The following is a 139,649-nucleotide window of genomic DNA, read 5'->3' as shown; positions in this document are numbered from 1 at the left end:
CCAGGATTTTGGTCTGGGTTTCGGATGGGCTTCGCTTGCCCCTTGCCACGCAGAGGATACAGCGGTGCTGCCATACACGACAGCTCGTGCATGGATGACGCTGGGTCCCAGTGCCATGGGGAAGGGCAGCTGCTCAGGGAGGGTTTTTCCAAAGCCGTGGCCCAGTCCAAGGCACTGTCAGAGCCTTTCTGCTCCCAGGGAAAGGCTGGATGCTCCCCCAATCCCACAGCAGCGACTTGGAGCCTCACAGTGCATTCATCTAAATATACACTTGCAGGAGGAGCTCAGCCGCGCTTGCAGCCAGCTTTTCAGTGGTTAGCACTCTGCCTTTGGCGCCGGGGCTCAGTTTCTAATTCCCACTGAAATCAGACTCACCGGTTTTATTTCACTTTTTAGCTCCAGCTAGCTATAAAACCAGCGGCTTGCTGTCTATGGAGCTGTGGATTTTTAGGGGCAGGGAGGGACCCTCTGGGTGCCCCGGGGCTTTCCTGCATGGGGGGCAGGCACCGGGGCTTCGGTGAGCGGGGAGGGCAGTGAGGCAGCTCCATGGCACTCACACCCAATGTGCACACTTTGCCAGCCGGACCCAGCTTGGAGCCTCGCACAGCACGCACGCTGCTCCCCTCCGACATCCTCCCACATTGCCCAACACCAGCCCTGCTTCAGAAGTACTCCCCCAGCACTGCCCAATGCCGTTTCTGCTCTCGGCTCTGCTTTTCCGCGGGCTCTGCGTGCTGCCCAGGGAGGGCAAGGGCGCCCGGGAGGCCGGTGCTGCCTTTCCAGCCCGGTAATGAGAACTCCAAATGTCTTCGGTGGGCTGCTCTCTGCAGGCAGCGCTCAGCGGCGAAGACAGCCAGGGCCATTTTAATCATTTCCAGATTTGTGTGGGAGGTCAGGGCCCTGGGGTGCTGCTCCATGTCAGTTTTATAAACACGGCAGTTTTTCCAGATGGTCTCTGGCTCCAGCCTGGCTAGCAGGTTGATTGGGCCAGACCAAAATAACAACAGGTGGAGAACAGGCCATGACTGCCTGACGCTATCTCCTTTTTCCATCTATTCCCCAAATGATTTTTTCTTTCTTTTCCTTCACAGAAAACAATTAACTTGTGCCGGGGCAGAGGACAGTGCAGCCGCAGGGCTGCGGGCTGAGGCCCCACACCTTCACTGCATGCAGCAAAGCGGCATCTGCTGCGGAACGCTGCCATGGGCCCCACACCCTGCTCTCCACGGGGCTCTGCGGCTCCTGCCGAGGATCTGGGGCCTGGAGTGGGGCTGGGGAGCAGGACATGGATCCCTCTTGCTAATCCTCCCCTCTGCAGGCACCAGCACCCAGCTGCTGTCTCTGCATCCAGTGCTCTGCCACACGAGCAGCCGTCCTCCACCAATGCAGCTGGGGCGCAATGCCAGCTGCACCCCTGTAGCTCGTTTTATTGTCCCCCTCTTCCATTCCTCCGAGCCGTGCAGTGTGACCAGCCCTCATCCCTGGCAGTAACTGGCAGGGAGATGTGATGCCCACCCAACAGCACACAGGTGGTCCTGCTCCTTTCCATGGCTGAGGGTACCCAGCGGCACGGCTGGGCTTCCTGGGTGGCCAGGCTGTGTTTGGGGCTGCCGCTCGCTCCTGCTGCCTTCCCCAGGTGGAACTGGGCTGACCACAACCCCACAGCCAAAGGGCACAACCCCAGCCTTGCTTTGACCCCAGGACAGCCCTGGCTCCTCCATGCTTCCACGGTGCCCCAGTGGAACTGGGAAGGAGCCTCGGGTACCTGGCCCTGGAAGAGGAGCAAATCCCATCAGGCAGGATGGGGATGGGGACAGGGATGGGGACGGGGATGGGGATAAGGATGGAGCTGGGGGTGGGGCCAGGGCCAACCTTGCTGTGCGGCAGCAGCAGGGCTCCGTGCTGCCGGGTCGGAGCAGCGCCAGTCCCACTGCAGCCTCCAGCCGCAGGCAGAGCTGGCGGCTCGGGGACATCTCCCAGCAGAGACCCAGGGGGATGGAAAAACCACAACGCTGTGCCGGAGGCAAGCTGAATCGCTTCCCACATAGAGGGCCCTTTCATATTTCCCATTTGCCTTCGAGTTGAAATCCTTCTGCGGGCCAAATCTTCACATCCAGGAGATGGAGTCTTGGCCAGAGATTATAAACGGATTGTGGGTGTAAATAAAAAATTGCATATTTAATGTTGCTGCAAGCCAAGGGCAGCACATGTTGCTCCATGCATCTGCTCATCCTGCGCTGCGCGGAGAGAGCAATTTGACCAGCAAGGGCCTGCCTCAGTGCACATGTGCAGGGAGGGACTGGTGCAAGGAACAGAAAAACAAGAAAAAAAAAGAAAAAAAAGGGAAGAACAGAAAAACAAGCCTGCCCAGCACTACTCATACACCTCAGCCCCGCATCCTGCTTGAGCCAGGGTTTGCTCTCGTTGTAACACCGGGGTGCTGCACATGGGGCTGCCTGCTCCAGGTGGTCTTGACGTTTGGTGGCATGAGCAGAGGCTGGGGGGCTCCAAGGACCTCAGAGGGAGGCCTCCAAGGACCAAGGATGGGCACGGACATACCAGGGCATGATGGGGACATCACCCCCCAGCGGGCCGTACTGGTGGCAGCTCCACGCCCCCCTGTCTGGGCGCAGCCCCCCCCGGTCTCAGCCCCCCCCCAGGAGTCCCGTGTCCAAAATCCTCCAGAGTGTCCTGTCCCCGATCCGTAGGGGCAAGCTGGCATCACCCATCTTTATTTCCTAAACTTGGGCCAAAGCTTAATTAGCCCAGACATGCCACGGTTCCCAGCCCAAACACTGCCGTCTTTCTTCAGCCTGCACTGATTTCCTCCATAGGAAACGGCCCCTGGTGCTCCGAGAATGCTGACTTTCAGGGAATTGCACATCCCCCGCTGTTAATCACACAATCCCGAGGCAAATATATCTGCGTCCCTGCCTGTAATTTGTAGAAATTGCTCGCAATGCTGCAATTTAGCATTTAAGTCCAATTTATTTTGTGTTGATTAATGGAAAAGAGGCTTCCCCCTGTGACTAACAAAATGCACTGGCAGGCAAGGAGCCCCTGTCCCAGAGGCTGTGCGGGATGGCCACAAAACGTACAGCACCATGCCCAGCACCATGCCGACCACAGGCAGCTCCGGGGGGAGCAGCAGCTCCCAGCCAGCAGCAGGCATGCAGCCCCGAGCCCACCTTGTGTGCGGCAGGGGAGCAGGGAGCCGCAGCGCCTGCCCCTCTTTGCACAGCCTCCTAAAATGGAAATTGTGAGTCCTGGGCGTCGGGGTCTGGACAGCTTTACCCACACAGGCAGGTAGGAGAGCAAATCTGGAAACGCTCTCAGGTCTGGGAAATGGTGCGTGCTGCACTGAGCCGCTCCTTCCCCTGGCCCTTTGTTTAGGAATCCCATTTGTGCCATGTCTAAATATGCCCTAATCCTACAAACACTTCCTCCCCAGGAAAAGGAACAGGCCTTTAACTTATTTTTCTGTGCAGTGCTGCGCACACACCTGAAACCTCCTGATAATAGAGAATGGCTTGGCTCCGGTACAGCACCTTTTCGCCCTGAATCTCATTGCCCTGTTATAGCTTGGAAGTATTATCATCCCTAGCTCACAGGTGGAATAGCTGAGCTATGGTTCAATGCTAGAGGAAATCTTGTTCCAGTGTTTCTGAAGCACTGTCACCACACAATGCAAAGTGCTGATCCTGTGCAAACGTGTTCTGCTGGAGCATGTATGTCCCACAGGTTTTGACAGCTTCATTTTGGCCAGCCGGCTTGCTGCCAGCTCACGTCTCCTCTGTCCGTGCTACAGCTGGGTTAGAGCTTGGCCAAGGCAGGCGGTGCCAGAGCTCCCGCTCTTTTTTTTTTGCTCACTAACAACTCTCTGGATCTTAACACACCGAAAATGCTCTGGCACACGTTCTGCTTTCAGGCATAAAGGAACTGTTCCTGTAAAATCACAGGGTTCCTCTGGAGGGTTCGGGAGATGGATAAATCAAGTAACCACACGGGCTGCAGCCACTGCTGCACGGAGTGAGCATCGGAAGTGCCACGCCACAGATCTTCCTCCAGAACAGTGCAGGGTGGAAATCACTTCACTTGAAGAAAATAAATGGACAGACACAAAACGTGATTTTTTATGGGGATGTTGGATAGAAAAGGACCTAAAACCAAAACACATTTCTATGGGAGGTACCCCCAGCACCCCTCCATGTGCACGCTCGCGGGTGGCTGGAAGCACAGACCAAAGCCAGCACCACGGTACTGCCAGCCCTGCCGAACCATGCAATTAAATCCCCCTGAACTCCTTGGAATTGCACCTGGCCTGCGTGCCCAGCAGCCAGGATGTGACATCCCTGAGCAGGATGTGGTGTGCCTGCGAGGCCAGAGGGCTGTGGGAGTACCTATTAGAACCACACACCCTAGGTGCTCAGAGGGATGCCCCTGGCCTTGGAGCTCAGCAAAAGAAGGTTCTCCATCGCTGCTGGCATGCTGGCAAGTCCTGTTCTCAGCAGCTAGAGCCCAGCTACCCATGGAAGCACTCTCCACTTTTGGGGAGTCCAATGACTGAGCTCATCACCTGGAGGTGACACCAGGGTGGGATGGGTGCATGGGCAGCGTGCAGCCCCGGCACCTCCAGCTGACGCTGTCCAGCAGTGATGCTCCAGGCACTGGTGTGGGGCTGGTGAAGGAGGACGACCGAGCCTCTTGCTGCATCCTGGCTCAGAATTGGGCTCCTGTGATTAACTTGCTGGCTTCAGGAGAAGTCGAGCCCATGCTCTGTGCTTTGCTGATGCTGCAGGCACAGGGCATACTCCAGGAGAGCCACGCCTTCAGGACACTCTCCCTCCCCAGCATCAATGTTTTATTATCATCTACAAAGGCAGCGTGTTTCTAAAAACACACAGTGGGACTGGAAATGAGCATAAGCACCAGCAGATGCAGTTGGAAGTGCCAGGACAGAAAAATGTGAGTGCCACATGCCTGCTGCCACGTGAGCATTGGGAGAGCTGCTGCACCCTGCAGCACTGTGCAAAAAGCAGGCTCCTCTGGCTGCAGGGCGCATGGCACACAGAACCTGCCCATTACACACCCAGTCACATCCGTGTGTCACGACACACACACGTGCACGTTTTTTCACACACACCCTGGCTCAAGCTGCTGTGCGGCCGGGTCCAGGAGGGCACACAGAGGCGCGCAGGCACTCCCCTCGCTCTCGCCAAGCACAGAGGGGAGGAAACAAAGGCTGCGAGCGCTGTAGATGAAAGCGGGAGCAGAGGAAGGGTGCAAGCAGCCCACACACCGAGCCGCCTCTCGGACGATCCCACCACACGGCGTTCCCATGCTGCTTGCAGAGGCGCGGGCAAGCGTCCCTTATTGGCTGCACCTGGCTGCTATTAAGCATTCAATCAAAAAGGGATCACGAGCCAGATACGACTAATTCGGAGGAACTTTCTTACACAATGAGCCCCTCTCGGTTTGCTTGTTTTGTTTAATATCTAAAGCTAACTCCGGCTGGTTTGAAATTGAGCAGGGCTCTTGGCTGCTGCAGATAGCGGGAGGGGACAGAGACATATTTCTAGCAGACCGAGGGGAGCTCTACTTTGGTGTTTTAAAAATAGCACTACAAAGGGAGGCTGCCTGGGACGCTGCCGGTGTGCGGCGCGGGGGCTGACGCAGCGGGGCTGTGCCCCGGGAACAGCCCGGTCCCGCAGACCTGGACGGAGGCCCCAGAAGATGTCTCCTGCCTCCTCGGTGCTCATTTCCCGTGTCTGTGCAGGCTCCTTGCTGAGCAAAGCATCATGCAGCAGCAAGAGAAACCTTGCAGGGTGCTCGGGGATGAGGATGGAGCCCCCCCAAAAACCCAGAGCAGCCCTGGGCCCCAGAGGACAGCAGGCAGCTGGCAGAGCTGGCCCCAAATGTTTTCTACCTGCTGGTTTTGCCCATGTCTCAAGAAGGAGCCTGGAACATCACAGGTATCTGTGACACCTCCTTCCCCTGCAACTGAGGATCCTGTCTGGCTGTTGAACCATGTAAAATACACATTAAAAAATGACTTTTATTCCATCCTCATGGGGACCCAGAAGCACCCACAACCTCTTCTAAAGCCTTTTCTGAGGGCAGCCACTTGGTGAAACCCCCCCAAAAAACAAAAATGGTGATGTGTGGCCTTTGGCTTCCACCTGCATAGCCCCCATGGGTGCAAATAGCCTGACCTTCGCATGGCCACCCCAGGACCCTGGCACCATCAGGGGCTGGGGCTCCACCCAGCTGTGGGGACACATCCTGGTGGTGGGACCTGTCCTCCTGCCCCGATAGGAGCGCAGTCCTTCTGCCCCAGCAGCGGCGGCACAGTTCCTGTGGCCCCCAGCATCGTGCCACCTGAGCACCTTCAGGCTCCACTTTCCTCCTTGCCCCCCCCAAAAGACACCAGCAGGAGAAGTTCACGCAGCGGGTGGGTGTCCTCGGGGTGATGCAATCAGCAGGCAGAAACCAGTGGCTTCTCACAAATTAGTCGCTTCCCCTCCTGTCATCCCGGAGGAATTTTTCGAGCACTTGCTTATGAGGACTGTGTGCGGCACCTGCCGGCACGCGGGCACTCACCGATGTTTGCCGGAACACAGCGACTTTTAAGAAGGATCCAAGGAGGTTTTAATTTAACGCTGGGAAGTTTCCCAAGCAGGCAGAGATTTGTGATCACAGTCAGCACGGGGAGAAATGAGGAACGGGGAGCAGGCTCCCACGTTAATGTTCCTCCTTTCGGGGATGGTTTCAGGTATTTATTCCCCAAATGCTGACACTCAGGAACTTCAGCTGTTTTCAACGCTCTGGCCAGCACTCAGGTTATTCACACCACCTTTTGCATTCCTATACTGCCTGGCTCATGTTGATGAGAAGACCCAGAGGAATGGGGAAGCTTTTTGGGGCCATGGGGCCGCAGCCCCATCACGCAACCTGGGGACCTGCCAGTGGGTTTGCTGGAGGTTTCTCCCCAAAATTGTGGGCAGCAGCTTCTTGGGAGCTCCCCTCGCTTGGTGGCCCAGGGGAAGGGGGCTTCCTGGCTCCCCATGCTGCCCGGCCCATCCCTCTCACTGGCCTCAGCCCCTGATGGAGGGAATTAGAGCACGGATCTGGCTGGGAATAGCCCCAGGTTGCTCTCCCAGGGGAAGGGGGGAGGCAAACGTAAAGCTTTGTCCAAGGAAGGACATTAAAGGACTCACCTGTGGAAGCACCACATCTTTGGGTGATGGCTAGTGTGACTAAGCGCCTTCTTCCCCTCTCCTCGCCCCTCTGTCTGCCATGTCAAGACTTTCCAAAACGTACCTTTGGTTTTGCAATGCTTTTGCGCAGGCCATTATTCAGGCTGAGCTGGTCCTGTTTCCTTGCCAAGCGCTCTGTTCCCTGCCTGATAAGATAAGCTCCCTGAAGAAAGGTTTTTGGGACCCTGACTCACTGAAGAAACATCTTCTGCAGGGCAGCCATACTGCCTGCAACACACTTAACTATTTGATGAGCTTATTGCTGAAATTCAAGCGCCCACCTTACTCGTCCCATTGGAGTACAGCCCCTTATCTAGGGGCAAAGTCATCCCAATCAGGTGCTAAGCGTGGAGAATCTCCCTATCTCCACGCCTTCGGCCTTGCTGCATATTCACGGCCACCCTCGGTCCTGCCCCAAGCCCCCAGCTCCCCCAGCTCGGGGGAAGACGAGGGGAGCCCAGTCCGGCGGCAGGCTCCTCGCCCAGCCTGAGCCACCAGTGTCCCCAGCCCAGGAGGAAGGGTCCTGGAGGCACAGGGCTCAGCCCAGAGCTCAGTGCACAGAGCCAGGGTTTCACGGCTGTGCTGCAGGAGATCCCCGGTGCTTTGCCCGTGGAAGATGCAATCAGCAAAGCCTCTTATTTAATTAGTGCCGCTTCTCCTCTCCCGTATGGTTCCAGTTAGAGCCCCTCGCCCAGTATCAGTGGTGCTGGATGCTGTGCTCAACTCAGGCCAGACGAGTGTTAAACCCCTGCAGGTGCCCAGCCCCCCCGTGGCTCCCAGTGGTAGCGAGGTGAGGATTAGTGCCGGGAAGGGCAGGAGAGGACAGGGATGGGAGCTGGCTGCTGCTCCGCTGCCATCTCCAGGAGTTCCTGCCAGTGAGTCCTGACTTACAGCTGTGCTACCACAGGCAGGATCCAGCCCTAGTTCCAGCTCCTGATGCCCACCTGCACCCAGCCTCGCCCCTGGGCACTCCGTGCAGCAAGAAGCAGCAGGACACCCTCCAGCTGCTCGTGGGGCCCCAAAGCAACCCCAAATGCCACATGGGCTCTGCTTGCTCCCCTCAAAGGCACCAGTGCTTCCCTTTTTCCAGGCATGTGAGGACCTAACCCCGACTGGCTACACCAGCTCCACCAGGGTCAATTCCTCAGGCACGGCTAGGACAGGAGGGGCTTCAGGGATGCTTTCCAGCAGCATCTAAACACAGCAGCTGCCAGCCTGAGCTCTGCACTGTGTTTTCCCTGCCCCAGCCTCCCCAGTTCTGCCCCAGCACCCCAGCCCCAGCCCAGGCTCCCCGGCACCGGGAGCACAGGGGCTCCGCGCCCACCCTGCTGCCCCACGCAGCATGGGGGCCAGCAGGTTAACGGGCTCGGGAAGCCCCAGACAACTGCGAACGATCAACCCCAGGGGGATTTTTTTTCCTCCTTTTGGCTCTGGAGTCAATTGTCAGTCCTGCTTTTAAAGACACCCTTGTAGGCAGCCCGGCTGTGCTTTTCTGCTTCGGAGGAATTTCTCTAAAACAATAATAGTGACATTGTTCCTCACTTTGCTGGCGGTTTTATAGGGCTCACGTTGGAGAAAGGTGACCATGGCTGCCTTTTGGCCACATGTGTTTACACAAGGAAATGCATGTGGGTTTTGGGGTGGCGCCTGGAGTCAGCAGCCGCTCTCTGTACTCCTGACCCTTACAGAGCTGCTTTCTTGCTTCTGGGTACGTTTACTGCACTCCAGATGTGAGCTGGCTCCAGCAAGGCTGCGGAGCGCCAGGGATCTGGCATCCCCAGACTCATCAGTCCGTGGGGTAGAATGCCATGGTGGTTGTTTTAAAAGCTGTAATGCGTCTTGGTAACACATCATGATTTATTCAGCCCTTGTTTGACAGGGTGCCTTTATCAAAAGCTCATGCGAAGCCAGGCTGTGCGGCGTGCTCAGGCTGCGGCGTGGCTTGCTTGTGGCCACGGCTTGCTGCAGGTCCAGCCCCATGGCTCAGCGCTGGCTCTGCGTGGTGTGGGGCAGTGTGGGGTGGTATGGGGTGGTGTGGGGTACCCCCTCTCTGCTGCAAGCCCCAGGCAGCTGCATCCTGGAGTGGGATGACAGAGACTTTGCAAGGAAGAGCAGTGAAAGTTGCTTTGAAAAAAAAAACAAACCTGAAACATCAGTGGTGTCACCCAGGTGCCCTGGATGGGGTGAGCAGGGTGACAGCTCCACACATCCCTGTGATGCTTCATGGAGCCGGGCTCACTCGCACACCACTGGCCTGGCTCCAGCTTGCAAGAGAGTCAATAAAAATGTGAGGAGAGAATCAAACCCAGAGTGCATTTGGGGAAAATTAGGGCACGGCTGGGGCTGAGCACAGGTGGCGGGGCAGGCAGGGAGGTGGCACAGCCAGGAAGCCCCTGCTTCTAGGTGGCCGACATCGTCCCACGAGCTGCCCTTTTGCTAAAAACCACGCTCTGTTCCACTTTTATGCCCTTTACCCGAACAAACCGCAAAGCACAGTTACGGGGAAGCAGCGGCTGGGAGGCACCCAGCAAATTTCCGTGTGCGCAGCCCCGGCAGGGTGCTGCTGGGCAGGGGGCCGGGAGCTGCCCCCGCAGGGACCCCCAGCCCGTGCCGCTGCCTTTGCAGGGCTGTTCTCATGGGCACGGACGGACGCAGGAAACTTTAGCCCTGGATTAGGAATGAGCCTTTGGTTTAGAGATATTTATTTGCCTTTTATCATAATGGGAAAAAAATGAAACGGCAGATAGGAGAGGAAGAAAAAAAACATCCAATCTGGGTTAGGATCTCACACTGGCTAGTTCACTTCATGGTTTAAGTAAATAGTTCTCATCCCAAAACCCTTCAGGGTCATATAAATGTGCTTCTTTGCATGGAAGAGACTATTTTGATAGTAGCTGGGTGCCTGATGAATTTGCAACTTTCCCAAACTGTCGGTGTCTAGAATGTGACTTGGTTTTTCACAGTGAGATATAAAATCCTATCAATTAATCTAACTTTTATTGCACCTCTGGGGCATGAACGTGATGTTATTTAAACAAATGGTTCCCATTACCTTCAATTATTTTATAAATGTTTTTCAGTGATTTATAGGCTTCTATTAAACGGACAATATACTTCTGTGTTCCTCAAGGGGGTAAACAGTAATCTAAGGACTGGGGCTTGCTGATCTTTTTTCTTTCCCTCCTTCTTTTTCCACAGGCGCAGGGGGCTGCGGCTTCACATGGGGGGCATGGGGCAGAGCCTGGCCAGACCCCTGCTGGGGGCTGCCTCGGCAATGCCCATCCCTGGGGGTGATGCCCTGGCCCCCCAGCCCCACAACACCCTCATTCTGGTGAAGGACCTCATGCCCTTACTGGGACCTCCCTCGTTTCCACCCCAAAAACACCCCTGTGCTGTGACAGGTCCGAGCAGGGCTCTGGTTGTTGTTTTTTTTTCCCAGCTCAGCCCAGTGCCGTGGCACACCAGCTGTGTAACTTCCCCAGCGTCCCAAAGCAACGCATCTGGTTCTCACAGGGCCATTCCCATTCATCTGCCTGGGATTACCTGGGATTTGCGGGATTATTCTGTAATACACAAATGATACAGTTCTCCATGCGTTTGGGAAGGGAAGGGGGGGGATTCATATTTTGTTCCTCCCAAATACGACTGAAGGAATTTATCCTGCCTGTGGCATCTCCGGCCTGGCAGAGGAAGCCCCACAGTGCCAGCCCGGCCGGGACAGTCCCCAGCATGAGGCCACCATGGGGACCCACAGCCCTGAGCCCCGACGGGGTCGTGCTGCTGCAGGAGGGCACGTTGTCCTGCAGTTGGGGCAAAACATGGGCCCTCCTGGCAGCATGGAGCACTTATCTCCACAGGGGTCACCCGGGGACTTGGCTTGAGGAGTGCTGACCCCAGCTGCCACCCCAGCCCAGCCCTCATCCATCTCCCGCGCCCCAGAGCTCCCCTGCTAACCTTCAGTGCCGCACGCTGACAGACAGGATGGCAATTAAGCCCTTGCTCAACTAATTCACTTGAGTCTGTCTACATCTCAAGCAGCTTTGGAGATAGGTTGTGTTTACAGAGCCTGCCGACGTTTATTATTTCTTGGGGGCGTTGCAAGGAGCAGGGGGCATGCTGCTGTGGGAAGATCACCCCGGCTGAAGGCCCCGCAGAGACAGGCGGCCGTGCGCAGCCAACCCGCGGCCATTGGTGCACAATGCCAGGTGCCTGCACCAAGGATGGCATTCCCCAGGCACACACAGTGCCCTGCGTGTCCCTCCCCATGTCCGACACCACACACGCCGCTCCAACGCTGCCTGGCAGTGCTGGAGGGGAGCCTGAGCCCTCCAGGCCCCGTGGCCTCCCTCAGGCCGAGCCCCGTCCTGTGGTGGTGTGGCCGCCACCCACCATGAGCCCCTCACGGGGCTGCCACAAGCGGGGCCGGAGCCCTGCGAGGCAGCGAGGGCTGAGCTGGTGCAGAAGTAAGCAACAAATCCTTGTTTTCCTGACAGACAGACCCTCGGCGTCAGGCGCAGGGTAACATTTTTCTAACAGCCGGCCCTGGATTCCTGCCTTGAACTGCAGCCACAAGCCTGCTTAGGATGCCGGGAGACCCGCAGGATTATTTTTCTTGGCAAGCAATGACTCCCTCCAAGTTGTTACACCATTGAAAACAGCTAATAACATTTTACTTAATTAAACAGTGTGAGGCCTAACAACATAGGCCGTCACTTTTTCCCTTGCATTGTATCGCTGCGGCATCCCAGATGGGAGTTACGTATCCCCTGGTCGGGATCGTGCGTGCTCGTGAGGGCTGCGAGCACAAAGCCGTGCCCTCTGCCGTGTTACGTTGGCCACAGCTCTGTGTGTCCCCACCCGCAAAGACAACAAAGCACCAGCTGTGCCACTCGTGGCGCAGGCATTTCCCATTAAAAAGGTCAGCAGAGCCACGGCCTGGAGCTTCTCACCTACCTTTAGCCCTCTGAAGCTTCCATCTCCGCTTGCTCTCCGCCGTTCTCAGGTTTTTTGGCTTTTCTCTGATTTAAAGCTAGCATATTAATAAAATATCTTTACCTGCCACCTTGGCTTTTCTTCGCTTAAATCGGGTTATGTCTGGAAGACAAAAGCGCTACGTGGAAGTCAGCTGGGAGTGACACAAAGGGGAGTCTTGTCTGAAATGGCTGGCGGGGAGTCAAGGCAGTGAAACGATAGCTATCTCAGGCTGTTTGCACAGCAGCGACTCCGAAATCATATTTCACTGTGGCAGGAGAGAGTCTTCATCGTGTTTCTTCAGATTTAGGCTCGGGTCTATTTCTCGCTGCAAGGTTATTATAAGCACTCCAACCTGAAACGGTTTCATTGTGTCCACACGTTTGTTGTTTATTATTATAAACAAGGGTTTCAGGGCCATTAAAAATAAATTGGAATGGGTAAAAACGGAGTGAGAAGTATGAGGAAACTGAATGATTGAAAACACCCATTTCAGCATCTCCAGCAGAAAGCTCCCTCTCGGAGCAATGCCTTCCTTGCTAGACAGAGGGGAAAAAAAATTCTGTTTTCTTCTCAGCCACACCGCATCCTCCTCCTCCCGGGGACACAGGGAATGGAAATAGATGGGAGGCCACATCTCAGCCTGGGTCTGAGCAGGTCTGTGCCTAGAGGCACTCACTCCCACCAGGGGAATGGGATCTGCCAGGATTTTCCACATGGACATCGCCAGTTACAAGTTGGTCCAACAGACACTGACCAAAAGCCAACACATTTCATGCGCGATGCCTGACTGCCACACAAGGGTTTGAGGGGTCTCGGAGCACTGCACCAAACCCCAGCAACCGGCAGCTTTGCTGACAAGCCTGGCGTCAGATCTTCTCCCCCAGGGGAGAGAGCACTGGGCACTGTGTCCCCAAGGCATGGCCCAAGCCCCAGCAGCAGCTCCACTGCAGATGTTTGCCTTCACTCACCTCCCTCCTGCTCTAAAATCCCAAACCAGACCTCACCAGAGGCTGGTGAGTGCCTCCTGCACCAAAGCCCCATGGTGGGAATTCGACTGAGCAACAAAATCTGCATGCAGACCCCACGACCATCCTTCAAAGGGTTACAGGCACCGCAGGGCTGCGGCATCGGGGATTAGGAGCAGCCCCAGGAGCAAGCTCCAGGGCTCGGGTTTTGCTTTTGCTCCCGGCAGGAGGCAGAGCCAGGGTACACAGTGGCCAACAGCACGGGGCTGTGGGATTACCAGGGGTGTGGGGAAGGGCTTTCAAGAATGAAGCCCCAAACCCCACAGTTAATGACTGTCAATTAGTGGGGGGGCAGCAGCACGCACTTGGGAGTTAAATGGGTGGGAACAAACTGCTTTCTCACATCCCTCTGTTAAGAGCATCTCCATTACTTGACATTCCTAAAAATCTTAGAAAAACAAAACAAGAAAACACCCCGAGAAGCTACCTTCTGGTCTCATTCACACCAGAAAACATCAAAGACACAGGTGTTACTCTACAGAAACGCTAAAAATTGTTCCAGTGAAGTTAAAAGTTGGAATTAATCCCCAAAGCATGGCTGATTACTCCACGAGAAGACATGAAAGTGTGCGTTACAGTGAGGCATGCTGATAAATTCGGTTTTGCCTGCACGTGTGGGTGGCACAGGGGTGAGCACTGTGAATGCAGCCAACACAGAGACAGACGGCTGGCGTTGCTTTGGAACAGGCGCCAGCAGCACAGCGTGGACCTCGCAAGGGTCGGGTTTTCTCCCGCACGTAAGAGCAGTCCCTCTGGGATTTATAGGTCTGATCTTGGCAGGCTCCTCCTCTCCTTGCCCCTACCAAGGTCAGCACTGTAAGTACAGGCAAAAAAAGTCCTTTAAGAATTTGTTGTGCAAGGAGGTGAGACAGAAAAGCGGCCAGGGACAGAACCTAAAGCCCAGAGAGGAGCAGGGCACCTTGATGCTACTGAGGGGCCCTGGGAGCAGGGCAGCAGCCGGACCAGGAGTGTCCCATCCCGCTCAGCTGCATTGGCCGTGCCTCTGGGACAAGTCCATCGCCCAATTTCAAGGGAGGAGTCCCACCTGGACTGATCCAGGTGTGCCAGACAGAGCCACAAGGCCTCTCATGACGTTTTACACAAGATGGTAAATATGTTTGAAAATCATTTTTCAGTACTGTCAGGTTTTTTGAAGCCCCCTCAGTGCCTCCTGCAGCCTAAAGGATGCCAGGGACTCAGGGGCTGTCAGCGGCACTGGGACAAAGAGGACACCCAGGGACAATGCTGTTCCCAGTCTGAAAGTGAGCGATGGGGACAAGCCACCGGCCTTCGCCCTGCATCTCCTACAGAAAAGACAGCACCAGTCTGGAGAAAAGCTTTCCTTTTCGTTAAAGAAGGAGAGGAGGAAGCTGTACCTGCAAGGACGGAGTGCTCAGCTCCACTGCCAGCAGTGCCTGCAGTCAGCCAGCGCACCCCTGTGCCTTCCCCTGCTCACAGGGTGCGTGGGGTCCATAGGGGCAGCCCCTGCTCCCCACACAACACACTGAGCCTCACGCCCTCCTCACCCTCATGCCCCCACGGCAGCACATGGATGCTGCCCCCAGGCAGGCTCCTGCTGCCTCCAGGCCCCAGCCCTTCACCAAACCCCCCTCTGACTTCGCCCTTCCTAAAGCAGGAACACTGAAATAGCAGTCAGCACATCATCTGCTCCTTCCACTTCTTTGACAAGACCATCAGTGCACCAGAGGGCAGAGGAAGCAGCCAGGGACCCCCAGACCAAAGCCTCCCCCGCTAGGAGGGGCTGGGGCTGCCCCGAGCCAGGTGTCAAGCTGCCTGCTGGCACGGGCAAGAGGCTGCGCGTGGCAGCACATCGTATCAGCACCTCTGTTCTGTGCTCAACAGCTGAGCTGGTAATCTCATTAGAAGCTTGGCTCGGCAATTTCTCCCCGCCATAAATCCACGTCAGTTCACACCCACTGCAATAGCCTTCAGCCCTTATGAATGAACTCCCGCAGCCGCCTCCTCTGCCCAGACTGACACCAGCCCCCATTCTGTGCCGTGGAGCCCGGGTCAAGCCCGGTGGTTCTCAAGCCCACGATGTTCGGGGGCGTTAGGAGCAGGGTGCAGCAGCTGAACCTCCTGCAGCAGCGTGGGGCATGCATGGCACCGTGTGCTCAGCAGGACCGCAGCCCCACGAAGCCATGTGGGATGTGCTGAGGAACAGCAGGTCAATCTGTCCAGGCCATATGTCCTGCAGGTGGTCACCGTGATGAAAACGGGGATGTTCTTTGCAAGGGATAACAAATCCATGCTTTCATGTTAGCTGAATACTGGTTAACAGAAAATGGGTGTTAAAAACCCACTGCAGCATTGCTGCTTCTCAGGATGTAGGAGAAACCTCCGTTTCCACCTAGGCAAAGCAGTTGCTTTGTAAGGATTAACCTCATAGTTTTGCAAGTTTCCTCCAATACAGGACCCTCAGTCCTTCACTCCATTCCCTTCCCAACTGGCCCACCCAACTGCCAGAGCTGCACCACACCAAACCAGCACAGCCGTGCTGCAGAGCCGTCCTGCAAGACACGCTCAGAAAGGGGACGGCAAAAGAAATCACACTGTGGCAGTCTGCAGCTCCAGAGCTCTCCTTGTCCCTGTCCGCACACGTCTGCTGCCACTCGGGGAGTGGTGACAGACTTACCGAGTCACCCGAGTGCCTGCTCTGTGGAAATGAGGCCTGCAGTACTGAGTGCCTGGAGCCCCTCACGCACACAGCCCCGCTTGCTCAGACCTCGCTGGAAGACCAGGGAAGGGCAGCAGGACGGAGCCGCGGGGCTTTGGTGCCCGGGGAGGCAGCCCGAGCAAGGCAGGGGCCAAAAACCCCGCAGCACAGGGCCCCCTGCACCTCTGTCAGCACCTGCCCAGCAGGGAAGGCGGCAACAGCACATTTCTGCCCTACACAATTCCACTGCTCACAGAGAGAACTGGTTAACCCACAGCACGCGAACTGATGGGATGCACCCTCACTCTGAGAAGCTTGTTTAAAACTCCTGTTTCCAACCCTTTTTATTATTATTATTATTACAGGTAATTAAACAGGAAGCATTCGCCCCACGTAAGAGTGTCAGGGGCTATCAAACTGATGGATTCAACCTGTGGACAGGCACAGCCTGTGTAAACAACGCCAGAGCCTGTCGGAACACGTGGAGTCACACCTCCTGCCCGAGCAGGGAATAAGGAAAGCGCTGAGCACCTCACAGAGAAGCTGACCGGCAGTGTGGGCTGCCCGGGGACACGCCGCCTTCATTAAGAATCCCTCTCCCTGCTGCTCTGCACAATGCGCTGCCACGACGGGACAGCAGAGCAGGGTTTGAACATCTCGAGAACAGAGGCTTGGCCTCCTCAGGTTGGGGTTTGTTCATGTGGTTTGTTATTTTTTTTGCTTTTCTGTTTGCTCCAGCTTCAGGGCCTCCTGCTCAGTACCCAGCACAGCAAACATCTCCCACGGGTTTTGCAGCCCAGCTACAGACACACAAAGTGCTCTGGCGTTCATTAGCTCAGCGAGTATTTGTCAAGTAACTGTCTTCCCCCAGCGAAGCTGCCAGGAGCTGCACAAGAAGCCTGACGTGAACCATTCCGGTGTAAGTATCCAAGTTGTTTCTGTTAACCCCCACTCTTTGCACATCCCCATGCCACTGGCGCCTTCCAAACCTTGTATAAGAGAAGCCACCCCCGGTGCGGAGCCGAGCTCCCCGCGCAGCCCACGGTGAGGAGCTCCAGCAGCAGCCCCAGGTCACAGTGACTGCCCAGCACCTCGGGCAGGCACGGGGCATCTGCCACCTGGGCACAGAGCAGCTTCAAGGCAAAGAGAAGCAGGGAGACTGTGGGCAACTCACACACACTGTGGAAACAGAGCCCGAGGCACGAACTCACCGCCAGCTCCAGCCCGCGATGTGCTCCCCAGCGGGAAGAGCAGAGGCTGCCTGCACAGCCACGCAGCCCTCAGCTCCGGTGGGACCTGGGTTTGGAGCAAAACACTCCTCGCTTTAGGACTGGAGCAGTCCAGGTGCTGGAGAAAAGGCACTGAGAGCCGACAGAAGCAGCAGTGACCTGTGAGGGATACTCGTTTCACACCAACAGGAGCTCACGGGTGGAACTGGGAATATTTCAGGAGAAGAACCACACATTAAAAACGCATTTTTAAAATATATGCAGTAATTAAAAACATGAGCGTACATGCTGGGTTTGATCAAATCCTCGCCTCCTGGCAGGCCTACACAAGGCACAGATGAGCTTAAACCTAGTGGCCAGTGACCCTGTGAAGGAGGCAAGCTGAAAGCGGTTTTGTTGTGCTGGCGGGGTGAGGGGAAGGGAAGGGACACAGGACGCGGGATTGTGCTTTGCTGGGAAGCATGACGACATCCCGAGAAGGAAGGGAACACTCTAAGCCTTCTGGCCTAAATTATCTGCTAACACAAATAATCAAATTCCAGGGACCACACTGCTCTGGCGCCACTGAAGCGAGGGGGAGGCGTGGCCCCAGCACTGCGTTAGCAGGTGGCAGCCTGCGGCTGACCCGTGTGGGGGACTCGAGCGCGAGCTACACAACGCTGATGCTCTCCAAGGAAGCCAGCAGCACTCTCGGTACCGTGGGAAGTTTTTAATGGCTCGCTCAAGGCAAGGCCTCTAAAATGTTTATATTAATGCTCGCATGTTGGATAGCCACTCGCTCACTCTCAGCTGGAAAGCAGTCCAAGCAGCTGAGAAACATCTGGCCGCTACCCTTGGACAACATTTAATCTGGTAGCCCAGGGATTTAAGAGGTCTCTTTGGAAGGAAAGAAGTTTGGCAAATATCTTACTGCGATCTCTGTTCTGCTGTTTCCCAAGCCCAGTCGTTGCCCCAGCGTCACACACAGGCGCTCTTTATCATGACCCTATTTACATAGCCCAGCAGCCGAGCCCCAGCGCTTACAGGCAGCTGTAATTAAGCATTACCCCCAATTTCCAGGAATACTCCTGAAGGTGTGGGCCCGTGTGCGCATCCTGCTGGCATGCTCCCCCCTGCTCCGAGGGAAGAGAAAGCAGTTGGCTGTCAACTCCCAGCCCCCCTGCTCACCCTGACACCCTGCCCCAGCCCCAGCATGCTCAGGCCCTGCATTGCCAGCCCCGCTGCCTTACCCCGTCCCGCACTGCACCTGGCAGCACTCACACCCCACAGATCAGCACCTATCTGCCCCACAGCCTGTGCCACGAGGCACACAACTCCCCTGTTCTCTGCTGTGTTTATCAGGCAAATGCTGGGCAAGGGGGTTTAAAGCAGACGTGTAAAGAGAGAAGGGAAAAGGGACTCGTTTCTGAGAGGGAGCTCAGAGCCTGCTTCCCCTCGCTTTCCAGAACTCTTGCCTCTTCCTCCCTACCCCAAGAAATTTTGTCGTTGGCTATCCTGACACTTTCTTTGATGAGTGGAGAGCTAATGAAATAAGATAAAAATGTTGAGCAAGTGAAAGAAAGGGACTTTTAGACAGGATCTGACATTTATTCTCCCCTCTCGTTACCCATCACCGTACCGCAAGGCTTTCTAGACAAGTCAGGGCAAAGCCGCCAACAACCTAGCTTGCGAGGTAGAAAATTAGGACAGGACCCACATTTCTGAAAACCCTTTGTAGGCTTTATTCAAAAGGAGATAAGGCTGAAAAAGGCGACAAGATGCTCGACAGACATAAAGCGATGAGAATCTACCTTATCTCCTTATCTTCCACGTTGTCTTCTGCTCTTTGCTTTTTTGTTGCAACAAACAGGGGAGACGTGGGGAAAATGTAAGGGCACAAACAGAGGGCACACAGCACCCAGAAGGGATGGATAGGGAGAAGACACTCAATAAAAGCTAAAAACGTCTCTTTCCTAGCAGGGGCTGAGCATCCTGGCTCTGCTCCAGCAAAGCACTTAAGCGTGTGCCTAACTCCTATTTGACTTCACTTGGGCCCTTCACAGGCTTGAAAGTTAAGCACCTTCCCCAGCAATCTGCTGCAGCAGGACCGGAGAAAACGAGAAGCTGTTAAGGGACCTGACTCTTAGTCAACAGCAAAGTTAACGGGCTTTTGGATAGCATCTGAGCCAAGGATTAATGCAAGATGGCAATTTCCACCGACTTAGGAAAACTCTGAGCCACCAGAGAAAACTTAAATTTAAATTATTAAGTTGAAAAAAAAAAAAGATATTAAGAATATCATCAGATTTCTTCACCGTCTTTGAGCTTGAGGTAGGTAGAGCTTGAAGTAGGCACATATTTACAGGTACGTGCAGAACTGGAACTCCCTTGTTTCAGAGCAAGCAAATGCCAGCTTAAAAAAAATACTGAATTCCCTGTGCTGTTCCTTGGTGCAGGAAACGCTGCCAGGTTGAGGCTAAGCTAACCTCAGACGCCTAACGGCCAATTACTGCAAACAGCAAGGTAAGCCGCAAGCAGCACCTACAACTCTAAGCAAGACACTACAAAGACTGATATTTGGAAAGGGAGTGAGCGCACATCTCATCGCTTCTTACACTGTCAAGGACTCTTGAAAAAGTCTCTGGCTTCTGTTTCCCTTGCTAAAATTGGCAGAACTTGACGCTGCATCTGCCTGGTACTTCCAGAGGGAGCTCTGGTATCGCAGCTCTCAAGCACAGCTAAGATAAAACATTTGGGCTGCTCTGTTGTTTGGTTGGGCTGTTTGCCCAAGAATTAGGGGCACAACTGCATTCAGCTCTGCATGCACTGCCTGCTGCTCCTGCCGTGCTGCTGTTTGTCCCTGTATGAATCCAGGCTGAAACTCCGACAGCACTGGCATCGCACAGAGCAGCTGTTGACACTTTTTGGCTTAAAAGTTGTTAATCTAAAACTTTAAGTTTCTTTCATCATCATTAAGTCCAAAGCACTGAGTTAAGAGTTCAGAAAAGGCATATTTAAGCACATGCTCCCCAAAAACACATGGAGTTTAATTACAGCAAAGCAAGAAGCAAGGAACAGGCAGTGTTTATTAAGAAGTAAAACCTCACTGCACTGCTGGTCTCCCCTTAATGCCTCTGCAGTGAGAAAGCCGTGTTAAACAGGTTTTTAAAACTGAAAATGATTCAGGAGAAGTATGAAAAGCGGTTCCCACAAGAGGAGTTAACATCGAAGTGAAGCAGCCCTTGCACTTTGCTTGGACCAAAGCGTTGCAAAGCCTGCTAGCTCCCTCTGCCGTCCCCACGCCAGCAGCTGAGTCGAACACGCTCCGCGACCACCGCCGGCACTGCGGGTGAGGTTTTATGGATGTGTCCGGGGCATTTGCAACCACGACGCCTTGCGCAAACCCCCGAGGCAGCAGCAGGAGCAGGCAGAGGGCAAGGTCCTGCTCAAACCACAGCCTCTTCCCTGAGCAACGCTTCAGTCACTTCCAGCAGTACCGGCTCCAGGGAACAGCATCTATTTTATGGCCAACGCACTTATTACCTCTTCGTATCTTTCCCTTCAGACACACCAGTTCAGGACATAAACCAACGGTGAGCAAGGATCAACTCTCAAGTGCCGTGCCTTTATACTGCCAGAGGTAGAATAAATACAGAGAAGAGGTGAGGTCATTCCCCGACTTCATTTCTGAAGTGTGACCCAGCACCCAGAAACCCACAGTGCCTGTGGGATGACTGATCCCTTCCACGATGCACACACACTGACAAAGCTACAACACGTGGACTCACTGGCAGCTGACTCTTAGTGTGTTTTTTTCCCAAACCATCCCTACTCAGAGTGGAATATCAGTGCACTGGAGTACCGGTGTGTTCAGAGTGAAGTTCCTAGGTAAGAAAAGGTACACCTTTTTTCTTTAAAAAAAAAAGTACAGCTGAAGTTTGTATGACAAATTGTGTTAACACAGGACTCTTGCTAGCACAGATCCCAGAGAAGCATGGTTCAGGTCAAACTTGCAGCCTGCAAAGCAGATCAGATGGTTTCAAAGGCTTTAGAACCATTGCTTGAAGTGTGAAGGCTGGGGAAGCACCCAACACGTACCAACCACGCCCTCCTGAACAGGACAGGGGTGTTCTTACAACAGCGACACCCGGTAACCACACCATAATTGTCGAGCATTGTTGCAGTTGCCATTTAACATCTCTCAATACCAAGCTGTTTCAAAGAAACACACGCACAGGATGCTGACAAATATTAGTCGCATTGTCTTCACAGACACCCTCTGAGCTACCCCATGACTGGTTAGTATTCCAGACTAGCAAACAGCAGCAAGTTTCACATACACAGCTCGTTCCCTCGTCACTCCTACACCCAGGAAGAGGCAGGTTTCACCACATCGAAATGAACGCACAACCAGTACCTTCTGGCAATCTTCTTTAGTGGAGACACCCAAAAAGGGCAAAATTCTGCAGTCCTGTTTTTAATCGAGATTTACAGAGGAGGTCTGCTTTTTACAGTTCACTATTTGAGGAAAACCAGGTAAAATTTCAGGTTGTGAAGTTCTTCTTTAACTTGATGGACAGTGTAGCATGCAACTGTACGTGGATTTGATTTCCTCAGGACTACAGCACACAAAGGTCAGCGCAGTAGCAGAGCACCTTCAGATAGCACACGGCTAGAAAGTCGTTCCTGTGGTTCCTTTTCGTCACATAACGTTACCAACTGCCAAGTCTATGCAAGTCTGTCTGAGGTTTTGACTACAAATAAAAGGTTCTCCTTGGCACAAAAGCAGCAGCTAGATAAAGACAATTGCCTTTCACCACCAGTTTACATACTGTTATCTACGTGGGATCTGTAGGAAGGTACTTCCAACAAACCCAAAATTCCATAAGGGATAAAAGTTCTAAACATAAATACAATTAAAGCCTTCTAATATTAATGCACACTTTTTATTATATTAAAATCAGGCAATGGTCTGATACAATAAAAAGGCTGCTTATGGAATACTGTTATGTTAAACTTTAATTACAGAGGATGTTAAATCCTTACAACTAATATTTTCCTCAAAAGAGTTAATGGAAACATCAATTGTTCATTGACTTGAGAGCTGCTGCTTTCAAATGTGTTTATTTTTTTTTCTTTTTTTTTTTTTTTTTTTTTTTTACACAAACACTAGATTTTTTCATAAAACTTCGGACACACTAGGTTGTTGGTATGTAAGCCTGCATCCACATTGCAGCAGTTAGTGGTCCAAAACAGTAAAACAGAAAAGGCAGTGATTTGCCAGGATGCAAAGCCAACAAAGGTCCTTAATCTGCTGTACGCACCACTTCCCCAGAATCTTCACAGAGGGGTTTTCACCTCCAACACTTAACAGAATCCTACTGAAGTCTACACTGACTTGATTTGTCTGTCAGATCTTTAAAAAGGCCGAACATAAGTGCTGTGTTTTAGTTAATTAACATTCTCAGGTCAATCCAAAGCACCAAAATACAACTATTTGAGTTGGAGTGTGTGTTTATTCTGGACGTGCAGTTTCCCCATTAAACTTTGGCAGCAGAAGATTTCGGCAATCCTGGTAAATGACTGCTCTTTTCACCAAAAGCCTATCTATTAACATCAGCCGTGGCCAGCTTGGTGGTGTGGCAGCAGTGCCAGAGGGGCAGGGAAAATCCCAGTCTGTGAGCAGAACAGATACTCTTGTTTCCCAGGCTGGTGAAGACTAAATTTGTTGCAAAACCAGAACAATAAGCAGGAGGGAACAGGTCAAGTTATTGCCCCAACGCTTACCCCTGCTGTCCAGGGGTGAGAAGAGTCACAAAAAGGGGCAAAAAGAAAGCAGCACCCCCACTAAAAAGAGGGGAAGAGGGAAGAGATTAAAAGAACCCTGAATCCCTCACCAAATGCCCACGTTACTGATGAGGGGGACCAGGAAGAGAAATACAATCTATGCCTTGGCCAAAGGGAAGGAGGAAAGCTTGCCCCAGATTATCAGGGCATTTAAAAAAATACAAAAACAAAAATGACCACAGTCACATTCAGCCTTTACTAGAGATAGCACAAAGGGAGGGATGACTGAGGTTAGCACACATCCCCATTAGTAGTCCGTAAAGCCCAGTGTAGTACTGGAAGCAAAAACCTTTGTGTCTACTCTAATAAACAGCCCTGAGCTTCGACTCTATTGCAAAAGACAGAAAAAGAAAAAAGAAAAAAAAAAAAAAAACAGGCCAGACACACAGCAAGGTGATTGTGGGAGGTATGCTTTCACAGTTAAGTTAGATGTGCCACACTGGTCTTAACAGTAATAAATTTAAATAGACTTTTCCTGATACCAGAAGTTCAGCTATGTGGACAGTGGTTACACGACAGGATTATTTGTTATAGCACAACTTATATTTCAAATGAAAAAATTAGTATCATTTACAGTATCTCAAGAAAAACTTCCTTTGAATGGGAACTTCCTTTCCAGTATTTTGAGGTCTACAAGATGCATCTAGAAAATTTACTACTGTGGAAAATGAAGACAGCTTAAATTGAATAAAGGGGGCATGATTTTTTTTTAATTAATTGCTGTAACATTGTCCTTCAGGTGGCTGAGGAAGTTTCATATTTTCTTTAGACATCATTAGACGCCGAAGCTCTTGCAGAACAACTTTGATACTATAAGAATTCTGCCATTTTGCTAGAACTGATATGGCTCTGGGGTCCACCTAAAATAAACAAAAACACCATTCCCATCAGAATCAATAATTTCCATACACTTAACTCCCCCCCGCACCCTCCACTTAAAGATCCTTTAAGAAGTTTGTGTGGGAGAAACCAAAGAAAGCAAAAGCAAGCGTTTTTTCCTGAAAGCACAATAAATCCACACAGGACAAAATTACTTGTGAGTTGCAAATGGACAGGAAAATTCCACATTTTGAATCCAGAATATACTTGGCTTGTATACTTCCCTCCTACCCCCCCTTTCCTTCAAGGAAAATGGTACCAACAAGTAAAAAGTATTTAAACAAGTTACAAGCATAAAGCATTAACTTGAAGCTGCACATGAAAACCATGTAAAATGAGTAAAAAAAAACAAAAAACAAAAAACTTACCACTCCATTAGAACTATTTACTCCATTCATATTAATTTTTGTTACAAATCTTACAAATGGAGGTGCTTCTGGATACTTAGGCCCACATTCTATTTTAAGGCTGTATATTCTGTTTTCATAAATTGTCTGAGGGGAAAAGAAAGGGAGGGGGGAACAGTTACATCAGGCAGTTCAACAATCATTTGGTTAAAACAGTGGTTATTTCAGGGACACAAACCGCTAAACAGAAGGGCAGTCACTTACACACTGCGCAGGCTGCCTCTGTTTGGGTTCGTTTTTACAATATTCAGAGTATTAGATGGTGCTCTTCAGGAATTAGCTTAGATAGCTATCTACAGTTGGCCTGTCCTAGAACTGCACTTAAAAATGTTCTTTGGTCATAACCCAATGTGACAGTTCTCAGAAAGGGAATGCTCCAAGATTCACTCAGTTCCAAGGGACAGCCTGATCCCAAGTAGCAGCATCACTTTGTCACACAGCAGGAGCAGTTACTTTAACAGCTACAAAAAGGAGTCCTGATTTTTTTTAACTACCCAATAAATGTGCATAGAAAAGAGACAAATACAACAAGGGTAAAGTGATTCTTCAATATTTAAAAGTAATTAAAAGAAACAATAGTTATTCAGCACTCTGGGAACACAGATTTCTGATGTGCTGGTATGGTGCAGCCTGGCACCAAGCTCCAGCTGAGCCAGGTAAAGCAGGGAGCAGAAGCATTTAACAGGAACAGGATCATTAGGAAGAAGTTTTTACAGGCAAACTGTCCAGATCTAGAGTTTCTTACACATTTCCTCCATCTTCAACGTTGCAGTGAATGCTAAACTCACAAGGCACTGATCAAGAGCAAAAAATCCAGGCTATCGTGAGCGCAGAAGCCCAGAACCAGGTACCAGCTCCTGCCTCACCTGCTGCAGCAGAGCATCACGCCTCCACTGGGCTCTTAAAAACAGCTGCCCGTCACACAGTAACTTCTCCTTGATACAGAATTCAGTGCAATTCTTTTCAAGGGCTTGTTATGCCCATCTTAGTATTTCCCTTGATACTAATGAGTGTTTTGATGCAAAAAATGCCACCAGTATCTGACTTCTTGATTCAGCTGCTTCACGTCCGTGCAAATGGAGTGGTTTAACCCAGCCTGCAGCCACCCATGGCGGCAGCAGCACCCTTTCAGAGCAGCCCCTCCAGTGCCTCAGCCAGCCAAGCTTTCAGATGTCCAGCCTGGATGGTGGCAAACTCAATGCTGTCACAAGATCTGGGGGAAAAAAAGTCACCTACCAGCTCAGCTTGGACTTCCTCTGCCTCCCAGTGGAGCCCCTGAGAGTGCTTTGTGCTCAGAGTTCACAGTACAGAGGTTTGGAGAGTGTTTTAGGGTCTTTGCAAATGGCCACATCCCATTAAGACTAGTGAATGGAAATCCTTGACCATGCACATGTCTATAAAAAATAGGCGCAGACAAAGCTGAAGTTTTGACAGTGCCACTGTTTTTAAATAGTTTGTACAAACAAGATGAATCACTGGCTACAAAACCATCCGCACAGCCTGGGAAGGAGATGCACACTTCCATGTATGGTAGCAGGGACTCTCCGGAGCAGCAGCATGCATCAGCTCTGCACTACAGCTCGCTTCTCCCTCCAGGATGCCCAACATAAGACTCTTCCACCTGCTACAAGCATGATTTTTTCTATCCAGAGGAAACCAAGAGTTTTGATTTCTTTTTCCAGAGCCAGTATTGCCCACATCCTATTAAGAAAAAATGGTACTAATAGAACTGCGTGTGAACAGTTCTAAAAACAGAAGCAGCTTCGAGTAAACAAGAATGTCTGAAAGTTCCCAGAATCTCCCTCAATACGGCCTGTGGCTTTTGAGCAATTAGTTGAATTCTACAAGTCCAGACACTTCTGGAAAAAAAAAATAAAGTATTTATAAATGTGTCAGAAAGACAAAGGAGGCATAGCTGAATAATCTTCTGTGATAGTCCTCTGGCCTTGGTTGGGAGTATGACATGAAGTACAGATTTCTGTCACTGCTGACAAGTCAACATTTGCTTATTTGCTCATTTCACTTCCTATTTAAATTTCTAAATTAGATTTCAAGGTTGCTTAAATTTTACCTAACGTGTATGCACACAGTGCCTGTTCTTCACAATCCTAATGTAAGCTCATTAAAGCTCTCCTAATGTTCTAAAATCAAGTGCTGTTCTGGGAAACAATTTGGGCATATCACCACCAAATGAAATGATCGTGACGGGGGAGATGTTAACAACAGCAGACAAAAAGCAAAGAACACTTCTGAATGTGGTACAAAATACTGCACACATAATGCTGTTATAATACTAATTCTTGCACAAGCTCATCTTGAGTCAGAAAAGGCAACTGATAGAGTAGAAGCACATCAAGCAGCAGAGTGATTAAAGGTGTGTAAACATTTCCATGTTGATAACATCGGAATTTTTGAGAAGTGAATGTGAGGCCAGATACAAAGGACAACATACACTACTGCAGGAAGGAGAACTAGCTACTTGTACTTCATGGCAAGGATAATAAGGAAACAGAACAGGAATACACAATAGAACTGGAGACGAGACACATTCGGTTTTTAGAATACATGCACACGTATAATTTAGCCCTAAAGTTCACTACCATGGAGTAGAGACCCTCAGTTTAGTAAGGGTTTGGGATCAGGGTGGAGGGAATATGCAATAATGCTATCACAAAGACCATGGTAGCATTATGAGACACTACTTTGGGAGAGAGCATTCAGAAAAGTAACTGAATTCATTAAAATTCAAGTTTCCTGAGTTAGCTGAAACTGTAAAAAAGCAAGTCAGTACTGCTGCAGTGAAAACAAACTCCATAAATTCAACAAGCAACAGCAGAAAGGCTAGCAGTACTGAACAGAACATCCAGGTTTTACCTACATGAGCTCCACATGTAATCTCACTAGCCGAAGGATTTTAAACCTTGCTGTATTCAAGAGTACAGGATACTAGAATCCTGGAATCTCAAAAGTTATGTCTTAATGAATCTGCAAATATAAAGCAGACACGTAACAGAACTAAACAGAGAAAGGTACTAAAAATATTCCAGACCATAAGCAAAAGGACATATAGATATATAAACCCATCGTTACATGAAAGCTGATCCTTCAATGTAAGTCACTTGCTAAAGCATTTTGTCACTTTGTGTTTCGCTTGTTTTCTACTTTCTACTAAGGGAAGGAAAAGGGTAAGAAAGAAAGAAGTGGCGTTGTATTTTAAGTGGATGCTTACTCTTGGAGGTCCAATAATCATTCCTGTCCATCTTGTGAGTGTCATATCTTCATCGTCTTCAAGGCCCCAGCTAACTGTTCCATCTCCTACTCCTTTTTGACCTTCTTCAAGTTCTTCCAACAGACGAAAATTACGAGGAACTTTTACTCCTAAAAATAATCAGAACAGTATTTTGAGTAATAAACATAAAAATACCACTGGCTTTGAATGATTATACTTCAACAGTCTGAAGAAGATATCCTCGTATTTACCCTGGACTTTTCAAGGAGTACCAAATATGCTAGAAGCACAATGGGCCTGATATTAGAGCAGGCAGTAAAATGCAAGGAAATCTCTCTGTCTATTCAGAGATACAAACAGTCCTGTGGAGCTCTAATTAGCACTTGTCTATTAAGATCTATAGCAAAGGAATTTGCAAGATTCTACAAAATGTGTGACGTCAAGCCTCCCACAGTGTCATCTCTCTGAGCTTTTAAAAACACCACTCAAACCAAATGAAACTTTCATAACATGAGTAGGTTAATCTGCTGTTAATTTAAGTGGGCTTTGTCGGTAGCAATACTGTCCTTTGTGCTTATGACCTCTATTACCAAAGAATTTCAGCACTTCTTAATTGCTAGCACATTTATCTTCAAAACACACAGCAAAATAATGGGAATTTTTTGATCCCCATTACATTAATGGGAAATAATGGCACAGAGAGCTTAAGCCAAGGTCACACACTGTGGCTGTGATGAAGGAGCTCAGGCCACATGGCATTTGATTATTCATTCTTCTTCAAGATGTCCATACCTCAGCCACCACAAAACACACACGTGCTCTAGGCCACCACGTCTCCTTCAAAGTACCTGTGCAAAGCACACTGCTTTACAAAAGAAACAAAATTATTGCCAGGATACATTTGATGCAGTTATTTTCACCTGTTGTATAAAATAAGGTTGAATTTAGGGTTTGGATTTCTTTTTCCTTCAATAGTCCAAGATTAACTATTCACCAGTACACAGTAGCAGAAAATCATAATGAATCCCCTTCTTTATCCTTGCTGATTTAGCACAGCAGAAGAATGGGCAATTAGCCTTGAAGCACACCAAGTGAACCCAGTGGACTCCTCCATCGAAGTCAGTTCTTCCCACATTCATGGCATACTTCAGAGGACAGAGACAGAGACCAAGCAAGAGCTTTGAAAATCATCTCCAGAGCTGCTTGAAAGTGTGGAAAACAGAGGATGTAAGGCTTTGTGAAATGTAGCAGTGCTTCAATTCTCGAACCTCTGGTGTCCTTACAATCCCCTTTAAGGTTGACCTGAATGACTTAAAAGAAACTAAATGTCAACGCTGGTTTTGCTGCTTGATCAGAGTTGCCAACATTTCATTCATTACAAAGCAAAGCATAAAAGAAATTTAAGTAAATTACTGATTGAATTAGTTTGCAGGCCAGTTTGATACCACATCTAAAATAACCATGTTCCAGAATACGCTGGGAGAAAATGATGCAATTATACAGCTGTAGCGAGGGGATGAGGAGGAACCTAGACCCCCACGAGAGGCATCAGACGGCCCCACCAGACCTGCACCAGCTGCACCAAACCAAACCCATTAGGGGCTGCTGAGCACAATCGCAAGGCAGCTCCACACCAAACCCACATCTTTAACTACTGGTGAGATTGCGCTGTTTTCATGGCCGCTGAGTAATGCAAGTCTTTGCCTGGGAAAGGAAATGAGTCAGCTGGGGCTGGTGAAGCCACCACCACCAGGTGAGCCCTGGCCCTGAGCAGGATCTCCTGGAGACCACCGGCACCTCCCCAGCACAACACCTCCAGCACCCACCCCCCAGGCCTTCAACTTCTGATGGATCTTGTGTACCGTGGGCACAGATAGTCTCAAGCACCCAAATTACACCAGATTAGCCACCCCACTTGGATCACCTTCCTCACGCTCCCCATGCCGCGGTGAGGGGAAGCAGAGAGGGGCACAGCCTGACTGCAGCATGGAGGCCGAGAACGGGGGCCAAGCGTGGCGGACGCAGCGCGTGCTGAGGTCAGCCCCATGTCGAAGGTGTCTGTACACACGGTGCCAGTTTCACAGCCCATCCTGCGGCTGCTGCCCACGGTGACTCACGGCCCTGCCACCGGCCGGGCGGCTGCCCAGGCAGCCCTGCCTACTGGCACACTGTGAGTGGAGCCACCGGCACAGAGAGCCGGTGGGGACAGCCCAACGTCCTTCTGGAGGGAGGAACCCCACCCTCAGCCCATCACAGAAATGCTCAGACAATGCAGGTTGCACCACAAAGGAAGCCGTGGGTGCTATTGTTAGAAACCCAGGGCGAAACTCCACGCTCACAGAAGTGCTCAGCTGGAGCGAGAAAAGCTGTCTCGAATTTGTGGGGTTACCAAAAAACACTTCTGGGCCACAACATCACAACGCTCAGCAAGCGCGATCAGAGTCTCTCTACACTTTGGAGCTCGGTAACACCGAGGTAACTCACTGACATTTCTTAGACCAAGAAAATAACCCAGGAGGGCTCAACACCACAACGGAAGCACTGCCTGCCTTGTGGAAAGCAGGCACAGGGCACACATTGAAGAAGAAAATCAGAAATATCAACTACCGACCCCTCCTCTGAGCATCATGCTCACTGCACAGGGCAGGAATCCTAAGCAAAGAAAATGGTGTGATTTGTAACTAAAAATTACACCATCGTGTACACATTCAGTGAGGCCACAACCAGGCCGAAAGGCAGCCTGAATTCTGACACTTGCTAACAAGAGCTAGGCTTGGGTTGGCAGAGTTCTGGGAGGAGAAGGCAACTTGATTTCAGAGCTCTTCCAAGGCACGGCTGCTCTGATTCAGCATGAATCAGACTCAGCATGAATCAGAGCCCTAAAACACTCGCACAGGAATGTCAAGGTCTGTGACAGCTGTGAGGCCTGCAGAGAGCCAGTCCCATCGGACTCTGGCTCCTATCGCATGGCAGTAGTTAAGGTAAGTGACTGGTGATTCCACAGCACCTGCTCACCCAAGGGCACTGCAGGACCACCAGCGGCAAAGAGAGGTGGCAGAAGTGAAGAACACGTACCTGCAACTTCATGCTCTTCGCAGAAAAAGAATCATAGGAGATGGTTGGTCACTCCACAGCACGTAACCCCGTGCAGCAGCACTCTTGCCTTCTCAAGAAGTTTTATGTCCATACTCAAGCTGTGAGGTCTGAGTGGAAGAGCAGCACCCCACCACCACACATGGCAAGTACATGGGTACAGAACTGCAGGTCAGCTCCCTCCTGACATGTTCCCCAAAGACTCCAACAAGGAGAGAAACAGACTTGTATATATATAAAAGATTATGACCATATGATCATAAATGCTTTAAGTCATTTCTAACTAACCTGCCCCCAAGCCAGGCAGAGGACCAGGCCAGCTGCCCGCCCCAGTCAGCCTGGCGGGCTGCATGAAGCCACAGGCCAAGCCAGGCTTCCCATACAACGGGTCAGCCACCACGTCCTGCTGGGGCCTCAACGGCCAAAGCCAAGCAGAATTTATCCTTTGTGGTTGCGTGCAAACATATCATCATCATGTCTGCTGTTCACCAGAATTCCTAGAAAGGGATCTGGTCTGTTCCATGCACCCAGGCCACTTGCCAAACAACGCCCGTGGCTATCCTAGGGCAGTCCCCATGAGATGCCCTGTGCCAGCTGAGCAAACCGGCAACAAAAAGATTCCACCAAACACCAGCTCCGCTGCACAGAGCAGTACTGATGAGCACTCCTCAGCCAGGCACCTCACCACCGGGCTGCTTTCTAAGTGAGGAGCTGCGAGGCTGTCAGACAGCGAGCTGACACAGGGCGAGGGCAGTGTGACTGCACCTGCCAGAACCTCCTGATGTGATGTCCCGCACTAGGGAAAGCAGAGTTATTCCTGCAACACACTTAAATGCCAGCTTGGGTTTTAAGGACCTTAAAGCACACTCAGATTCATTTTATATCACAGCACCACTAAAGATCCGCAGATACATAACTTGGAATGTCTTGTGATGGTTTTAAAAGTGATCCTACCAGTCGGAGATTTTCTGTCTTGAATTACACACAACCTTGTGAGACACAAAGCATGTTTTCAACAAGCTAAAAACAACATTTACTGGCTGACTATAGAAATCTTTCAATTTTCCCCAGCTATATAGTGGAAGCAATCCCAAATTCAAGCCAATTTTAACTCTGCTCTCTGTACTAGTTCCTGGTTTACACTAATTCAAGAGAACCGGAATCCATTACCTTTAAACACCTCCATTGCTAGACGTGTTAAAGCCCCTTCTGTTGCTTGCTTTGCTGTTCAGCCTTTAACACACCTTTTCCAATACATTTCTCATCTCTCTGCAGAGACTGACACTATCTAGAAATCTGCTACCTTATCCTTACAGCACCGCAATTGTAAAAAAATAAATAAATCAATTCTTGTCAAAATGGCATAGAAAGCTTTCAAAGTGATGTAATATTTAAAACAATAAAAGGCTTTCAGCAGCTGTCACAAAAACTTCCAGGAGATAGGGACTTTAGATTTCCTGCATCTTCTTTACAGTCACTGTTTCCACCTTGATAACGCAGGCAGGTACTGAGATGTTTTGCAGATTCACAATAACTTCTGGAGCACTTGAAGCAATTTAGTATTCTCTGCTGAGTGTAAACTAGAACGCCGCGCCTATCTTTCGTTGCTTTAAGCACATTACTTGTAAAGAGATGACTTCAAAATGCCTGAGGCAGACTGGCATTATCGCTGAGGGCTGAAACCAAATAAAGCTATCCAGCAGACCGAGAGCTGGAGTCAGATGTGCTGGGTCACTTGTATCAGCTGAAAAGGACAATGTAACCAGCTCGGCTAAAATTTGCTCTGGAGAAGAAGTCATCCCAAACTCATGTCCTGGACAAAATCCACACACTAAATCCCACCAGGAAAAGCACCACTTCCTCTTTACGTTGTGAAAAGAAACCATTGTCAGTGCCCACGAGCTGAGCACTCCCCTCCCAGCTGCCTCTTCTACCCACAAAGGATCGAATTCATACCGACCGCAAAAGCAGAGCACACAAGGAGACTCCCGGATTTTGAGATGAGCTTTGAAAAGCCAGACACCGCGCTGACAGGGGTGACGTTACCTGTGCCACAGGATGCTAGCTGCAGAGCATCCCAGCAGTTTAACACCCAACAGGGTATGAGCTACGGGGGGTCAGGCAAGGCACACCCTATCCCACACCTTGCCCCTGGACCACACCACCCTCGGGAGGAGCACCCAAACCCCTCAGCAGGTGGAAATGAAGTCATTTTGGCTGTTAAAATGAAGTCATGTGTGGCTGTTAAAAGCATCCTGACAACCTGAAAATCCAAACCTTAATACACCTCACAACGTTTGCCAGTGGCCCACCTTCTAGGATCCTAACGCATGTACACATTTAATATCCTAATGAATCATTTAAAGTTCTCCGCCAGAACCTTATTCTTCAAATACAATATATAATCTGTATCATTACAGATGAAAAGACTCAACTACCTTCTTGCAAGACTTTGGAACTGTTTACCCTTTTTTTTTTCCATCCTTGCAGCACTACAGACACAAAGAGGCTGTGCAACCAACTTTTTCAGCACCTGCTATTTCACGTGCTCCTATATCCCATCTCATTTAAGAATGCGTAATTTATGTCTCCAGCTTCTCTTCAATTTCTTTTTCCTACCCTCAGGTATTTTACTTACAGGCTGAGAAAGCACTCGGTGGCTGGCAGTATTTACTTTGAGATAACAATGAGTACTGCGTGCCATACACTCAGGGGGAGACATCATGACCCGCTTACAGAGGCAGGGTACTCCTTCCATACCCTTCCACGAGCAGGTTCTTCTGCACTGCAATGGCTGGTTTGCTTTTCATGAGGATATCTGAGTTTACAGTGACATTATGGGTCCTCCAGCAATTACAAATACATGTTTTTAATATACTGTACTAAAACCAGTCTGTGCTTTCTCTCTGTTAGCCATATTAAACCACACACATTGTCACTATTACGTCCATTCCCCTAATGATTTGTCCTTCTGAGGCTCTCCACATTCCTCTGACTTTGAATAACTTAAACCTGGGCAAATCATTTCACTGCTCAGTTCCTGCAGGCTGTTGGCAAATGCAGCATCTGTCACCACCCTGCAGCAGACCCCCTAAAGAAACTTATGGGTGAACAGTGGGTTAAATCACATCATTAACTTTTCCCATGATGGAAGTTGGAAAAACAGAATGCCACAGGCCAATGGGGCCAGTTTTTGACCTGCTGTAATCACTCTGCCTTTCTAGCACGGTTAGGGCACAGCAGCACTGCACAGCACAGCAATGCAGGCCCCAATAGCCCAGCTGGGGCACTGAGTGCCCGCAGCCCCGCAGCCAGCTGGGTGTCCTACCTGCCATCCCAGCCTGAAGGACGGGCAGGAGTCGTGGCTTGGGTGTCTGCAGCCTCCTAGAAGAGCCTTATCGGGATGCTTAAAGGCAGCTCTTTTTTCATATATGAACTGGGAGGAAAGAAGAAAATCCATCATTGGCAACAGGGACTCCTCCTTTAGACAAAGGATACTAGTGGACCTGGTATCATAACATTTCTCCTTTTAAGTATTCCTGTGAGTTTCTTGAATACAAAGCTTGTGTAGTATTAGACAACACTTGTCTCATTTCCAGCATCAGCCCTGACTTTTATTTATTTATTTATTTATTTAAAGTTATAGGGACATTTGTTGTCATTTCTTCCTCTGAGTTAGTAGCTGCTTTCAAAGAATGACTGAATACTTTTCATAGTCAACCTCTATTTGAGCTCCTTTACTGAACCACTACAAACTTAGGGTATCAAACTGTTGTGGTTTAACCCAGCTGGCAGCTAAACACCACAGAGCCTTTCACTCACCCTCTCTCCCCCATCCCAGGGAGGGAGGGGGGAAACAGGAAAGTGAAGCCTGTGAGCTGAGATAGAGACAGTTTATTAAGACAGGAAAATAATAACAATAATAACAATGATAATAGTACTACTACTAATAATGTGTACGAAACAAGTGATGCACAATACAATTGCTCACCACCTGCTGACTGATGCCCAGCCTAACCCTGAGCAGCCGGCCCCCCACCCCTACATGTATCTATTGTTCAGCATGACCCCAGATGGGATGGAATACCCCTGTGGGCAGTTTGGGTCAGCTGTCCTGGGTCTGTCCCCTCCCAGCTCCTGCTGCACCCCCAGCCTGCCCGCTGGCAGGACAGAGTGAGGAGCTGAAACGTCCTTGGTTTGGTGTAAGCACTGCTCTGCAACAATGAAAACATCAGCATGTTATCAGCACTCTTCTCATCCTAAGCCAAAACACAGCACCCTACCAGCTATTAGGAAGAAAATTAACTCTGTCCTAACTGAAGCCAGGACACAAACACATTAAAGTGTTTTAAAAATAAATATGAATACATTAAGATGCCCTGAAGCAAGTGTTAGCCAAACCTGTTTTACAAAGGCACAAAGATACCCAGCTGCTCGCCCAGAGCCCCGCAGCGACTCAGTCAGTGCTGGAGAACAAGAAGGTGTCACTTCCTGGCTCCTCTCGCACGCCTTCAACAAAGCCTTCATCAGTGTCAGGAGGGAACCACACAAGCTGCACTGCAGTGCACCACCACGACCAGTAACTGGACACTACATTGTTCTCTTTAGCAGGAAAGGACAATCCCCATCCTACTTTCCTAGAGCACCAACCAACAGCAGCCCATTGCAGGAAGGACAGCCCGTGGATTATGGCTGGACGGAGCCCTGAGGCTTACATCAACCCAAGTCACTGGTCTGTGCACAAGGGCGCCTCAATACGAAACTTAGGGTTCACTGCAGAAGTTCAGCATTACTGCAACATGGTTTTTTTTTCAAGCTACACACTGATTTTCAGTATTTTTTCTTCTTGCCAGCAGCAGTTAATCAAACAGGATCTCATGGGTAGCTGAAGTACAGTGCTTCCTGATGTGCACATTTTAGAGGCAAGAGGCTGAGGACTTACACCTACCTGGCTCCGTCCTGCTTTATGCTTCCAATGCTGAAGACGTGAGACAGCTTTCAGAAGTATGTGAAGTAACAGGAAGTGATCCAAAAGACACAATGTGCCCAGCAGATGATGGTTAACTTAGCTATGGCTTATCACAAAGGCAGTTCAGAGCAAAAGGGAAGCTGTGCAGCAGCACTGGCTTTGGTCTCTGCCATCACAGTCCAAGCCTCCTTCCCTCCACGACCACCCTAATTCACGAGGCTGCGCTGGCTTTAGAAGAGAATCACTGGCCTTGCTCTTCCAGCCAAAGCCAAAATGAGAAGTCAGCAGCTTGAAAGGATTATTGTGAAAGTGCAGCAGCTGGGACAACGTGACATGAGAGGATGAGAAGGCTCCACTACATTTTCCGTGTATTTTAATCGGGCGCTCCCACACCTTGCAATCACGTACTGCCAGGCACAGATTCTCCCTACGAGCTGATGGCTACGAATTGCCTGCATGGTCACGCTTCAGAGCTGCCTACAGCCATCAGCAGAGGCCTACCTACCGGCAGAGCTCCCGAGCCTTTCGAGCTCCCATGAGGAGCTCGCTGCCCTCCCGCCCCGGTCACAACAACGCCGCAGGGGCTCGCACCTGGCCTGGCCTAGAGCAGGCCGACGGAGCCGGCCGAGCAGCCCCGCAGCGAGCTGGGCGGCCCGGGAGGCGGCGGCAGGGAGGGAGGGAGGGAGGGAAGGCACCGACCCCCCGGCGGCGAAGCCCCGGGCCCGCTACCGGGCCCCCCCCGCGCCGCGGGCAGGCTGCAGCAGCCCTCCCGTAGGAAGCCCCGGCCCGGCCCCCGCCTGACGGGCGGTCTGGCCGCACCCCCCCTCCCGCCCCGCAGCCCCTCCTCAGGGCTTCCCCCCCCCCGCCGCCCCCTGAAGGCAACCGACGGCCGGGCCGGCCCGGGGGGCTGTCAGCGCCCGGCCTCCCCCCGACAGGGCCGAGGCGAGCCCCGCGCTGCCCGTGCGCCCCCGGGGATGCTCCGCGAGGGATCGCGGCCGGGCTCCGCCGCCCCCCGGCCCCGCCCGGCCCGCCCGGCCCAGCGCCTGCCGCCCGCTCACCCGCCGCCGTGGTGGCCGCCATCTTGCGCCGCTGCCCCAGAGCGCCGCCCCCTGCCCCGCGGCAGCGCGGCGCGGGAAGGCGGCGGCGCGACGCGGCGCGGGCGGGCGGGCGCGCTAAGTGCCGAGGGGAAGGGGAGGAGGAGAAAATTTTGTGGAGCGCGGAAGGGGATTGCGGAGCTTTGTCGCGCGGGCGGGCGCGCGCGAAGGAGCTGCGCGGGGTTTGCGTTTAGCCGAGGGTGCCCGGGGCGGTCTGCGCCTCGGCACTGGGAGCACAGCCCCTCCCCCCCCCCCCGTGTGCCTGACACCCGCTTGCTTTCGAGCCTTTAACGTCCAGTTGCAATTAATGCGAATAAGTGGTAAATTGGGTTCGTTACGGCCAGAGAACAGCAGGTTGTAGCTGTGATGCATTAAAAATGTTCACACTCTGTGACAATCTGTTATATATGGAGTGGTAATTCGTGTCGAGAAAATGGTTGATATTAATAAAGAAGGGGGAGATTTGGGAATGTGGCCATGGGGATTGGAAAGCCCCGTGGTTGAGATAACATTAGACTCTTAACGATGAGGCCATCAAGAATATAAAAGAGTTTAGAGGGAACAAAGAAGGGTGATGCAGGAGACTCCATGCAGTCTCGCCGTTAAGGCATGGATGTTTCTGGGTTTGCTGTTGTTGTTACATTCAAAGTTGTTTGACCAATGAAAAGTTGTTTTGAAAAGAACGGCTGTGGAGAGAAGGGCGTAAGAGGGGAGCCTGCCATCAAGAAAGAAGAAAAAGAAAAAAGGAAAAAAAGGCAACACGATGAAGTTACATCAATAAAGAAGCAGGAAGAAGAAGTGAAGAGGAACAGGCTGGCAGAATGGAGACCAGGATGGGAACAGGCACTTTGATTGCCTCATGAAGATAGGTTCGGACAAACTCAGCAAACTGCTCGGAGAAGCTCGTACAGAAAGTCGCTGGGAACAGGCGCACTGGAGCTGGAGAGAAGCTCGAGCTGAGAGAAGCGGAGCCGCGCACACAACTGCCCCTCGCTGGTCAGCAGTTGTGCATTATGGGGAATCATACGTCCTTAGGAACAAAGACTGTCCTGATAACCTTACAGCTTATTCTCCTTATTAACAATCGGACAGTTTATGATCCTGAAACATGGGACCAAACTGAGGTCAAGGTGTGGGACTCTGCAACGAGAAACGACAAGGTTGCAGTGGGATTGCTCGGCACCTGGCGAGCAGTCTCTGAGGCCTTAAAGAGCCCTGTGGGACCACAGTCAGAAGCATGTGGTTTGCCAGACAGTGAGGGAGCTGCGGGCTCCTTTAGTGATCGGACTGCTACGCCATGGGCCCCTCTGCTGCTACAGCCAGCGAAGGCCTTTGCTGTTACGCCCCCTGGTGACCTGGAGGTGCCTTTTGACCAAGGCCTCATTGGTCTTGAAAAGGAAACGGATGTGTTTTTCTTCAATCTGGGAAGAACGGGATACATAAGGCCTGAAGTCTGAGTTGCTTGACAACTTAAAGCAAGACATGTTATTCAAAAGGAATGGAAAATGGAGACTTGTTAGTAATCAAGAAAAGGAATGGAAAATGGAGGCTGTTAAGTCATGGAATTGAAAGGATTGTTTGTTACCGTTTCTGATCGTGAATATGTATAGGCATACTCGATTTTAGTAAGTCATGGAACTTTGAGGATTGTTTGTTACCTTTCCTGATTGTACGTATGTATAGGCATACTTGCGTTTAGTATGTAAAAGCAATGTTCTGTATATTTAGAATGTTTGATGTTTGTGTGTGCGTGTTGGTGGAGCGTAGACTCCCCGCACACCCAGCGCTGTTTACTTGCCTTTTATACCTTTTATACCTTTTATAGCCTTTTATACCTTTTAGAAATATTTGTTTTATAAATATTACAAAATTCAGATTGAGTTGAGACATCATTTATAACACAATCCGAGCTCATTTACTCCTCCCAAACATCCTCCTATATTCTCAGCTAAGGAGAATAGCAGAACATGGTACATGACATCGCAGAGGACTTTACCAGCTGCCCTTTGGTTGCTGCCCAAGATGCTCGCAGCCCTGCAGCATGGCAGGCTGGGCACCTCCAGGGCAGCCTCCCTCCAGCGTGGAGGACACAAAAGTACAACCGCGTACTCCTCCCGGAGCTCCACGGGGCTGCTGCTGTCCAATGCATGGCAATGGAACAGTTTCAGGCAGATACAGATGTGGAAAAGCTGTGGCCAGGACAAAGCACATTGTTCAGACCCACAGGGCTGTGCTCATCTACGGTGCATCTTCCCGTGCCTCCCTGCAGCTAACGCAGCAATAAGGGAAAAAAAGTGAAAGGAAATGAATTCTGCTTTGTCTTGCAATGCATATCCCCAAAATGGTGCCCCTCGACATGAAATGGAAATTTTGCAGAAATGATTATGAAGGTAAAGGTTTTGGAGATGCGTTGCTCTTTGATTCGTACCCCTCACCCCGTTAAGTCAACTCCAAAGCACGCATCCTTTAGCAGCAAACAAGCCGAGGTACTGCTGCCGTCAATTTTTCTTTGAAACTACTTGCAAAATAGCCGCGTTGCTGTGGCTGGTTGGGTTTTATTTCATTTAATTCTAGCGCTGCATTGTAGGCATGGCTGAGCGTGGTAAGAGAGGAAGAGAGCAGTGAGAAGCTAGGTGGCATGAGAGCCCAGCGAACCCGGCCAGGAGGAGGGGAGCTGGCGCAGAGGAGCTGAAGCCTGCTGTGAGGCTGCTGCCGAGCACCACGACACCAGCATTAGGGCTCGGGCAGCCACTTCTCTCGCCCCAGCAGAGTTGTCTGAGGTTTGGGGGCGCAAGGTGTTTGGTGATGCAACCTCCTCCCCCCAGAGCTCCCCTTCCCCTCTCCAGTCTGGATAGCGGAGTTCCGGGAGGACAACGTACATACATACACATATCCACACATACATACAGGCACCACACGTCAGCCCAAACCTCCTGCTTTGTGCTTTGGCCCTGCTCTGCACAGGGACCAAAGGCAGCATTTGGCCAGCCTGCAGCCAGTGGCCCTGCTTTTGCAAATGGCTGTGGGCCAGAGCAGGCCTTTGGCTTTTTTTTATTATTATTATTATTAGTGCAGAAACAAAGACATGCCAGAAAGACACCTTTCTGACAGCACTCTTGCGGTCTCCAGCCTGGCTTAGAGTCCCAGTTCCTTGTCTGGTGTGACTGCTCTGGGTTTACTCCAGCGAGCGCTGTGGCAAAGGGGCCCCTCATCTGTCAGCGGTGTTCCACCAGAGGCTGCACACCAGCAGGGAGAACCCAGCAAGAGATCCAGCAGCAAAATGAAACGATATTGCAGAAGTTGAGAGACATCAGCAGGCTGAGCAGTTTGAAAGGCACCCACTTGCAGTCTGAAGCAAACATCAGCCCCAACCCCATGGGGCTGTCCCACACCTCCTGCAGCACTCACTGCTGGTTAAGGGAAAGGCAGAGCAGCACAGCACTGCACCGTGATGTTCATCAGGTAACCTTGCTGCAATGCTGCCCCTGCAGCTGAGCCCAAAACAGCTGTAGGATCACCTTGCAACAGGCTGACCGTGCTCGGCTGCAGGCATGGTGGAGAATGAGCTCAAACACCCTCTGAAAGTGACAGGTCCGACTGAAACCCAGGCCGCCTCTGGAGTTTGAAAGGAGTGGCTTATTCTGCTTTAGCTCTAGTCTGTTCCTAATCAACTTAAGATAAATTTGTCTTAAGCCAGATTTATGTCTGCTGAGAAGGATCCACATAGCCCTTTGCTCCAGCACTGCTGTACTGATTTGACAGAAGCATCTACTACCTTAAGTAGGTGGAAGAATTTGTGGAAACACACAGGATACCAAAGAAATGAGCTAACACAAGTGTTAATTAATCTTCCCCTTAGGAGCAGAAAGCTCTAGGATTCACCTCCACTCATGGCAGAAGGAAAGCTCAAGGGTTACAAAACCAGGACGTGCTCACAGGCTGCATGCCTCGCCCCACCTGACACACAGCGGCATTAACACGGGACCTGGGGAGATACTTTGAGCTGCCTCAGGGTCAAGTACCACATTAACCTGTGACAATGTCACTCGGAGCATGTAAAACAGCATCCAGAGATTAACTGCTGCCCCAGTTTCTTATAACTGAACAAGACCAGCAGGTAGACAGGCACAGCAGCCACCAGTAGGAGCAGCTCAGATTTCTTTCCAGCAAGACTGCTGTAACAGTAGCTGAGAGCCTTGAGCAACAAGCAATTCTTTTTTACTACAGTCTTTGAGTACAAATTCCACTAACTTGTGTGTTTATAATACATTTATAATACAGTGCAGTGCTGCTTTTGATGTGGTGTTTAAGTTCTCAGTAAGAGGTAAGCCTTAGGTGACTTGGTGGTCACAGCTGCATTACACCTGAACATCCTTCAGATTCTGTACTGGGTTTTGACACCGGTTTACTAAACTCCAACTGGGGCTGAGCAGGAGGGAGGCAGGGGGGGAAAAGGCTGAGAAGGGCAGGAGAGAGAAAATCAAGGACTGACTACAAACCTGTTAGAACATGGATTACAGGAGTCTTGGGGCAGAAGCAGGCATGAATTTACATTTTTGTCAAGATGTGAAAAATAACTATAGCAGTTCTTTGTACTCACAGCTTTGTACTCTACACCTCTAGAACTGCAGGACACTTGCACACTGGAAGGGGAGGAGAGGGAGAAGCATTCTTTGCTCTCAACGTGACAGCTTGCACCCCACTGCAGCAGCGTTCAGCATATTTTTAATTCAACACCTGTCATACCAAAGAAATTTAAAACAAGTTTCAGCCACGAATTGTGAATATTGCTGGATTTAACTTAACTGATTTGGAGTAACAATCACTGCAGTAACTTGCACAGTAGGGGAGGTTACAGTTTTTCCCACCCAAATTTATATTCACATCCCAGGTTGTAATACACAACAGGCAGTGCCTGGAAACCAGAACAAGCAGTGATAGAACTACTAGTAGGATCTACTTTGAACCCAACAGATTTGGCACAGAATCAAACCCCTTAGTTATCTGTATCTGGGAAAAGTAACCGCCAATTTACAAAGGACTTGAGGGCCTGCAACTAACCAAGTTTGCAGACTCCCACCTGCCCTTCCCAGTGAGTCACGAATGCACGGCCTTCTTCACTAAGGCTTTTGATGGAGGGCACGGAGAGGCCTGCCCTTTCCAACACAGGCACTATAAAATTACACAACTGTTTACCCCAATAGCAGCATTTAAGCAGTACTCCTTCCTCTTCCTCCAGCTGAAATCCCTGCTGGCATCCCAAGAGAACCTCCACCAGGCCAGCAAGGTTTGGCCTTGCTGGAAGTGACAGCAGACCAAAGGGCATCCATGGCACAACCTCCATGTGCCACCAGATCCACGTCAGTGGCACTGGCAGGTCAGGTATTTTGTTTTAAAGCCTTAGCCTTCCACTTCCTTCCAGAAACACTTCTATTCATCTTTCTCCCTGCTGAAAACCCTGCTTCCTGCCTGTGGTTTGGAAGATCTGACAGGTTGCTTCTCCAGGGAGACCATCTCTTTCAATTTCCAGCCCAGAAAGTTTTAGATTTTATTAATAATGGTGGGAGTGGGATTTTTAATTCTAAATAAGTTTCAGCCTGCACCAGAGAGGCCAAGTATCATGAACATCATAGAGAAGGATTCAAAGAAGGGATTCACAGGGGTTACAGAGCCTTAAAAAAAAAAAAAAAAAAAAAAAAAAAAAAAAAAAAAAAGAGCTGTAGATAATATGCTAAATACAAAGAGCATTTTCTGTGACATCAGTATGAGTCATTAACTCTTCCACAGTGCTAAGAGATCCCTCCACTTGCTCCAGTTCCTTGAGTCCAGAGAATTTCTGTTTTTCATTCATAGTAAAAAATGCAGTACACCAGGAGGCAAGGAGAATATCTGGACAAGGGGCTAAAAGGTCCCCAGGATGATATGCAAAGGGATTTGGCAATTGGCAAACCAGACTTGTGGTTTGTAGCCCCATCACCTGCACAAGGCCAGGCTTATCCCACCCCTCTCCCTGAGAGCACTTCCTTATCTCTGCCATACACATGGAGATCTTGGGGAGCCGCACATAAATGGCTGCGAGGCCTTCCACAGGGCTGGCAGGGGATGTGACAACAGAACAAGGACAGGCACAAGGACATGGTGACACCACAGGGTCTGCCTATGGGGACAAGTGGGACTGGGTGCAGGCAGGCCCTGGCTGTGGCATGGTGACCAGGCAGTGACAGTCGTTCCTAGCACCCTTACTGCCTTGCAATGGAGCTGGCAGGCAGCATTGGCAGTGTCGAGGAGAACGGGGCAGGCACAGCCGAAGTGAGCGCTTATCAGGGTGCTCTAGCAGGCTCCTTATGCTGACACCTCCAAAGAGGCATCTTACGGTAACACATTTCAGCCAGAACTGACATGAACTGAGAGCAGATGGACAGAGGCTGAAAAGCAGATGGAGAGAAGGAAATTTGGACAAAATTTGAGGGCCCCTAAGTGTCTTGTCAGGAAAACATGTAATGGACAACTGTCTGAAAGGCAGACCAACCTACAGCCAAGCGTGACTGAAAAGCTGGAACAAAAAGGATGCAAGAGAAGGGCAAAGCACAGCCACCACTCACAGGCAAATCATGACCCACTCAAATCACTGATGGTATCTAAAGACAGCCAGAGCACCTGAAGAGATATGCACACATACTGCCTCAAACTTGCTGGCCTACCCTGGTGTGGACAGATATGCACATTTTGGTAGCTCTTGAAGGTGTCCAGCCCCACCACTCCAAGCAAGTAAAGCTAGGCCCTGTACTGGCTTGCAGCTCTGTGCTGGTGATACAGGTGTACCTAAGGTCAGATCAGGCAAGGATAATTTGCTTTTCCAACCATCACCTGGAAAAGACTGGGAACTCTATCAGTCCTTAAAACACCCTGTCTTGACATCATGAAGCAGCAGAGGGGGTTTCCTGGTGGTTTCCTTTACCTTTTGATCTTGGTCAAAAACCCCTTGTGCTGGCAGACACCTGGCTGGTGTCATCTCTGTGCACTGTTTGCTGCACGGCAGCAAAATCAGCTCACAGCACCGTGCCCGGACTAGGCTGGTGCTGCTGGGCCATAGCACCACAAGATCCTGGATGGCTTGGCAGGCCTCTTCTCATCACCTCTATCACACTCCCATACTTGCCTTCTCTCTTTCCCTGCCATCCCCACACTGTCCCACAGCTGCCCAGGGCAGAAGCGCTGGCTCCAGCACTGTGGCTTGGTTGATGAGTGTCCCAAGCTTCTGTGACTCCATGGTCCTCAGCCATGAGGCTGCTGTGGCTCACAAAGCCTCGCTGCTGCAAGTGGGCATGGCATCCTGTGTAATGACAGTGGGAGCTGCCTGTCAGAGAGAACAGGATGGAAAATGGTGGAAGTGGAAGTGAGTTTGCTGTCTGTATGTTGGTTTCTGCACCCCTCTGCTGGGCAGTCAGTACCATTGCTAAATAACATGGCAGTGAATCACAGTGGAGGGCAGTAATGAGAGCTGGCAAGGGAAAAAAAAAATCAAAATGCCAGTAAAATAAAAATCAACATCAAAAATAAAAATGTTCATCAACATTTCAAAAAATGACAGACATTCATCATCTCTACAGCCAGACAGGCTGGAGTCAGTGCTAACATCCCCAGGCCCTATTCTGCTTAGAGGCAACAGGTTCAAAAAGTGAAATTTTCGTCAGGAAAATCACTGAAAGAAAAACAAGCTGGGAATCCTTGCCCTGCTCTTCCAGTGACATCAGATGCTGAATAGGAGACATATTAAAAAAATCACTATTACCTCACTGAGCACTCACTTTTTATATTCTTGTAAGGTCTCAGAGGTTGGGCATGCAGGCTTTGAGAGATCCCAAATCAGAGGATTTTTTGGTCTAAGCTCAGCCAAAGATTTCACATGCATTCTGTGACATTATTAAAACAGCAATGTGGCAGCTATATCTACACTTTTCATATAGATAAGTCAATCAATCTTAGACACACATACATATGGGGCAAACTGAAATGACAGAACTTTAGATATACTCCCAAAATTGAATAATACAAGAAAATTTGTCTCAGAGTAAAATTAGTGCTTTGTCTGGGCACAGAACAGATGATATTCCTATGACCTTTCTCAGGGACAAGCAGATATCCACGTGGAGAGGGATTTTTGATGGAACTTATGACCATGTAGGAGATGCAAATAGTACACATCACATCGGACAGTGCTACTGGGGATACTGCTTAGATAAAGGGTACATGGGGGAATTAAATCTTTTTGCAGAAGAGGAAGCAAGAGACTGAAAGCCACAAAAGCCAGTAGGCACTTCAAAGATTATGTCCAGAGAGTACACACAAAGCATGTAAGACACCCAAGAACACATTGAAAACAAAGAAACCAAACCAGTCAACCAACCAACCAACAACCAACCAAACAAAAACAGGGAATAAAAAGTCACATTCTAATCACTAATGCACAGAAACTGTTATGGTCCATCCCACAGATCTGTATGTATGCATAAGGAGGTCCAGTTTTGTTCCAAAGCTCAAAGCCCGGGCTGACACTCATTAGTTGGTGGCTGGGTCTGACCTAGGGATGGCTCTGAAGGAGCTGCTAAGGCACAGCAGATGAATGAGCTGCTTTAACAACAGCCCCTGAGAGCTGTTAACGCCTCTTGTGCCTCAGCTCACTTGCTGACTTCAAAACATTTTCTAGTTTGTGCCCTGACTGGATAATGACAACTTTTTGGAGCTCTTACATTTTAACAGGTTGACGCATCTGGAGGACTAAAAATCCATAGGAAATCATCCATTAAACGCATGTTAATTTGCAGTGGCCTATCTCTGAGATAGCACTTCTTTTGTCAGTTTGCCTTTGTCCTCCCATTCTAAGGAAGATAACATTATCCCCTGCTGTGCTCCTGAAACTGGGGAGAGGAGCCATGTGAGAGAAGGGAGATGGTCTGAGGGCCCTTGGCAGCTTTGTATTTCATCTCTGGGCCTGCCAGACAGCTATGGGGAGACCTCATACCCTAAGCCTCCCTAAGCCTCCATTCCCTGCACACAAAATGAAACTGCAGGCATGGCAGCAGTGAAATACCCAGCAATGATGGGATGTTTGGTCTCGGGTTGTGTAGTACTGGATACACTTGCCAAAGGCCAGAACTGCATTAGATCACATTTTGCTTGTGAATCAAAACTTGCCCTCCAGTACCAATGACTATGGGATTCACCCAAAGAAGCTATGTAAAAACATGACAAGAAAAAAAAAAAAAATCCTGACAGCCTGCACATTTTGCCTCTTGAGCAGCACGCTGAGTTCAGAATTGGGTTCTCTGACAGAGCAATGTGACAGGGAATAGTTGATGGGAGAGAAGTGCAACAGAAACACATAGAAATGCTTTCAGACACTTGGCTGTAGCATCCTGAGATGCCAGTCTTGCAGCAAATAACTGATACATAATAAATTCATGATATGCATATTTAATGCTGGTTTCATAGGAGCATGCTAGAGGAAAAAGAAACAACATGAAAAACAGGCAACTGATTATTGTCCCACAACCAGTGGAAAAAAGGGCAGAGCTGTGGGAATCAAGGATCTGAAAATGTCTTGAGAGTGCACTGGAAGGGGACACAGGGCATAGCACCCAGTGAGGAGGCACCCTGAAGACCCTTTATCCCTCCTCAAGCATAAGAACAAAGTAAGGAAGCAAAGCTGCAAGATCCTATCATAACTCCTCCCTCACTCTCCATTGGCCTCAGCAAATCTCTCTCTGTGGCCATCTGCAAAGAGCTTTAAGATGTCCTCTTTAGAGTGTATAATGGGAGCCCTCAGAGGCTTGTAAGATGTGCCAGTCAATGCTCTTGTATCAGTATCCCACAAAATAAGGGACTTTGTATCCCATACGGTCACATCCTCTGTATCGTTGTAGAATATGTGCATATAGGCTACAGGCACTGATACTTCTCTGGAAAAAAAGGGCACCGTTCCGTGTGAAGATAACTGCACAATTCCTCTGTCACTGGATGGGTTCAGCACATGTGCTGTTCTGCATGTGTGCTTTACTGATTTTAACGGGTTTATGTGGCAAGGTTTTGGTAGCAGAGGGCCATAGGGGCCACTTCTGTGAGAAGAATCTAGAAGCTGCCCCCTGTTAGATAAAGGCCCCGGTGCTGACCAGAGCCAAGCCGATAAATGATGCACCTCTGTGGCAGCATATTTAAGAAAGGGAATAAATAAATAAATAAATGCTGCTAAACAGCAGATGGAGGAGTGAGAGGAGTGAGAAACAGCCCTGCAGACCCCAAGGTCCGTGCAGCAGGAGGGCAGGAGGTGCTCCAGGCTCACAGCAGCAGTTCCCCTGCGGCCTGTGCAGGGAGAGGCCCCTGGTGGAGCAGGCTGTCCCCCTGCACCCATGGTCCCACATGGAGCAGATCTCCACGCTGCAGCCCGTGGAGGAGCCCCCGGAGGAGCAGGTGGATGTGGCCTGGAGGAAGCTGCAGCCCATGGAGAGCCCCCACAGGAGCAGGCCCCGGGCCGGACCTGCAGCCCATGGAGAGGAGCCCACGCAGGAGCAGGGGTCTGGAGGGAGCTGCTGTCCGTGGGGGACCCAGGTTAGAGCAGTTTGCTCCTGGGGGATGGACCCCGTGGTATGGAGCCATGTGATAGCAGTGGGCAGGATCAGTTCGGGAAGGATGGCATCCCATGGGAGAGACCCCACGCTGGAGCAGGGGCAGAGAGTGACTATGAAGGAGTGCCAGAAATGAAAAGAGCTGATCACAGCTGTAACTGTACCCATTTATGCTCCAGCCCTTAGTTGAACAGACTATTTTTTCTCCATTTCTGAGACGCTCTCTGGGAATATTCTCCCAAGATAAAGCAGTGAAATAAACCTCAACTGAAAGTCTCAGAGATCAGAGAATGCAGGGATAACACTTTTGTCATGAAGAACTTACTTTTACTGTTGGAGAGGGGAAAGAAATTCCTTGTACTAAGAGGCAGAGATGTTGAAATTGAGTGTCATCGCCTATGAGATAGAAGCTTTTATGGACTGTGCGGAAAGTACAGAGCTGCAGTCCTTCTGGAAAAGGCAGTTCCTTTGAGGCTCTCATTTTGAAGAGCATCCACTTGCAGGGAAGCCCTTAAAAACAGGCTTAGCTTTCCTTATCCCTGAACTTATGTACAGGCTTATATGTTATCTTAAACCAAGCACAGGACCAAGCGTTAGAATGCAGCTGTCCTACATGGTGGGTGCCAGCACAGATGATTTCAAATGAATAATCATATCCGATATTTTTGAAATTTAGGTCAGTCAATCATTAACCTCGTAGAGAACAGGAATGGAAAATAATAGGATATAGCTGTAGAAAGAGGATTTTAATGATCACATATTGTAACCGGTAGTTATCTCAACGACACAAATGGTTTTATTTATTTATTTATAATTTATTCTAAAATTCGGTAAGAGAAACCTTCAATTCTGTGTATACAACACTCATCACAATGGCATTGCTATCCATAGGACAGGCTCATGAATGCTATCGCATTTTAGCAACAAACAGCTAAAATACTTTTCCCATCCTGTTGCTTAGAAAATATTGGTGCTTCAAAACTTTCCTGAAAACAGAATAGGTGAAAGCTCACGAGCGTGAAATACCTGTCAGCTCTGCCAGATCTTTCATTGTACGCTCAGCGCAAGGTACAGCATATCTCGTAACATTCTCCTCTGTGCTGGGATTAAGCAAAGCCTTTTAATCTTCCAGCGCAGAGCTGATGAACACTACAACCCGGTTAATGGCTAAATTTACTCACTAGTCAAAGTATCTCCTGGTGCTTATTGTATAGAAAAAAATACATCGGGCTTGTAAGTTGGTGTATAATCAGTGTAAGTCTAAGGCAGGCAGAGAAGATTCCATAAACTGATAAAATCTTCTCAGCACCGTCCATTATGATGGAGAGAAAGGGGTCACCTGTTGTCTCTTCTATTATATGAAACAAGCTTTTATTAAACAAGAAAAAACCAAGAGTAACAAATTTCCCCAACTTCAACACAATCTCTGTAATTTTTTGTTGACGATTACCTCATGGAGTGGAGCAACATCCTTAAAATTGAAGGCAATCTTGCTGTCTTTGTTGGGTTATATTACTGACATTAATGTTCATAATTTACATTAGGTATTGCATTAGGTGAGTATGAGCTGCTTTTCATGCAGCTGAGAAAATTCAAGAGTAGAAGTAAATGTGTTCTTTCCCCCTTGTATAGTATACAATATAAAACAAACTTACTAGAAAATACTTCTATTTATATCAAATATACAAACTACGGTATATAATATGGAGTCATATTATTGTGAAAAGCCCATCAGAGTGAAACAGTGGTTTTAATATATCGGGAGGGTGCATCTTATTTACAACAAAGCAAATCGGGACATGGAACTTGTTAACTTTTATCTGATAGAAAGGCTGGATCCCAAGTAGCTGTGTCTGAAAAGCACCTGAAGAGAGGCCACTGGGCTTCCCAGCCCACTAGAGACCTGCTTCTACTTACGGAAAAGCACAAATGCTAGGACTGGAGGTTTTTTTTTTTTTTTAGCGCCAGGGCCTTGTTTAGAGTGCCCAGTCCAGCCCAGCTGACGGGGCACCGTTCCCAGACGTGCTGAGCACAGCCCCGCGAAGCCGCCCACCCCCACCCGTCCCTTCCCAGCACCCCCATCGGGCTCGGCGCAACGGGTAACCCGCAGAGGCTGAGCTCCGGCCCGTAGCGCAGCAGCCGCCAGGCCCCGCAGACAAGGCCCCGGCCCGCACGAGTCCTCCCCCCGCGGCGGACACCACTGCGCGTGCGCCAAGTGGCGGCGCCGGCGCCTTCGCTCAGGTCCCGCCACGGCCGGGCTCACGCGCAGTGCCGGCTGCCGCCCCGCCGGGGCACGCCCCGAGCTCCGCGCACGCGCGTAGGCACCGCCGTCCGCCGGGCTCCTCCCCTCCCCCCCCGCTCGCTGCTGCTTGTGCGTGGCAGCGCGATGACGCCCCGGCGGCGCTTCCCTTCTCCCCCCGCCTCCGTCGTAACGTCCGCGCCGGCCCCGCCCCCCTCTATAAAAGCGGCCGTGGGCAGCGGGCGCCATTGTGCTGTGGAGCAGGCCGCGGCGGAGCGCGTTCGTGGGCCTCCCGGCGCCCTCTCCCCGTGCTCCTCTCCCTCGCGTTCGCTTCCTTCTCCTCCTCCTTCTCCTTCCCTCCCCTTCCCTCCCCCCTGGCCGCGGACATGCCGCGCGTTTACATCGGCCGCCTGAGCTACCACGTCCGGGAGAAGGACATCCAGCGCTTCTTCAGCGGCTATGGCCGCCTGCTCGAGGTCGACCTCAAAAACGGGTGAGCGCCGTGCTGCGGGCCGGGAGCCGGCCGGCGGACGCCTCGAGCCCGGGCCCGCGCGTCGCCTTCCCCAGCAGGGCCGGGCGGGCCGCGCCTGACAGCCCCCCTCCCCCCCCCCCCCCCCTCCCCTCCGCCCATGTTGTCGGCTCTCGCGGCCCCGTCGCGCTGCCGCGTGGCGCCCGACTCAAAATGGCGGCGGCGCGGGGGGAGGGAGGGCGCTGCGGCGGGGCCGGCTCCCATTGTCCTGGCGCGGCTCGCGCTGCCAGCCGCTGCCTCCGGGGAGCGGGCGGAGGGCGGGCGGCGAGAAGCCAGGCGGGGCCGTCGGGCGCGTAGTCCCCGCCCTGCGCGCGTCGGTGCTTGTGGCTGACGGGCCTTTGCCTTCTTCCCTAGTTACGGCTTCGTGGAGTTTGAGGACTCCCGAGACGCCGATGATGCCGTTTACGAGCTGAACGGCAAGGATCTGTGCGGGGAGCGCGTGATCGTGGAGCATGCCCGCGGACCCCGCCGCGACAGGGATGGATACAGCTACAGTAGTCGCAGTGAGTATAGGCCCGTCTTTTTGCTTGGTTACAGGGCTGCTTCGGGCAAGGGACTGGAGGCAAGGGGAGGCAGCTCGGCTATGTTGGCAAGGCAGAGCCTGGGGTGATAGAGTGGATGGGACCAAGTCCCTTGGGGCTGTGGGGGTGGGTTGTCAGTATCTCTGCAAGTATGGTAGCAGGGGATACCTGGTGCATTGCTGGGAGCAAGCTGTCTGTAGACATAGTGTTAATAGATGTTCTTCCTGGCACCAGCATTGCACTCAGGTACCCCCTTAAGAAGTCTACAAATGCAAATATGTGAAACAATTCTGGCTGCAAAATTGTGGCCTTTTCTAGAAAGGGTTTCTTGTTATTTAGGAACTATATGCTCTGCTAATTTAAAGGCTCCAGTGTTTTTTGCAACATTTAGATAAATCAGTGGTGTTCCATCACTAATGTTTATGAATAAATACCATTGCATAGTTGGGGTAGAAGCAGTCAGCTGTAAAATTTAATGTAATGGGTGGGGGAGGATTTCAAGCAAGAAATTATTGTCTTAAGTGGGAGATGTCGTAAACATTTCTGTGCTCAGCTAGCTTGTATAATTTCTTGAGGAGCTGAGTTATATTTAACTTAACTGGCCTGTAATTAAAGTTCTATGGCTCGCTTTTCAGTGATCTCTAGAATCTTTGTGTTGGGGGGGGTGGGAATCTGTATTTTTTAAAAAATCAAATGTATGTTGTTTAAAATTGTTGCATGTTCAATTTCAAACTTTTTAACAAGTCCTTGATGTTTCAATTTAAAAGTGACCAGTGGGGCTGAGGCTGTGTCCACTGAGGCTAAGATGACTGCCTTTCCTGATTGGCCATGGCTTTTCCATACATTGTGTGACCCTTGCCCTATGACCCTTTGGCTGACCTTACCGGAAGCCATGACGACAGCAGCCTTTTGCCATTAGACGCAGGGTGATGGTGAGGATTCCAAGGGTTAGACAAAACTGGTTAAACTGAACTAGGTGACTGTTACCTTGCGTGTTTTGTGGCCAAACCACCACCAAAAACCTCATACTGTGATGTAAGTACTTAGTGTAACTAGTAAACGTTTTTGTAAAATGTAGAAATGCATGTAATCAGTTAAGTTTTATATTTTACAATGTTCTGTAAAATAAAACTTAGCAAGGTGAATCTAATAAGGAGCAGTCACTCTCTAACAGATCTTAGGAGGACAGTCTTGTAGGATTTTAGTTTGTTTGATTTGCCATTAATATAGATTATGGCAAAATTGAAAGTTTATTGGAGGCATAGAGAAATAAAGTCCTACTCCAGTAAATATAACTGTTTAACTAACTTTTTCAGAACATTTTAGTTTTCTTCATGCTAGGAGACAAACTAACTTTATTTCTTTGCACAATAAAGGTGGGGGTGGTGGCGGATATAGCAGTCGGAGACAATCTGGAAGAGATAAATATGGACCGCCTGTTCGTACAGAGTACAGACTGATTGTTGAAAACCTTTCCAGTCGCTGTAGTTGGCAGGATTTGAAAGTATGTATTAATGTTCTACAATAGAGTATGTTGTGATTAGCAGGAACCAATAACCTCCTTTTTATGTAATCGCTCATTTTGATTTAAGTAGAAGTAATTGAGAAGTATAAATGTGCATGTGAATGCACACAATGCTTTTTATATCTGCTCAGACTTGTCTTAAGCTAAGGTAGTTGCAGAGTACAAGTATATGGAGTGGTTGTGTAACTTTTCATTTACTCTCAAGGATTTCATGAGGCAAGCTGGGGAGGTAACCTATGCAGATGCACACAAAGAACGTACAAATGAAGGCGTAATTGAGTTCCGATCATACTCGGACATGAAGCGTGCCCTGGACAAACTGGATGGCACAGAGATAAATGGAAGGAAAATCCGGCTGGTTGAAGACAAGCCACGGTCAAGCCATAGGCGATCTTACTCTGGCAGTAGGTCAAGGTAACTTTTGGGATGTGTTACTCTCTATATCAAGACCAGTTAAACTTGAGAATGGGTATATGTAGGCTGGCCTACAGTAATTGCCTTCAATTTATATTCTAGGAATAGGGCAATTCCTGAGAAATGTGGAAGGAATTATTTTGTTATATTGCAAAGCTGGTGTTGAGAGTTTGTGTGAAATACCAGATGTAATTGGCTGACGGTATGTTGAGTATGGGTGGATTAGTGGTATGTCTTGATGTGGGTGTGTTACTGACAAGTTCTTCAATAGTTACTCTGTGTTAGGTAGCATAGCAGGGTACACCAGACGAAGAATAAGGGATGTTAAATGTTAATGTTAAATGTTTCTAGGTCACGATCTAGAAGACGGTCTAGAAGCAGAAGTCGTAGAAGTAGGAGCAGCCGCAGCAGGTCCCGTAGTGTCACTAAAAGTCGTTCCAGGTAAGTGATACATTGCTTTGCGTTAGTACAGGAGTTGCTACTTACTAACTGATAACTGTTTACAACAGCTATAAGTGTACTTCAGTTCACGTAGAGTAACTGTCTTTCTTTTCAAAAGATCTAAATCCAGGTCACGAAGCAAAGACCGCTCACGTTCCAGATCTAAAAGCAGGAAGTCTAGATCAAAGAGCAAATCAAAACCCAAGTCTGACAGGGGTTCGCGCTCTCACAGCAGATCCAAGGAGAAGTCTGAGAAGTCTCGATCCAGGTCCAGGTCCAGGTCTCGATCTCCCAAAGAAAATGGTAAAGGAGATGCTAAGTCTAAATCCAGGTCAAGGAGTAGGTCTCGTTCCAATTCTCCACAGCAGCAGCCATCTACCAAGGCTCGTTCAGAGTCACCACCCAAAAGAGCTGCATCGAGGTCCTGTTCCAGATCTCGTTCAAAGTCTCGCTCACGATCAAGATCTAGTTCAAGAGATTAAGACTAGAACTCTCCTCTTATATTGCACACTATTGCGGAACATTTTTCCTACTTGTCAGGCCATTAATGTTACATTAGTACTTCAGAAGTTTTTTTCTATTGCAGGAGCAGATGGCCTAAGAACTAAGTAATGAGGCATAAAGGTTTAATTTGTATCCTAAATTTGAAATTACAAGATTGGATGGTGGTACAAAGCAGGAAAAGCTCCCCCCCCCACTTTTTTTTTTTTTTTTAGAAATTCATCTAAAACTTTGATTTTATAATATTTCCACAGGAGTAACTTAACTACTCTTAAGTGTAAAGTGGTTTTTATATTAAATGAATATAACAAGCTTAAATCTGGGCTTTTTTGAACGTATCATTTTTTTCATTTTTTCATGGTTTTAGAACTGAGTATCATTGGCTTCATAGGTTTACAGCTTGCTACCAAAGGTAGGATTGCCTCGCTGAGCAGGTCAGATAATTCTCTAGCTTATCTTAATTTATGGGAGCAGGCTGCAAAACTGTAAACTGTTAACAATACTAGGAAAACCTTAGACCAGCAATAAACTCAAGTTGGAGCATTTGTTTTGCATCTTAACTTGCCAAAAGAACATTCCCCACATGATACTGTGACTGTATTAAAGGTAATAAAGGTACTCTGTAACCTGTGTCGTACAGTATTGCTGCAAATCATACTTTAGAAACTTAAAAGAATGAAAGCTCTCTGACATTTTTTTTGCTTGACTATCAAGTGACAGTTGTCAGACACTAATGTCTCTTGGATGTGGTCCAAGTCACTAGTATGTTGTATGATTTGTCAGCCTCTAAATATCTATTGGATATGAAAACTAGCTAAATAAAGCTGTCTTCCCTCCCTTTTGACTCATTTACGTTAACATTTTGCTTCAGAATAGAACTACAATCCTGTTGTGTGTGAATCTGAACTTTACTGGAAGTGTAATCTCTTTGAGCTAGAGTTCTAGTCTTAACAAAGGCTTTGCTAAACCACAGTTGCCAATTCACTTAAATTGTGGAATAGAACTTGTCCCAAAAACTCCCCTTTGTAGCTAAATTGATTTTTGTAACATGCAATAGGAAACATTAGAACTGCCTTGTACTCTTTATACAATGTGTAGTTTGACTTGTATAAAATTAAATTGGTGACTCAAGCTCTTGTGTTTATTATAGTGTTATGGACTTCTGGGGGAATGCTGGCGAAATAATTTATCCTACTTACCTCTTTGACTGGAGTAACTACTTTGCTTTAGCAGGAGACTTGGGAATTTTTGAAATAAAGTTGGTTTTGTGCTTGAGATGAGCTAGTCAACTAAACAGTTTTTCATTAGAAAATTCATTAGTTTTTCATTGTCCTTCCTTAATGTGTGACTGATTGTGAAAGCATCTCTGACTTACCAGGATTTTAGACGTCTGTTGAGATAAATTGGATCATGTACAAGGAGCTGCATTCAGATGTGACTTGATGCCAGCTTGCCTGGAGCTGCTGTACTAGCTAAACACTTCTCACCATTTCCTTATCACAGCTTCAACTTTTGCCTGTCACATACTGGTATTTGTTCTAGTAGAAGAAGAGATCTAAAGATGAGTGAAGCTTGTTCTGCCTGGTAAACAACACATTCTTAATGAAACATGAACTGAAGTGATTTCAAGGCTTAGGTTGGCAGAAGATCATATTACTTTTATATTGCACACTTTCAGTGTTGTATCTGCCCTGGTGTTGTGGTTTAACCCAGCTGGCAGCTAAACACCACACAGATGTTTGCTCACCCTCCCCCCTCACTCTCTGGGATGGGGGAGAGAAACTGGAAAGTGAAGCCTGTTAGTTGAGATAAAGACAGTTTATTAAGACAGGAAAATAATAACAATAGTAGTACTACTAATAACGTGTATGAAACAAGTGATGCACAATGCAATTGCTCAGCACCTGCTGACCAATGCCCAGCCTATCCCCAAGCAGTTGGCCCCCCCACCCCTATATATTGTTCAGCATGACATCAGATGGTATGGAATACCCGTGTGGCCAGTTTGGGTCAGCTGTCCTGGGTTTGTCCCTTCCTAGCTCTTGCTGCACCCCCAGCCTGCCCACTGACAGGACAGAGCAAGAAGCTGAAAAGTCCTTGGCTTGGTGTAAGCGCTGCTCTGCAACAGTTAAAACATGACCATGCCATCAGCATTCTTCTCATCCTAATCCAAAACATAGCACCCTACCAGCTACTAGGAGGAAAATTTAACTTTATCCTATCTGAAACAAGGACACCTAGGCATGGAAAAAATCTGCACTGTTTGAGCTGCTATGCCCAGCTTTCCTACGGAGTTTTGCGGATATTTGTTATAACTAAATCCACAGCTCTGAAGAGGGTTTGGTATCAAAGTTTATTTTCTGCATCTGGAATGAGAGCCGGCTACTAGGTTTAGTGATAAAAGGCTTTTTTTGTTGTTTGTTTTTAAATAATTAAGGTTTTAGTTAAGGTTTTTATTTTAGTGTAATGGCTACCAAACTTAAATGCTGTAAGTTCTGATCATTGCAGGTTGTACATTCTCTGCTTTGGGCTTCAACAGTGGGGGTTTTACTGGGGACTTTTAACAGAAGTCTGATGATTCTATGCTACATGTGTGGAAATATTTACCTCCTTGAAACTTACTGACACAAAAGCACGTTGGTTTAAACAAATGGGGGAGTAGGTTGGATTTCCTGGAGAGTTGCTGCCCTTTAATTATATTTTATTAAAACGCATGCTCCTCAAAACAGGAATTGTGAGCTTGGAGAATCAGTAGCTTAAAAGCTATATATGTTTTCAATAAATCTGTAATAAAACAAGGTAATAATTAGTTTCTTGCATGTACCTGTAGATATTAATGACAGTTGGTTTCTATGACCAGTTTCCAGTGTGAGTTTGTATTGGCCTTACAGTACCAGTTATCATCTCTGATAACAGTGCATTAGTGATGGCTTTTACCTACGATATTAGCTCTTTAGAGTAAGATCGTTAGGACAATGGTTGTTTGAAGTCATCCTTATTATACTTGGAATACTTGGAGGAAGGGCCTAGATTGGATTTAACCAACCTGCCTATAACTACTTCACACGTTGAAGTTCTATTTAACCATTACTGGAACAATGTGTGATGTCTCCTTTGGTTACTATACAAAAGGAAAATGGCCTTTTACTACACTAATGAAGCAGGAATTCCTTGGTATCACCTGGATCCTTCTGGATTTTTTTCCCATGGAAAGGTAGTAGGATTTCAATAGTGCCAGATACTGAGCAAGTGCAGTTAAGTGCTAGGCTTTCTATAATCGTAAGAATCCACAAAAACCCCTAACAAACAAAAAACAACAACCAAACAATCCCCTTTAGCTCTGCTAGTGTCACTTATTTGTGGCAGTGGAAGACAATCTGGTGTCAGGTGTGTTCACAAGTATGACTATTTCTGAGATCTCTTTTAGATGTTACAAAAGTGTAGTTTGCATGAATGTCTTAAACTTCATAGAAGAGCAAAAAAAGGTCATAGAAGATTTGCATGCATAGCTGTATTGTGGGGCTGTAGCATGTGCTTTCCATCAGCCTGCAGTAGCAGCAGTAGGTGATGACAAAACCATCTGGTGTTGCTCATGGCTCAATTTTAACCCTTAACTGCAAGTCAACCCCCCTGAGTTCTTACTGTCCTGCATGATGTCATATGGCATGGAATGTCCTTTCAGCCAGTTGGGGTCAGTTGTCCTGGTTCTGTCATCTCCCATCTTGTACACCTCCAGCCTCCTCACTTGTGGGGCAGTACAATAAGCTGAGAAGTCCTTGACTAAACAGAAGCTCTGCAACAACTAAAACATCATTGTGTTATCAGCATTATTCTCATCTTAAACCCAAAACACAACACTGTACATGCTACTAGGAAGAAACAACTATCCCAGGTGAAACCAGGACAGGGGGATGTGCTTATGTATTAGATGTCCTAACTAATGCAATATATGATGCAATATAGATTTGTTCTTGAAAAAATACGCATTGTCATCAAACATGAATTGAAGGATTGATTTTTAAACGTTAGTGTCAGCAGTTCTTGAAGGAGAAATCAATGCTGTACCATTAAAAAAAAAAAAAAAGTTAAGTTTAGAACCTCTGTGGTGGTATTTGGAGTCCATTTCAAACCTATTCCTGTTTTTGAAAAATGTGGCTCTTCCTATATTTTAGTGTTTGACACAATTGCAAATTCCATAAAGTAGCTATTCACATGATGTTAAATATCTGCCTTAAAGATAGATGGCACAAATGCCTCACACCTTAGCTTTGTCTCAAACTCTGGCAGAGTAGGAACAGTAGGAAAGTGTTTATGTAGGTGATAAGTCAGAATGCTTGTCATGAGTGACCTGTAGCTTTGGAAGCATTAATGCGATCAACCCTTTTTTCCCCAGGTTTTGTTTTGTGGTTAGGCATATTTGAATAGTGGAATGTGGGCTCTTAACTCTCAAAGCTTCTTTACGCTATTATTTTTGCTAAGCATGTATGCAGATGTTGAAGAAGTTTCAGTTGTTTCATTTTACCTGGTTTTGTGGGGTTTTAGCTTAATTCCTTTTAGCAACATCTTTCAATAAAATGTCTAAGTTGCTTAGCTAAATAAACGCAGGTGCAGTAACCTGTATGCAAGGGAACAGATCACAGCAATTGGTGTGATCTGCTGGAAGAGTAGTGGCAACAGGAAGATGACTACTGCTAGCACATGTTTTGGAAGGTATGTACTTCAAAATGGTTCATAGTTTTGGACGTGATCCTGGGTGATTCTCAGACTTACAGAGCTACAACCTCTTGTTTACAGAAATTTGCTCCTGCAGGGTGACCTGCTTTGACTTAGAAATCTCGAACACACATTTTAAAAAAGGAGTATTTTGACTTGTTTTAATAGCAAAATCTTAAGTTTTGCTTGAATGTTTTGACTAAACAGGACCAAAGTTCAGTGATTTCAGTCCAAAATACTGAAAATCATGGAGGTGAAGCCAGAGTTGGAGGTGACTGGAAGATGCAGCTTGTGTGCAACGGCTGCCCTGGGATTGCAGATTCTATTCTGCTGAGCTGCCTGGTAGAGGCATGCCACTCAGCCTAGAGTAAATGCTGCCAGTAACTGGGAAGACAGCATGAAATATTTTTAAAAGTGCCTCTTAGTTACCTTGTCTTGGTCTATTTTCTGATGATTAATAATTGTTGTTCTATGAGCTGAAAGTGTAATCCACCATTTGCCATAATTTGGGTGTCACCTATTATGTTTGGCAACTATAAGCAGAATTGTTTTTCATAGTTACCAGCTCATGAAAACCTTCTAGAGACAGTGAAACTGAGGAACAGAACCAAAGTGACTTGCTAAGTGAATTTGTAGAATAGAAGCTGTGTGTGCCAGTTTGTAGTTCAAACTCTTATGTTAGCTCATGTTTTGCAAGGTCTCAGTCAGGCTGTTGGGTCAAATGAGTGTGAGATATAACTGAAGGTGAGGAGTGGCAGGCACAGCCACCTGCAAGGGTATTGTCATCCCGTACAGTAGGAATGCATTAGGATTTATGTCTCTTATGTATGTCTCTTGGTAGGCACACACTACTGAAAATGGCAGTTACATTAGACACAAAGAGCTTTCTCCTGCTCTCCCCAAAGCAAGCAGAAATACCACAATTACTCTGGATTTCATATGGCAGGATGTGGCCTGAGGGGTGTACAGAAAGTTGCGTCTCCCAGCCTGTCCCATGTGTACTGAGTGCTGTTTTCAACAGCTGTACACTTTTTTGCACTTCTTGTTCTGCTTCTGGTCTCAGTTCCTTCAGCTCCAACCTTCTGTGGATAAGTAGGACAAACACTGTATGTCCAAAAGGCACATTTTTTGTATCCATGAGATTCTACAGGGTAGACATATAAACTGTATTTTTTTGACCAGCACTTAGTAAGCACTGCTCAGCACTGAGCAAGTCCTACATTTACTCACTTTCTAGAGATCTTTGGAGATTTCATGTTAATATTTTGTAGTCATTCTTTGTGCATGTGGAATGAGTGCTAAGGAGGTCCTCGCTTTCCACTGGGGCAGCACATGCCTGCCTACTTCAGATGAGGCCTCAGGAACTAGTTTGATCTTGGAGGTCTCTTAACTGCTGGGTAAGATGTAGGTACGTTACCATCAGCGGTGGAGTTTGATTGTACTCCAGGGGGGTTAGGTTAACATTAATGACTTAGAGGAGCTCCCATCTTTCATGCCTTCTGCCTGATGTAGCCCAATTTCAAGCTTAATTTTTGAAAAAAGGTGAAAATCATGTTTAAGCCACCTCAAAACCCCAATGCAAGGTCAGGATGGGAGATGCTGGGACCCTCAAGCTCAGCCTGACTTCTCAGTATTGTGGGAACAAAGTGCTTCATGACTACCTGCTTCTGCTATGAAAAGGAGTGGAGGCAAGACAATGTGGCAGAGATCAATTTAACGTTCCTGCCACAGTTTATCAGAGTTCCTGAGTGGGATTGTTCCCTCTAACAGCAATCAAAGCTGCCATGTCTCGTCTGCACCAGCTCTCCAGGGCTTGGGTGTAAGCAGAGACACTGTTTTGCTGCTGAGCGGCGTGCAGCATTTCTCTCTCTGCTTTGCCCAGAACTGGCACCAAGAACTGCACTCAAGCTGGTGTGCTCCCAATCCTGGAGCTCTGTGCTGGGCAGCATTTGCCTTCACTCCTACCCCACGGCTGTTTTGCTGCCCGTGTGCTGGCAGCCGTTGCCTCGGCTGGGCTGACTGGTCTTTGGCGGTCACTGCTGGCGCCGGGTCCCACTTGTGCTCTGTGCTGGGCACTGGCGGTGCCCGGAGGGCCGGGGAGCCCCGGAGCTCGCCGCTGCTCCAAGGCCGCGCCCCGCTCCCGGTACTCGCCGGCCGGGTCCCGCCGCCCGCTTCGTGCCTGCGGGGCGCGGCGCTGGGCCCGGCGGAGCTGGGCCGGGCCTGGTGGCGGTGGCGCAGCCCGGAGGAGGGCACCGCGGGCAGCGGGCAGCTCCCGGGGAGCCTCGCGGCCCCTTCCGCACCGCGGCCGCCTCGGGGGTGCCCGGGCTGCGCGTTGCCGTGGCGACCCGCCGTGCGCGGCCAGGCAGCTCCCCAAAATTATGCGGTCGGATTAAAAATTGACACTGCAACGTTGAAGAATACACGGGTTACCATGGCGACGGCACTCATTAACTGCATGCATTCTCACTCAACCTGCCCAATTACCGCCCCCCCCCTCCCCGCGTGCACACACACACACACACTCACGCACGCGGCCGGCCCGAGCCGCCCAGCGCCCCTCCCGGCGCGGGGCTCCGCTGCCCTCGGGCCGTTCGGGCGCCGCGGAGCCCGGCAGCGGCGGGGCGGCACGGCCGTCACCCGCATCTGCGCAGCCCGCTCCCGGCCCGTGCGGCTCGGCGCGGCTCGGCGCGGCCCCGCGAGCACCGCCCTGGCCGGGCCGCCCGGTGCGGTGCGGTGCAGGTAAGTGGCGCGGCGGGGGCACTGCCGGGCCCGGGCCCGGACCCGCGGCGGACGGAGGCTGCGGCCAGCGCCTCCCCGCCCCGTCAGCCCGGGCTCGCCGCTGCGGCGGGCTCGCTGGGGTTCTGCCTTTCTGTTTTATTTTTCTTACTCTCCCTGAAAGGCAGCACCGGCAGCGCGGTAGCTTTGCGGTTCGGTCTCGCCAAGGGCAGCGGAGCCGGCGCGCCCGGACGCCCTGCTCCCGCCGGGCCCCTGCGCTGTGCCGGCTGCGCTGTCCCGGGGCAGGGGAGGGCGCGGGGCCGGGCCCTGGCGGCCGCCGGCTGCGGGGGCAGCTCCTGCCCGTGGCGCCCTCGCTGCGCGCCGCCCCCTACAGGCGAGGCGGCCCCGGCGCGCCCCGCGGAGGGGGGCAGAGCTCCGCTCCGCCATTTTCACGTCCTGGAAGAGAGCGGCCTTCGCGGTCGCGGCGTCGGCGGCGAGCCCTGGGCTGGGCCTTGCGCACTGCGCGGCGGCTGAAGCCGCACTGAGGCCACACCGGGCCCGGCGGTGTGGCCCTGCGGCTCGGCCTGCCGGCGGGCGGGAAGGAGGAGGCCCGGGGCGGCCCTCGCTGCCCCTGCCGGCCGGGACGCGGCCGGTGCGGCGGGAAGAAGGCGGCTGAGTCGGCCTCGGGCCCCGTCCCCGCGTGCGGGGCTGCGCCCGAGCCGTGGGGCCGCGGGAGTCCCGGGCCCTGCAGAGCGGTTGGGGGAGAGGTGCTGTTGGGATCGCTTTAGGACTGTGTCATGTCTGTGCAACACGGAAATTTTTCTTCATTCATAACACTATGCCAAACAATGGGGAGGGGGGCGCGCATATCTAACAAAAAAAAAAAAGAAAGAAAATAAAAAAGTGTGTGCGGATATGTGTGTCTATTCTGGACGAAGTTCTGTACTGGCTGGCTGTAGATCATGGTGCGCAGACTGGTCTGCCACCACGGTGGCTTCTTGGGAGAACAGGATAACCCTTTTCATTCCACCCTTTGCTGACTGCTAGGGAGAGCAAACAGGGTTTGTGTGGTGTTGAGACAGTGCACTCACCGTGTTGTATGGGGTTTGTGTGGCAAGGTTGCAATAGTGGGGGGCTGCAGCAGTAGCCTCTGTGAGAAGAATCCAGAAGCTGCCCAGTGTTAGATAAGGGCCAGTTCCAGATGGTTCCAAAAGGGCCCCACCACTGGCCAGAGCTGAGCCATTAAACAATGTTGTTTGTGCCTCTGTGAGAGCAGATTTGAGAAAGTAAAAAACCTGCTGGGCAACAGCAGCTGGGAGAGAGAGGAGTGAGAAACAGCCCTGCAGACCCCAAGGTCCGTGCAGCAGGAGGCAGGAGGTGCTCCAGGCTCACAGCAGCAGTTCCTCTGCGGCCTGTGCAGGGAGAGGCCCCTGGTGGAGCAGGCTGTCCCCCTGCACCCATGGTCCCACATGGAGCAGATCTCCATGCTGCAGCCCGTGGAGGAGCCCCAGGTGGAGCAGGTAGCTGTGGCCTGGAGGAAGCTGCAGCCCATGGAGAGCCCCCACAGGAGCAGGCCCCGGGCCGGAGCTGCAGCCCATGGAGAGGAGCCCACGCAGGAGCAGGGGTCTGGAGGGAGCTGCTGTCTGTGGGGAACCTGGCTTGGAGCAGTTTGCTCCTGGGGGATGGACCCCGTGGTATGGAGCCATGTGGGAGCAGTTCTTGGACAGTTGCTGCCTGTGGGCAGCCCCCACAGGCTCAGTTGGGAAGGATGGCATCCCATGGGAGAGACCCCATGCTGGAGCAGGGGCAGAGAGTGACCATGAAGGAGTGCCAGAGTTGAAATGTCATGGACTGACCACAGTCCCCATTTCCCTGCACTGCTCAGGGGGAAGGAGGTGGAAAAAGGTGGATGGGGGAAGGTGTTTTTAGTTTTTAGTTTCTTACTGCTCTAGGTTGTTAGAAATAGATAATAAATTGCATTAATCTCCCTTATGTTGACTCTGTGTTGCCTGTGACAATAATTGTTGAATGATTTTCCTGTCTTTATCTCAATCCTTGAACAGTTTCCATTTTTTCTCTCCCTTTCCCTTTGGGGGACTTGGGGGAGTGAGAGAGTGGCTGTAGTGGAGCTCAGCTATCCAGCTGAGTAAAATCCCCACATTTGTGCCCAGGAGTGACCAAGGGGTGTCTCTCCCATGTGGAGCTCCTGCAGTGTCCAGGAACTCCAGCTGAGGCAGAGACGGGGCACAAGACTGCTCTTTCTTGGCTTTCCCAAGGAATTCTCTTTGGGCTGCATGGAGGTTGGAAGTCCCTTACAGGGCTTGGCATTTTTCAGCGGTGCATGAAATCATGCTGTCCTGGCAACACAGGATGACACTGCTACAGTCCTTGAAAGTGGCTGCAGCGTAGCGTTAGTCCAGCCTAGGGGGCTGAGCAACAAACAGCTCATGCTACGGAGGGGATGGTGTAGATGGTCTAGGGCAGACTCTGAATGTATTTCTGTATTAGTTATAAAAGAAGATAGAAGACTGGACATTTTAAAATATTTTGGTATCATATCTTAGTCCTCTTTGGATGCTTTTGGCTGCTCATAAGTGTAACTTGTACTTCTCTGGGGATCAGCACCCAGATGTTGGCTGCCTGAGTTTCAGACTGCCTTCTGGTCATGGCACTGAGCTTGGATGATGTTACCTTGAGCCCTTTTAGGGCTGGTGAGTGAGGGCAGAATAAGCAGAGAGAGGTGATAGTTTTAAGTTGGGGGTGAGAAGGTGGAGAACTGGCACTGCTCCAGTGTGAGCTGTGCTCCCCCAAGCAGGGTGATCAGCCATGCCTGAGTCTGCCTGCTGTGGCTTTCACCAGAGCATAGTGTCTGGCCAAACAGGGAGCACCTCAGCAGCATTGGAGTGTAAATTTCAAAAGCCAAGCTGTAGACAATAACATGCTGGGATGTTCTGAGCAGTGCTTGGAGGCGGAGTTGGCTGGCTAGGTCTTTAGTAGCCGCAGCATGGCATATTAGATCACGAATAACTGCTTATTCTTCCCAGTGTATGTCTGAGCCATCCACAGGCCCGAGAGCAGGTCCCAGTGACAGTGACACTCCTGGGATGGCAAGTGACACAGCCACCAGGAGAGAAGTTCCAAGTGTTTCTGCTTTGTTAACTGTGATTGTACCTGAAGCGAACAGCCACTTGATGCTGTCTTGCCCTTCTCCCTCCCATCTCTGTGTTTACAGCATCCATTCAGTAACTTCAAATGTGCAATACAAAAAACAGCCTCTCATCACCCTGAAGAACATTTCACCCTGTTTTGAGCTGTAGATAAAAGCTACAGCACAGAGAAAAGCAATGGAGACAGCCTCAGTCCACTACAAACCTCATCCTGTGCTGCAGCAAAAACTTGAGGGGTCCGGCAGCCATGATGTACCTCCAGAGGATTTATTGCCTCATGGGTTTAAAGCAGTTAAATTTGGAAGGGAAGAAGTGTGTACATTTGCCTTTATCCACTGGACTGCCTGCCTGTGTGGAAGGGTGCTGCTGAGTGTTCTCCTGTGTTTATATGGAGCAAATACTATTACAGTGCCATTAGTCTCTTAAAATGCCTGCTCTGGGCAATGCCTGGAGACAGAGGAAGTTCCAGGAAATCAGCTCTCAGCTCACTGCCTGCAGTACTTTGTAATACCATCTGTAGTTTTAGCATGATCCCAGGTGTTGCTTTTTCTTAAAGGCTCAGTTTTGCCACTGGAGGTAATTAAGAGTCCATGTCTCAGCCTGGGCTCTGTCCAGTAGCTCCATGTCTATCCTGTGCTGTAGAGCCCAGAACTGGATCCAGTGCTCCAGCTGTGGCCTCGCCAATGCTGAGCACCTCCTCTGACCTGCTGTGATACTCCTACTGCAGCCCAGGATCCCCGCAGCTGTCCTTGTGGCAAGGGTATGTTGCTGGCTCATGGTCACCATGGTGTCCACAAGCTGCTTTCTGGACAGGCGTCCCCCAGAGCACACCAGTGCAGAAATAATATGTTAAATTCTCAGAAGCTACAAAACCAGTAAACATATTATATTGTTTTAGATATAGCTATTTTAAGCCAATTTTGTGATGAAAATATAAATGATGAATATATAAATTTTGACTGCACTGTGCTTTATAAAGTGCTGATTGCTGGGGCTGTAGCACATCCCTGAGCTGAGAGCTGCTCTTCTCCCTGCTCCATTACAGTCTGTTGCACAGAGTTTAGCTTTCCTATCTGCCAACAGATAATCCTCTGGCTTTGTCATGGGTTTTTGAGAGGTAGGGTGTGAGGCCATGGCAGAGTTGGAGCCTCTTGTGTGTAGCAACAATAGAAATTCTAGCTTTCCAAGTCCCCCTGCTGCTGGATACTTTGCTTCTCAGATGTGAAGGTGCTGTACTAGAGAGCACTATTATGGAGACATATATCTTGTCAAAGCTGGTTGAAATGCTGGGTCAGCTGTTCCTTCCCTGCTCCTCGTACACCTCCAGCCTCCTTGCTAGCAGGCATCTTGAGAAAATCAAAAGACTGAGGACTGGAGGAAAGCAAATGTCACTCCGGTCTTCAAAATGGGCAAGAAGGAGGACCCAGGTAACTATAGACTAGTCCGCCTCACCTCCATCCCTGGAAAGATGATGTAACACAACATATCCTTGGCGCTAACTCTGGGCATATCAAGAGGGTCATTAGGGGCAGTCAACACGGCTTCACCAAAGGGAAGTTGTGCTTGACCAACCTGATTGCCTTTTATGAGGACATAACCAGGTGGATAGATGATGGAAAGGTCTATCTTGATTTTAGTAAAGCTTTTGACACTGTCTCCCACAGTATCCTTGCAGCTAAACTGAGGATGTGTGGTCTGGAGGATCGGGTGGTGAGGTGGACTGTGAACTGGCTGAAGAGAAGAAGCCAGAGGGTTGTGGTCAATGGGATGGAGTCGAGCTGGAGGCCTATATCTAGTGGAGTCCATTAGGGGTTGATACTGGGAACAGTGTTGTTCAATATATTCACTGATGACGGGGTGAGGGAAAGGAGTGTGCTATCAGCAAGTTTGCTGATGGCACTAAACTGGGAGGAGTGGCTGACACACCAGAAGGCTGTGCTGCCATCTAGCAGGACCTCAACAGGTTGGAGAATTGGACGGGGAGAAACTTAATGAAATATAACGAGAGCAAGTGTAGAGTCCTGCATCTGGGCAAGAACAACCCCAGACACCAGTGTAAGTTGTGGACTGCCCTGTTGGAGAGCAGCGAAGTGGAGAGGGACCTGTGGGTCCTGGTGGACAGCTGGACGACCATGAGCCAACACTGTGCCCTTGTGGCCAAGAAGGCCAGTGAAGCTGGGTCTCTTTAGCTTGGAGAAGAGGAGACTGAGGGGTGACCTCATTAATGTTTATAAATATGTAAAGGGTGAGTGTCGGATGGAGCCAGGCTCTTCTCAGTGACATCCAATGATAGGAGAAGGGGCAATGGGTGCAAGCTGGAACATAGGAGGTTCCACTTAAAATATGAGAAGAAACTTCTTCACAGTGAGAGTGACAGAGCACTGAGACAGGCTGCTTGGCGGGGTAATGGAGTCTCCTTCTCTGGAGACTTTCAAAACCCACCTGGACATGTTCCTATGTGACCTGATCTAGGTGTTCCTGCTCCTACAGGGGGATTGGACTAGATGATCTTTCAAGGTCCCTTCCAATCCCTAATCTGTGGTTCTGTGACTGATTCTGTGGAAACACTGTTCAGCAACAACTAAAATGTCAGTGTTTTGTCAGCATCTTTTTCATGAGGAGCGACGCAAACAGGATGCGCTAACAGGACCGGCTTGGCAGTTAGCGCAGGCAGTTTGCGTGGGGCAGTTCAAGCGGGGCAGGGAGGAGAACCTAGACCTCGCCATGGCGGGCACCCGTCGCAGTGGTTGGTCTGAGGCAGAAACCCAAATGGAGGAGATGCTGCTTCTCTGGGCTCACATGGGCACCCAGGTGGATCCCCTAAGGGGGGAGGTGGCAGTCCAGACAGGTGACTGCAGGGAACTCCAGAATCTGGAGGCCCATCTGGGCCATGAGGGAGGAGAGCGCTGTCACAGGTGCAGGTGCGCCTTGCTTCAGGGACTCCTCGAGCCGGTGGCTGGGCTGCAGCAAGAAATCAGCAGTCTGAGGGAGTCTCTGAGGGTGACAAATAGGAGGGGTCTCCCTGCCTCTGCTGTTGCTTGGCAGCCCTCTCCTATGTCCCAACAAGAGGTAGAGGCTGCCCCCGTTGAACATACGCAGAACAGAGGACCAGGCTGTCCGCAAGAGACAAGGGGCTGGATCCTTGTCTCGGCTCGGAGCAGAAAGAGACGTCTGCCCCCAACACCCACAGTGCCACCTACCCCCACGGTGTCCCTGGGAAGTAGATTTGAGGCTCTCAGGGAGGTTGCGGAACAGGCTGAGGGTCTGGACAGTAGTCCAAACCTGGGAAGCAACCCCGAGAAGAGAGTCAAGATTGGGGGAAGTGCAAAACACAAGGATGAGGGCCAGATGGAGCACCGCATTGTAACCTGTGCCACAAAAAAAGAGCGGAGAGTCCTGGTGACTGGGGACTCCTTGCTGAGGGGCACCGAGGCTCCTATCTGCCACCCAAATAACCTAGCCAGAGAAGTGTGCTCTCTTCCTGGGGCACGTGTCAGAGACGTTAGGAAGGCTCTGCCACAACTCATTAAACTGGAGGACTGCTATCCTCTCGTAGTCATTCAGGTTGGATCCCGGGAAGCTGCTATTAGAAAAATGAAGAATATTAAAAAGGACTTTGCATCCCTGGGGAGGTTGTTGAGGGGATCAGGGGTGCAGGTAGTGTTCACTTCTGTCCTCCCACTGGGTGACTGGGATGCAGATAGAAGGAGCAGAACAGGACAGGTAAATGACTGGCTGAGGGAGTGGTGTCTGGACCAGGGATTTGGGTATTTTGATCTTGGGCCGTCCTTTGAGAGGCCGGGTATGTGGGCTACAGACAGACACCAACTGAGCAAGTGGGGTGCAAGTGTGTTGGGGAGCAAGCTGTCTGGGCTGATTACCAGGGCTTTAAACTAGGTTTGATGGGGGAAGGGAGGGGAGCTAAAGGTGGCAGAGAAGGGCTGGGGGAAGTCATCACTGCTGTCAATGTTGAAGACGGAAAAATTTCTGAGCTCTCCCATAGGATTGTCTGAGGGCTCCTCAGAGAAGGTAGCATTCCTGATCCCCCGTCCAGTATCTTCTTCTTGCATCCCCCCCAGGGGTAACTGCACCTGCTGCTTCCTTAAAGTGCCTGTACACCGATGCATGGAGCATGGGAAATAAACAGGAACAGCTTGAGGTCCGTGTTCGGTCATGGGGCCACGATCTTGTTGCGACCACTGAGACATGGTGGGACAGCTCGCATGACTGGAATGCTGTCAGGGAGGGCTATGTCCTCTTTAGGAAAGACAGGCTGGGGAAGTGAGGGAGTGGGGTTGCCCTTTGTGTGAGGGAGCAATTAGAGTGTACCCAGCTCCACCTGGGGGAGGGTGAAGGACAAGTGGAGAGCTTGTGGGTAAGAATTAAGGGGTGGGCTGGTATGGGAGACACCGTGGTGGGGGTCTACTACAGGTCTCCAGATCAGGAGGAGGAAGTTGATGAGGCCTTCTATGAGCAGCTGCTAGTAGCCTCTTGATCACGAGCGCTGGTCCTCATGGGGGACTTCAGTTACCCAGACATCTGCTGGGTAAGCATCTCAGCCAGGCATGAGCAGTCCAAACGGTTCCTACAATGCATTGAGGACAATTTTCTGATGCAGGTGGTGGAGGAGCCGACGAGGTGGGGGGTGCTCCTGGATCTTGTTCTTACCAACAGGGATGGCCTTGTCGGGGATGTGAAGGTTGGGGGCAGCTTGGGATGCAGCGACCATGAGATGGTGGAGTTCCAGATGGAACTAGGCAAAGGAAGTAAGGCTAAAAGTAGGATTGCTACCCTGGACTTTCGAAAAGCCAACTTTGACCTCTTCCAGGACCTGCTTGGGAGTATCTCATGGGATAGGTTGCTAGAAGGCAAGGGTGCTTGTGAGAGCTGGGCTACATTTAAGCAGCACTTCTTCCATGCTCAGGGTCAGTGCATCCCGAAGAATAGGAAATCGGGGAAGGGGGGCAGGAAACCCGCGTGGATGAGCAAGGAGCTCATCAATAAGATCAAAAGGAAAAGGAAGGTCTATGAAATGTGGAAAAAGGGCCTGTCCTCTTGGGAGAAGTATAGATGTATTGTCAGGGCCTGCAGGGACGTGACGAGGAAGGCTAAAGCCCACCTAGAGATGAGGATTGCAAAAGAGATAAAGGATAATAAGAAGGGTTTTTTCAAGTATGTAAACAGCAAGAGGAAGACTAGGGATAATGTGGGTACCTTGCTGAATGAGGGGGGTGTCCTGGTCACGGGAGACGCTGAGAAGGCAGAGATACTGAATGCTTTCTTTGCTTCAAGGACACTCCCCTGGGACTCCTCGCCCCTGGCAATAAGACAAAGGGTCTGGGAAATGGAGGGCTCCCCACTGGTGGACGTGAGAGTGGTTCGGGAGCATCTGCGTGAGCTCAACGTACACAAATCCATGGGTCCCAATGGGATGCATCTGCATGTGCTAAGGGAACTGGCAGATGTGATCGCCGAACTGCTTTCTATCATCTTTGAAAGGTCCTGGAGAACGGGTGAGGTGCCTGAAGACTGGAGGATAGCCAGTGTCACTCTGGTCTTCAAGAAGGGCAGGAAGGAGGATCTGGGAAACTACAGGCCAGTCAGTCTCACCTCTGTCCCTAGAAAAGTATTGGAGCAGCTTGTTCTGGATGCCATCTCCAAGCAATTGGAAGAGAAGGTTATGAGGAGTAGTCAGCATGGATTCACCAAGGGGAAGTCGTGCTCGACCAACCTCATTGCCTTCTATGATGGCATCACCAGCTGGGTAGATGGGGGGAGAGCGGTGGATGTCATCTACCTTGACTTTAGCAAGGCTTTCGATACTGTCTCCCATGACATCCTACTAGCAAAGCTGAGAAAGTGTGGGATAGAGGAGTGGATGGCAAGGTGGACTGAGAACTGTCTGACTGGCTGAGCTCAGAGGGTGGTGGTCAGCAGAGCAGAGTCTGGCTGGAGGCCTGTGACTAGCAGTGTTCCCCAGGGGTTGGTGCTGGGTCCGGTCTTGTTCAACACCTTCATCGATGACCTTGATGAGGGAATAGTGTCTGCCCTCAGCAAGTACGCCGATGACACAAAGCTGGGAGGAGTGGCTGACATGCCAGAAGGCTGTGCTGCCATTCAGTGAGACCTGGACCAGCTGGATAAATGGGCAGGAAGAAACCAAATGAGATTTAATAAGAGCAAGCGTAGAGTCCTGCACCTGGGAAGGAACAACCTGAAGTATCAGTACAGGCTGGGGGACGACCTGCTGGAGAGGAGCTCTGACGAAAAGGACCTGGCGGTCCTGGTGGATGACATGTTGACCATGAGCCAGCAGTGTGCCCTGGTGGCCAAGAGGGCTCATGGGATCCTGGTGTGCATTAAAAGGAGTGTGGCCAGCAGGTCAAGGGAGGTGATCCTCCCCCTCTACTCTGCCCTGGTCAGGCCTCACCTGGAGTACTGTGTCCAGTTCTGGGCTCCCCGGTACAAGAAAGACAGGGATCTCCTGGAAGGAGTCCAGCAGAGGGCCACAAAGATGATACTGGGCCTGGAGCATCTTCCTTATGAAGAAAGGCTGAGAGAGCTGGGTCTGTTTAGCCTGGAGAAGAGAAGGCTGAGAGGGGATCACATCAATGTATATAAATATCCGAGGGGTGGGAGACAGAAGGATGTAGCCAACCTCTTCTCAGTGGTTTGTGGGGATAGGACAAGGGGCAATAGCTGCAAGTTAGAGCACAAGAAGTTCTGCACTGACATGCGAAAGAACTTCTTCATGGTGAGGGTGACGGAGCACTGGAACAGGCTGCCCAGGGAGGTTGTGGAGTCTCCTTCTCTGGAGATATCCAAGGCCTGTCTGGATGCCTACCTGGGCAGCCTGCTCTGAGGAACCTGCTTTGGCAGGGGGGTTGGATCCAATGATCTTCCAACCCCTACAGTTCTGTGATTCTGTGATTACAGATCCAAAACATAGTACCATATGAGCAACCATGAAGAAAACTATCCCAACCAAACCAGGATAAATTCTACCCTTTATTTTATGCCATTTAAATTATGCTCGGGTCCCATGCTTTCCACAATGTCCTCCTTTCTAATTACCACCACCTTTCCCATCCCTTGATGTACACACACAAATATAATTTCCTTAGACTATGGGCTATCTAAAATGTCCATTGAGTTCATTTAGTATATGACTTTGGACTCTGTTCATTGTAACCATCCTTTAGGTCAGTAGAGAGAGTTTGTGGTGTTGTTGCATGCTGAAGCCAGCTCTGGCTCCATCACCACTTTACTTGCCTGGTTCCATCAAGATTTATTCTTCATTTGTTTGGATGATTCTTACTGTAACACCATTGACATGTTGTACAGCATCATATAGCAATTGGCATCGTACTGTTCAAGTCATGGGCTATTCTCACGCAGAATCAAATTCCTTTGAGATACACAGTGGACTTCCTCATCCTTCTGCATTATCTACCAAGTGCACTCAGGTACCTGAACAAAAGCAATCCCACAGATGGGCTTGCCTTTGCTTGAGGCAGGAATAACCTAGATGGTCTTCCTCAGCATGTTTTGCACACACACACTACAGGAATTTTATCCCCTTCTATAGTACATAAGGGGTTTTGATTGGGAAGGGCCAGCTCAACTGGCAGATTCTCTAGTGTTAACTAACCAAGGGGCTTTTGCTAAATGTGTATCACAATGTTTGAATGTCCCAGCACCCATTGCACTGAAGTGTATCATTCAATTTTCCCTAAGGCTGGTGCATGATAGGGGATGTGATATACCTGGTCAATGCTCTTTGACCCAGGTGTCTATGAAGTTGTTTCAGAAAAGAGTCTTATTCTCTGATTCAGTTCTTTTCGGGGCTCCAAGTCGCCATAAGACTTGTTCATCCAAGCCTAGAGTATTGTTTTGAGCAGTGGCATGGGGCACAGGGTATGTTTCCAGCCATCTGGTGGTTGTTTCCACCGTTGCTTGCCTTGGTGGGTTCATGGAAGTGCGTTAGCCTCCACTCACCATTAGACTTCCTCACTGGCCATATGGGACTATTAAAGGATGAACAAGTCTTCCTGATTGCTATTTGGGTCTCTAGGTGATGAATCAGCTCGTGGATGGGAATCACGGACTCTTGGTGCGATATTGCTGCTGTTGCACTGTTGTGGCTGTAATTGGCATCTGCTGTTCTTCAGCTCTCAGCAACCCCACAACAAAAGGGTTCTCTGAGAATCCAGGCAAGGTAGACAGCTGTGCCAAAAGCCTACCCAGTACCTGGCTGAAGGCAGGGTCCTTCTAGTCCTGGCTGCAGTGTTCATTACTTAATTCTTTGAAGTGCAAATCAGAAGTCCCTCCATTTAGATCAGACATAAGATTAGCCCTTCTACTCCATTTGGGGGACTGCCCAATAGAAACTGGAGCAGTAATTTTTCTGGAAGAACCCCTTTTGGTGGCTGTTTTATTCTTACAACTCGCATATCTGCCCTTCTAGCTTCAAGGCAGATTTTCCATCCTGCTTCCTCATGTCCTCTGTGTGGTCATGTAGGTTAAAAAATCACAGGGTGGCACGTGGTGTGTACCCACTATATCCTCTCTCTTGAGTAGACAAATGCTTGCTCCTAATAGCTGAGATACTGGTCTGTACAGGTGGGAAGGAAGATATGTTCTCTTTGAGTTTCTGGACCTCTTGGTACTTGCATCAGTGAGATGCAGGCCCATGGAGAAGAAGAGAAATTTTCTTCATTTTGCTGGAGTTGGCTGACCACTACACCCACTGTGGGTTAGTCTCCGTCTTTCCAGTTGTCATTGCCTGTGTATTGGCACACAATGATGGTGCACTCTGTACAAACTTCTGCCTCGTTGACCATGTGCACTGGACTTGGTCTGGATCTTTGTTTCCCTACTTGTTATCCAGGTCACTATAAATCACCTTCAGCACCTCAGGTACTGGATACCTTTCTCCACGGTGGTCCACTTACCTGGGTGACATATAGCATTTTCCTTGAAAGGATGCCTTTCCTTGATGCCTGACAGGAGTTGTCTCCAGAAGCTGAGGACTTCTGCCCCCTTTCCTATCACTTTGTTAATTCCTCCTTCCCTAGAGAGGGATCCCAGCTGCTTGGCTTCCCTGCCCTCTAATTCCAGGCTACTGCCCTCATTATGACAAAATCAGAGTGGCCAGGTGACAATGTGCTCACCTGGATGAGGGCTGAAATCCTTTTGTATATCTCACAGTTCTCTCAGGGATCAGGATCGGGTGGTTTCTTACTCGTTTATGAGTTCTGTCTCTTCCCCATTCTGTTCTTGTGATGGTCCTGCCTCCTCCAGTTCTTCCTCCTGGTACCTCCGAGGAGACACTGCTTCTTCCCATACCATATGAGCTGATTTCCATTGCTGTTGTTTCTTCTTGACTACAGGGGTGGCTGATACCATTGTGGGTTAGCTCTCTGCTTCAGCCACAGTGTTTGTGGTGGGAGTGTGAGGAGCTGCAGTGCTTGTAGCAGAAGTTAGATTAGCCACAGTGTCTGTTGCTGGAGATGGATTAGCTGCAGTGTCTGTTACTGGGGTTGAATTAGCTGCAGCATCTCTGGGGGGAGCTGGATTAGTGTTGAGTGTGGCTTGGTAGGCATAGACCAAGCCCCAGCACGTTGCAGTGATTTGTGTCTCTTTGGATTTGCCAGGGCAACAACAACGTTTTTACCAGTTTTTCAGTGTTCTGCATTTGTTCAGGGGTGAAGTTCCAAAGCACTGTAGCACTATTCTTCTGCTGCTTGTATCCTCCCACATTCCCTGACACTCAGCTTTCCTGCTTCAGGACAGACCTCTGGGTGGCGTTCTTAAATAGTTGTTTAACCTTAGACAAAACCTGTAACACATTCAGGAGGTATAGCAGTAGGAATATGCTTGTTTGAACATCTTGAAGATATTTAAAATTTTGAAGACACATTGAAAATAGCCTGGAGGAGAAGGGGAAGGTGTCCTCCACAGATTGGCTTCCTGTGGAGAAAAGGTAAAAAGTGTGCTTAATAATAATTTCCATTAAATAGTTCCCAAAGTACAAGGATGACAGCAGTGCTGAATACAAATGTAAGATTAGGCTCATGGCCAGTGTAACATAAGTGAATATTATATATAAACTGAGGAAACCAAAAGCAACCTTAAGACAGTCCTCAGAAGTGAGAAACAGCAAGCCAGCATTACATAAAAGAACATTGCGAACAAATAAATAAACTTTGAAAGCAAATAAATCAATGTTGTGACCAGCAAATATTAAATTAATGTAATACTTAAAAAATTATTAACAAATTTGATCTAACACACACCGGTCAGATCTGTTGTTATCTCAACCCTTCATGCCCCACATTGGATGCTAAAAATGACTGTTGTGGCTTAACCTGTCAGGCAGACAAGCACCACACAGCCTTTTGCTTGCTTCCCCCACAGTAGGAAGGAAAAGAGAATGGGGGGGGGAAAAAAAGAAAACTTTTGAGTTGAGTAAAACTTTGGGTTGAGATGAATACCATTTAATAGGAAAAAAAAAAAAAAAGAGGAAAATAAAATACACAAAACAGGTGATTGCACAAATGCAATTGCTCACCACCAGCCAACTGATGCCCTGCCAGTCCCCAAGCACTGGCAGCCCACTCCAGCCAACTTCCCCCAGTTTTATTGCTAGCCCTTTAATGTGACTTCTGACTTCCATTACAATCTCCACCCTTTGTCCATTTGGACCAGATCATAGGGTTTAACATTACAGTGAACTCCCCTTGCTGATACCCCAGCCTGGGCTTGTGTATTAGTCAGAGTCCCTTAGGGGTGTACCTGCTCCAGCACGGCCTTCTCTGTGAGCCAAAGTCTCTTCAAAGAGACTTTGAAAAGACTTTGAAGAGCCTGCTGTGTCATGGGCTTATCTATGGTCACAGATGCTTTGCGGTGTACCTGCTCTGGTGTGTCCCTTTCTATTGGCCACAGTCCCTTCAGAGGTCTCTTTGGACAGTTGATTTGTCGTGGTCTCATCCACAGCTACAGAGACTTTGAGGTATTCTGGCATGACCTTATCCACAGACACTGCAAGATCTACCTGCCGTGGCAAAGACTTCTCTGTGGCCACAGGTGCTTTGAGCTGCAGTTGCTATGCAGTGGACTTACCTGTGGCCATGAACGCTTCATGGTGTAGGTGCTCCTAGTGGACTCATCGGCAGGTCATAGTGTGTCAGACCTGAGTTCAGCCTGCAGTTCCAGCCTGCCAGTACAGCAGCACAGGGACAGCAGTGATGCTAGCCCAGGTGGATGGGCCATTGCCATTGTCAGAGTGCACCCAGGCACAGCAAAGCACAATGATAAAGAGTAGAGGAAATGGCAGAAGCAGAAGCAGCCCCTAAAAAACACTGCATTCTACACACATTAAAGCAAGCAAGCCCAGCAGCAAGCACAGGAGCCTGACAATTAGCAGCTGAACAGCTGTAATATCTATAAATTTTGTTTAGCATACTCCTCCCTGCAAGCAAATCTGTCATCATCTCGAACTCTCTGGGTGCCACATTGGACACCAAAACCAATTGTTGTGGTGTAACCCTAACAGGCAGCTCAGCACCACTCAGCCGCTCACTCACCCAGGTGGGATGAGGGAGGGAACTGGAGAAGGAAAAGTGCAAGAACTCATGGGTTGAGATAAAGATGGTGTGCTAGGTAAACAGAAGCCACATGCACCAGCAAAGCCAAACAAGGAATCATTTGCTGCTTCCCACTGGCAGGCAGGTGTTCAGCCACCCCCAGGAGAGCAGGCCTCCCCACATGTAAGGGTTCCTTGGGAAGACAAATGCCATTGCTCTGATCATCCCCACACTTCCTCCTTCTTTACTCAGCTTGTATTGCTGACCACGACATCATTTGGTTGGAATATCTCTTTGTCAGTTTGGGTCAGCTGTCCCGGCTGCAACCTCTCCCAGTTGGCAGGGCAGTGTGAGAAGCTGAGAATTCCTTGACTCTGTGTAAGCACTGCTCTGCAACAACTGAAAACATCAGTGTGTTATCACCATCATTTTCATCAAAAATCCAACACACAGCATTGTGTGAGCCTCTACAAAGAACATTAACTGTATCCCAACCAAAATGCTGACAGTGTAATAGACTGCTGTAAAGAGTTGAGTTTGTGTATCACCCAGCACTGGAACTAGTTATTTTTATTCTAGTCATTTTCAGTCTCAAGTTCTATTTAAATAATAATAATAAAAAAGCCAACAACTGACACAAAATGAAATATCAGTCCTTGAAACATTGGGCCCAAGTGATGAATCAAGGATAAGTACTGGATTTAAATGGCAAGAAAAGCAGATAGGTTTCTGGTAGATATTAGGAAGCAGCCAGATTGGGTGCCAAGTACATTTTGGCTTTCAGCTGGAGCAAGGTGTCCAGTTGAGTTACTCAATTCCTTCAGTTCTTCTGATACTTAATAATGTCCTTCTGTCATTGGACCTGGAAGGTATGAAACGTCAGTGTCTTCTGTCAGTTGAATATGAGATATTTCTGATCACAAATCTGACAGCACTGCAAGAGAAAGGTAGAAGTAAATCTCCTAACATGAGTACACCAGCCCACTCTTTAGCCTCTGGTTGTAACACCTTTGTCTGAAGGTATAAAATTCCAGATGTTGCCTTATGTAGTGATATTCTTATTTACTGGACCTTCTGTGAAATGATCCCCCTTCCTACCCATTCATCTTTTCTTTCAAATTCAAGTTGCATCAGAAGCAACCAAGACATGGCACAGTCCCATAGATTAGACCCTAGAGTAGTCTTGCCTCCATCCCATTTCCAAGGGCAGCTGGCTGGTGCTTCAGGGAGGGTGCAGGACACAGGGCAAGTCCAAAATCCTCTGGCCCTGTGCTCTCAGTTTCCAGCAGTCTGGTACATCTAGAGCATCATTTTCAATAGGTATGGAGAGATCTTCTGTGAAGTGATACTTCCAGATACATCCAGTGATACTGCTGGTTTTGCTTTTAATTCTGTATTTGTACTGCATTTTTCATTAGGTAAGAGCAGCACTGAAAGCCCTCCCTTGCTGATGCCCTCTGGCCACTGGGTTATAATGCTGTTCTTGTCCCCCCTTTGCAGACAGAGCCTGGTCTGGAGACACTCGTGTATGGATCCTGTCCTGTCCTCCAGGGCACAGCAGGGCCAGCTGCTGCCCCAGGACATGGGTGAGGTGGTTGGCAGAACAGTGCCTGCTGGCTGGGGCCTGGCCTCTTTTACCCAGGAAAGGGAGTAGGGACCCAGCCTTGTAGCCAAATCCAAGTGAGAACCCAGATTACGAGGCAAGGTGTGAGATAACCAGGAGACCCATCTGCAGGCCAGGTCCCATGACTGCCATACAGAGCTGAAGTCAAGCCATGCTCCAGATCAGCAGGGCTGGATACCAGCACTGCTAAAGTGTGGCATGGGCAGAGGCTGTGTTGAAAAGGGGCTTCTGGGCCCATTGGTGGGGGTCCCAGCAGAGCCTGGTCAGGGCCAGTAAGGCACAGCAGTGCTCTCAGGGTTCTCAGATCCCCTCTTGCCTACTCCTTGAAATTCACAGCTAAACAGGTTAAACATCGCTGATCTGTGAGAAATTCGGTTGCATCCAATGAACTTCATGCCTTCCTCCCGATTAAGCCATGTTGTTTGTGAAATTCTCTCTCATAGCCAGTTAGAAGAAAATCAAGAGTCACTGCACAGATGAAGAACTGAAAGATGAACTTCAGGGACCTCTTTCTTTTCCAGGGTAGGGTTTGCCAAATCTCAGTCACAGTCTGCATCTGAGAGGTATAGGACCAGAGTGGAGCCAGGAGCAACCCTTGCTTGTGGTGGACCTGCTGTGCTCATACCATCTTATGGTGGTCCCAGGTAAAAAAAAAACCTTTGGTGTTTGCAGGCTCTGTGCTGTGATCTCACAACATTTTACTAAGTCATGTTGGTACCAGCTGTGGCTTTCATTCTCTATTCTCATGGGTTCAATTGACCTTTAATACATCTTACAGGGATGTCTGCTGGGAGATGGTGGAAAGGGAGGGACCATCCTCCACTGTCTCTTTCTCACTTCCTTGTGTTCGTACTACCAACTTGATTTTTCTTGCTGGCTTCCAGTGTCTTGGTCTGTGCCCACACAAGGTGATGGACAGCAGAGCAGAGATGGAGGTTGTGAGAAGCACAAAGGGGAGTGCTGCTGGGGAGGTCAGTGTCCATGTGGTTACCACTGAGAGCACTGTGCAGAGCACTCACCTGCCAACGACTGCCTTCATCATACCAGGTATGTGGGATTGTTCTGTCTAACAGGTAGTTCCTCAGCTTTCTCACTACACATTGATACCTCTCACACTTCTTGTATGTCTGTGCATGCAAGCCTTGGGAGGCAAAGCTGTGTTGCTGTTACTGTCTTAGAGATTCTCTGTGGCTATCCCACATCACTGGAATAGTTTGTGGCTGATCAAAATCTCTTAACTTTTGAACTGAAGCCCTGGTCTCTAGGGTTCTGTGCCAGTGCAGTGCAGTGTGCCTGGATGACTGCTCTGTCTAGCCCAGCTGACCAGCATCTTTCAAGAGGATGTGCATTCGGTGAGATTAGGGGTGTGCATTAAAAGCAAATCTCCCAGTTGTTCCTGCTCCTGATGTCTCAGTTCCCACTGTGGAAAGGCCCTGGATTATATAGTGCATTCATTGTGCAATCTGGGAGCTCACTGGCACAATCCTGCCACAGCAGGTGGTAGCATTCTGGTCATGGGTACAGGATGAGGTTAGGCTGAAGTAAGAACCCCTGAAAGTGGATAGTGTGGATGCAGCCTCCTAGTACCATCCATCCCTGGCTATAGATCCTGTTGGGTCCTGCTGCCTGCTTATGAGTACTTTAGACCACAACACTGAGCCCTTGGCAGGAAGATTATGTCCTCTCTGTCATTTTGTGCTGTCTAAGGCCACTGTGGTTCTTTTAAGACTTGTTTGCATCAATGAAGTGTTCCATGTATGTCTCTGGTTGATTGTTTCTTTTTTTCCCCTTTTAAGCAAATGCCGCTACCATCAACCTTCCTGCAAGCACCTTAGAAATTCAGCGATTCCCGAGGGAGCCACAGAGAAGCACAGGGGCTGAGAGGCCAGAGAGGGGAGCAGGGAGTGAACCCATCACAGCTACTGTCATCCCCCAGATCAGCGGGGTACAGACCTGCAACGCAGTCCGTGTGCTGGAGTGGAAGGATGGGGTGGCCACTTTGCCTGGAAGTAACCTGCGGGTAAGTGTAACAATGGGCCACTACACTTGCCCTCCTCCCCCCTGTGCCAGGCTGGGACCACTGGAATGTGATGTGGGGTCCTGGAAGTACCTGTGGCCCAGCTGGAGAATCCCTCAGCTGTTACCATTCTGCAAGGCTGCTTGTGCCCCATCCCTACAGGAACCTTGCACTGTGTTGTGAGCTTAGTGAAGAGCACGTGCACAGTGTGTGTGGGGCTGCAGCAGACCTGCCCTGTGTGGGGAGGCAGAAGGATGCCCCTACTTGCTGGGCAGGGCATTTTTGCTTTCCAAGCTGTGCTGTGGTGTTGGCTCTCAACCAACTCCTGCAGTCATCCTGGAAACAGCAGCCTGGCACTCATCAGACAGCAGGTACCTACCTGTAAGTGTGCTGAGGCTACTGAGTAGCATGAAGGAGCTTGCACAAAGTGGATGGACTTCTCAGCTTTTATTCAGCCCCAGAGCACCACGTCATGCTTGCCTGATTAGTGCTATCAACTGGTACTGATTGCACCCAAGTGCAGACAAGGCAGAGGAGGGCTAGGACTAGAGCTGCTCCTGTGTTCTTTCCCTCCTTGAGCCATGTATTGTCCTGCAGTGCACCAGCCTGGCAGGCTCATCTGCAGGAGCAGCAGCACAGTTGACTTCAGAGCTGTGCTCACCCCCATCACTGGAAGAGATGTCCTCTTTCTGGATACACTAATCACCAAACCATGTCCCTGTCATTCTCAGAATTCCCATACACCAACTAGCTTTCAAGTTATGTTTCTATCCTCATTGTTAACATTTTTCCTTCTGTTTTTTTGGTTCAATGTCATAGTTTCAAATAAATGAGTATGGGACACTGAAGGTGGTGAGTGCTGATAAGATGCCTCCATTGGAAGCTATAAAGGAGGGCCACACAGAGAAAGATGGGGACTCAGAGGTGGCACCAACTAGCAGGGACAATCCTACTCCTGCTCAGGGTAAGGGCACCACTGTGGTACTTCTGGTGTGGGTAACATCACTCTGTAGGTGCTGTCTGGCTTAGGACATAAGCAAGGCAAATATTTCTTGCTTTCTGCTCTCCTTTCTTTGCTGCTCCCTGGCCCTCACTACTCCTCTTCTCTCCAACTCAGATGTGTCAGAACAGCCCAAGCTGCCAACACCAGAAAGCATGTGCCACTGTGACACATGTGGCCGGAGACACGTGTCAGATGGAGTCCGGGAAGGCAGGGGATTCTGCAGTGAGCACTGTCACCAGCAGTTCAAAGAAAGGTAAAGGAAGGGGAGTTTGCTCCGTGCAGAGCCAAATCCATCCATCTGCCCTTCTTCCCTGGTCTGTATGCTCCAGCAAGAGATGCAAGTGCATCTGTCTCTGGCACATGATGGGGACTTCACTTGTTTCCCTCTTTCCTGTAGGCAGGGTACCCTAGGTACAATGTGGGGTAGATGAAAACTTGTTCCAGGAGGCAACAGGAGGTGCAAGAAGACAGGTTTTCTCATGCTCAGTTTGTGGCCTCACAAATTGTGCGTGTCTGTGGGGCAAGACTGCTATGGGAGGCTGCTGCTGTGGGCAGCAATGGGAAGTGTGGGTCACAAGGGCATTTCCAGCCCCTCTGCTTACTGACATGTGGCTCCCAGGACTTGTTTTCTAACATCTGTTTGACTGATGTAGGTTAGAGCCCTGCTACAAAACCAGATCACTTTTGATGCATTGCTTAGTTCAGGTTTCTGACACAGTGCATGAGGGTGGTTCTTGTTTGTATCCTGGTTCTAGCCTCTTGCCAACTTTATCACTAGGAGGAGTGTGTACATTAGTCAGGAGGGATGGGAGGTATGTGAGTAGGAAGTGGGATGACAGTGATTCTCCAGCAATGACTCCCTTAGCAACATCCCAGTCACTGCCACGTATCATGCCACAGTGGTTTACTTTTCCTTCCTCTGCACAGGTCTGTCATTGTGGAAAACTCTGCCAGCAGCACCAACACCACTGAAATCCTCAAGCCTGTTAAGAAAAGAAAGAGGAAGGACTACCAGAGCCCTTCAGAGGAAGAATATGAATCTGAGCAAATGGTACGAAGTGAGCAGGAAGAGCATATATAAGCCCATGCCAATGTCAAGAGTGGCTCCTGGGCCACCTTTGTATGCCCTGTTGATATGTGTAGCTCTCATTGGTGCTTTTCAGTGCCATGTCAGCTCTATGTTGAAGGGGTAGCCAGAAGCTGTTAATGCCCAAAATACTTGAATGTGTGGAGCATCATAGCTTCTAGACATTTGGCTGCTGAGTACCTCAGATTGTGCAGTGTTGAACACATCCTGATTGGGCTGTAGGTACTGAATGCTCTCAGCTACTCTCTTGAGTCTAAGCCACTCAAAAGTAAGTGTTGAAGAGAGCACCTACCTATATGTGTGATATATGTCCTGGGGAAGGGGGAGCGACTCTGACAAGGCAAAGAAGCTCTCCTTGCCAGCCCGGACTGTAGCTGATCCATACCAAGTGTGATTGCTACCACATGGTACCAATATTTCCCCATCGGGTTCCCATCATCAGATCCTGTTAGCTTCCCATTTCTGGGCCAAGTACCAGTCAAATCTTAGACGTTGTTGGAGGCCCATTATGGCCCTTGGTGCTGGCATGAGTGTACAACATGTTGCACAAACCTCTGCTCCAGATCTCCAGCACTTTTTTCTGCCCTTGTGTCTAGGAGGAAAAGCAGGAAGAGACGAAGAACTCTGTGGGAGACTCTGCCATCAGCAATCCAGAGGCTGACACATGGAATGGGAGCCAGCACGGTACGGAGGGGCCAGGTGGCGGTGGGGTGAGCGATCTTCTGGCACATCTGTGTGGCTGGGAGTGGAGCTGCGTGGCAGAGGCTGAGGGGTTCTGCTGTGGTCCTGTGGGGCTGGGCCTTCATTGTGGTGCTGCAGCAGAGTCAAGCACTCAGTTCCATGCGCTGGTACATATTCCCGAAGGCTTTTAAACTTCTCTGCTTGCTTGATCCTGCTCTCTCTGTCTCTTTCCCTTTCTCTCCTTTCTTCTTTTTCTCCTCATGGGACAGGCGCACCCTTACAGCTACAGCTGTCTTCTTCAGGAGCTGTGCCGTACTGTAGAGTGCTTTCTGGTCCTTCCCTTTGGGAATCTACCCTCACTTGTGGATGCTGTGCTCTGAGAGGTGCTGTCCTGAGCAGTAATGTGACTCTGTGCCGTGTTGGGCTTTCCCTTTGGATGGTCTCACAGGGAACTTCTCTCTTGTGATCAGGAGCTCACAAGTTTGGGAGCTGCTCTTGTAGGTCTGGTGCCTCTGGAACTGAGTGATCTGGGGTTGTCTCATCTCACAGGGATCTATTCCTGGACCAAATCAGAGGAAAACTCAAATACAGAGCTGTTAGCACTGAGGGAAGTTAGACAAGCTGAAAGATGCAGTGTTGCTTTTTTTTTTTCCCTAGAGTGTGATGGGGATGAAAAAGGAAAACTTGAAAAAGTACTGGAAGTAAACATTTATGGATTTTTTTTTCTTTGAGTAGTGAAAGGTCATAGATAAAGTCATTTTTTAATGAAACTGTTCCAGCTTCATACTCCCCTCCATACTTCCCTGATTTTACTATGAGTTAAACGCTATTGAAAAGAGGGGTCATATTTGCTTACCAGGTCCTTTTCTCTACAGTATGAGCTCTGAACATGTAATCTTCCCTGCTGCTTACAAGTAAGCAGTGCTGAACCTTGTTACTTTCAACATTTTATTTTCTCCTATTTTAGAAGTACATCAGTAGACAAACTACACACCTGGATACTTCCATGCAACAGAGTAGGTGTACACTGTCTCTGGTTGTATTCATCGTTCCCCAGAAGCATAGAATTTGTACTTAGGGATTCCCTGAACATATTTTGCTGCTTTTTTTCTGTCATAAACAGTAATAAGGGTATTTGTCTTAATAATTAAATGAAATATCTGTGTTAGTAACCTTGCTCATCGAAGCTCTTCTTCAATTTTGTCTGCAAGTTCCCACTTATTCTGTCTCCACTGCCTCTAAGCCCAAGGGAGGAAGGAATAGGTCTGTCTTTTTCCTGCATTTCTGGCCTGTCCTACAGAAGACAGTCTGCCAAGGCTGACCTGCAAATGTGAATTACTTAGTGCTGGACTAAGGACTGCACTCCTGGAGTCCGTTCAGGTGCTTTGAAGCAGGGAGAAAAAATAGATAGAGGGCAAGAAACTTGGGTTGTATCTTCTGTGCCTCGGACAAGGTGTTTGTGGACTTGCTCAAGGGGTTGACAGCATGAAGGGTCACCTCCCCGCCTACAAAGAGACAATGCTGTCTTCTTTAAATGAGTGTTATAAGGATAAATGCATCTCTACGGCATCAAAGTGGTCCTGGTATGCTGAGGGAGACTCAGCTGAATGTCTCAGAGCAGAGGATAGCAGAGCTGGTGCCTCCGGAGTGGAAGTGGGAGGTGAACCTGCTGCTAGTTTGATGTCTGGGAGCTCCTTGTATTCCCAGACCTCTAGATGAATTGTGCTGGCTGTCCCAAATCTGTCAGCTCTGTGGCCATTTTGGATGTACTGGCTGGAGAACTGGTTGCAGAGGTATCCTGATGGTTTTGCACAAGATGGCTTGTTCTTCAGGGGCCTTGCATGCCTTCCTAGAGTTTTGTACAGTGACGAAAGACATTTTGGTCACAGAGACCTGTGAGAGAGAGAGAACTGTTGTCTCTGTCCATTTTTGGACAGCTGGCTAGGTTTGTTGGAGAAGGGGCTCTGGTAGGACAGTGCTCGGCTCTGCAGGGATGCAGGACTGTGTGTGAGAGCAGGATGTGGCCTCAGCAGGACCCACGCGCTCACCTGCCCCGAGGCAGGCAGGGACTGAGGCTGGAGCGGACCCTCAGCAGCGCCTCTTGTGTGTGCGTTTGTGCTGCGCTCAGGTGCCAGCGAGGAGAAGAAAGAAGGCTGGTCTTGGGCGTCGTACCTGGAGGAGCAGAAAGCTGTCGCTGCCCCTTTAGATCTCTTCCAGGATGTGAGTTGGGTTTTTCCTGTCTTTTTCCCCTCTTTGGTCTTCTCTTTTCTTTCCCCCTTTTTTTTTCCCCATCCCTCCTCTTTCTCCTCTCTTCCTTGCTTCCCTGTTTTGTGGGGCTTTGAGGGATAAGCAAGCACACCCATCTTCACCTGAAGGTGACCAGTCAGCCTCCAGTTTTGATTTGCCCCAAGTCCCACTCCCCATCAGGTTGCTGTCCCCCATCCCAAGCACCCCATGGTCTGCCTGTGGTTCTGGCAGGTTGGTGGATCCCTTCCAGTCCTTCCTGAAGTCCAGGCCTGGGCTCTCCTGAGGCCATGCTGGGTGCTGCACCCCTGCTCCCCAGGGTGCAAGAAGAGCCCAAGCCCTGTACCCCACTCCCTGTCAGCCCTGGGACACCCTGCCCTGCCAGCAGCAAGACACAAATCTGCAAGGAGGTGGAAGAAGGTGTTTTTCTGTGTAAAAGGAACTTCAATTTAGCTGACAACATAACCTGTTGCTCACAGTCTCCTGGGCCCAGCAGCTCCCGTAGCTTGATGGTTCTAGACTCATGTACATCTGTCATTTTTTTACACTGTAGCTTAATTTTTGTTTCCAGTACCAAGTAGCTTCCCAGCACAAGAATGGCTTTAAAGTGGGGATGAAGCTGGAGGGAATCGACCCACAACACCCATCCATGTACTTTATCCTGACAGTGGCTGAGGTAAGGCGCTTTTGGTTTCCTCCATCCCCCAGTCCCTCCACAGGCTCCTCATGCCTGCCCAGCAGGAGGCTCTACAGCAGAGGCAGTCCCTTGGGACTGCTGGTGGAGGGCCCTCGCCTGCATGCTGCTGCCAGCACCACATGAGATGAGCTGGCACTCCAGCACCTCAGTCATGTTTCCTTCTAGTTTGTATGGGCAGGAGACAGTACAGTGGAGCAGCTGCCATACCCCAGCCTCATTAATCTCTCCACCACCCTGACACAGCAGAGCAATGGGGGAAGAAATGGTGGTGATGGCAACAGTGTTTTACTTTTGAGTTGATGCCAATCAGACAGGTCTGAGCCCTGGAGATGAAAGATGTGAAGGTGCCTCATTGCCCTTTCTTGTGTCCATGGAGGCCCTCTGTCTCCAGGGCTCTCCATGTGGCCTCATGGCATGCCCCCAAAACAGCCTTGCGTTGCAATGCTCCACGGGCCCATAGGCAGCTAGGGAGATGAGCCAATGTTCTTGTTGCTAGAGATTTCACAAAATCAACATGGTGTTTAGCCAAAACCTCTGTGTGAGCACCTTCCCAGGTGCAGAAAAGAGAATCTTTGCACATGCTGGATCCATCAGATGCAGTGAATACAAAAGTGACCCACCATGGAATCTTAAGTACCAGCCTGAACCCTTCTGCTTAGAGATGGCTTGTGGAGGCCTTGCACTTGCCTTGCTTCATGTCAGACACGTCTTGGGACTGGCATGTGCCTCCTGATTTGTGCATTGGCATTTGATTGTGGCTCTTAAGTGCTTAGCTTTCTTAAGTGCTATGCTGAAATGGTGTGTGGGAGGAGTGGTGTGTGGCACACCCAACGAGAGACAGCAGTAGGTTTCCATGGTCCTTTCCTTCTCCTGCTCTCCCTGTGGGTAGGTGTGTGGTTACCGGATGCGCCTCCACTTTGATGGCTACTCTGAGTGTCATGATTTCTGGCTGAATGCTGACTCCCCTGACATCCACCCTGCAGGCTGGTTTGAGGAGACAGGACATAAACTCCAGCCTCCAAAAGGTAAGGAGTTGGAGAGTCTCAGTCAGCAGGCCGTGTTGAAGGAGGGGGGTGAATAATAGGTCCCCAGTCAAAGAGTCAGAAATGGGGACAGGGTGGCTCCATGGGTACCAAGAGGGATGATACTATGCTGGGGGTTGCCCCATGACACCTCTTCAGGTACCTATCATGACTAAACTTCTCTGCTCATTCCCATTCTGGGTCAAAACTCCATTACCCTGGATTTCCCAGTGCCAGGCCGGAGCCTGGTGGCTGTGCTGCCCTGACCTGGGTATGGTGCACCCTGGGGCAGGTAGGACCAGTGCTCTCCGGGGAGGAGCTGAGCTCTGTTTGTCCACTCCATTACTAACATTTCATAGCAATTAGAAGTCATCTATTGCCTTAAACCATGGGCTGTGGGCAATCAAGGGCTGTTCAAAACCCCATCCACCTTCAGCTGGGCACACTTGGCAGGGTGAGGGCTGGATGTATTAGTATGGCTGAGCTCAGCCACATGGCCTTCTTTCTGTCTCCCTGTGAACTTGCTGCTCTCATTTCTCTTCATGAGGGGTTTTAGGTTATAAGGAGGAAGAATTCAGCTGGACAAACTACCTGAAGATAACAAAGTCTCAAGCAGCTCCTAAGCAACTCTTCGTGATCCGAAATACCGTGAGTGGCAGCTTCTCGTTCCTGCCAGAACCTTCAGGTTCCCCTCTGACCGAGTGCTGGGCTTTTCTCTGTCCACCCCACACTTCTCAAACCCACAGTGCAGAGGGCCAGGAGAGTGCACTGCTTGCATTGCTTATCGAGATGTGGCATGCTTTGCTGCTGAGGATCTGTAACTTGGACACTAGTTTGGTGTGCCCAGAATTGGAACTGATCTGATTCGCTGTTTCATCTAGGTCAATCTCATGGACAGTTACATCTGTCACAAAGGTATTGGTTTGGGCCAATGAGAGCCATTACTCTCAACAATTATTTTGCCAAAGAAAACCAAAACAAAAACAGTTAATGTTCCATAAGTATAATTATTTTGCCACTGTTTTCTGTCTTCATTATCTCTGTCTCTACCTTTTTTTCATATGGCAGCCTGGGTAAGGGAAGTGAGAGTACAGTGGAATGCAAAATCCTGATGGTTTCTTTGTCAGCTGCAGAGGAAACAGCCTCCTGATAAATCAGTCTGTTCAAGTTATTTACTGTGTCTAAATCCTCCTCCTTGACCAATGGGTTCCTTGGAAGGTGGGGATATATTTGCTGCAACAATCCCACTAGCATGCATGATAGTGTTTTGCACAGGTTTTGGATCCAAGTATTAAAGGTAAGGTAGGATGCAGGGCACTGTCCCACCTCTTCCTGCAAAGCCTAGGGCATTAGTAACTGCTACCACTGGGGGAGCATGACTACAAATGTAATGCTAAATCTGAATCAGTGTAAGTTGGAGGCTGCTTTTCTCTTTGTTTATAGGAGATCCTGGGGGTCTGAAGACCTTTTTCCTCTTTATTTTTATCACCAGGCTGAGTTACTTACCCTCTGCCTGTTTTCTTGTGTGCCCAGGAGGGCACTGCTCTTCTGGGACCCTGGGTGGTCCTGGGCCTTCCTGGAAGCCAGAGATCTGGTCTGGGGCATGTGCCCTTTTGCAGTGGGCAAGGTAAGCAGTAACAAGTGCGCTGCAATCTAGGTTGTGAAAGAAACCTGCCCCTCTCTCCTCCCAGCACGAGGCTCCTCCAGGCTTTGAGGTGGGCATGAAGCTTGAGGCTGTGGACCGCATGAATCCTTCCCTGATCTGTGTTGCCACAGTGACTGATGTGGTGGACAATCGCTTTTTGGTGCACTTTGACAACTGGGATGATACTTACGACTACTGGTAAGTGCACAGAGGCTTCTGGGGTTCCAGTGCCAGGGAGACACCATGCTGCTGCTTCAGCAAGAGTGATGAGGTGCTCTAGAAAGCATATGTTGATACCACAAGCATGCTGCTGCTGACAGGCTACCAGTGACCTAGTTAGAATCATAGAATCATGTAGTTTGGAAAAGACCTTTAAGATCATCAAGTTCACCCATCAACCTGACCTACCTAGCCCTGTCACTAAACCACGTCCTGGGATGGGGACTCCATGACTTAACTGGGCAGCCTGTTCGAATGCCCTCTAAACCCCTTCTCCATGAAGAAATTCTTAATATTCAATCTAAACCTCTCCTGGCACAACTTGAGAACATTATGAGACTGTGAGGCAGGGGGTTACCCACCTATGCTGGGGTACAAATTTCACCTATCCAGTGTCACCTTCTGGGCCATTGCCATGGTCTTCTGGTTAACACGGGGATGAGACAGGCCTGATCACAAGCCATGGGCTGATGGATGGGTAATTGTTTGACTTGGTGTGTGTGAGTGGGGAGGTGTCCCAGTTGAGGCCAATTAAGGTCAAGTAGCACAAGAAGGGGTGAGAACAGTTCTGCTTCCTGCTTTGTGGCTGAAGCTATCTGATATTCTCTCTAACTTTGCAGTACAAGGAGATGTGAGGCTGCAGCAGTTTCTGTCTGTGACTGCTCCTTGCTCACTGGTGTGGGGCACAAGCAATGTCTGCTGAATGCTATGTCCTCGAGTGTTCTGTGGTGTACTTGAAGCTGTGACCAGGGTGTGAGCCTCCCAGGTTGCCCAGATGCAACTGCTCTGACCTCTGAAAGGCATGGCATATCTCCCCCTCCCATGGGATTGCTTTCTCTGGGTAGCTCTGATGCAGGGCTTGCACCCAGGGTGCATTTGTGTCCTGCTCCAGTGAGCTTGTGTACTCCCACAATAGCCCTCTGCTAGGGCCTGGGTCATTCAGTGGTAAGGGTGCTGTACAAAGCCTTCGTTTCTGCAGGGGCTTTTGCTGGTGGTGTAGGTCTTGGCTGTGCTGCTGGCTGGCCTGCTCAGGACCCTGGAAGCCTGCACGGTCTGGCAGTGGTGAGCCAGGTATTTCAGTCCTGTATAAGAGTTCAGGTATGTCTTCTAGGTGTGACCCAAGCAGTCCATACATCCACCCGGTCGGATGGTGTCAGGAGCATGGCAAACCCCTCACACCTCCTCAAGGTGAGCTGATGGCTGGGGAATGCAGACTTCACTGGTGCATCATCTCAGAGATGGGCCTTCTAGGGTGGGACAGAGTGCCTGGGGGCTCAAACCCTGTGGTCTGTGCTTGCCTGCAGGCCCGGGCAGTTTCCTTCAGCAAAGTCACAGCTGAGGTTCTTGTACGTGTGTTCAGGTACAGCATGGTGTTTGTGTCAGGCCACAAGGAGAGGGCAGGAAGAGACAAGCTATATATGCAGGCCCAAATGTTTCTGCTTTCCTTCATCCTGGGTTTTATGGTCCACGAGGAAATAGTAGCACATCTCAATGTCTCTCAGATTCCCACATGCCTGACACAGGCTTGGTTGGTCCTTTGAGGCAGTAGTACATTCTGGGATACTTGATGTCTTCTAGTTTGTGTCTCACCTTCTACACCTTCCCCTTTCTAGATTATCCTGACCCTGACAACTTCATCTGGGAAAAGTACTTAAAAGAAACTGGGGCATCTGCTGTTCCAGCTTGGGCATTTAAAGTGGTGAGTACCACATTGTCTGCTCCATTGTGCCTGGGCAGGAATTCAGGTTTTCTCCATTGTCAGGTCTTCACTTTTATGAAAAGTAAAATGATATTTAGTATTCTCCTGCCACAGGGGCCTGGGATCTGGATATACAGTCTAAGTTCAGAAGTCAGAGCTATCCTGGGCAAATAGTTCAAAACTGAGAAAAATGGGAAATATGACCATCACCCTTGCTAGACAGAAGCTCTGTGGTAGGAAATCATTTGAGGTTGCTTGATAGTTGTCTCCAATTGCTGCAACAGCAGATGTATCCAGCCAAGTGCAGCTGTGCTATAAATGCCCCAAATGTGTCTCTTGAAGGCGTTCTTCCCTGGGGCAAAGATTTCCCATCTTGTTAAAAACATAGCTCAGATCACAGAGGGCTGTCCTCACTCTCTCCTGGTGTTCACCATGAGTGGCTCTTACCTGGACAGAACAAGGGACAGCGCTAGGAGCTAGGCTTTAGGAACACATTTGCTACTGGGAAACCAAATCAGCCTCTGAGAGTCACGTGAACCTGGAGCATGGAACCTGCTGACCTGGGCTTTTCTTTGTCCCAGCGCCCACCCCATGGCTTCCTGGTCAATATGAAGCTGGAGGCAGTGGACAGAAGAACTCCTTCCTTCATCCGAGTGGCTAGTGTGGAGGATGTGGAAGATCATAGGATAAAGGTGGGTTCTGGAGATTCAATGTCTGAGTCTCAAGTGCCTGTGTCCAGGCACTGTGCTGGCTTGCTCCTGGCCTTCCCCACTCACTGCCAGCTACAATGGCAATTTGTATAGAGGTCTGTGGAAGCACGCAGTGTGTAAGATGGCAGGTCCCAGTGCCTGGTTCCAGGAGCGGAGCAGTCTTGTGTTGCAGTTCAGCTTTGCTCTGCTTCTTGCTGTCAGCTTGGAAGGCTCCAGAGCTCCTCAGAGAGGTGCCCTGAAGTTTGAAGGGTGACCTCTCTACTTATCTCCCCAGATCCATTTTGACGGCTGGAGCCATGTGTATGATTTCTGGATTGATGCAGATCATCCGGACATCCACCCCATAGGCTGGTGCTCAAAAACTGGGCACCCACTGCAGCCTCCTCTTAGTAAGTTCTGGGCCTGGGCATCCCCTCATACAAGGGCCCAAGTGTGCCAGATCCCCACTGTCACCATCACCTGTCCATATGCAGAAAAGGGAGGGTGCAGTCGTGGTGCTAGCCAAGGGTGGGCAGGGAGGAAGGGCTATTACTGCAGGGTTGGGAAAATCCTTCCTGTGTGGCACAGGCAGGGAGCCCAGAGCCCTGGCTCTGCCTGGGGTTATGGCCACAACAGTGTGTTCCCTGTTCTCCTTCTGGTCTAGGGCCAAAGGAACCAGCCTCCTCTTCCCATGGGGGCTGCCCAACCCTGGGCTGCAAGAACATGCCTCATACCAAGAGCTCCAAATACAGCTTTCACCACAGGTGAGCTCCCCAACTCAGCTCAGAGGGGCAGGGCTCCCATGCCAGCCCTGTGCCTGGGCCTTCCTCTGCTCCCCTGCACCCACGCACCCCTGCAACTGTCAGCAACCAGCCCCTGCACCCAGCCCATGCTTGGCTCTGCCTCCAGCTTGGAGCCGGCTCTTGCTTTCTCCGGGCCAAGCCTGTGAAACAGTCAGGAGCCTGCTACCAGGGGAACTACTGACTAACTGGTGCATCCCCACATGTGCATGCCCTATGTTCCCCTATAGCTCCTGGGGACATTTTTCATGCCCATCTGCCAAGGGGTCATATAGGCCTTGTAGGGGACAGCCCCTACATACTTTTAAGACACTGTTCATGGATGGATGAACATTGATGGATGAACATGGCTTTGAGGATGATATTCATCCCAGCCCTCATGGATACCCTTTCTCTGTGAGGTTGTAAGCTGGGAAGTACTGAGAGGGGATGTTGCATATCCCTCAGGGCTTTGTCAGTTGCTTGCATGACCCTTTTCAGGGGAAATTGGGACTGATGTAATGCTGATCCCAGCATGGCAGGCTGGCATCAGAGCAGGGGAGTGACTACAGCAGAGAGTACTTGAGGATTAGAGAGGCAGATCTGGCTCCTGAGGGTTTCTCTACTGTCCACAGTCATAACACATGCTTCGTCCTTACTCTGAGGCTAGTCTGGATGCCTGTGGGGGCAAGGAAGGGAGGATGGAAAATCTTATAAACCCCATTGACCTACTTGATCAGCATTCTGGTGACTTGTACAGGGTGGCTGTGATGGCAGCAGAGATGTTAGGACAGGAGTTTGTACCTGGAGGAGCTAGGTTTGCCCTCCCTGTGAGCCAGTGCACATCGCACTCTAGACTAGGGAATTTGTTCAGCAAGTCTGTACTACACTTGTCTGTACGGCCTGGACTATGGCTTCCTGCGGCTGAGGGTGGAAGTGTGGCCCTACCACCAGGTGGCTTCACCCCTGCCCTGCCCCATGCCCACTCTTGCCTCCCTGTCTGCTCCCTAGGAAGTGCCCCACACCAGGCTGTGATGGGTCAGGACATGTGACTGGAAGATTCACAGCCCACTACTGCCTCTCAGGGTGCCCACTGGCAGAGAAGAACCAGGGCAGACTCAAGGCAGACTTGTCTGACACTGAGGCCTCAGCTCGCAAGAGGAACCTGATGGGCTTCCCTCAGCGGAAGAAATCCCGGCACCACGGGAGGTAGGGCCACGCCTGGCAAGCCCTGTGCAGCAGTGCGGGGCACCTGTGCTACACTTGGCATCCCTAGGATGGATGGCTGAACTGGAGAGGCTCCTTGCCTGTGGGGCAGCATGCTTGTAGACAGCTGGCATTTGTTATTGCAGCTCTCTTGGGTCACCTCAGGCACCTCTCCTCATTTTTTGTAACACATTTTGTGTTACTGGCTGTCAACCCTTTTTACCAGAGTCTGAGAGGTAATCCTTACTCCTACTGCCAAGGCATTGCTCTGTGCAGTGTGGAGAAGGGCACTTGGGCCAGTCCCAACACAGATGGAAATCAGTTTTCCTGTCTCTTTAGAGGGCGACCTCCAAAGTACCGGAAGATCCAGCAGGAAGACTTCCAAAGTAAGTGTGTTCCTCTGCCACTGTGTCTTCTCAGAGCAAAAGTGAGACTAGGGGAGACAAGGTGGTGGCTAGCAGAGGCAGGTCTCTCCTTGGCTCACTCAGTCAGACCTTGCAGAGGTCAGCACAAAGCTGAGAGGCTGTGTAGAGCTCATGGTTTCAAAGCCAACCATCTGAGAAGGGATGTCCATGCCTCTTACCAGAGTTCTGCTGGGTACCTTGTCACTTCTCTTGATTTATATCTGTGAATCTTTGAGTGCTATAGGATAGGGAATTAGGACCCTCTCTCTGTGGCAGTGCATTTTTCTCGGCACTTTGTCTTATCCAGACCTGTGCCTTCATCCTATGGATGCTGTACCCCAGAACCTCAGTGTGAGGTGCCACATTACTGCTACAGTACAGAAACTGTTGATGAACAGTACTTGTTTGGTATTTAGTTCTGATGATCAACGTAAGACGGTAAATGGCTCTCAGGTGGAAAGTTACTTCTTCTAGCCAGTATCAGCTTTACCATGGGCTAGCCTGGTGTTTACCCTAGTACTGGGATTGAATTAAGATCTCTTGGAAGTTGTCATTGGTTCACTGGAGCAGAGACAAGGGCTTATAGCTTTGTTAAAAACCTGAAATCGTCTGAATGACAAGGGATGGCATTCTGGTGTGAAATTTAGCTTGGAAATTTAGTACAGTACAGAAAACAGAGTGAAAGTGGTGAGAACAAGGCAAAGTCAAGCTTGTTGTTGCTGAACTTCTTCCCTTACCATCCGCAATCCCACCAAACTGAAGCCTTTGATGCATTACTCTCCTGTTAATTCAAGGGACAACCACTAGCTCTTGATAACTTAGACCCGTGAGACCATCTGCTCCTAGCCCCAGGCCTGTCCCTGAACAGTCCTCTCCAAGGCTCGTAGAATAGGATGGGATGTTCTCATTACTTTTCCTTTTGTCACACCTTGCATTTTTATTGCCAGCTATTTCTTCAGACAATATGCACCAGTCGCTCTTCATGTCTGCCCTGTCTGCCCATCCTGACCGCTCTCTGTCACTCTGCTGGGAACAGCATTGCAAACTCCTGCCAGGGGTGGCTGGCATCACAGCAACCACAGTGGCCAAGTGGACCATCGATGAGGTAAGGCAGTTTTGGAGGCTGCGTGCTGGTTTCTAAACCACTGGCATGACTGGGAGCACTCCAGATGGCTATGCAGTGCCATGGTACATGTACCAGGCACAGAAGGGCTTTAGTGGCCTCTTCCCTAGGCTATCAAGACAGTGCCCCTTGTGTCATACAGTGTGGACAGCTGCCAGTCACCTGCCCTTAAGGCAGCTGCTGGGAGTACATGCACAACTACCAGATTCTAGCTTGACTTCAATGTGACATTAGCAGGGCAGGCAGGTGAAAGTAAACAGCAGTCTCTTCCTTTAGCATCATGCAGTTTTACAAAGAAGTCAGTTTCATCTTTTCTAAGTAAAATAGCAACAATGCAAAACTGTAGACTGCAAATAAGGAGTCACTTTCCTGTGTCTCCTCTGAAGAAATCTTTACATCTGATTCTTTCTTGTCACTTTCATTCACTTTCTTTGGCATCTGTAACAGCTGTTCTTGAGGCCTGTGTAGCTGACCTCTGGCATTGGAGAGGCAGCCCCAGCAGACAGCCCTGCCTAACTTCCATTTTAACCTTCTGTGTGCGTCCAGCCCCTCTGCTGGAATCATCTTGCTGTGCTAAAGATGGCTTACTGGAGATAAAACGGCTGTAACGTTTGCTACTCTGGGGCTGGAGAAAGCTGACACCCATGCCTTGGTCCAAGAGCGATCTCTAGGCATGGGAGAGTGCTGCAACTGCAGCACTTTGCCCTAACAGGTACATGTTACCTTGCAGGAGCCAAAAATGCTTCTGTGGAAATGAGGATGTGGGCTTGTAGGGTGTCTGCAGCCAGAAACATTGCTTCCATCTTGACATTTCTCTCTGTTTATTCCAGGTTTTTAGCTTTGTTCAGACTCTGACAGGTTGTGAGGACCAAGCCAAACTGTTCAAGGATGAGGTGAGAAGGGCTGGAGCATGAGTGCAGGCAGCCAATGACAGCTGTTTGCCAACAGGGGAGGGAAGAACTGGCCAGTGCTGTTTCCTTCAGCAGCTCTGCCACTAGATGATTAGAGCATGTCCCCCACCTGGCAGCGATTCCCATGCTGCATTCCAGTGTGTAGCTGTCTGCCTGTGCAGAGGGTAACAGGAGGGAGATTCTGACCTGTAACTCCTGCTACCATGTTCTGTGCTGCATGGGTGAGGGATGAACCCTCTGAGGAGGCTGCGATGGGGTAGTAGGGAGCATGGTGCTGCAGTCTCGGTAGCATCATTGCCTCCTGAGGGAAACTGCTTAATCCACATCCATGCTTCTTTCCCCTCCTGCATTCTCTCACCAACACATCAGTTTGGCAACGCTGCTGTCCATCAAAGAGGTTCATGATTTTTAGACCCCTCTGTGGACAGACACACAAAGGGAACGGCTTCTAGCATGTGCTATACACCTAGGGAAGGCTGATCACAGACATGCTGGGTACAGCAAATGTCCTAGCCTGTTAATAAAGGGCCCCTGTGCTTTAAGGGTGCTCAGCATGCAAAGCCAAGCTGGGGGCAGCCTCTATCCATGCTGGGGCCTGGAGCAGGGAATGCCTTGGTGTTTGCCTGGAGTGGCTTGCCTGTTGGCTGTCCTGTTCCCAAAGCCTGGGCCAGCCCCTGGACGGGCCTTTCCCTATCCCTGCCCCGATTCCGGGTGCATGAGTTCTGGCTTATCTGGGGCAGTGTGGGAGCACCGTGGGTGGCCTCTGCCTTGCTCCCTGTGAACAGGAGTGCTGCTGTGGCAGCTCACCAAGGGTTGTGAATATAGATGTGCATGTTCCCAGAAAATAACTGCGCTGTCTGTCTCTGGGAGATCACAGTCTGGATTGTTGGTGAATGCCTCTGTCCCTGCTCTCCACTCCAGATGATTGATGGCGAAGCATTCCTCTTGCTGACTCAGACTGACATCGTCAAGATTATGAGTGTTAAGCTGGGCCCAGCACTCAAGATCTACAATGCCATCCTCATGTTCAAGAACGCTGATGACACCTTAAAATGACTTTTCTTGGCCCCGCTGGGACCGTCCTTCAGCACTGGTGCTGCCAAACTGTCTGGCCAGGACAGAGATTCCCCCGACCGCCCGCAGCTTGTCGTGTCCTGCAGCATCTATGCTCTCCCACCAGTCCATCTCCCGTCCTCTCCCTCACTCTCTCTCCACGCTGCCTCTCTGCTCCAGTGCTGGGTACAGGCTGACCACAAGCCTTGGGGGTGGATACACAGGCAGCAGGTGGATGTGGGATTAGCCTGCCTCTGTGCGAATGCTGCCCCAATGTCCTGCTATGACTGCACGTATTCGGGTGTGTTCAGGGATGGCGGAGCAGTGTGGAGGTTGTAGCAGCTGGGCACACACCACAGCTTAAGCCACTGAGATAAGGGTGGCTTAAGAGAGAGAGAGAGATGAGAGAGTGGTGAGATATTTTTTTTCTCAGTGTGTTCCTCTTAGAGGACTTGGATGCTCCCAAGGAGCTTCTGCTCACTTTGCCTTTTCCTATCTGAAATCTTGTGACTTGAGACTAGATGATAACTTTGCTTTGCCCCTTCACCACACTGGGAACCAGCGGCCCATCTTTCCCCCACTGGGAGCAGTGTTTCCTGGCTGCAGTTCTGCCCATGACCAGCATCTGTGTTTTGTTCCTCTTTACTGTAATGCAGCAAATCCATGGGGTCAGGGCTGGGTGGATGCAGAACAAGCTCCATTTCCACTTGCACTTCAGGCTGTCTTCGACAATGTGGCTCTGGGAGAAACAATGTTTGGTTAATTTGTTCCCTCCTGCAGCAATTAAAAAATCCTCTGTGAAGGAGAGGCAGGCCTGCTTTGGCCCACTTGGGGACTTGGTGAACCTGATCTCGTGGGTGGCATCCCTGCCTATGGCAGGGGGTATGGAGTTAGATGATCTTTAAAGGTCCCTTCCAACCCGAGCCATTCTGTGATTCTGTGATTAGGAGCAAGGCCCTTCCTAGAGCTGAGACCACTGCCAAGGGCAAAAAGTATCTGTAAGCCGAATCAGGGCTTGGTTCCTAAAGCATTCCTGACTTCACAGAATCACAGAATTTCTAGGTTAGAAGAGACCTCAAGATCATCGAGTCCAACCTCTGACCTAACACTTGATTGACTTGATCCTGTCAAGCTGCCTTCTCCCCCTTTTTTGCCCTTGAGAGGCCCCCAGGCTTTCCTGTGTGAAGAGCAGAGTCCTCTGCTGTCTTATAGATTCCTTCTCTTCAAACCAAAAGAAAGCCAGCAGCTAACTCTTTTTCCTTCCTTGTCTCCGTCCGTCCGTCCTTCTGTCCGTCCTTTTAGTAACATGGCACCTTTCCAACAAGGGTGCAAGCACTTTGGAAATGCCCATGTAACTCTCCCTTGCAATGGAGGAGATTCCTGGCACAGTCAGACATTCCGTGTGTTCCCAGGTACCAGGGATGAGCCCTGTAGCACCCACACTGCACTTACTGTACTTTGTTATCCTGTGGGTGCTGCTGGAGCAGTGGTGTGGCAGTGCAGTGCTGGAGGGCTCTCCGTAGTGTATAGTGATGTTATCCAAGTCCCACATCCACTTCTTTCTCATTCCCAAGAACGACATGCCATAGCAAAACATTTTTTCCTCTTTTCCAGTGTCCAAAGACAGAGATTAAGGGTCTTGGTAAGTGCCCTAGCAATGTCTCTTGGAGCAGAACTGCCTTGGAAGCCACTGTTACACGTGGGTCAATCTGTTCTAGGATTCCCATGGAAATGTAGCATTTTGACTCTTCGTTACTGAATATTTGGGGTCACATTTGACCTGCTCTTGAAAAGTCTGCTGCTTGCTCTTTATGCAGGACTTGAAACTAGTCCATGTATTTATTTTGTCAATGCTTGGGTTTGAGTTAGCTCTCCCTCTCCTTTCCCTTTTCACTTTCTTTCACCTTTTCAAGCATTGTGGTATGGCCAGCTGTGGAGAGAGGGTGAGTAGGAAAGAAAAACTGGGTCTCACAGTTACTCCTAGTCACCTTTGATTCACAGAAAATGGTCCTGAAGGTGGTCTCTTCAGCTAATGGGGGGTGTCTTCCTAGGCCACCGTGTGCTAGGGGCGAGGAGGAGCAGGCCTAGGACCTTCAGCTGTTGGACTCTTCATGCAAGCCCTGCTGAGACATCTTCAGGTGTGATCTGGAATGGTTCCTGCTTGGCTCGTTACTCTTGCATAGGATGTGGTTATTGGGCTTGTAAGGAAACAACTTATGAACATCCTGTTCTCATCTACTCCCTTCCCCGGCAAAGCCATTCCTCCTGCTGGAGAAGGGACTAAGCACTGTCACTGGGTGCTAGGAGAGGAGTGTCAGATCTGAAACCAGTGTGAATGATGGAGCGCCTTGTTTCTCACAGGGCTGCCCTGGGAAGCAGAGGTAGTGGTGAGTTCAGAAGATCCCTGCTGAAGGGGAAGAGGAGCCATAAAGCTTTCAAGACCAGGCACAACCAATGCCATCAGCTCTTGCTCTGTTGCATGTGGTTGAGCCATGCTCTGCCTGGGCAGCAGGCAAACAGGTGGTGTGTGCTCTGTACTGTGCCAGCCTTCAGCATCAGCAGGAAGCTATGCCAATGGCATAATGCCTCACTTGGGCTCTTCTGACCTCCCTCTAAGCAAGCAGCCCCAAACCGGACAGGTCTGCAGAGGTGCTTTCCCTTTGCTCGTCTGCAGAAGGGCTTTCCCTTGGCTGTGGGGTTCGGTTGCAGAGCTGGATCCCAGCCTCTGCGGGGTCTGAGCTCTGCCCAGGGAGTAGCTGTCAGGAAAACCAGCCCCACTTGAAAGGGGCTGCACAAACTTGTCTGCTGCACAGACTTGTCTGCTGCTTGAACACCAGTTCTTCAGCCTCTTAGGCTGTCTCCTCTCAGCCCTTTGGGTACAAATCTTCTGGGTTGTTTTAGGTGAAAGAGTCATAGGGTTTGTAGATGGTCAAGGGCTATTTGCTGTTAACTCTTATAAGGTTTCCTTTAAAAAGGAAACCAAACCCAAAGTATTGTGTGTACATGTGGATGGGTGTTTGTGGGTACCAGTGTGGAAAATCACAATATCATGTCCTCCACTGTTGGTATGATGCTGTTTTATTGTGATGGTCTCTGAAGCCATGGCGGTGGCAGACCCCAGCCCAGGGTCTCAGACAACACATTCTCCATGAGCAGAAGTTGTCTCTGGTCCCAAGAAGGAAGCCAGGAGAAGGAAAGTTCGCTTGCACCCCTGGCCTTGCAAGACCTCTGTCTCCACAGAGCATTGACCAGGAGGCCCTCTTCAGGGAGCATCAAGGGCAGCTGTGACCAAGGCAGAAGGACCAAAGTTTCCTTTCCTTTTCGTCCAACGAGACTCCTTGCAGGAACATCCACTGCCCTGTCACTGAGAAGATGGAGTCAACACAGGGACTGAAGTGGGTCAACACAGGTCTGGGGCCTTCCTGAGAGCTGTGATGACAGCGAAAGCTTCTAAATCAATGAAGGGTTTTTGAAGTCAAATCTATTCATGAGGCTCCCCATGCCTGTGCTCCCATCATTCCTGTTCCTGCTGGAGCCATGTGGGATGTCCCACCAAACACTGGCCTCAGGCACAAGGCATCTTCTGGGGTGGCTGTTCCACAAGTGGCTCTGGGTGGGTGGGGATGGTTGGATCCTCTTGAGAAGGGATTTTCCTTGTGGAAACATGCAGCATGATGGTGCGAGGCTGAGGTCTCCATTTCTGAGAGCAGCCAGCCTGAAGCTCAGCAAGGAGGGTGGCAGCTTTCTGTCTTGCCAGAGACCAAGTTTGTATGGCTTGGGACAGCTGCCTCCTGCAGAGGCAGTCAGGGGACTCGAGTGGAATGAAAGGAGTTGGAGAAGAGGAGGGAGCCTTGAGAGAAACACAACTTGTATGCTTCTGCTCTTCTGTTCTTCTGTTCCTGAGTCCTCACCCTCTTTGTGGTGACCCCTTGGTGCACAGGAGAGGGAAATAGCCAAGCGCTGCAGCACAGCTCTGTCCCTCCGATCCACCCCTTCCTTCTTGGGAGGAGAAAAAGAGGGGTATGTTTTGGAAAGAGCGTGACTACGATGAAGCCTTTTTGCACTTTCATTCATTTTGCACTCGTTTTTATTTTTCAGCATTTTTGATATTTGCACCTCCCCTTTTTGTGTTTTCATAACAAAAATACTTTCGTTGTAGCCAGTGAAGCTATCCCAAACTTTGTGTCCTGAGTACACAGAAGTTTAAAGGTCTTATATATATAAATTTATAACTATATAAAAATAAATTTATATATATAGATCGTGATGTGATGTGTTTTGTCAGTGTTTTAAAATAATAAATGAATGTGAGCAATTGAAGTCAGCACAGCTGGAGACTGCTTATTAAGACACATCCCAGGACTCCCCCACCTCCTGCCATTGGGGCACCCTGGTCCCTGCCCATCCCACGGGAGGCAGCGGAATGGGGAGGGGCTGATTTATTTCTTCAACATAAAGAACCTGAAGGAAAATCCTAGTATCAATCCTAGTGTTACTGGCCCTAGCTGGGAGGACACCAGTTAAAGGGGTCTCTCTGTGCTGGGTGCACGCTGGCCCCTCCACCCCAGGTGGCCTCTCCTTGAGGTTCAGGGGGAGTGTGTCCCACCCCGGGGTGGGGGCAGCTGTCCTGGGGTGTGCCTGTGGCCTTGCATGGCCTCAGTCACAATCAGCCCCAGCATGATCAGGACCTCATCTCCCAGAGCCATGTGTACTGGGTGTAAGCTAAAGGGCACGGAGGCACTGGCACTGGGGTCCCAGTGAAAAAAGGGGGGCCTCTGGGAGGAGCCAGGGAGTTCCCAGAGCAAAGGACTCCCAGGGAGGCAACAGGGAACCAAAGAGGACAAAATGGATATACAAGGGGCTCCCAGGGCAAACAGATGTGGACACTGGGACGTGCTGGGGAACTCCTGTGCTAAAGAGGGATAAAAAAATGACAAGGAACAAAGGGAACCCCCAAGGGCTCCTATCTACCTCCACTTCCCATGCCCCTGCTTGCTGGGAAATCCTCCTACTCACAATTTCTGACCTGCCATCCAACCCAGTGTGTCCTGGCACTGAGGACGAGGAAGATGCCAGGAACGTGGAGCTGTCCCTCAGCCATATGCTGCTGGACTGTGCCGAGGTGTATGACTTTGCCAGGGATGGTAGGTGCCTCTATGCTGCCTTATCACGTGGACTGGCACAAAGGTGGCCACACTGCCTCCTGGCTCTACAACCCCTACCAGCTCCCAGTCTCTCCAGAAGTAAAACTGAATGCTCTGGATGTGGTGGTTTTACTCAGGTGGGCAGCTGAGCTCCACCACAACTGTTCTCTCATTCCTCAAAGGAAAATGGGATGAAAATACAATGACAAAGACTCAAGGGTTGAGATAAGGATGGGGAGATCACTCAACAATTATAATCACGGGCAAAACAGACTCATTAGAGGGAGATTAAAGAAATTTATTGCCTATTGCTAACAAGCAAGGGAAGTAAGAAAGAGAAAACAAACCAAAAACACCTCCTGGTTCCAACCTGCTGGGGTCAGATTTATTCCCAGCAGGCATAGGCACCCCCATCTTCTTGGGATACCTGGATGATAGTGAACATATTGCCACATTCACAGCCAGCTGGGCTCTCTGCTGGACACTGATGTTCCCAGATGTGTACAGCAGCATGACTGCCCTGTGACATTGACACCTGCCATGGTTGTGTCCCAGGATGGCTCCATTGCACAGTGTCACAGAGATGGAGGAGCTGGGGAGCCGTGACACAGGGACAGGTAGCAGCCATCAGAGCTGGATCAGCCCACATAGCCCCTTCAGCCCAACACCAAACCCTTTTCCTGACACCCACCCTGCACCTGGTGGCCCAGCAACATAGCGGCACCCTTGTGGCCCTTGCCACATAAACCTGGGGTAGCTGGGTCATCACTGGCCCATAAAGTATCAGGGCTTAAATTAACTAATGAAACTCTAAAGGTGATGGGGGTAGCAGGGACTGGAATAACAGTGCTATTTTGGGGGGACACCATGCTGAGACTAGGGGATTAAACAATCACAGGGCATTATTATTGTATGTACCCAAGGCAGGGACTAACTTGTTGGGAAGGGATTTGATTACGAGATTGGGCATTCAAATAGTAAGTTTTTAGACTGGAATAACAGTGTTATTAACGGGGTGCGCTCAGACCCTGAGAGAAAAGCTATATTTGCCTTTGAATGGAAAGACTGAAACGGGGTGGAGGCAACAATACAATGGACAGTTTTACCTCCAGGGTTTACAGAGTCACTGAACAGATTTTGGAGCAATTCCAGCCTCTGGAGGGGGTGTATATGTTACAATATGCAGGTGAGCTTTTATCGTCAGAACAGGACAAAACAGTTGTGAAAGAAGCCAATAACAAAACATTACACTTTCTGGGAAAACAGAGTTTGAAAGTATTGAAAAATAAATCACAATATGTAGAAAAAGAAGACAAGTATTTACAGCTTCTAAGTGTCTGAGGAAAAACGAAGAATAAATCCAGAGAGGTTTCAGGAAATTGTTGAGCTACCCCTACTGTAAAACTAAGAAAGAACTAAGAAAGTTTTGGGGGGTTAATGCAGTATTGTCGATTATGGATAGAAGCATATGCTCAGAAAACAAAAGGGCTGTATCTTAAATTATTAGGGGGGGAGCCTTATATACATGAATGGACAGAAAAGGAAAAGGAGTTAACAGAAAAATTGAAGCAGAGCTTAATGAGAGCACCAATCTTAGCTGTTCCCACATTAAAGAAGCCTTTTATCTCTTCACTACTGTGGATAGGGGAGCAGCACTGGGAGTACTGACCCAGGACTGGGGGATAAGCAGCAACCAGGGGCTTATTTGTTTAAACTGCTGGGCCCAGTTTCCAGAGGATAGCCTGAATGCATTAAAGCTGTAGCAGCAACTGCTAGTCTGGTGGAAGAAAGCAGGAAATTAACCTTTGGGGTTAATTAAGAGTCAAAGGGAACCACAGAATGCCAGTATCACAGAGTTTCATTAGCATCCCATAGTGTCACAGTGCCATAAAGTTGTGAAGATTGTCATAGAAAGCCTTGGAGAGCCCAAAAAGAGACATAGAGTGTCACAATGATATGGGTTGTCATAGGTTCTTATGTCAGAGAGTCAATCATATATGTCTTAGTGTGTCTTAGTGTGTCAGTCACAGTGTGATAAAGTGGCAAACCATTGCAGAGTGTCAGCGATTGTAATAGACGCAGACTACCACAGTCAGAGTCTCAATGTGTCGTAGAGACTCACAGTGTCCTCAAGTGTCTCAGAGTGACAGAGTTATCGAGCGTCACAGACACATAAGTTATAGAATGTCACAGAGTCTCACAGGAATACTGCCAAAGATTCTTGGATTCAAAGTTTCATAGTGTCATAGTGTCAGAGATTTTTCACAGCGCATCACAGTGTGATAGAAGATAATAGTGTCACACAGTAAAAGAAGTCACCGTGTCAGTGTCACAGAGCCTTCTACGGTGTCCTTGGGATTCTTAAACTGTCACAGAGAGCCACAGAGAACCATGGCATGTCACTGAGCATCCTCAAGAGTTATCAAGTGTCACAGAGCAACCTAGAGCATCACAGAGTGATTTTCATAGAGTGTCTTAGAAAGTCCAAGAATCATTAAATGTCCTTGTGTCCTGGAGAGTCTTTGAGGGTAACAGAGGGCCAAAGAAGACCATAGTGATCCAAAGAGTGCCAAAGAGATTCATTGATCAGTTACAGCGAGTCCAGAGGTGGGCTACAAAGATGATCAGAGGGTTAGAGCATCTCTCCTATGGAGAAAGGCTGAGAACTGGGGTTGTTCAGCCTGGAGAGGAGAAGGCTCCGGGGAGACTTCGTTTCGGCCATTCATACTTGAAGGGTTCTTATAAAAAAGGATGGAGACAGACTCTACTAATGTAGATAATGTTAGGACAAGGGGGAATGGTTTTAAGCTAAAAAAGGTGAGATTTAGACTAGAGGTTAGAAGGAAATTCTTCGCTCAGAGGGTGGTGAGGCCCTGGCACAGGCTGCCCAAAGATGTGGATGCCCCATCCCTGGAAGAGTTCAAGGCCAGGTTGGATGAGGCCCTGTGCAACCTGATCTAGTGGGTGGCATCACTATGGCAGGGAGTTAGAACTAGATGGGATTTGGGGTCCCTTCCAGCCCAAACCATTCTGTGATTCTATGACTGAACTTGTACCCAGGTAAAAGACAAAGGGGAAAGTGTTTTAATGGTTGTCTTTGTTTGTCACCATCCAAAGCTGTTTTAATTGACAATAAATTTAAGTCAGTTTTCCCCAGGTTAAGGCTGTGTTGTGTGTCAGGTTAACTGGCATTTATCTCTTTGTCTTTATCTTGACCTGTGATTTTTTTCACCTTGTGTTCTCCATGTGTTTCTGAGGAGGGGGAGTGACAGGTTGGCTGGGTGGGCTTCTGACAGCTAGCCAACACACCATCTGTGTTATGAGTGCATGTTTGTGAGGCTACCATTGCTGGTAGGGCACCCAAGGTGTGCCTCCCTTAGCTCTCTGCAGGCTTTCTCCTCATCACACCTTCCCTCACAACACTGGGCTTTTGTTAGCAATAGGAGCTGCTGTTGTGCAGCTGGGCCTGGCTGTTTCTGAGCTGGCCCATGAATCCTTGGAGCAGGTGGGACAAGTCACAGCAGCAGATACAGATGGGGAGGGGGGTGGTGAACATGCTCTCTAAGTAACATGATTTAAAAGAACCTCATGCGGTTTTAATTTATGCTCATTTCTCCATTTCTCCTAATTGGAGGTTGTCTTTATTTAAACCATTTAGAAAATTAGCCAAGCCATTTTCACTGCGCTCAGGGGAGAAGGAGGAGTTTCTCAGGCTGTTGTCTTCCAGCTCTTCTTCCTTCCCTGCCCCTGTGAGTCAGTGGTCACGTAAGACCTGCTGCTGTCAGCATTTTTACAACTTTGGTTGTGGGTCAACAGCTCAAAGTCTCATGGTGATGGAATCACTCCAAATGTCCCCACACCACCCATGCCAGCTATTATGTTTTCTGTTTTCCCATTTTCAAACTCATGCTCTGGATGTTACATTAACACTTCAGATTTCCACTTTCTAGCCTTCTGTTCTACTCTCACATCCGTAACTCACTCTAGTTGGGCAGAATGCTACTGGTTTAGTGGAGCTTGAGACACCCAGAACTCTACTTGCACGCGTTGTTTCCTGTGACTCCTTTGCCTTGCACTCTCACACCTTTTGGCAAAGAAGCATCCCTATTGCATAGCGTCCTGTCTTTTTTTTTTAAACCATATGGCAGCTACCACTTTCACAGCTTTATGAATTTCTGAGTTTTCCTATTTTTTAAGATCACGTGAATTGTATTTTTCCATTACTTGATATGGCCATCAACTCAGGGTATTATTTGTTAAACAAGAACAGGGGTTCCCTGGATTGTAATTCTCAGCATTATAGGTTGTGATTGTACAAGAAGGCAGTGTGTTGCCTACCAAATCATAGAATCATAGAATATCCTGAGTTGGAAGGGACCCTTAAGGATCATCAAGTCCAACTCTTGACACCGCACAGGTCTACCCAAGTTCAGACCATGTGACTAAGTGCACAGTCCAATCTCTTCTTAAATTCAGACAGGCTCGGTGCAGTGACCACTTCCCTGGGGAGCCTGTTCCAGTGTGCAACCACTCTCTCTGTGAAGAACCCCTTCCTGATGTCCAGCCTAAACTTCCCCTGCCTCAGCTTAACTCCGTTCCCGCGGGTCCTGTCGCTGGTGTTAATGGAGAAAAGGTCTCCTGCCTCTCGACACCCCCTTACGAGGAAGTTGTAGACTGCGATGAGGTCTCCCCTCAGCCTCCTCTTCTCCAGGCTGAACAGGCCCAGTGCCCTCAGCCGTTCCTCGTACGTCTTCCCCTCCAGGCCTTTCACCATCTTCGTAGCCCTCCTCTGGACACTCTCCAACAGTTTCATGTCCTTTTTATACTGCGGTGCCCAGAACTGCACACAGTACTCAAGGTGAGGCCGCACCAGCGCAGAGTAGAGCGGGACAATCACCTCCCTCGACCTGCTAGCGATGCCGTGCTTGATGCACCCCAGGACACGGTTGGCCCTCCTGGCTGCCAGGGCACACTGCTGGCTCATATTCAACTTGCTGTCTACCACGACCCCCAGATCCCTCTCTTCTAGGCTGCTCTCCAGCATCTCATCGCCCAGTCTGTACGTGCAGCCAGGGTTTCCCCGTCCCAGGTGCAGGACCCGGCACTTGCTCTTATTGAACTTCATGCGGTTGGTGATTGCCCAGCTCTCCAACCTATCCAGATCCCTCTGCAAGGCCTTTCCACCCTCATTCGAGTCCACAACTCCTCCAAGTTTGGTGTCACCAGCAAACTTGCTCAAAATACCTTCTATTCCTACATCCAGATCGTTTATAAAAATATTGAAAAGTACCGGCCCTAAAATGGAGCCTTGAGGGACCCCACTGGTGACCGCCCGCCAGCCTGACGCAGCCCCATTTACCATAACCCTTTGGGCCCTGCCCGTTAGCCAATTGCTCACCCATCGTATGATGTTTTTATTTAGCTGTATGCTGGACATTTTGTCCAGTAGGATCCTATGGGAAACCGTGTCAAAAGCCTTGCTGAAGTCCAAAAAAATCACATCAGCTGGTTTCCCTTGGTCCACCATACGGGTGATCTTATCATAAAAGGAAATCAGGTTAGTTAGGCAGGACCTACCCTTCACAAACCCATGCTGGCTGGGACCAATGACTGCATTGTCCCCCAGGTGCGCCTCAATACGTTCGAGAACCATCTTCTCCATGATTTTACCAGGCACTGATGTGAGACTGACAGGCCTGTAATTGCTAGGGTCTTCTTTCTGACCCTTCTTGAAAATCGGCACAACATTTGCCAGCTTCCAGTCTACCGGGACCTCTCCAGACTCCCAGGATCGTTGAAAAATAATTGAGAGAGGTTCCGCGATGACGTCCGCCAGCTCCTTCAGCACCCGGGGATGAATCCCATCCGGACCCATGGACTTGTAGGGATCCAGGTGGAGTAGCAGATCCCACACACGTTCAGGGTCGGTTGGGAGTTTGTCATCCCCACCGTCCCGGTCCTCCAGCTCGGGGCACCCTGGGTCCCGAAGCCCATCATCGGCATTGAAGACAGAGGCAAAGAAGGCGTTAAGCGTCTCTGCTTTGCCTATGTCATCGTCTGTAAATCATCAGCTGCAGCCTACATTGTTAGCAGTCACCACATCATCTATACCAGTCCTATGGGTGGGTTTGCTCACGGGTCAAAGGTAATATTCAGAAAATTGCAGTACTATTGCAGCACTAGGGTTTATCTTAAAATATTGTACTAATGATGTTCTAGTGCAAAGTCTCACACCAGCGTGTTAATCTAGAGGTGGAACAGACATTAAGACACACATCTATGATAAGGCAGATGACATAAAAGGGGACTAAAAGTGTCCTCTAGAACTGTCATGATCATCTCTGGGTTTTCACCCCCTTTTGTATTGTGAGCAAAACAACCAGTATTGTGTTTGTATCTTTGCTTGCTGGGTGCCTTACCCCAGCCTCACACTGCCTCCAGAGAAAATTCTCCTTCCTCCTACCCTGATGTTTTGCTAATTTGTTGTCAGCCAGCACCTGCACAGATCTGTGCTGCAAGCTCTGCCTTGGCTCATTGACTCAGCTCTGGGTCAGGCTGGCTGGCTAGGCCTGTTCTGGTTAGCCCTTTAGCCAGTCTTGCATGAGGAACATTATTCACTATGCCTAAAAGGCATCAGACTATGTAAAGCTCATGCACAAGCAGTTGCTTGCATCAAACATGCAGATTTTCCTGAATTTTACTAGTGAAAGGGTTGCAGAAAGGCAGGGCAAGGCAAGGATCTGCTTTCATGTCCCACATAAGGAGGAGGTTGCCCTGTGGGACATAGGGAAGGCAGTGGCATTTCCAGAGACCTATGAGAAGCTGAAGTTATTCTAATAATAACTGAACAGGCCAGCACTGATCCCAGCGAAGTGCATAAGATAACGCCAGTGCATGAAAGAACAGGGCTGTCCTGTGCTCCCAGAGCTATGAGGATGATCTCAAATTATTACTTACCATTATTTAAGAGTCACAAGGAATTAAGGGCAGTGTGGGGGAAAGGACAATAGCAATGAACTGCCTGAAAAAAAGGAGGGACCCTGGAAGTGGTTGAACCTTGAAGGCAATATTATGTGGGAGGCAAAAGGGAAAGAGAGTAGCAGCATCTCCAGGCTATCCTAAAGGGGAGCCGCCCCAACAGTAACCTTTCTTCGCCTTTTAAGACAGTCAAGTGCACTAAAATCATTCACGACCTGCTGACACTGGCAGTGCTGTTTTACTTCTTCCATAGTTTTGTCTTCTGAAAACATACTTTCCCTGTCACTTGCAGCAGAGAGCCACAGCTGTGAAGGGAATCAGCACATCTCCAGGTGACTGTGGTGGACACAGTGAGACAGCTGAGCTCCACTGCTCCACCCCACCAAGGGCTCCAGCCCACTGTGTTTAACCATGTCTGCTACTCCTTTACCAGTTCCCTGAGGGAAAAACCTCACCTGAAACTACTCTGCTGTGAGAATGCTGAAGCAAGGTACAGCCCCCTCACCTGCAGGAGCGCATCCCACAGGGAGATGGGTGGGAGAGGGCTTCAGCTTCTGCACCAGAGTTTAAAGACCTGAGTTTGACGCTTAACAAGGGGTAAGCTCCCATTGCTGCTCCAGCTGCCAGGAGCAGTGGGCAACTGTTCTCATCTATACTCTGCTGGGTTCAGTGCTTCAAGCTGGCTTCCCACAGTCTTTCTTCAGCATTTACCCACCTGTGTGAGCTCTTCTGAGTCTGTCCCTTACACTGGGACCCTCCCTGGACAGAAAGTTCCCTGTAGGCAAAGGACATGAACAAAACTGTCAGCTGCAACTCAGGGAAACTCTTCTCTGCTAGGCAGTGCAAAGGAAGGAAAACACACTGAAATGCTAAATGCCCTTCAGTTCCTGCCTTTGGCTGGAAAATGTTTTTGACTGACTACTCAGGAAGGTTTCCAGCACTGCTCAGCTTCCTTTAAAAACACAGAGACCATGCAAATCCCTCCATCTCCATTTTTCCCCAGATGAGTAAACTCAGTCACAAGAGACTTACCTAACACTTTGTCACAAACAGGTTAAAGATAACCATGTTTCCCACATCACTATCTAGTGCTCTGTCCTCCAGACCAAGCTTCTACCTTTAACCTAGTCCATCAACCCAAGCCAGCAACTCTTGCCATAGCTTGGACTAATCAGCTCCAAGGACTGGGCATACAACGCAGTAGCAAACATGGGGAGCATGCACTCTTACCTGATAGGAGGGACAGGTTAGCATAGACAAATGAGATGGAAACAGAACATTCCTACAAGACACAACTTGAATTTATATTTATTATATATATATATTTATATATGTACCTTTGTATAGATTAAACTGGGTGGAATTTTATCGTATATATTTTTTGGTATAATACATACAAAACAGGAATGGGAATGTAGCAAATACAAATCATTACATTCCTTGAACAAACTCTGCCACATTGAGACTGAAAAATTGCATGCAATGGGGAGACATAGAGAAGGGAAATAAGTTCTATTTAAAAAAAAAAAAAGAAGCAAATACAATCTAGGTACAACTGTCAACAGAGGAGCAGCACTATATATAGCAAACCTGTATAAATTAAAAGTAAATTTCACTCTGACATCTACTATGACTTAAAGTGCAACAAAGCCTTATTTACCTACAGAAAACAGGAAAAATTACCCCCTCTCCCTATTCCAACCTTTCCCTCAAACAAAACAAAACAAAACAAAACAAAAACAACTAAAGAATATACATTATCCACAGTCCTATAGAGACACTTACATCTACTCAGTAGCACCAAGAATCTGATACGGGTATAATTAAAATCAATTAAAACTCAGGAGCAATGATAACATTTGTTTGCTGCTTTTGCAGACTTCCTGCCCTTTATTAGTGTCTGGGAGAAGGAGGCAGCTCTCCCTGTGCTGAAAGCAAAGGTGACAGTGTCCTCTTCAGTGTCCCAGGACACCTCTCTCCACCACTGGCCAAACCATTCTGGCAGTAGGCTAGAAACACAGACACACAGTGAGAGCAGCAGGGGTTATGCTAAGGGGATGGGACAGGAAGCTGAGGCCCAATTTGTGTGCCTGGGTGTCTATAGGTCTACACGCACACATGTGCATGCGCATGGAGGGAACAGAACTATCTACACAGAGCTGAAGGGTTGTGTGAGTCCAATACACGCGGTGAGCCTCTTTGGTGAGAGGGTGAAAGGAAGGGGAGGGAGGGAGAGGAAGGAAGTCAGCACAGGTCCCCTCTTGCGAGCCCCTGGTTGTGCCATTTCCCAAGGCCAGGGGCCTGTGCACCACAGTTCATCCGTCTCCACATGCCACCTCTCGGCAGGCCTCAGTAGCCAAAGGTCTCCTGGGAAGCATAGACCATGTAGAGGAAGCCATCCTCATCCTTCTCCTGCTCATAGATCTCTGAGATGGGGGTGGACACACTCACCATGCTGTGCTGGTTCACCAGCAGGAAGAAAGCCTGGGTGGGATTCAGCTGCAAGCGACGCCTGGAGGGGCAAGGGCAGGAGGACCTGGGTCAACTCACTGTGAGAGCAAGTTCTGCCTCCCCCCACGATGCTGTTCACATAGGACTGGGCCAGCACAACCAGGACCTCCTCCCATACGCTCAGGACATGCTGCTAGTGAGCCATGCTGAGCTCCTAGGGGTTCTAAGGTGTCAGGAGTTGGGGCTCTGCAAAGCTCCTTTCTCCAAATGCTGCTGCGTTGGGCAAAGCAGAGGGGACTCTTCCATCGGAGCTGAAGGATAAAGGAAGGGAACCGAAGTCCCCTTTGTCAGCTCATGAAGTAAGGGAGAGGTCATAGTCCTTCATCAGGTGCTGGGTATCACTCACACACATAACTTGTCCATACTACAACAAAATGTTGCTGTGTTTTTTCTGTCCTCTATCCTCACCCTCAGCAGCTGCCTTTGCCTCACCCTCACCCCACTTCTCTGTGTTCACAGCACGTCAGTCAGGGCCACCCTACTCACCGGATTATTTTGACCAATTCACTCATGTTGACATGGTCTGGGACAAGGAACTTGGTCTTGTCCAGCACTGGCAGCTGTTTCTCCCCTTTATAGCGTTCAATGATGACCTGGGGAGAAAGTCAACAGCAGGGTTAGCCTCAGTTTACAGTGCCCCAAGCCATAGCCTCAAGGTCATACAAGTGGAGAAGTTGAGGTAAGGCCCTCCTTGTTTCTCCCTGCAGAGAAACAAAAAAGGACACAAGCAGTGACCACCAGGTTGGCTGCAGACAGCTCTTCAGCAAGAAGTCATTCCCAAGCCTGTCTGCCACAGCCAAACAGTGGAGAGCATCCAAGATAAGTGAACTAAATATCAACTGCTCTGGCTGACTGAGAAACAGGATGCCCTAGTGGACTGATGCCTCCCCTAACATGCAGGAGATCTGTAATAGCAGCAAAATGTATTTTAACATCACTTTCAGACTTACCAAAAACTGAGCTAAGGGCCCAACTCCCCATACACATGGCGGAGAGGATGGGGGGAAGAGAAAGAGGAGCTTGCTCAACCTGATCAGTCCTGACCAGACAGCCTCTGCATAACAGGAGACATTTTCCATCCCTTCTGTGCCATGAAGCTGAGCTGCTGCAGTTCAGCATTACCCTGCTTGTTTAGGAAAAGCTGTGGGTATTCCCAAATAAGCAAAGTTGTCATAAATAACTGCAAAGTCACACCAACACAATCCTTCTAAAAGGCGGGGTTGGATTTTGCCAGTTCCTTGCCTCATGATAACAGTCAGTCACACTGACTCCAAAATGCATCAGAACCCATGGCCATTTGTCTGGTGGCAGGGGGCTTCCATGGCACTTCAGCACAGTGCCACCAAGGGAACAGCCCAGCCTGTCTTCCTTGACTTTCAAGAGATTTTGCTTGGCAAAGTTCTTACCACACCTACACTCACGGAGCAGCATGCATAAATCATGCTGCCCAAAAGATGGCTCCATGGATCCAGAAGGAACAGGGAACACTGGGATTTGCCTTTGGGAATACTGCTTGATTTGACTTTCTCTTAACTATTTGGCGGCACACCAGCTTCTGTCAGCAGCAGCAAGGCAGCTCCTGCTGCCTGACCACAAATAAAAGCACTGAGCATCTCTGGGGTCCCTGCAGACCCAGTCAGAAGTGCAGTGGAAGAACACCCAGATCCCTTCCCAGTGCAGAAGGTCTCCTGCACACCCCATTCCCACTCCTACTCTCTCCCTATGCAGCAGAGGCTGCCCTGGAGAAGGGTCCCCTCACCAGCGCTTGTCTTGCTGGGAAGGAGAGCTGTTCCCAGACAGCCAGAAGAGTCCTGAACACCTACCAGACAGGAAGGAATCACAGGACAACACACCATTTGTGTGGCTGCACCTTCATCAGGAGCAGCCCCACATACACAGCGCATGCAATGCCATATGCCCCGTGCAGAGCTGTGGGGAACAGTGGGGCCAAGGGCAAGGATCCCAACTGGGATTTGCCTGTGGCCCTTCACTGCCTCTCAGCCCCTGCTGTGGCGGAAGGATTGCGGAGGTGAAGCTAAACACAAGCAGAAGCAGCAAGGGAAAAGTCTGGAGTGAGAACAAGGTGGTATTCCCAGACACCACTCTCAGCTTTGTCTTGCAGGGTGACACCACTGCAGCCTTTATTTACCACTGGCTGCTGAGACTCATTTCTCCCCTGGAGAGAAGAATCACCAAGGGTGTTGGCCTGGAACAGATTGAAGCCCAGCTGGTAACAGTGCTGGAGAGAGGCACCTTGCCAGTCACAGCAGCCAGCAGAAGGCAGGGGACTGCAGAACATTGCACTCAAGCCAAGCTTTGTTCCCCCAGGAAACAGCAGAGAGGTGGCTCAGCTCCTTCCACAGCCTGCTCACCACTTGCAGAGCTTCCTCCTCAGGCGTAACAGGAGGAAGTGTCCCCTAGCACAGGAGTGTGCCCTAGCACAGAGCCTGCACCCCAAGCAGTGCCCAGACAAGGGAGTGGCACAAGGCACCTAAACACCTCTCGAAGAGCCCATCCCCAAAGGTCACAAAAGGTAAACCCAGAAGCCAAAGGAACAGGACAACCAACATATGAAGGGTCCCTCAATCCACCCATGTACTCACACTGGCCATATGTCTCCTCTTTTTCCAGAGCAAAAGACCATGAAAAAACACATATTGCTCCCTTTTGCCATATAGGGTCCTGCTAAAAGAATGATTTTATGTATTTACATACCTCCTAACTTCCCTTACTCCCTGCAGGATGAGAGGCAAGCACAAACAAAGTTATCCTATCCTGTTCAATTTGAGTTTCACTTTCACAAATGAATATTTTGGCTACAGGTTTGGAATGGTCCAGTACTTTGGAACAGTCTCAAGGGGCTGGACTCTCACAACAGCCACATACAAGGATAAAGCTTGGGCCGCTGGGAGACACAGAGGCAACACCTGGAGCTCAGAATTTTAACAGGAGTGTACACAAAGGGACAGCAACGCAGCAACTGCTTGCACGTACACCTTCAGCTGTAGAGGGCCCTGCCCTGTACACCTGGGTTGTGCCTCATTTCTCACTCGTGTGTAACAAAGACAGGTAGCTATCTTTAATTACCAGACAGTTCCATCCCACCAAGAAAAGCCTTTGAATTAATCCAAGAACGGGCTGAGGAGGATGTCCCAGCTGGTAAAGCAACAGCTGCATTGTGCCTTGAGCAAACACAGGGTCCATCATGTAGAACAGCTCCAAGAGTTTCTATTGCCAGAGCATGAGCTGCTATTTGGGTAACAGCTAAGGAACACGTGGCCAATGGATAACAAGTTCTTGTGTAGCTCTGGAGATAAATGCATGATCAAATGCTAATATTATATCCCTGAAACCACTGGGCTTGTATACAGAACCACCTCTCCCAAGCTGCTGCCCCAGCCCAGGGGTTCCTCAACATGGGACAACCCCCTCTCGTGGTAGGACCCCTCCTCAGACATAAAGCGAGCTCGGCACAGGTGGGAAGGCTTAGGGCAGAGCCTGGGGAGACACGGTCCCACTGCAGCAGGGGCCTGAGCAGCATTCACAAACTCAACTCTTGTTGTGGGGCCCAGACTGAAGAGATGGAAGGGATTTTGTTAGGGAATGGGAACAGATGTTACAACCTGACATAGGCAAGGCTGCTGTGGCTCCGTGTAGCAAGGCTAAGGATGTATTCCCAGGAGCCATGTGCACACACAGCAATGCACGTATATAACACATACAGATCTCCATACACAGCCAGCCACACAGATCAACGCTCCTGTGAATGCTACCATCATCAACAGCCTCCCCCTGTCCAGCAGAGTGGGGTGGAAGTCCCTCAGTGGGAATAGGTACAGTGTCCCCTCAGTCCCAAAGGCACTCCAGCATTTACTCATATCAATGTCTGTTGGCCTTGGACACTGGAGCTGAGGGTCCCTGGCACAGCCCTGGCAGGAGCCCAGGGAAGGCTGTCCCTTCCTCTGAGTACATAACTAAAGTTTCCATCTACTGCTGTCCTGAGACCGGGTATTATTTTGGGTCCCCTAACTGACACTGCATCTCTGTGCTCCTCTGTGAGTGTGCAGATGTGTTTGTTTGTTTAACCCTATAACCTGGCAGATATTTCTTTTCACAGCACAAACACAGCCTTGGCTTTCCCTCTGCAGCACCGCTGTCCATGAGTCACCAGATCTCATTTAGCTGAGAATTAAAGTGCTCTGGGCTTGCTCCTGTTGCTACCCCCAGTGCAAGCTGGGTTGAACAGGATTGTTCCTCTTTGATTTTAGACCCTTCAACTCAAAAAAGCTGGTTTGAAGCTTGCAGCTGCTCTTCAAAGGCCCAACTTCAATGGGCTCCAGAAGGAGAGTGCTGGAGCCAATAGCTGGTGAGGGCAATGGGCAGGCATAAGCTCAGCCCATCCTCTAATGGGGCAGAGGATGGGTTTCTAAAGCATCTGCTGCAGGCTCTAGCTAGAGCTCCCAGCAAGGAGGCATGAAGCTGAGGCGGAGTTACCCCACAGCTGCCTGCCAGCCTCAGCTGGAGGTTCCTTCCCAGCAGAACTAAGTGGAAGCAGCACCCCTTGACACACACCCACTGCCTCCTCAGTAGGAGCTGTGTGTTCCTGCAGTCAGCATTTCTTGCCATGGAAATGTAGCCAGCTTCAGGAAATGCGGAGACAGAAAGCTAGCCCCTGGCATAAGGTGGATAGGAAAACACAGGACAGCCCCCAGCTCCTGCCTATCTCCTTATGAGATGTGTTAGAAAATCTTAAGCACAGACAGGCATCATTCTACAATGTGATTTTCCTTCAAACACAAACAGAAAACTCCTTCCTTCAGGTAGAGTTCAGGTTATCTACTCCTCTGTCTCTATTGGGCAGAGACAAACACACCAACAGTGCTCTTCCCATGCAGTCCCCCACACCTGCACCCCTTCCTCACCCCCTCAGGAAGCACTCTCATGGAGAGATTTGTCTTTCCCTGGGCACAAAGTCAAGCCACAAACGCTGCAAATCCTCCAGGCCCTCTGTAAAAGCAAAAGGGGACTCACCCAAAGGCCTAGAGTAGAAACCAGAGATGCAGGAAGAGGGCAGCAGCTGCAACACAGCTTGCTGCGAGTCCTGCCAGCAGGAAGGATGTGACGTGAGCCCTCTCCATCTGGGCCATCTTCTCCCAATCTCATAGAGCTGCAGGCTCAAACCCTTTTGCTTATTCCAATGCATAGGAAGCCCCAGCAACACAAGTGAAGTTACTTTAACAGTTAATTACGAGAAGAGCAAGAATCAGCACTTACTGGGATTTTGTTTGGATGCTGCTCTCGGATCTGCTGTACTTCTTTACAACGATCCACTGGAAGGAAAAAAGTAAAACAAGGAAGTTAGGAACATCTGGCTGTGATAATTCAAGTCAAAACGAAGCAGCCAACCTACAAGCTACAAACTGACAGGAGGGATATGGCAAAAGTAATACAAATTCTGTTCTCTGGGCCACTGCTTCATATCTTGCAGCAGTGAGATTGTCAGCACAATCTCAGCTTCAGTGAGCAGACCCTTATGGCTTCTCACCACCCAAATCGCCCCCCAAAGATGGGAAGTGCCACCCTGCCTGGTAAAACTGGCCAAAACATGTGGAAACAAAGTGACTGAAATAAGACTGTAAGGATTATAAATCTGCATTCCTAAATCCATGTGAGCAGAGTTCGTAACCATCAGTGCCAGGTAGCAGCAGCAGCTTTAGGGTCTGAGCTCTGGAAGCTCAGGCTCCTCATGTCTCCTGGCTGCTTCCCCAGATGATTCTCCATCTGGGACTAGGTTTTAGCCATTTTCTTCTGCCTGCTGTGTACTTGCAAGCACTACTTGGCAGAGTGCCTCAGTCCTAAAGAGATACACCTTGTCAACTAGGACTCCTTCACCATCACAGATCTGCAGCTACAACCACTCTTGGCCTGAGAGATAGTATTTCTAGACCTGCAGTGGAAACAGGGGAACAAAGTTAAGCAAGGAGAAGGACCCATACGCTGTTGGGTTTTTTCCTGCAGTTACTCCCAGACATTCTAACACATCTTCCTCCAGAGTTCACACTCACTGATACATACAGCAGGCAGCACATGAAAGCGTGCATGCTTTTTGAGCTGACAGGAGAATTTCAATTCCCCCCCCCCACGCTGATCTGCCAGAGGAATCTCTGCTTTCTGCCCCAATTCAAAACTGGAGGGTGGGGAAGCCGAGCAGGGTGCCAGCAGGCTGTGTGTCCTGCACAGGGACACGGCGGCCCTCGGCCTCCTCCTGGGACACTGCAGACCTGGGAGGCACCGCGCAGCCTGCAGAGACTTTGTCTGAAGTGCACTGGGGAATCAGTGTCACGGATAACAGTGTGTGAGCCATGGGTTATGGCCGATAACTACAGGCTGCCCAGACATGCAGACATCTCGTAGAAGATCTTGATATCATAGGACCTGTCCTAGATTACCCTGCCGCCCACAGCACCTGCCCCAAGCCTGGCTGCCTGCCTCAGGCAGCCCAAGTGCCTCCTGACCTGCCTCCAAGTGCCTCTTACCTGAGGTAAGGGCAAGTGCAGGTGACTGTATTGTACATGTATTTTCTACCCATAAGTTTTGAGCATTTCTCCTCTAACTACTCAATAAAACCTTGTTGCTTGCAGATACTACTTTGGGAACAGCCTGGAACTCTTTAGAGGCAACAAGGCTACAAAATCACCATATCACAGAAGTTTTGAGCATTATTTTTGCCTCCCCTGAGAGGAAAACATCCCTCTACTAGGAACAGCCAGACCTTCCTTCTATAGGGCTTCATGGGCTAGCAAGACAGCAAGATTATTTGGACTGAATGAAAAATTTGAGCATACTTGTTTCGGCTCTCATGACTGGATATGTGTTTCTTCATGCTTCCATTTCACCCTATCCAATGATCTGGGGCATACAGAGTTATCCCATGAAGGAGCCAACTTTCCCAAGGTCTCAGTCACTGAGGAGTTACACAGAAATCAGCACAGGTGATGCTGGTACGATGGCAACCCATTGGGAGTGTAGGGCACCAAGAAGGAGCAGCCAGCCTGCAGCATATGCCTGCCTCCCTGCAGAGCCCTGCTCCTACTGCTCGATGCCCTCCACAGCACATCCCAAAGCCTACAAGCCCAAAGCAGGAGCAGACAGCATATTGGCACACATACTTAGACAACCTGACTGCTGTTGACTCAGATCTGCTGGGGACTAACATAACCTGCAGAGTGCTTTGTATTTTTCCAGCTTCAGTATCCACGCTGTCCTGCATCTCTCTGCCATCTCTATAGAGATGTTGCCATGTGGATGAGCCTCCTCAAAGCCAGCAGGAATTCAGGGCATGAGCCATCAGCTCTGAAGTTCTCACTAGTCAGAGCAACAGCTGCCTATTCACACCCTCTGAGACCTGCCACACACCCAGAATCTGGTCCTTCTGCTCACAGGGGTTGGAGCTTTTTCAGCCTCTCTCATCCCATAGGACCCTGTGGGACTCAGCAGCTTGGCATTATCACAATGCAACGGCAGAATGTGCTGCTGCTTTGGCTCCAAGGGCTGTCCATTTCAGAGTCTACCTTCAGGAAAGCAGTTCACGGCAACCCGACCTAAGCTGTCCAGGTGCCTGAAGATGCAGGCAGAAGTCTCCAGGACATGCAAAGATCCCCTAAGGAGCACATGCAGTCCCCTCTTAGTCTTAGTGCACCAATTACTTCCATGACTATCTCCTGCCCAAGCAGGGCTGGGAATCGGGAGAAGCCATCCAGCACCAAGCCCTGCACAACAGGGTCATTTCTATGTGCACAACAGAGGTGGATGTGAATCCTCTGCCTCAAGAAAGCATCCTCAACACCCTGCAGCAAAGAATAGCTATATACTACTATCTTTAATTTAGCTCACATGTGGTCTAATTAAGTAAATCACAGGAATAAAGAGAAAACAGTAAGAAGGGATGGAACAGGGATCAGGAGCGTGCAGTGGCCGTTGATATCACAGTTGATAGGGGACAGCCCAGCCCCAGGCCATGCAGGGCACTGCCAGAAGGCAGCTTCCCTCCCCTTCTGCCAGCAGTGTCTGCAGTCATGCTTCACATGCTGCAGATCCGATCTTACAAGCCTTGTTCTTCTCCTGAATTATAGTTGTGCTAGTTGAGGTTAAGACTTTCCCCGTTGCTGCAGCACCTGGCTACAGTCAAGTCTTGGCTGATCGGTGAACGAGAGCTGTTTACGGGACCCAGCCCATACACTCATTTTTCCTCTGGTCTCTCCCCACCACAAGGACAAGCCAAACACCTCCCTGCACTTTGGCAGCTCAGGGACTCTAGCTGGGGGGGATGACGACAATGGAAATAAGGCCATTATTTCAAAAGGGCTGAGCAAAGGTGAATAAACTGCAAACACACACCAGAGGGAGAAGCACTGCCTCTGCTCCCAGGTGTGGGCACCATTCATCAGCCACGAGGGGAGCCAGGCTTCTACTGCCAGGATGCAAAAGCTCAAAATGGCAGTAAGATAAAAACCATGTTTTTTTATTGGCTGTTCCTGAAAAAAAAAACAAAAAAAAAAAAACACTTCACTGCTAGGGCCTATTGAAAGACGGGAGTATTTTTGTAGCAGTGCATATGCCAAGAAAATTGCCTCTCTCTCCTCCAACTGCTGTTTCAGCGGTTAAGCACGAACAGCAAAGCTTGCAAATTGTCCCAAGCACAGGAATCTCTGCTGTTTTCTTGACTGAGGTCCTTCCCGAGCTGTTCTCCCAAAAATGTGGACATACAATATCTCCCATGGCAATATAGGATGATATCATTATGCCAGTTAAGGACAACAGTGAAAAATTTTACAACTTTCAGAGCATGAACCTGTTTGTCAGAAGCGCCCAGGAACTCTGGCTATGGGACACAGGGCTTGGCTGTGCTGAACACCATGCAGACACAGGATGAAAGGACAGCCCTGGGTGCACAAGAGCTTAACTGGACAAAAGATACAGATGGTGGAACATAAGGCAAACACGGCAAATTCTCCAACAGCAGTTGCACAAGGGGAAGCATTTTTCAGGGGACAGCAGACAAATGCTGGTCAGGCACTGGTACTGCCCTGGGGCAGCAGATGGACTCAGTGACCAGCTCTACTGCCTGTGACCAACAGCAATGCTGCAACTTGCATTCGAAAACACCACCTGCACATGCTATCAACATGCTGCAAGGTCAACAGCACCCAAGCTGAGCAAGAGCACTCAGGAAGCCCTGGAGCTGTCTCTGCCACCTGCCAGGTGCTCTGCCAGCCAGCATGAGGCTGAGTCTGCCTCACATCCAAAGCAGCTGCAGAAAACCAACACGTTTCCCCAAGAAGCTGCTGTGCTCAGTCCCAGGGCAGAATGTTGCTGGAGCATGGTCCTCCCGCCAAGAGATCTTCTGCAAGGAAGGAGGAATTGGATAGTCTGAAATAAGGATGCATCTGGGATGAGCTGGCACCTGCCAAAGACATGGGCAAGTTATGCAGGTCATTCCAGATGAATGTCAATAAATATTTATGTAACATGCTGCCCTAAGGCCTGACACCTCTGTCTACCAGGAAATACATCCCTGTTTATCTGCTCACACCACAGCTAACCCGCCTGTCCCTGTCTGGTGCTGGAAAGCTCAGTCTCAGGCCCGTGGCACTGCAGGAGGTGCAAGAGGAGACTCCCACATCCAGGACAGGAGGATGAAGCTGGTGAGGCCAGCCCTGCCCCAGGAAGGCAGTCCTTGCTGCTGAGAAAGGGCCATTGTCCCAAGCCACATGGGACAGCAGCATTACTGCAACTTGGCAAAGATTGTGATCACTGTTCCTAGACTTCTTCTTTTGTCTGCAAAGCTGGGGGCCTCTGGATGGGTGGGAGGACTCAGGACAAAACCCACTGTTTTGAACTTGCTGTCCAACACAAAGTGCATCTCTGCGACGTGGTACAGGTAGAGGGTTATGGTCTGCTGTCACAGAAAGGTAGCAGAGGTAGAGCTTACAAATAGATTAAACAGGAATCACGCTCCATTTTCTTAGTGGTTTCACAATGTGAGCACGATTTCGAGCCTACCTCCAGGGAGGATTTTGTATCTGTCACATCTGTGGTAAGGGCTCAGCTCGTCGCCAAGCAGAGCCATGCAGCAGCTGCTGCTAAGTCTAAACTCACGCCAAGAGACTTGATTCCTGGTCACACAGCTCTGTGTCCCCCTGCCATGGAACACACAAGGGGAACACCAGGCCTCCATCGTTCAGATGGGGCAATTCAGGGCTTCTCCTCTCTGCACCTGCCCAGGGACATCCCCAACGCAGCAGTGCAGGCGCTGTATGCTCCAGCACACACAGCGAAATGAAGAGAGATGGAGAAGTCTGGAGTCACATCATTGTGACGTGACGGGGGGCGTTATGAGGAAGATACAGCTCTGCTCCACACACACAGACAGCTTTGCAGCGGACCTGGCACAGGGGACCAGTGGAAGATGCTCCTGTACTTCCTTGTTGAGCCCACCCTTGAGAAGCTGCATGCAGGCCAAGAGAAGGGGCCCTGCTACACTGAACGGCACTGCAGGGGTTTGGATCCTCGACCTCCCCTCTTCACTTACAGCCCAAGGGCAGCTGGAAGCATTAGCCTGGATGCCACAGAGAGGATGGATGTAATGTACTCAGTCAGGAGAAGAAATCACTGTCTTGTTACATCAGACCAGATGTTTTCTCTTCCCCTCAGATGAAGTTAACCAAGTAACGCTGTTGTTTCTCAACCAGCTTTAGTGCACCATTGCTACAAAATGGCACTGAGGAGCCAATAGCTCTGCTTCCAAGGACAGGGACCGTGTAAAAAGGACAAGAAACAGAGAAGGAGAAAGCAGATGTTGAAAGCTCCTCCCCTGAGCATGGGGGACAAACAAGTCATACCTTCTGTGCCATGTCTGGATTGTACACACTGTGTTTACATCAGAGCTCCAGATAAAGAACCGTCTTTTTTTGCTCAATGTTTAGTCACAGTTTCACTAACCCTGGAAAAAGAACAAGTTCCTTTCTTATGAACAGCCAGAAGTCTGTCCTCTGCAAGGGCTTCCCTCTGCCTTTTGTTTGTTCTCCGCACTCCCGAGCCTCCAGGATAGCAGGAATGTACTCACATTTCTCAGAACCACTCAGGATGCTTCAAGTTGCTCAAAGGACTGGCGCTCCTGACAACCACAAGGCAGAACACATCTGCACATGTACAGAGGTTGGGTCATTGCTGTTTGCACACAAGCATGCTTGAACACGCAGAGATTTGCAGGGCCCAACCAGTTAGTGGTGTGTACACACAGTGGTCGGCCACAGGTGGTGGCACAAGCAGGGTGATGTCCTGGGAGACCTCCTGCAGGGCTCTGGTGGCAGCGGTCCCCCCACGACTGGCAGCAGAAGGCAGGGTGAGGCCAAGGGCAATGACCAGGCTGTGGCCACAGCTCAGCAGTGGCAGAGGTGAATTCACCAGTCCAGGACTCATTGGAACCTCTGCCCTTCTGGTTGGAGGGGTTATCTTCATTTTTTGTAGTGAAAAAAGTATCAAGTAAGGACCGAGAGACACACAGGCCTTATTATTCCCATCTGCCAGTTGGGAGCTTTCATTGTATATATATATATATATATATATATATATATATACACACACACTATTTAAAATAAATATTTGCAGTCTGTACATCTCACTGGCATTTGTTTTCAACATAACTCCTCTTGTACAAATATTTTTGTCAATGCTGTTAATCAACCCCACATCAAATCACGTCACAGAACATCCTCAGCGATTAATACAAGCAGGTAGATGCCACCAGGCATCAAGGTGAAACAGCAAACCTCACTTCAAGGAGCCCCGTCTGTTAAAGCACAGCTGCAAGAGCGTGAGCGCTCAAAGCACAGCGCGTGAGGACAAGCTGACCCTGCAATCAACCTCAGAACAAGACCAGGATGTTTTCCAAGTGACCATTACGCAAAACAGGTATGACAAGCACAGGATGGCACATGGCAGAGACAGTTTGTCCACTGGTGGTCTTTCAACTGATACAAGCTTGGCCAGCTTATACTAGGCAAGTCCCCGGAGAAGGCAATGCTTTATTTTTCCCTGGAGCCAAGAGGAGAGGGAATTCAGTTCTACATGCTGCTCTCACCTATTGCTGCCTTTTCTGTAAAGAGATGTGCATTCTCAGACCTGAAGGCAAGTCTCCCAGGGAACTGAATCCAGAATGGGAATATTCAGTGTGTAGAGGCTGAGGTCAAACCTCAGTCTGTCACCCAGCCAGGGGCTCCAGGACACACACGTACATGTCTCCTCACAAAGTGTCTCAATTTCAGCAGGACACCAGGGCACAAGGCTGGCTCACTACGAGACCTGAGCTCGGCTGACCGGCTGGTGAGGTGGAAGGTTCATGTCCATACTCACACCAGTTACACACCGCAGCGAAAACAAAGCCTGAAGCTTGCTGGCAGTCTCTCAACAGCAGGACTGACACTGCAAAACAATCCCTCTGAGAGCAGTGGGAGGCATCATTGCCACCTAACCCGCTGGAGGACTCATGCTCCTCACAGGATGTGTGACGGTGTCATCGGGCAGTGCACATGCAGCTGCAGCCAGGACACACCCTGTTCCTTTGCCACAGACCACAGCTTTGTTCTGGAAACTGTTATGGACTCCTGCAATGGGCCTGACTAAGCAGAACACGGCAGCCTCAGCATCCCCAGAAAGGATTAGCGTGGGGGAGCTGAGGGTCATCACCAGATTTTACCCCCATGCATCCAGACCAAAGATTCCCTGCTGCAGATATGCCAAGGGCTGAAGAAGCTCAAGGCACCTCACTCTCTCACTGTACTTTGGATCACAGGGAAAGCCAGACTCTGTGCCCTCAGCATGCCTCATCTCCAACCTTTGGTGTTTCTCATACAGTTCCTTTTTCAAGTCCTCAACCACAATGGGCAGGAATCCGGATAATTTATTCAGAATAGACACAAGATAAAGCAGATGAACAAACAGAAGAAACTCAATGGAAAAATAAATCTCGCTATCAAAACTACAAGGGGAAAATGGGCACGGAGAAAAGCAGGATCCTCACTAAGAAGTGGCAGTCCAAGACCTAAGCAAGCCACTTGCTGTGAAAGCAAGCAAGCCAGAGCCTGGGCAGCTTTTGTAAACAACCATATTCCTGACTCTCCATTTTCTGTTTTTTTGGAACTGTTCCAGTTCTCTAAAGTTTTGAAGCCTTAAAGATTAAGCCATTCTGAGGGTACAGTGTCCCTGGAAATATTTTCCATCAGCCCTCTCCAACTGCATTGTAAACAATCACTTCCTGCTCCTGTTGTGTAATGATTTGACGATGAAAACAAGCTGTATTTACTTTCTCCAACCGAGCAATTCCAGCCCTGACCCAAAGCAACTGCGTGGGCTGCCAGGCCTCCTCCTCCTTCCCCTCCTCCTGGCCAAGCTCTGCAAAACAGTCAGCTGAGGGAGCAAAAGGGCAGAGGAAAATACACAGAAACAGGCAGCACAGGCAGTTACCAGCACCAAACTCCCTCATCCCCCTCTTTCCCTGTCAGGCTATTTTAATCCTGCTTTCTTTTAACTGCTCTGAGACTTGGATTTTGTTTTCCTTCAGGTTTGCGTGAAGTCTGAGCAATGTGGAAAGGCACAAGCCAGACTCCTCCTGACTGTGATAAGCTGATTCTCACCAGTTTGGCAATAGGTACTTAATAAGGGTTTGATTTAGGACTTTATTGCTTTTAACAAAGAGCTTAGGAGAATAGAGTATAAGACAGCAGTGAGCAAAGCAAGCATCCCCTAGGCAGCAGACCTGATTTTTGTTAGTGCATGTTTACTTGGATGGGTCGCTGCAGCCTGAGGAGGCTGGGTAACTGCTCAAGGCTGGAAGGGTTGTGACAATAAGTTGCCAAACAGTTACAGTTTGCAAGAGAAAAGCAGTGAGTGGCTGGCTCAGCACTTTGGGAGGAAAAAGCTCCGGTTTTAAAGCCTCGTGTAGGAAACATGCCCTAACCAGCACCTGACACCCAAGTTCCTGTTTGGCACCAGTAGCCCTCGTTTGGGCATCACCTGGCAGTAACGCCCAGATGATCCCTCCCTGCTCGGGACGTGACCGCCAGAAACACGCCTGTTCCCCAGCGTCAGCTGGCAGAGGTCAGGAGAAGCAGCAGCTGGCGTTCCACCCGGTTTCACCATCGGTTCGGCAACCAGGCCCGGCGCCTTCCACGGCAGGCGCCGCCTGCCCCTGCACAACGCCGCGCCCGGGAGGTGAGGGAGGAACCCGCAGGGCTCAGAGCTCCGGGGAGCCGCCCCCGCGCCGGGCGGCCGGGGCGAAAAGCAGCTCCCCGGGGGGCTGCGGGGCACGGTGCGGCGCAGGTCTTCCTTCCCTTCCCTTCCCTTCCCTTCCCTTCCCTTCCCTTCCCTTCCCTTCCCTTCCCTTCCCTTCCCTTCCCTTCCCTTCCCTTCGTCCCCGAGCCCCAGGCCAGGCCCTCCCCGCCCTGCTCGCCCCCCGGGGCCAGCCGGGAGGCCCGGTGGCCGTGGGTCCCCCGAGCTCAGCCCCAACCCCTGCCCCGCTCCCACCACGCGTGACCGGGCACCGCGGCCAGGCGCCGCCCGGCCGCCCCCCGCGGAGCCGTCCCCACGGCTCAGGGCCCGGGCGGGGCTCACCGAAGGCGCGGCGCTGCTTGAAGGGCCGGTCCGAGGGCATGGCGGGGCTGGGCCGGAGCGCGGCTGCCGGCGGCGGCTCCGTGCGGCGGGCGCTGCGGCGGAGCGGGGCGGTGACGTCACCGCGGCACGCCTGAGGGGCGGGGCCTCTGCTACCGGAGGGCGGGGCGGCTGCAGGGCGCGGGGCGGCTGCAGGGCGCGGGGCGGCTGCAGGGCGCGGGGCGGCTGCAGGGCGCGGGGCGGCTGCAGGGCGCGGGGCGGCTGCAGGGCGCGGGGCGGCTGCAGGGCGCGGGGCGGCTGCAGGGCGCGGGGCGGCTGCAGGGCGCGGGGCGGCTGCAGGGCGCGGGGCGGCTGCAGGGCGCGGGGCGGCTGCAGGGCGCGGGGCGGCTGCAGGGCGCGGGGCGGCTGCAGCCACCGCAGCCTCCGCGCGGAGCTGCCGCGAGCAAATCAACGCCGGCAGCGAGCGGGGCGGCAGTGCGCCGCGGGGGAACGGCGCTGCGCCGGCCTCCTCAACGCGCGCTGCGACGCAAGCTGTGCGCTGCTCACAGGGCAGGCACAGAACGGTGAAGGAGAGACACCATCAGTTATAAGAAGGACACAGAAGCATGTTTTTTATTTTTAAATTTTATTTTTAATGCTGATCACTGTCACCTATTTACACAAAAAATATTTAACTAAAACCTAACAAAGTACTTTCTCCTTGTAGGGTTTACCCGACAAAGGAAACAAATTATTTTCAGGGCTAAAGCAATGGGTACTTCCTGCTCACACAAAATTGGTATTGATGAACAAATGTAAAGTCTTCAGTTCACCGCTGTAAGAAAGACACAGGCAAAGACGTTCATTTCCAAAATACACCCAAGTCTAACCAGAAAATATATAAGCAGAAGTAGTGATGTTGACTTAGGGCAAGCTGATTAACTTTACAGACTGCACGCTCAGGTGAAGGATTTATTACTGTTGTTATAAAGTGCTAACCCCTTTTTGAAGGCACAAGGAACACTTTCTATTTTAGCGATTCGATCTCTGATTTTATCCATGCAGACCAGCTTACAGGACTAGGGCCATAATTCCACAAAACATTATTTATACACCTTGAATGGGAGAAGACACATGCACGGAAGCTCTGGAGCTTCTCAGCATGTTATTGTACTTACATAAGTGGGACATGGTTGAAGGAGGGTTTTTATTCCCTCCAGCCTCAGCTTTCCTGAAAAATCTTGCACACAACTTGTCTGAAGATCCACAGAAGATTAATTTCTGCAAGTCTAGCTTTTGTGGTCCTAAAATGTTGAGGCTCTAGTAGAGGAATGGAGGCAGTAAGTGCTGCTGCTCACAGCCCAGAGCCATACCTCAAGCTTCCCAAACTTTTCATTGACTTGTTAATGCATCAGTTTTATTTTTTTTCTTCTTCTGTCTTCACAGCAGGTGCTTCCTCTGCCTTCAGATAGGGACCCATGAAAATTCACTTCTCAAAGACAGCAAACTAGGCCAGTCTCCAACCATTAACACAAAGCAGCTCAAAAGCACAGAGCACAAAAGTTATTCAAGCCCTCCTCTGAATCACCACTTCTGGCTAGGAAAAAAAGACTAGAACAGCTTATCCCTCTGTTTGTCCTCAATTTGCTCTTGTCAGTACTTTTACCATATGAATGACTAGGCCCAAACTCAGCAAACACAGGACAAGCAAAATGTCACCCAATCTCCTTCTTTGATCTCATTAAGGTAACTTAGGAAAAGCGAAGTCCACCTCTAATTTGCTTGTAGAAGAACTGCTTCCAGCCAGACCGTTTTGTCTTTGATGTTCCTGATCCAAGTAAGACACTTTTTCTCCATAATGACTACCTAAATGGGGGTAGTTACTCTTCAACTTGATCCACAACCTTTCCTTTAAAATAATGAAATAAAATGAATGAACTTGTAATGACAGGTGGCACAAGCACAGCATTAGCAAGGCCCTGCTCTCACCAGTTGGATATGACACACCTCCAGAGAGTCCAAAACAAGCTTCAAGACCCTTTTACTCAAGTCCCTGAGTATATTTTAGTCAGATTGCTACCAGTCCTTGGAGAGGAAAAAAAATCAGCATATGGCAGGAACTCTGTGATTTCACTAGAAGTTTATGATCTCAATGCAATGCAGAAAGTGTGCATCTTTGTTTTGTAATAAGGTTATTTATTACAGATTGTTAAAAGGGGGGAGGGGAAGGACAAAAACTCAACACTCTATCCTTAACTCAGATGTGATATGGAACCATTAGGAGGATAGCTACCCTTAAGGAAATGTCCAAAAGAATGCAGGACACTGCAGAAATTCTCCCATTTTGAAAAGAGCAACATTGCCACCTGCTAGGGGAAGTCAAAGCACATCAGCAGGTCACTACCTCCAGGGAAACATTTATCTGGCTATGATCAACAGAAGATAAAGGAGACAACCGAAGCCACATTTTTATTCTGCACTGCTTCACTATTCAATTATTATCCAAAGGTTTCAGCTTGCTGGAGATCATTTTTTTGAGAGACAACATTCAATTAAATCATAGCAGATAACATGCTTTAAACAAGCTGTTGTATATCAGGAACTACTCCAAATACAGAGTGTGATTTCAGACTCTATTCACTGATTAGATGATATGGCTCAAACCATGATTCAGTAATAGAAGTGCCAGTAAATATGTGCTATGTGAGTTATTTGTCAGATTTCTAAGACTAGGAGATAGTTATTTACATTAGTCACTTCTTGGCATAAAATGCGATTGCAGGGCTACACCAATTTAGTGTGGTCAGACATCTGCTGATGGGAGAAATGGTTCATAAACAGAGTGCAACAGTCGACACTGAATCATCATGATGACAGCTGAGATGCCCAAAATACTGACAAGTGCCCACAACTGGGTGCTGCAAGACTGACCACTTTACATAATTAGAAGTTAAAAATGTGGTTCTCTTCCAAAAAGCATTTCTAGACATCATGGTCATAAACATTAACTGAAAAAAAAATAGGAGCAGTTTAAAATTAATGGCCAAGTCTGAAAACACACTGAAAAATGCAGAACACTCAGGTTACCTTAGCTGTTTGAGTCACCACATACACACACCATACTTTGTGCTCTGAAATCCAGAAAAACATACAGGTCAACACCAACATTTTTACTAGTCTCCAAAATCACACCGCAACCAATCACCTGGAATATTCCCCAATCTGCTGAGATCAGCCATAAATTCCAAGTTTGTTTCTTTGTGTAGAATTGGACAGTTATCACACATTCCCAAGTACTGCTCACAATTTTCAGAATGCAGGGGTAAACCCAGGATACACACTTTTGCTAATACAGATACATCAATCAGGAGTGATCCCTCACCAGCACAAGAAACAGCATTCCCTAATAAAACTGCAGTTACTCAGTTTAGGTTTTCTCCGTAATTATACAGCATGTTTCACACACGTAGGCTGTCCCTCTTTGCTCAGGTGCACCTTAGGGGAAATTACTTTTCATGCTGATAAAACCTCCCATCTCATCACTTCTAGTTGCGGCCATGTGTGCGAGGAGGCTGCTGCCCAAGCAGGCAGAAGAGCAGAAAGCCCCTCCTGCTCCCATGGGACGAAGGAGCCTTGGGAATGAGGGGGCTGCCTGGGCACTGCTCCCTGCTGAAGCAGTTCCCAGTATTGAGCTACTCGGGGACACAGGGAAAAAAAAAAAAAGCAGCACAATGCAATATGCATGATTTTTTAATCTGGGCTATGATGTTCTGCACATCGTTAAGACAATTTCAGTACAAGGCAGAGTTGTGTCTGTCACACGTGGCATACATCTTCAATGTACACGTTTTGCACAAATCCTGGAGCTCTGCATGCAAATTCAAAACTTTTTCAAGGCTACGAAAAATAACCCCTTTATTATTTTGGAGGAACCAGATGAGCATTTTTGTTTTTAACAGCCATTAACAAAAAAAAATACCAAAGCGAGATATCAGATTGAATCAGCTACTGAAATGTGATAACCCAAGAGCACCCACAGGCAGCATTAATGGCCTCACTCAGTCACCGCACATCTCTGTTCTGAGACAAAAAAGGAATTGACAGGAAAATGCTCCAACATATGAGGCAATTATAAATACATAGCACATGGACTTAAAATAAATCACTCAGAGAAAGCAACAGATTGGTAAAAATAGTCCTATGAAAGTTCTACTTCTTGAAGAAAAATCTCAGTCAATCACGACAATTACAATCCTTACAAGAAAAGGGAAACAAGACAAAAACAATCACTGATGACACTTTTTAATTTAATACGACCAGTTACTTTTCCAAAGTAACTTGCAAAACCAACAGAGAGAACAAGAGGATAGGCAGGTTTCATATTTACAGTAATTCAAAAGTAATAAGTGTAAAAGTTTAACTCAAATAGTTGTAACAGGAACATGGAAATGTACAAAGAATAATTTTTAGAACCTTATTAGATTTTTTTATATTATCTTCTTAACTATTCAAAACAATCTGTTGCATTTTTTACTGTTTAAGTCACCTGATCCTAATTCACCAACTCCTTCTCAAAATGACTTGTGATAACAGAAGAAACCACTTTTTTTCTATTTGTAAACAACAGATACATTTGCTTTTGTTTTTTTTTCAGATATTACAGAAGTGGCACAGCCAAGTTAACACTAATGTTCTACTCTTTACCATTAAATTAAAAAATAGTTGGGCAAAGGGGGGAAAAAACATATCAAGTTAGTGTAATCATTCAGTAGGATTCTGGATGACAATCAGGAAGTAGTCCTTATCTGGAACAGAAAAGAAAAAGAATATTCTTTCATTGCTGGTATTTGTTCACAGCCAAAGAAAAACATTCCTGCATTTAGCAAAAGTAACTTTCAGCATTTTTCCATATCCCACCAATATGCAGTTGGAACTACTGAGTTCTGACATTTATCGTCAATGAGCAGAACATGTTTGACATGTCAGAGCACTTATTTCAACTTTTAGAAAGGAGAAGTCTCAACTTCAGAAACTTCATGTTCACAAGCCATTTGAAGGTAACTTAACGTGTGCCTAAGGAATAACCGTAACTAGCAAATAAAATAATTTAGCTAAAATAGGTGTTGCAAGCTAATGATTTTCCATATCTCACAGGCAGACTGCTAGGCTGAAGCAGTTATAGATGTATTTGTTCTGGAGCAATGGTTATTCCTCTGATCTTCTTCCATATGGAAAGCTGCATATTGGAAGCTGCACCAGCATAAACCCCACAGCCTCTCATTCTCAAGTGCTGCCTTCTCCCCACGGAGCAGCCTGACGGAGCTGCAGTCCTCTTCTTTGCCCTCCCATCAGCACAATCCCACGACAGAGCAGATGCAGTATGAAAGGAACAAAGCTGCATTCTTGCCACATTAATGAACCACACTCATTTCATTGCTTCCCGTTTCATAATTTGATGAAATACTGAGAGCACTGATTTACTGATTTCATAATTTAATTAAATACTGAGGGCACCTCCTGAAGAAAAGGCAGCTATACTCCATGACTCAGGAGTACACCTGTCCCATGCTACCTTCCCTCTTTTAAGCCAAAGCGGCGGGATGTGTCCCACAGCCAGCATGCCGGGATGGGTGTGCTCGGCTGTTTGGGAGTGACAGGCAGGGCAGGGGTGTTGCACCGTATATGCAGCAGGGATGAGACCCAACCCTTGCTGCTGGGGATAACACGGCACAGAACGTCTGGTTGAGAATTAAGGGGATGAATGGCAAAGCAGATGTCATCAGGGGGTTCTACTACTGACTGTCCATCCAGGCATGGATGAGCCCTATAGGCAATAGGGGGAAATCTTGCGATCAGTTGACCTTGTCCTTATGGGAGACTTCAACTTCCCATACAAACTGAGAAGCAAGTCTGGGACATTCCTAAAGCATGTTAAAGATAACTTCCTGCCCCAAGTACTGTGTGAGCCAAGTGGGAAAGGACAACAGGGAAGGCCTTATGGGAACTGTGACAGTATGTGGGCTGTCTTTGCCATAGTGTTCATGAATTAGGTGAATCCAAAATTTTTGCTGTAATGAAGTAAAAGGTCGGCAGAGTTGCCAGCCTGGACTTTAAGAGAGCAGACTTGAAGTTCCTCCAGGCACTAGTTAGTAACGCCTGTTAGTAGCACATTCCCCAGGAATGTGCTTCAGTGGGGTTAGGTGTCCATGAGAGCTGGTCGCTTTTTAAGAACCACCTTTTAAAAGCCCAGGAGCAGGCAATCCCATTGTGTCACAAGTCAAGTAAGGGGGGCAGAAGACTTGGCTGAACAGGGAACTCCTCTTGGAAGTTGGGCAGAAAAAGAAAATACATGACCACTGGTAGCATAGTTAGGCTTCACAGTGAGATGACAAAGCTGCAGTTCAAAACTACAGGGAGAAAAAGGAGAAAAGCCAAAGCTCTGCCTGAGTTGATGCTGGACAGCATGGTGTGAGACAACAAAATAGGCTTTTTTAAGAACATCAACAGCAAGAGGAATCTAAGGAAAACATTGTACTAATACTTGATGATGATGATCACCTAAACTAATAAGAATGATGGAAAAGGTGGAGGCATCTAATGCCTTTTTTGCCTCTGTCTTTGATAGTAATGATACACCTTAGACTCACCAGCTGATACAACTGGTCCCTTACAATTTCAGTACTCGAGTCCATGGGGCTTGACAGGATTCACCCCACAGTGCTGAAGGAATTAGTCGACATTATAGCTGGACCCCTTCCAACAATTTACCAAAGGCTGTGGGAACCAGAGGAGATCCCTGCTGACTGGAAGGTAGCCAATGTCACACACATCTACAAGGGCATGAGAGAAGACCCAGGAAGCAACAGCCTGTCAGTGTAACTGGTGGTCCCCAGGGCTCATTTCTAGGGCTAGGCCTGTTCAGCATCTTTATCAGTGATAAACAGGCAGGAGTGGGACACATTCTCAGCAAGTTTGGTGATGGCACTGAACTGGGAGGTGCTGCTGACTCCCTGCAGACGCCTTGCACAGGGATCTGGATAGATGGGAGCACTGGGCAGTCAACAAAGGGAAAGGCCAGGTGCTGCCCCTGGGGCGGAGCAGTGCCGGACACGGGCACAGCCTGGGAGATGCATGGCTGGAGAGCAGCTCAGCAGGATGGGGCCTGGGGGTGCTGGGGACAGCAGCTTAGCAGGAGGCCTGGCAGCCAAGGGGGAAAAAAATGCATTTTGGGGTGCATTAAACACAGCACAGCCAGCCGGACAAATGAGGTGATTGACTGTTTTCTGTTGGTGGGGCCTTGCCTGGAATACTGTGTGCAGTTCTGGGCCCCACAGTGTGAAGAAGATGTTAAGGTCCTTAAAAGTGTCCAGAGGAGGGCAACAAAGCTGGAAAAAGGGCTGGAAGGCCTGTCCTGTGAGGAGAGGCTGAGTGCACCTTGGTGGTCCAGTCTGGAAGAAAGTAGGCCAAGAGGTGCTCTCTGCAGCTTCCCAAGGAGGTGCCGATCTCTGCCCCCTGGGGACCGATGGCAGGATGTGCTGGAAGGGCACAGAGCTGTGCCAGGGGAGGGTCCGACCTGGCATCGGGAAAATATTCTGGACTGTGAGGGTGGTCAAAGGTTGGAAGAGGCTTTCTAGCAAGGTTGTTGATGCCCAGTGCCTGTCAGTGTTCAAGAGGCATTTGGATAATGCCCTCGATAACATGCTTTAGCTTTTGGATAGCCCTGAAGAAGTCAGGCAGTTGGATTCAAAGATCTTTGTAGATACCTTCCAACTGAACAAATCTAAATCAGAATTCTTGATCAGAATATCTATTAGACTGGTTTGTTTTATTGCTCAGTCACTGCTGAACTGAAATTGCTCTCAAATTTAAAAAAATATTCCTTTCTGGTTCTCATGGTTTCATATTGAAAAACACAAAGCATGAGAAGCTCCAAGCTCTTTTGCATGCTCCGAAATGCTATTTAATCCTTTCTACTGTTATGAAAATGAAATGAAAACTTATTTCCCACGTTAAAATATTAAAAAGCAAACTTAGGGTCAATGATAAAAGTCTTCAACTGAAGAAAGTAAACAAACCCTTTGGAATAGAGTAGAGTATATATTATAAAGAACAGCAGCATGCAGAACTCATTTCTCAGGCTCAGTCTCTACACCACAAAACATGCAACACCGAACTATGGCAAATCCCACAAGAAAAGCATTCTGCTGGATTCTCTGATGCCTGAGTTCACCCCACTCACTCTTACCTGGTGCAACCATAATTTCATTTTTCTTGGAGCGAATCCGCAGGAATGTGAGGTCATTTTGGGGATCAATGTCTCGCACAGTGCTCCTTGCCTTCATGATAAAACTGTGCATTAGGCCTGCATATTGAATCGTTGTGGAGTTGTCCATAGTACTTTTTATAGGAATACCTGCAAGAAGCCACCATGGGGACAGCAATGGTCAGTAACAAAACTCCAGAATTACCTCTCCTTTGGGTATCACCATGTCCAATTGTTGTGGCCATTGACCCTATGCATGTGTTACAGCTGTAACAAGGCAACGGGATTAGGAGTGTTCTTTTTAAGGCTTAAAAGAACGTGAACAGAAATAAGATGTGCAGACGCTACATTCTGTAACCACGGCTGCAGATGAAAAGTACTGTTTACCTCTAGTTGTATCAGTGATTTACTTTTGCTTTTTCAGTTATTCACTTGAGGTGTAAAATTAGAAATAAATAAAAACAAAACCAAGTATTTTAGGGGGAGAGTGGAAATATCAACATTTCAAGTTTGTTTCCTGATGGGGGACAGCTCATCTTTTCAGACAGATTCCTGAATATCACAGCTAAACTACAGTCACATAAGCTAGGCTGGGATAGGCATTGATTCTAGAGAACATGAGTAGCTGCATCCCACAGATACAAAGCTGAAGCTTTTAGGCACAACTGTAACAGCTCATGCAGTCCTGCAAGGTTCAACTACTGTGCACCAGCCAAGAATGCAGACACAATGCACACTGTTTGGCCAGAGCCTTCCCTCCTTTATGCTACTGCCACCCATCAGATGCATTTCCTCATAAAAAGCCAGCCAAAAATCCAGCTCAAATATCAAAAGGTTGATGCAATAGCCTACTACCAAATACTATCATGGCAGAAAAACCACAGCAGGTGTATGTTCAAGTAAGCATACTTCAGCCTGAAGAGCACAAACCATTATTAACCATCATGAAAAAGCAGCAAGCAGAAACACAAACTGTATAACCAAGGGCTAAGTATGCACCGGTCCAATCTTCGGTGTATTCACATATAGCTGCTACTCATCATTTTTTCTAAGGATTACTTCTAAGAAATATTCATTTTAAATTGGTAATCGCATGATTTTAACAAGCTGGGCTGCCCACAGTGTATCTGGAGTGCTCTGAACAAGTCTGCTGCATTCGACCCCTTCAGTGGCTCCAAAAAGAGGCAACTAGCTTATGAGTCCCATGAGGCCATCAGCAGGAGACAGCAGCTGTGGTCCTCATGTCTGCCAAGGCATTCTGGACATGGACAGCAGCAACATTTCAGATGTCATGAGAACTTGCAGTGCTACCCATAAAAGCGTCTCAAAAAGGTGAGGCTCTGACAGACCAGTCCCAAACACTGGCATGGCATGTACAAGCTTTTGTGATTTCAGCTTCATTTATTTCCTGAAATAATAAAGTGAGCTTGCAGAAAACCAGAAAAGGAAATTCATTTTCTCTTGTAGCCAATTATCTATCTACTTTGACTACAGTAAAGTGCAAAGGTGAGACTTTAACTGCAAGTAGTACAACCAGTGGTCCTTAAACTACATGCTCAGACTAAGTTAAAACCTCAGGAAGCAGACTGACACAATACCTTCAGAATTAACAACGATGATTCCTTGCACGCCTTTTTGGCTCTGAATTCGCTTCAGTGTTTCTTCCACCTCAGCCTGCAAAAACAAAGCACAAATCAAAAGATCACAGCTTCCGTTTGGCTTAAACTAATGCTTTGTAATAACGAGTCTGAAAGTAAAACTGCCCAAATATAATTCAAACAGGCACTACCTACACCTCTCTATAAAGCAAAGTGTGCTTTGGTACTACCTTTTCTGCATGACCTTATCTTTCTGCATGACCTTATATTGCTTTCCATCTGTCTTCACTCATTTGTGATTATGATAGTGTTTATATAAACTTGAACTCCCTTCTAATCTTTCTCTCCCTCCTCAACCTCGTAGCTGGAAGTCGGCTCAGTCAGTCTGTGACAGTTTAGGTGCCAAGCAAAAACCATGTATGAAAACACACATGGAACGTATGAACAAACCACAAAAATACATATCCTAAGTAAAAGACTACCTTTGCATTTATTATATGAATGCTAAGAGCAATTGAAAATCAGAAAAGTGAAAGGAAAAAGAACAATGCTATGCATTTGCAATTATGATTCGTGCTGGTATAGCTATCACCGATTTACTACTTTGGAAAACCAACTTAATAAAAAGAAAAAAAAAAAGGCAAGGCATTAATTCCACTGCCTTCTCTGTAAAAATCACCATCAACTTCAGGAGAGCTTTCAGCCCCTTCTGCACATCTTACACTGCTATAAGCCATCAATCCAAACCTGTCTGTGGGCTCTCCAGCACAACCCTAAGATCTGACGGCCATAGCATTTCACAGCTGGGTAAATCCCCTTCAAAAGGCATTTGTTATATCTGATTCTCACTAAAGGAAACAGAGGCATGCAGCATCTTTCAGATCCTGAAAGAAGCAATTCAGATCAGAAGAAAAGGGTAATCTAAGCTCAGGGTAAAGGTGAGATCTACACAGGACACTTGGCCAAGATGCCACATTTGTTAGGCACTGCAAGGAACCCTCTCTCCACCTCCACCCTCTGTCAAACCAACTACTTATTCAATCACAAGACAGCTTCTGCTTCGGAGCTCTTGGCAACCTTTCTGCAGGGTCTACTAGCATATGTAGTTAAGATAACCCCCTGCTACAAGCGTGGTACCACTGGAATGTGTCTTCACAAAGGTTTTTTGTCACATACTTGAAAGAAACATTTGAGTTTAATCACTTTGACAAAGCCCTTGGTAATTTTTGAATGCCAGACTGTTTCCACGTAGAAGACAATGAAAGAGGAAAAAAAAACTACGATGTGCACAAATGCTGAGCGATATATGGTGGCACACTGCTCAGTTTGAAATAATTTCCTGATTTAGCTGGATTCCAAGTCCTAATTAATCAAATACTTCATCAGGCCTTAACATGCCTATCTGGATGGAAACAAGCATCCCGACAGAACTGTACCCACGTGTGGTGGTTTTACTTGGGCAGGCGACCAAGCTCCACCGCACCTGCTCTCTCACTCCCCCTCCTCAAAGAGGAACAGGGAGAAAATACAATGAAAAGGGCTCAAGGGTTGAGATAAGGACAAGGAGATCGCACAGTAATTATCGTGACGGGCAAAACAGACTCAGCACATAGAGATAGTAAGATTTATTGCTTATTACTAGCAAGCTAGAGAAGCGAGAAACAAAGGAAAGAAACCAAAAGCACCTTCCGCCCCAACCACCCTCTTCCACCTCTTCCCCCCACCACCACCCCAAGCAGCGCATAAGAACGGGGGTTATGGTCAGTCCATAGTGCTTCTTCTCCACCACTCCTTCTCAGTCATTCTCTTCCACTGTGCTGTGGGGTCTCTCCCATGGGATGCAGTCCTTGCTGAACTGATCCGGCGTGGGCTTCCCACAGGCAGCAGCTCTTCCAGAACTGCTCCAGATATGGGTCCGTACCATGGGGTCCACCCCTCAGGAGAAAACTGCTCCAACCTGGGTCCCCTACGGGCAGCAGCTCCTGCCAGGTCACCTGCTCCTGCGGGGGCTCCTCTCCACAGGCTACAGGTCCAGCCCAGAATCTACTCCAGCAGGAATCTTCCACAGGCCGCAGCCTCTATTGGTGCAGGTCCACCTGCTCCACCGTGGTCTCCTCCACGGGCTGCAGTGTGGAACCCTGCTCCACCGTGGTACTCCATGGGCTGCAGGGGGACATCCTGCTTCACCATGGTCCTCACAGCAGAGGACTTCTGCTCTGGCACCTCTCCCCCTCCTCCTTCCCTGATTTTGGCACCTGCAAGGCTGTTTCTCACCCCTCATTCTCCCAGCTGCTGTGTGGCACAGCGGTTTTTTTTCCTGTCTTAAATATGCTCTCACAGAGGCACAAAACAACATCGCTTATTGTCTCAGCTCTGGTCAGCAGTGGGACCCTTACCAAACAGCTTCTAGATCCTTCTCACAGAAGCCACCTCCATGGCCCCCTGCTACCAAAACCTTGCCACATAAACCTACTACGCCATGTTGAAATTCTTCTAACAACCAGCAGATAACCTAACTCACTGAGGGGTGAACTGCTCTAGCAGCTCGATGCTGACCAAGTGCTCTTACTGCCCAACACATGGGAGCCCTGGTGACACACAGGAGCCTCGGGGCTCACCCAGCTCCACTCACCACAGCTACAGAGGCACTACACAGAAAAAAAAAAAATAATTGTTGAACTTGTTAACTAAACAAAAACTTCATCTTAATAAAGGACCGAAAAACTACAAGAGACTACATGGGAAAGCAGAGATGCACTGGGGAGAAGGAGAATAAAACCTGCCAGCAACCAGCTCATACAGTGGCAGCCTTCATTCCCCCGGCTCTGTCCAGGAGGCCTGAACTCCCACGCTCACCTAACAAAGGCGTCTTAACAGCACACGCCAGTTTTCTATCTACCATCGAGGCCAGTATTTGTTCCTTTAAAAGTTTCCCACGCATGGTGTGGGGTTTTATTACCGTCAGCTACCTGGCCACACGTTTCACCAGGAAGCAGCCTTTTGTGCGGTTACAGCAAAACAAACAAGCTCCGGGTTCTGTGGACCACGAGACCGAAGAAGCCGGCGGCCTTCACACAGGCCGATTCACCCTCCCCAGCCGCCCCAGCCTCGGGACCGCACGGCCCCGGGCCCTGAGCCCCGAGCCCCACCGGCCCGGCCCGGCCCGGCCCGGCCCAGCGGAAGCCCCAGGATGCTCCCCGGGCTCCCCAGCCGCAGCCCGGCCTAAGCGCGCCCCCCCCGCGGCCTCACCCACCATCGCGAGCCGCCGCCACCGCCCCGTCGCCAGTCACGGCCTTGCGCGCATGCGCCCCCCGCTCGCCCAATCCGCGGCACTTCAGCGGCGGCAGGGCCGGGCCACGCGCGTGCGCGCCCCCTAGGCCGGTGCGGCGGTGACGGCACCACCGGGAAGTGGCCTCGGGGAGGCGCCGCCACCCCCGGCACTCTGAGGAAAAACCAACAGCAAAAAAAACAAAACAAAAACGCGGCGGGGGTTGGCGCAGCAGAAGACCGGCCCTTCAGCAGGCCGGGCGGCAGGCGTCGTAAAGCTCCTCCCGCCGCAGGGCCCCTCAGCGCGACCCCTGCCCCCTGCCCCGACCTGGAGCCAGCGCCAGCGACCCTCAGAGGGTCACGGAACTGGGAAGTGGCCGAACGCCACGACCAAGTTGTGTGGTTCTAGCAACGTTGAACGGTGGCTTTTCTCCACTCCAAAAATCAACAAACAAATAAATCATGAAATAGTGAAAATAACGTCACAGCTGTACTAACTTAACCTCCCCCATAGCACTACCGAAGTTTGGGTTGATGCAATTTGTTGGTATGTTTTTAAGCGATCATATCCAGAGCACAAGGAAAACAACTTCAGACTGTCCCTACTGTACAAAAAATGGCACTTCCTATTGTAAACATTTACCAGGCACAGAAAAACATAACAGGGACGTATTGCTGCTAACAAAGTTTTATTTATTAAGGCTGTATGAAGATGTGGGAAAGCAAGTGAGAGGGGGAATTAGGAGAATTTTTTCAAATAGAGCACTGACAATTTTAAACTAGTGAATACTACTTAGTGTCTTTGCTGACTATGGTGCAAATTACTTAAAGTAAGAAGCCCTGGCCCCTTACCAAGGTTAGTCTCTTGATAAGAGTGTGAGCCTATCTTAAGAAACTGGTCCTGCAGATGGACAAGAGCCAAGGAGTGACTGAATCTGGTCAACTAGCAGTGACAAGGAAGAGTCACCAACCTTCATCCCCACGACGCCCAATGACCACCAGGTAACACTGCGCAAGTGCAGATAGGAGGAGCTTATGGAAATGACTTACTGAACTGATTTTAATCTGAAGCAGGGACAGGTTAGGCATATGTATAGGTGCATTGTGAAACTTTATGCACATGTAACTCTTTACTGCATACAACCATGGCAAGTTGCCGTGTCGCGTGCCTACAGTTTTGGTGGGACTACCCCCTGTGCTGCCCAGCACTGAATAAACATACCTACTTTACAGTCTTACCGATTGTGGAGTCCGTTTTCCACAAGTCACAGGCAGAGTGAAAACCCAGTGGAAAAGACCACACAGCGAGGCAGGTTACCTCCAGTGTTGGAGTATCAGTTGAGGAACATTTGAACAAGTTGGACATAAACAAGTTCATGGGATCTGAGAGGATGTACCTTAAAGCACAAGTTGCTGCAAGGCAAATCTCCATTACCTGCCATGCAGATAATCTGCATGGTGATCAGGAAGGGCTCCCGAGGACAGGAAGAATGCAACTGTCACTTC

At 49.4% G+C, this 139,649-nt stretch overlaps 6 protein-coding genes and 1 long non-coding RNA gene across 14 annotated transcripts; 3 read left to right on the top strand and 4 right to left on the bottom strand.

The window, feature by feature from the left end:
- Window positions 1–16,439: 16,439 nt before the first annotated feature.
- Window positions 16,440–20,890, top strand: LOC119713345 (uncharacterized). Its single transcript, XR_005260512.2, has 3 exons — window positions 16,440–16,578; window positions 16,671–16,851; window positions 17,704–20,890. It is a non-coding gene; the product is annotated as an uncharacterized lncRNA (long non-coding RNA).
- Window positions 20,891–22,064: 1,174 nt separating this feature from the next.
- On the bottom strand, window positions 22,065–36,767 carry UBE2V1 (ubiquitin conjugating enzyme E2 V1). Of its 4 annotated transcripts, XM_027473028.3 has the most exons (5): window positions 36,623–36,719; window positions 33,924–34,031; window positions 27,503–27,651; window positions 24,235–24,360; window positions 22,065–23,847 (listed from the first exon to the last, which is right to left on the bottom strand). In XM_027473028.3, exons 2-5 carry the CDS (start codon window positions 33,928–33,930, stop codon window positions 23,701–23,703), a joined length of 429 nt encoding a protein of 142 aa, XP_027328829.1. In that variant the 5' UTR covers window positions 33,931–34,031; window positions 36,623–36,719; the 3' UTR covers window positions 22,065–23,700. The 4 variants fall into 4 exon arrangements, with proteins under 4 accessions (XP_027328829.1, XP_027328828.1, XP_012949858.1 ...); XM_027473027.3 differs by lacking the exon at window positions 33,924–34,031 and having other exon boundaries at window positions 36,623–36,767; XM_013094404.5 differs by lacking the exons at window positions 33,924–34,031; window positions 36,623–36,719 and adding an exon at window positions 28,423–28,793.
- A 12,969-nt stretch (window positions 36,768–49,736) lies between these two features.
- SRSF6 (serine and arginine rich splicing factor 6) lies at window positions 49,737–54,581 on the top strand. Its single transcript, XM_027473037.3, has 6 exons — window positions 49,737–50,012; window positions 50,403–50,551; window positions 51,946–52,073; window positions 52,300–52,508; window positions 52,860–52,949; window positions 53,068–54,581. Exons 1-6 carry the CDS (start codon window positions 49,906–49,908, stop codon window positions 53,429–53,431), a joined length of 1,047 nt encoding a protein of 348 aa, XP_027328838.1. The 5' UTR covers window positions 49,737–49,905; the 3' UTR covers window positions 53,432–54,581.
- A 5,689-nt stretch (window positions 54,582–60,270) lies between these two features.
- L3MBTL1 (L3MBTL histone methyl-lysine binding protein 1) lies at window positions 60,271–100,056 on the top strand. 3 transcript variants are annotated; one of them, XM_038166059.2, is made up of 23 exons: window positions 60,271–60,902; window positions 77,779–77,901; window positions 78,142–78,304; window positions 79,054–79,277; window positions 80,094–80,238; window positions 80,392–80,530; window positions 81,205–81,328; window positions 81,961–82,048; window positions 84,174–84,265; window positions 84,861–84,965; window positions 85,876–86,011; window positions 86,556–86,656; window positions 87,700–87,851; window positions 88,984–89,060; window positions 89,486–89,571; window positions 90,153–90,263; window positions 90,556–90,670; window positions 90,925–91,024; window positions 92,051–92,248; window positions 92,585–92,631; window positions 93,597–93,754; window positions 94,603–94,665; window positions 95,605–100,056. In XM_038166059.2, the coding sequence occupies exons 3-23, from the start codon at window positions 78,169–78,171 to the stop codon at window positions 95,737–95,739; spliced, it is 2,532 nt and encodes an 843-aa protein (XP_038021987.1). In that variant the 5' UTR covers window positions 60,271–60,902; window positions 77,779–77,901; window positions 78,142–78,168; the 3' UTR covers window positions 95,740–100,056. The 3 variants fall into 3 exon arrangements, with proteins under 3 accessions (XP_038021987.1, XP_027328918.2, XP_027328914.2); XM_027473117.3 differs by lacking the exons at window positions 60,271–60,902; window positions 77,779–77,901 and having other exon boundaries at window positions 77,937–78,304; window positions 86,565–86,656; XM_027473113.3 differs by lacking the exons at window positions 60,271–60,902; window positions 77,779–77,901 and having other exon boundaries at window positions 77,937–78,304.
- On the bottom strand, window positions 71,041–125,198 carry MAP1LC3A (microtubule associated protein 1 light chain 3 alpha). 3 transcript variants are annotated; one of them, XM_027473120.3, is made up of 6 exons: window positions 125,040–125,197; window positions 115,644–115,699; window positions 110,856–110,962; window positions 110,310–110,370; window positions 108,574–108,633; window positions 71,041–74,017 (listed from the first exon to the last, which is right to left on the bottom strand). In XM_027473120.3, the coding sequence occupies exons 1-5, from the start codon at window positions 125,077–125,079 to the stop codon at window positions 108,601–108,603; spliced, it is 297 nt and encodes a 98-aa protein (XP_027328921.1). In that variant the 5' UTR covers window positions 125,080–125,197; the 3' UTR covers window positions 71,041–74,017; window positions 108,574–108,600. The 3 variants fall into 3 exon arrangements, with proteins under 3 accessions (XP_027328921.1, XP_071882380.1, XP_027328919.1); XM_072026279.1 differs by lacking the exon at window positions 108,574–108,633 and having other exon boundaries at window positions 125,040–125,198; XM_027473118.3 differs by lacking the exons at window positions 71,041–74,017; window positions 108,574–108,633 and having other exon boundaries at window positions 109,155–110,370; window positions 125,040–125,194.
- LOC110351747 (uncharacterized) lies at window positions 100,027–101,498 on the bottom strand (the record flags this gene model as incomplete). Its single annotated transcript, XM_072026481.1, is given in 5 exon segments — window positions 100,027–100,699; window positions 100,835–101,010; window positions 101,251–101,274; window positions 101,276–101,325; window positions 101,328–101,498. Coding segments are annotated over 5 exon segments (798 nt in total), but the record flags the coding sequence as incomplete, so codon positions are not given.
- A 3,551-nt stretch (window positions 125,199–128,749) lies between the features above and the next one.
- DYNLRB1 (dynein light chain roadblock-type 1) lies at window positions 128,750–138,268 on the bottom strand. The gene is made up of 4 exons (XM_027473112.3): window positions 138,130–138,268; window positions 134,877–134,952; window positions 133,261–133,428; window positions 128,750–129,820 (listed from the first exon to the last, which is right to left on the bottom strand). The coding sequence occupies exons 1-4, from the start codon at window positions 138,130–138,132 to the stop codon at window positions 129,777–129,779; spliced, it is 291 nt and encodes a 96-aa protein (XP_027328913.1). The 5' UTR covers window positions 138,133–138,268; the 3' UTR covers window positions 128,750–129,776.
- Window positions 138,269–139,649: the final 1,381 nt, after the last annotated feature.

Source organism: Anas platyrhynchos, chromosome 21, assembly GCF_047663525.1.
Source record: "Anas platyrhynchos isolate ZD024472 breed Pekin duck chromosome 21, IASCAAS_PekinDuck_T2T, whole genome shotgun sequence".
Taxonomy (NCBI): Eukaryota; Metazoa; Chordata; class Aves; order Anseriformes; family Anatidae; genus Anas; species Anas platyrhynchos.
This window is presented reverse-complemented; position numbering and strand designations above follow the sequence as displayed.

Excerpts from the sequence above, each read along its gene's own strand:
- UBE2V1 (XM_027473027.3), bottom strand. The coding sequence starts at position 36,644 with ATGGCGGCCACCACGGCGGCGG. Across the intron at positions 27,652-36,622 it reads GGCGGCCACCACGGCGGCGG|GAGTAAAAGTTCCTCGTAAT; the intron begins GTGAGCGGGCGG and ends GATTATTTTTAG. Across the intron at positions 24,361-27,502 it reads TGATTATTGGACCTCCAAGA|ACAATTTATGAAAACAGAAT; the intron begins GTAAGCATCCAC and ends TTTTCCCCTCAG.
- SRSF6 (XM_027473037.3), top strand. The coding sequence starts at position 49,906 with ATGCCGCGCGTTTACATCGGCCGCCTGAGCTACCACGTCCGGGAGAAG. Across the intron at positions 50,013-50,402 it reads GAGGTCGACCTCAAAAACGG|TTACGGCTTCGTGGAGTTTG; the intron begins GTGAGCGCCGTG and ends CTTCTTCCCTAG. Across the intron at positions 52,509-52,859 it reads TACTCTGGCAGTAGGTCAAG|GTCACGATCTAGAAGACGGT; the intron begins GTAACTTTTGGG and ends AAATGTTTCTAG.
- L3MBTL1 (XM_027473113.3), top strand. The coding sequence starts at position 78,052 with ATGGTGGAAAGGGAGGGACCATCCTCCACTGTCTCTTTCTCACTTCCT. Across the intron at positions 79,278-80,093 it reads TGCCTGGAAGTAACCTGCGG|TTTCAAATAAATGAGTATGG; the intron begins GTAAGTGTAACA and ends TCAATGTCATAG. Across the intron at positions 82,049-84,173 it reads ATGGAATGGGAGCCAGCACG|GTGCCAGCGAGGAGAAGAAA; the intron begins GTACGGAGGGGC and ends TGCTGCGCTCAG.
- MAP1LC3A (XM_072026279.1), bottom strand. The coding sequence starts at position 125,079 with ATGCCCTCGGACCGGCCCTTCAAGCAGCGCCGCGCCTTCG. Across the intron at positions 110,371-110,855 it reads GAATTGGTCAAAATAATCCG|GCGTCGCTTGCAGCTGAATC; the intron begins GTGAGTAGGGTG and ends TTGCCCCTCCAG. Across the intron at positions 74,018-110,309 it reads TGGTGAACCAGCACAGCATG|GAAGCCAATCTGTGGAGGAC; the intron begins GTGAGTGTGTCC and ends TTTTCTCCACAG.
- DYNLRB1 (XM_027473112.3), bottom strand. Across the intron at positions 133,429-134,876 it reads CATCGTTGTTAATTCTGAAG|GTATTCCTATAAAAAGTACT; the intron begins GTATTGTGTCAG and ends GGCTTCTTGCAG. Across the intron at positions 129,821-133,260 it reads TGAAATTATGGTTGCACCAG|ATAAGGACTACTTCCTGATT; the intron begins GTAAGAGTGAGT and ends TTTCTGTTCCAG.